This window comes from Mercenaria mercenaria, chromosome 4 (genome assembly GCF_021730395.1).
Source record: "Mercenaria mercenaria strain notata chromosome 4, MADL_Memer_1, whole genome shotgun sequence".
NCBI lineage: Eukaryota > Metazoa > Mollusca > Bivalvia > Venerida > Veneridae > Mercenaria > Mercenaria mercenaria.
Genome location: NC_069364.1, coordinates 27583409 through 27700546, shown reverse-complemented (window position 1 = coordinate 27700546; position 117138 = coordinate 27583409). Strand labels below are relative to the sequence as shown.

General features: G+C 35.2%; 4 protein-coding genes across 9 annotated transcripts; 2 read left to right on the top strand and 2 right to left on the bottom strand.

Moving 5' to 3' along the window:
* Window positions 1-17799: 17799 nt before the first annotated feature.
* Window positions 17800-50397, bottom strand: LOC123551307 (nuclear receptor ROR-beta-like). Of its 4 annotated transcripts, none has more exons than XM_045340144.2 (2): window positions 50306-50397; window positions 17800-29090 (listed from the first exon to the last, which is right to left on the bottom strand). In XM_045340144.2, exon 2 carries the CDS (start codon window positions 29054-29056, stop codon window positions 27269-27271), a length of 1788 nt encoding a protein of 595 aa, XP_045196079.2. In that variant the 5' UTR covers window positions 29057-29090; window positions 50306-50397; the 3' UTR covers window positions 17800-27268. The 4 variants fall into 4 exon arrangements, with proteins under 4 accessions (XP_045196079.2, XP_045196081.2, XP_045196080.2 ...); XM_045340146.2 differs by lacking the exon at window positions 50306-50397 and adding an exon at window positions 50173-50286; XM_045340145.2 differs by lacking the exon at window positions 50306-50397 and adding an exon at window positions 36344-36387.
* Window positions 50398-54674: 4277 nt separating this feature from the next.
* LOC123551306 (biogenesis of lysosome-related organelles complex 1 subunit 3-like) lies at window positions 54675-71721 on the bottom strand. Its single transcript, XM_045340142.2, has 6 exons — window positions 71564-71721; window positions 66813-67008; window positions 65799-65895; window positions 65275-65294; window positions 64418-64539; window positions 54675-59629 (listed from the first exon to the last, which is right to left on the bottom strand). Exons 1-6 carry the CDS (start codon window positions 71663-71665, stop codon window positions 59486-59488), a joined length of 681 nt encoding a protein of 226 aa, XP_045196077.2. The 5' UTR covers window positions 71666-71721; the 3' UTR covers window positions 54675-59485.
* A 222-nt stretch (window positions 71722-71943) lies between these two features.
* Window positions 71944-80908, top strand: LOC123551304 (smad nuclear-interacting protein 1-like). 3 transcript variants are annotated; one of them, XR_008370537.1, is made up of 4 exons: window positions 71944-72135; window positions 75022-79184; window positions 79477-80005; window positions 80380-80908. XR_008370537.1 is itself a non-coding variant. In XM_045340138.2 (2 exons), the coding sequence occupies exons 1-2, from the start codon at window positions 72034-72036 to the stop codon at window positions 75931-75933; spliced, it is 1014 nt and encodes a 337-aa protein (XP_045196073.2). In that variant the 5' UTR covers window positions 71944-72033; the 3' UTR covers window positions 75934-80908. The 3 variants fall into 3 exon arrangements, 1 of the variants encoding a protein (XP_045196073.2); XR_008370536.1 differs by having other exon boundaries at window positions 79477-80908; XM_045340138.2 differs by having other exon boundaries at window positions 75022-80908.
* Window positions 80909-86054: 5146 nt separating this feature from the next.
* Window positions 86055-111100, top strand: LOC123551303 (uncharacterized). The gene is made up of 16 exons (XM_045340137.2): window positions 86055-86202; window positions 86907-87091; window positions 88117-88278; window positions 88777-88864; window positions 91153-91270; window positions 92674-92794; window positions 93372-93515; window positions 93997-94194; window positions 95330-95464; window positions 97542-97709; window positions 100772-100933; window positions 102194-102408; window positions 103584-103704; window positions 105063-105224; window positions 105638-105820; window positions 106660-111100. The coding sequence occupies exons 2-16, from the start codon at window positions 86917-86919 to the stop codon at window positions 107022-107024; spliced, it is 2517 nt and encodes an 838-aa protein (XP_045196072.2). The 5' UTR covers window positions 86055-86202; window positions 86907-86916; the 3' UTR covers window positions 107025-111100.
* The last annotated feature ends 6038 nt before the right edge of the window (window positions 111101-117138 follow it).

Here is a 117138-nt window from a genome sequence, read left to right as displayed (position 1 = left end):
TGTCCACTGTCACGAGCTGATAAGCACTATGCAGGTCCCATAACCCTATTTTACTTTTTTTACTAAATTATGCCCCTTTTTCGACTTCCGTGTTCATTCAAGCGACAAGGCTGTTGAATAGTCGAGCGTTGCTGTCCTCCGACAGCTCTTGTTTTCAAACTATGCCCCCTTTTGGACTAATAAAAATCCTGGTTAAAATTTTACATCCAAGTACATATAGCTATTATTTACAAGCATATAGCATTGAAACTTTGTTTTCTTTTACAAGGTCAATAACCGACCTCACACGATCAAGTTCCATAACTCTGACATGTATTTTGAGCAAATTGTGCCCCCATTTGGACTTAGAAACTCCTGGTTAAAATTTTGCATGCAAGTTACTATCCATAGAACTAATGCAGATATATTGGATTAAAACTCTATAGATATTTTAACATTTGTGGTAACATTCCTGCGTCTTGCAAAACAATTCGAATAGTCGAACATTGGCTTTCTTATGGACAACACTTGTTACATAAATTGTTTATATTTTTAGCTCACCTGTCACATAGTGACAAGGTGAGCTTTTGTGATCACCTTTCGTCCGTCGTCAGTCCGTCCGTCCGTCAACAATTTCTTGTCTGCACGATAGTGGTTTCATTTATGATTTTATTTTAACCAAACTTGCACACAACTTGTATCACCATAAGATCACGGTACCTTTCTTGAACTGGCCAGATCCCATTATGGGTTCCAGAGTTATGGCCCCTGAAAGGGCCAAAATTAGCTATTTTGACCTTGTCTGCACAATAGCAGCTTTATTTATTATTTGAATTTTACCAAACTGGCACACAACTTGTATCACCATAAGATCTTGGTCCCTTTCTTGAAGTGGCCAGATTCCATAATGGGTTCCAGAGTTATGGCCCCTGAAAGGGCCAGAATTAGCTATTTTGACCTTGTCTGCACAATAGCAGCTTCATTTATGATTTGATTTTAACCAAACTTGCACACAACTTGTATCACCATAAGATCTGGGTTCCTTTCTTGAACTGGCGAGATTCCTTTATGGGTTTCAGAGTTATGGCCCCTGATAGGGCCAGAATTAGCTATTTTGACCTTGTCTGCACAATAGCAGCTTCATTTATGATTTGAATTTAATCAAACTTGCACAAAACTTGTGTCACCTTAAGATCTCGGTTCCTTTCTTGAACCGGCCAGATCCCATAATGGGTTCCAGAGTTAAGGCCCCTGAAAGGGCCAAAATTAGCTATTTTGACCTTGTCTGCACAATAGCAGCTTCATTTATGATTTGATTTTAACCAACCTTGCACACAACTTGTATCACCACAAGATCTTGCTTCCTTTCTTTAACTGGCCAGATTCCGTCTTTGGTTCCAGAACTGTGGCCCCTTAAAGGTCCAAACTTTGCTATTTTGGCTTTTGCAGCCATATAGAGACTTCGTTTATGGTTTTATTTGATACAAACTTCCAAAACATCTTCAACAACAATAAATCTTGGATTCCATGACAAATCAGATCCAATCATATGTTCCAGAGTTATTTTATATCTGATTACCTCCCCTGATTGTAATCAAAATGGATTTATATCAGTAAGTACTTACAGGACTTATTTGAAATTTCATTGTTATTAGTTGGACTGAGACAATCAGGGTAGATAACTATGGACTGATTTTATGTCAAATTACCTGCCTTTATTTCAAATGTAAATTGTTATATCTCCATAACTTATGAAGATACTGATCTGAAATTTCATTTATGTCAACAGATTTATTTGGCAGATCCTTCTTTTGTCCACTTACAATATTTATTTTTTTTAATTACATCCCTTTTACGTAACTATAAATAGCTTATTTTAGTAACTTTTTTATTATTGGCCGTAGGGAAAACACGAGACCAGTTTTCTGTGGTACAACATGGATGGTACCTCCAATTTTTAGGTGTATTTTAACATATCTATACCTTGTAAGATTTTTTTTTCGTTTTGGTTTAATTCCTTCCCTTTGTTGTTCCTGTCCTTTGGTCTTAGATATTTTTTCTGAGGACCTTCTTGTCCTCAAGTGCAATGATAACAGGTGAGCGATATAGGGCCATCATGGCCCTCTTGTTAGATCGACTAATCATTTTTGGGAAAAAATGCAGGTATTGTCGTCGGCGTTGGTTTAGAGTTTTTTTAGGTATATTTTTCTCGAAAACTGCAAGAGCTTTAAAACTGTACATAATAGGTGAGCAAGTAGACCAATATCCATACTTGAAAGTTGTCAGAATTATGCCGCTGTTTGTACTTCGAAAACTGGAATTTCTAAGTTATTTTTTATTTAGATCTACTATAGCAGCTATAGCTTTGAAACTTTATTCAAATGTTTAACATTATTCAGTCAGTACCCATATATGTGAATGGATCGAAACTTCACACTTGTCAACTGTTATAAGCTGACATGTATTGTACAGGTTCCATAACTCTGTTTTGCAGTTTTACAAAATTGTTGACCTTTTTCAACTTTTGTATTCAGTCAGTTAACTTCCTTTAGTGATAAGACTGTTGAATAGTCGGGCGTTGCTCTCCTTCGACAACTCTTGTTTATCATAATAAAATGGGAAGGTAGTTCATAAACTATGACTCTTTTCTTGAATATTGACTATTGGCAAGCATAAACAGACGAGCGTTTGCACACATAGGTGTGTGAGGGGAGGGGATCTTTTTATTCAGTGGAAAAATAATCCACCGATAATGTCAGATACAACTGTATTTGTTATTCAGATTTATATATGACCGTTTTCTTTATGCACTCTGAATGTCTTTTTTAGCTCACCTGAGCCAAAGGCTCATGGTGAGCTTTTGTGACCGGGCAATGTTAATGTCCATCGTGCGTCGTGTGTACGTCAACATTTTCTAAAAAAATCTTCTTCTTGAAAACCACTGGGCAGAATTACACCAAACTTCACAGGAATGATCCTTGGATGACCCCCTTTCATAATTATTCTAAGAATTGAATTCCATGCAGAACTCTGGTTGCCATGGCAACCGAAAGGAAAAAAATTTAAAATCTTGTCCAAAACCACAGGGCCTAGGGCTTTGCTATCTGGTGTGTAGCATCATCTAGTGGAGCCCGCCCGCTTAGCTCAGTAGGTAAGAGCGTTGGTCTACGGATCGCGGGGTCGCGAGTTCGATCCTCGGGCGGGGCGTATGTTCTCCGTGACTATTTGATAAACGACATTGTGTCTGAAATCATTAGTCCTCCACCTCTGATCATTCATGTGGGGAAGTTGGCAGTTACTTGCGGAGAACAGGTTTGTACTGGTACAGAATCCAGGAAAACTGGTTAGGTTAACTGCCCGCCGTTACATGACTGAAATACTGTTGAAAAACGGCGTTAAACCCAAAACAAACAAAAACAAATCATCTAGTGGTCCTCTACCAAGATTGTTCAAATTATCCCCCTAGGGTCAAATATGGCCCCACCCCGGGGGTCACATAGTTTATATAGACTTATATAGGGAAAACTTTAAAAATCTTCTTGTACAAAACCACACGGCCTAGGGCTTTGATATTTGATATGTAGCATCATCTAGTGGTCCTCTACCAAGATTATACAAATTATCCCCCCAAGAGTCAAATATGGCCCTGCCCCAGGGGTCCCAAGTTTTACATAGACTTATATAGGAAAAAAAGTTTAAAAATCTTCTTGTCTGAAACCACAAGACTTAGGCCTTTGATATTTTGTTTGTAGCATTGTCGTATGGTCCTCAACCAAAATTGTTCAAATTGTATCCCTGGGGTGAAAAGAGGCCCTGCCCTGGGGGGTCCCATGTTTTATATAGACTTATATAGGAAAAAACTTTAAAAATCTTCTTGTCTGAAACCACACAACCTTAAGGCTTTTGATATTTGGTATGATGCATTGCCTAGTAGTCCTCTACCAAATTGTTCAAATTATGCCCCTGGGGTTAAAAGAGGCCCCGCCCCGGGGTCACTTAATTATTATATGAGTTATATAGGAAAACATACTTAAAAAATAATCTGATCCTATTTCCAAGACTGTTTAATAATAATTACCTGATGACCCTAAGTAATATGATGTCACTTCACTGTGACATTGACCTGCTGACCTACTTTCTTGTTTTTTTAAGATACAGCCTTGAAAGTTGGATGACATGTACAGTTTTGCACACCGATCGTAAAACTGAATTTCATTGACCATGAATATGACCTACTGACTGTCTTAATATTTTAACATCAGTTTGACATTTGAAACATGTAGCTCATATTACTCAGGTGAGCGATCCAGGGTCATCATGACCCTCTTGTACATATCTTAATTCATTGTTTCCAGCATTTTAGATCAACTTTACGAAGTAAATGGAGAGCTAACCTACTCGCTCTGGCGTCAGCGTCGGCGTCCTTCCGCGTTCACAAGTTGGTTAAAGTTTTGATGCACTCTCTCATTTTTATGCCCTCGGTATCTACTGATGCGGGAGGCATATAGTGATTGTCCTGTCCGTCCGTCCGTCTGTACGAGGTTAACCAAATAGGACCGTTTCGTCTAGCATCAATACCCCTCACTAGAATGACTTGATACTAATGCAGATGTACCCTATGACCATTCCTCATCTTCAGACATTACCTGACCTCAGTTTGACCTTGACCTCACTTTGGACTTAGGTTGCTTTATGGGCCATCTCTTGGTTAACCAAATGGGATTGTTTCGTCTTGCATCAATACCGCTTACAAGAATGAATTGATACTAATACAGATGTAACCTGTGGCCATTCCTCATCTTCAAACATCACCTGACCTCACATTAACTTTATTTTAGCCTTAGAGTTACCTGAACCATAAGGTGCAAAATCTATCGACAAGGATGTCACCGGGGGCATCAAGCGTTTATTGAACGCAGCTCCTTGTTACCTCTTTAAATAATTGATGGATTTGTTTCAAACTTGAAATAATTATTCCTCATCATCACCCACATCATTGGCACAAGCGCCATGACTGTAACACCAATATTTTTGCTCGACCATACGAAGTATAAAGAGAGCTATCCTACTCGACCCGACGTCTGCGTCTTTCCGCGTCCCCACCTTGGTTAAAGCTTTTTTTTTTTATACACTTTCTCTTTTTATGCCCCCGAAGGGAGGCATATTAGTTTTCAACTGTCCATCCGTTCGTTCGTTCGTCACAACGTTAACTTTTTGCATGAAGGCACTTTACTCGCGAACCACTGCACCCAGGTCCTTCAAACTTCACATGCTGATAGTACTTATTGAGTACACGATCCCTACTGACTTTGGGGTCACCAGGTCAAAGGTCAAAGTCACAGGGGCCAACGTTAACTTTTTGCATGGAGGCACTTTACTCGCGAACCACTGCACCCAGGTCCTTCAAACTTCACGTAATGATAGTACTTATTGAGTACACGACCCCTACTGACTTTGGGGTCACCAAGTCAAAGGTCACGGTCACAGGGGCCAACGTTATCTTTTTACATGAAGGCACTTTACTCGCGAACCACTGCACCCAGGACCTTCTAACTTCGCATGCTGATAGTACTTATTGAGTACACGACCCCTACTGACTTTGGGATCACCAGGTCAAAGGTCAACGTCACAGGGATCAATGTTAACTTTTTGCATGAAGGCACTTTACTCGCGAACCACTGCACCCAGGACCTTCAAACTTCGCATGGCGATAGTACTTATTATTGAGTGCACGACCCCTACTTTGGGGTCACCAGGCCAAATGTCAAGGTCACTAGGTCAAAGGTCAAGGCGCTGCGGGGGCATTTGTCCCCATTAGCGACTGCTCTTATTTCTTCATATCTCTGTAATTACTTGATGGATTTGATTCAAACTTAAAATAGTTATTCCTCATCATCACACACGTCATCTGACACAAGGGCCATAACTCCTGCGCCAATATTTTATGATTTATCCCCCCTTTTCACTTAGATTTTCAGGTTAAAGTTTTGATGCACTTTCACTCTATCACTGTTATTACTGAATGGATTTGATTCAAACTTAAAATAATTGTTCAACATCATCACCCACATCATATGACACAAGGTGCATAACTCGAGCACAAGCTTTTCATGAATTATTCCCCCCATTTTACTTAGAACTTCAGGTTAAAGTTTTGTTGCACTTTCACTCTGTCTCTGTTATTACTGAATGAATTTCATTCAAACTTAAAATAATTGTTTGATATCATCACCCACATCATATGACACAAGGTGCATAACTCTGGCACAATTTTTTATGAATTATTCCCCCCTTTTACTTAGAATTTCAGGTTAAAGTTTTGATGCACTTTCACTGTATCTCTGTTATTGCTGAATGGATTTGATTCATACTTAGAATAATTGTTCAACATCATCAACCACATCATATGACACAAGGTGCATACCTCTGGCACAAATTCTTCATGAATTATTCCCCCTTTTTAACTCTACTTTTCGAAGAAAAGGTAGAGCAATTGCACTCGTCCCGGTGTCGGCGTCGGCGTCGCCGTTGGTTAAAGTTTTTGATAAAGTCAAATATCTCTTATTAACTATCAAAGTCTACACCAGGAGACACAATTCCCATAACAGAGTTATGTCCCTTTTTAACTGGGATTTTTTTTACTGGCAAAGCTCTAATTCAGAGTCAAGCACTGAGAAAAGTCGAGCGCGCTGTCTTACGGACAGCTCTTGTTACTTAGAATATTTATGCCCCCGGCATCTACTGATGATATCTCGGTTATTACTAAATACATCTGACACGTACTTAAGCTATTGTCCAATATCTTCATCCACATTGAAGTAATTAAACACCCCAGTAACAGCTCCAGCTTCCTCAGATGTGCCCAGTTTCACTTTACAGCATCAAAATCGTCCTCTGACAACTCTTATTGTTGTATTTTCTCGCGGACTATTTTCAATGCCTGACGTAGGGCTATTAAAACGTACGTACACAGCTATTGAAAAGTACGTGCAGGCCATTGAAACGTACGTACAGGGCTACTGAAACACACATGTAGTCCAGTTGTGGTGCTTGCTTTTTGTAAATTTATTTCTTGTTGTTAATATATGCTACCTTTTGTCAAATATTTGTATTTTAAATTTTTGTTAAAGAGTTAATATATTTTTACTTATAATTCTGAAAAAAAACAACAAAAAAAAAAACTGGAATATTTCATTTAAACATCCTGAAGTATTTCGTGTCCTAATTATTTATCACCATTTTCAGATTGATATCAAACACACACGTAAGAAATATCAGCAGAAGGAAGAACCAATTATGATGAATCCACAGCCGACCTGACACAAGCATTGTTAAACAAATTAGACGTAATCTGACATGTATATAATTATACCTCCACGTATAAAGTATATGGGGATATATTGGAGTCACGCATGTCCGCCGGTCCGTCCGTCCGTCCATCGTGTCCGCTGGGAAGACTTTTATAAAACTGGTATCAATTATTAACCTCATCAAGACGATGTGTATGTGCAAAGTCAAGGTTACTTTTGGTGGTCAAAGGTCAAATAATTTAACTACTTGTCCACTCTATATTGTCTAAACGGCTAGAATAAGGATGGTTATAGTACTTGCTCTGGCGCCGGCGTCCCTGTCACTGTTGCATTTAAGTCTTATGGCAAGCAATTCAGTGTCGCTGTCTTCTTAACTATTGTCCCTATTAATACCAAACTTAACATAAATGTTAATTGGTCTTGATAAAGGGCAGACATCTATTTGTTTAAGACCAGACATCCTAAAGGTTAAGGTCACTGTATTCAAATGTTGTAATAGTACTGGTTAAAAGTTTAAAACTTCTCAATTTCACTATATCTTCTTAAATACTTTAATCATGAAACGTCATATAAGGATTGATCTTAAAAAGCGGAAGAAATCTTTTGTTTAGGGTCAGGTAGCACAAAGGTCAAGGTCACTGGGGTCACATCCCATACATTTACGCACTACACTTCCTCACACCTACCCAAACTACATACCTTACACAAACTCATGCATTTGTATCTCATATTTTCTTCGTCTCCCATGTTCCCACCACCACTGTCTTTACCTACCTCCCACCACACACACCCGGAGATCTATTCTACAAATTCTTTACGCGTAGTTATATTACATATCTTGTATTTCATAGGTTTATATGATGTTTACGTGCCCATATTCCCTCACTTATACCCCACCCCACACACTTCCAAATTGTTTAAATATATACTGTAAACCTCACTTATAAGGAACTCGGATATAAGGAACACTCGGTTATAAGGAACAGTTTTCAATTCCCCGATCTAATTCCTTCTTTATTCAATGTAAAAATCCTCGGTTATAGGGAACTCGGTTATAAGGAACACTCGGTTATAAGGAACACTTTTTCCAGACCCAAAGTACGAAATTCAATGGAAAACCCCTCGGTTATAGCGAACAGACATAAAGAATAAAAATTATTGAAAACCGGAAATAAACATGAGAATCGCTGATGACGTCAGAGTAATGTCGGCACAAATCACGCGCTTTCATGCACATGAAAATCGCTTTCATGCACATGTATAAACACAAATTATTTCATTTCTATGATCTTTAGTTTGTTAATTCACGGATACGATAAAAAGATATATATAATATTATCAAATTACCAAATACTAGACGATAGTAGACTTATATTTACTCAAGATTATGTTCGACAGCTACATGTATTGGGTATTTCATGTTAACAATAGTGACGGTCACGGTCATACTATCCTAAGTAACTGTTCTAATTACACGTGATTAACAATGGCAAACAGTCCAGTTTACCAAATTTCCAATTGTAAAAATTATAGCAGGTGCTAAAATAGACAATAGCAAACATGTAGGTATAATTTACACTTTAATCCGTATGTATGGCGCCGTTGTCTAGTCGTAATACACTGTATGTCATAAACACCCTAAATTTTAATGGGTAGTCTAATTTAACATTTTTGTAATACAAAAAAAAACATTTGTTTTATATTAGTATTGATGTCTATTCACATAACATGCAGTCAAGCAAGGTAAAGGGAGTAATTGCAACATATCTTATAGTCATCATGTAGCACTCTCTAAAATGAAGACAGAAATAACCGACAAAAAGTAAACATAAATTACGGTCATTCTTACCGACGAACATTTTGGGTTGATTTAGGTTTAACGCCGCGTTTCAACACTATTTTAGTCATATACATGCAGGCAGTTTACCTTACCATCTCTCCAGAAAAGGAACGGTACTAGAAAAGTAACTTCCTCACATAAAGATTCAAGGTCGGCCCGGAGTGTGAACACTTAGCCCTTATCAAACGTCAGTGAAATAGTGTTCGCTATACAAATTGTGTTCGTTATACAAACCTCGGTTACAAGGAACTAGTTCGCTATACGGATATAAGGAACCTCGGTTATAAGGAACAATTTTTAGAGGTCCCAAGCTGTTCCTTATAAGCGAGGTTTACTGTATTTACATTTTTCACACTTACTTGTATCTCATGTGGGATCTTAGTATCCCTCATAACAGCTACCCCATCACACACTTTCACCAGCCACTTCCAGAAAATCTTTTTCTTACATTTATCACTGTAACTCGATCATATCTCATACTGTTTTATACATTCCCTCATTTGCCTGCTCCTACCGCCCCCTCGGGGCCTCCGTGGCCGGGTGGTTAAGGTCGCTGACTTCAAATCACTTGCCCCTCATCGATGTGGGTTCGAGCCTCACTCGGGGCGTTGAATTCTTCATGTGAGGAACCCATCCAGCTGGCTTACGGAAGGTCGGTGGTTCTACCCAGGTGCCCGCTCGTGATGAAATAATGCACGGAGGGGCACCTGGGGTCTTCCTCCACCATTAAAGCTGGAAAGTCGCCATATGACCTATCATATAACGGTCGGTGCGACGTTAAATCCAACAAAACAAAACAAACCCACCGCCCCCCGCACCCCCCCCCCCCCCCCCCCCCCCCCCCACACACACATACACAAGAAAAGAAAAGGAAGAAAAAACATCTCCTTTTCCATTTCTCACGCCTGCTTTTATTATTATTATTGGTTGCGGGTTTACCCCGCTACCAAAGTAACAAGTGTAATTCTGACAATCATATAGCATCTTTATTTTATTCCAAATCACTTCCAAAGTATGTTCATGTGCTATACAAAATAGTCCCATTCATGAACATAGCGGATGAATTGTCAATGATCAAGCCGTTCTGATTCAACCTGTATCCATTCACACTGACCATTTGGATTACATAGGATCAATCAATGATAAGGTTTTTCAGCCCATGGTTACGTCACAATGCTAGGTCAGGCAGAGTTCATCTTAAATATGAGACACATTTGTATTTGTTTCTCATTCGTTCGTGTATATTTATAGATAGGCATTTAAACAGAAAATAAATCTACCAAAACCCACAATTTAAACAGAAAATAAATCTACCAAAACCCGCAACCACCAGGTATCTCAAGGCTTTGATTATGTTAGTAAACATTTTCGAATAGTCGAGCGGGCCCAACTCAGATCACTAGGTCCAAAGTCAAGGCCAAGTCATGATGACAACATTTTACTTTCCGTTAATGCGACGTCCGTAATAGCTCTAGTTGATCATGTGTAAGCGGCCTAATTTAATTAATTGTATCAATTATTTGACAAGGTTCTGCTTAATGTTAGGATAAATATCGGAGTTAAAAATGAGGATTTTTTTTTGTTTGAAAACTGATACAGTAAGACTGATTTTAGACGCAGCTAATATTTCTAACTTTGTTTGTTATTGATGATGAAATTATTCAACTTTATTATACTATAGTTATTAAACTTAAATTTTATGAACACAAAATGCAAATTTTACTTTGATAAATAAAAAAGTCAGGGACAGCCAACATTTGTAAGAAGCCACATAGAATACTGATTTGGTTCATGATTCCAAAAACGTCTAAAACATTTAGTCCTTTATAATATTTTTAACTAAACAGGGGTAGTTTTCAAAAATAAATCTGCGTGTACAAGTTTACAAAAAGCCACTTTCACAAATATCAAATTTTGGGACAAGACATTTCAATTTGTTTGTTTCAGTGTGTGATCGACTTATCGAATCATTGTAGAACTTGTGAACTTTTTAGGATTCACGCTTGAAAAATAATTCGATTTTACATTTACATATAAATAAAAGAAGTTTTATTTTATGCTTCTAAATATTTTGTAGATATCTACTAAATTCTACACATATATCAGTATAGCGACACGCGTAATGCACAATGCTACGCTTACTCTTATGGCAATATATATGTTGGAAAAAGTTATATAGTTCCACGAGATTGATTTCTTTTACATTTTAATATAATTATTTTCTGACGTTTTTTTTTTTATTAAAAAAACTATCCGATGATATGCAATTCATATTCTTTCGCGTTAAATTGATGTTGCGTGCAAGTGAAAATTGTATTTGGATTTCTCACTTCTGAAACAGTTGGTTTATCAGGTTATAATGTAGCGTTATATTTCAGTAATACTCTGACAGCTTGACATGAGATTCTATACTCTAGTAACTACAAAACGTGTAGATAAAATCATAGCTCTTTTCTTCAAACACACATTCTGTCCTTAGTCTGGGTCGTCTAAATGCAGCTTTTCAAAGTCATTTTGGCCTCATTTCTTGTACACTGAATTTACACTGTTTGGCATAACTCATAACCGACACCTAACTTTGAGCACTAACGGTTAACTCTTGGGGCTAAAATGACTTTTAAAGCAACTGCGCTTTTTACAGGAATAATGTGTTAAACTTTAAACCAGTATATGTTTAGGATTGATGGGGAAAAAGATGCACTGATCAAAAATTTCATAGAACTGTGGACAAATTTTAAGGTTTTAAATTCAAGCTTTTGAAGGATTACTGGAAAATAACGTTAGATTATAACATGATAAACCCATTGTTTCTAACGGAGAGAAATCCAGATATGATTTTCACTTGTACGGAAGTACAAGAACGCGGAAGGATGTTAATTGTAATGACTGGAAATGTGTTTCACAAAGACAAAGATGTATAGCAATGCTGACGAAAACACTAAAATATATGCCAAACCTATACATCTCGTAGACCGTATTTAACTTTTTTCCAGCATAAGGATCGTAACGCCATGAACTATAGCGTAACGTTATGCATGGCGCATGTCTCCGTGCGGTTGAATAAATGAGATAATTTATCTGTTTTAAAGGTGGTCAATCACATTTAAACAACATTTAATGACATTTTTTTACTTTTGTATATTCTGGTAGAGAATTATTTAAGGAACAAAAAGACCGATTACATAGAGTTAGATTCCTATTTGAAATGTATATTTTATTATTTTTATAAAATTTTGTAATTACTCCCCTTTAATATGAAAGTATATAAAAAGCTGGGTATTTCTTTTTATTTCGATACAATGTCTAGTTTTACATTTGCATTTGATAGACATATCAACTATTGAACAGTCTGAACCAAAATGCAAGTTTAAAAGCTGTGTGTGGCTTCTGAATTCATTTATTTCCAATCTATCTTGGCAACCAAGATAGGCAAAGGGAGGTAATAATAATTTTTCAAACTTGCGTTTCTAATGAATTCCATCTAAATACATAATTTTTAATGCAAATATTTTACAAATATATTACAATATGTCTAATATTTATACATTTCCTTAGACAAAGTATGTTTATCAAATTTATACTTATGATAAAATAACTCTATCTTGGTTGGGCAACCAGGATAGGAAAATGAAATTTTAAAAATACCTCCAGTGAAAATCTAATTTGTATTAAGTGTTAAGTGAACATAAATGAGTGTAAATGATCAGATGCTAAAGTTTCGAACAAATCCGTTACATGGCCAAAATCTGATTATCCACCTTTAAAAACAATACAACATGAACTGTAAGAATTTTTAAAAAGAACTTATAATACTGAATTTTCTACCACTCGGAAACACCAGATTTAGGTTTACTCGGTGAGATATTTCGATCTTATACCAAAAACAAACAATGTTCCCTTCCATTTCGTAACAAGCGTCAATAGCTTAAGGAAAAACACTTAAAAACTTAAGCTGAAACACCCTGAGACAGATATTGAAACACCCCGTGACAGAAATCAGTATAACTGTTAGACATTTTTTGTTTTATAATGCCAAGAAGAGTGCCTTTTCAAATTTGAAAATATACCATTTTCAAATATCATTTTTTAGCTCATCTGATTTTTGGAAAAAAAATTGAGTTATTGTCATCACTTGATCGGAGTCGATGTCGGCGTTGCCTGGTTATTTTTTATGTTTAGGTCAGCTTTTCTCCTAAACTATCAAAGCTATTGTTTTGAAACTTGGAACACTTGTTCACCATTATAAGCTGACCCTGTACAGCAAGAACCATAACTCCATCCTGCTTTTTGCAAGATTTATGGCCCCTTTTGGACATAGAAAATATCAGATTTCTTGGTTAAGTTTTATGTTTAGGTCAACTTTTCTCCTAAGCTATCAAAGCTATTGCTTTGAAACTTGCAACACCTGTTCCTCATCATAAGCTGACCCTGTACATCAAGAACTTGGAACACTTGTTCACCATTACAAGCTGACCCTGTACAGCAAGAACCATAACTTCATCCTGCTTTTTGCAAGATTTATGGCCCCTTTTGGACATAGAAAATATCAGATTTCTTGGTTAAGTTTTATGTTTAGGTCAACTTTTCTCCTAAGCTATCAAAGCTATTGCTTTGAAACTTGCAACACCTGTTCCTCATCAGATTTCTTGGTTAAGTTTTATGTTTAGGTCAACTTTTTCTCTTAAACTATCAAAGCTATTGCTTTGAAACTTGCAACACTTGTTCACCATCATAAGCTGACCCAGTACAGCAAGAAATATACATGTAACTCCATCCTGCTTTTTGCAATAATTATTGCCCCTTTTGGACTTAGAAAATCAGTTTTCTTGGTTGAGTATTATGTTTAAGTCAGCTTTTCTCATTAACTATCAAAGCTATTGCTTTAAAACTTGCAACAGTTTTTCACCATCATAAGCGGACGCTGTACATCAAGAAACATAACTCTATCCTGCTTTTTGCAAGAATGATGGCTCTTTTTAGACTTAGAAAATCATGGGTAGGACAGTATTTCTATTTTACAAAAAAATCAGATGAGCGTCAGCACCCGCAAGGCGGTGCTCTTGTTGTATAATTGTTTCGCATAAATTAGGGTTTATAATGCTTGGAGTACAATTTCATATTTGAGAATTAAATGGTTCCCTCTCTAATCTATCAACCAATTTATTAGTTTATTTTCATCTTATCAACATACACTTACAATGACAGTATATACAATGGCATAAGAATATTTATAATGTTGCCACTCAACATGGTTATAGGAGATGGTATATATGCTCTATAATTCTGGCTAGATACAATCACACTAATACACTCTAAACTCCATAATTATAGTTTCGACAAAAATGCCAAATATCACATCTCGCCTTCAATGTCATGTTGTAAGAGACGTAAACTCCTTCATAGCCATGTTTGTCTTACAGAATACTTTTTACTTTGTATTATAGCAATGTGTACTTTTCCTGTTCGCTGGTTGTTTCTTAATAACAGTCTTTTTCAAAATATTTTACTGTTTAGGATGTGAACATAGTTCAATGCAATGATTTTTTGTACATGTATTCAATTTTTTAAAGAACTTTATCACTCCAACGGACCTCCTTTTTCCATACACAGTTACTTCTCCTACTCCCCTTGAAGCCATTTGCAAAATTAAGGGGAGGTCACTCCAACGGACCTTTTTCCATACACAGTTACTTCTCCTACTCCCCTTGACGCCATTTGCAAAATTAAGGGGAGGTCACTCCAACGGACCACCCTTTTTTCATCCACAGTTACTTCCCCTATCTCCCTTGACGCCATTTGCAAAATTAAGGGGAGGTCACTCAAACGGACCACCCTTTTTTCATCCACAGTTACTTCCCCTACCTCCCTTGACGCCATTTGCAAAATTAAGGGGAGGTCACTCCAACGGACCACCCTTTTTTCATCCACAGTTACTTCCCCTACCTCCCTTGACGCCATTTGCAAAATTAAGGAAGGTCACTCCAACGGACCACCCTTTTTTCATCCACAGTTACTTCCCCTACCTCCCTTGACGCCATTTGCAAAATTAAGGGGAGGTCACTCCAACGGACCACCCTTTTTCCATCCACAGTTACTTCCCCTACCCCACTTGACGCCATTTGCAAAATTAAGGGGAGGTCACTCCAACGGACCACCCTTTTTTCATCCACAGTTACTTCCCCTACCCCACTTGACGCCATTTGCAAAATTAAGGGGAGGTCACTCCAACGGACCACCCTTTTTCCATCCACAGTTACTTCCCCTACCTCCCTTGACGCCATTTGCAAAATTAAGGGGAGGTCACTCCAACGGACCACCCTTTTTCCATCCACAGTTACTTCCCCTACTCCACTTGACGCCATTTGCAAAATTAAGGGGAGGTCACTCCAACGGACCTTTGACCTACTGACCTCAAAGTCAATAGGGGTTATCTGCTGGTCATGATCAACCTCCCTATCAACTTTTTGTGATCCTAGGCCCAAGCGTTCTCGAGTTATCATCCGGAAACCTTCAAACTGTTTCTGATCACTGTGACCTTGACCTATGACCTATTGACCTCAAAATCAATATGGGTCATCTGCTGGTCATGACCAACCTCCCTATCAACTTTCATTATCCTAGGCCCTTAGGATTCTTGAGTTATCATCCCGAAACCCTTTTACTGTTCTGGGTCACTGTGACCATGCTGATCTCAAAATCAATAGGGCTCATCTGCTGGTCATGAACCAACCTCCCTGATCCTTGGCCCAAGTGTTTTTGAGTTATCATCCGGAACCGTTTAACTGTTCTGGGTCACAGTGACCTTGACCTTTGACATACAGATTTCCAAATCTATAGGGGTCATCTGCTGGTTATGACCAACCATCCTATCCTACATTTGAGCCGTGCCATGAGAAAACCAACATAGTGAGTTTGCGACCAGCATGGATCTAGACCAGCCTGCGCATCCGCGCAGTCTGGTCAGGATCCATGCTGTTCACTAACAGTTTCTCTAAATGCAAAAGGCTTTGAAAGGGAACAGCATGGATTCTGACCAGACTGCGCGGATGTGTAGGCTGGTTTGGATCCATGCTGGTCGCAAACCCACTATGTTGGTTTTCTCATGGCACGGCTCATTTTGACTCTCATGTGACTTCTTCAGAAATATTTTTGTCAGTTAACTGTATTTAATACTTTTATTTAATTATACAAAAGTTATTATATTGAAACTCTCAACTGTAACTAAGGGGAATAATTTATTCTGTAGAAAAGCTTTTCACATATATCGCAACGTTTTCTAAAATATTTCTTTTTTTTTTCTAAGTTCAAATAAAGGACAATAATTAACCACTAGTTACGCTATATTACACAACATGGTATCATTTGTGTGTAGTTTAGATCAATTTGGAGATAAACAGGCAGAAAATAATAGAATACCTCATTGTAAAATAACTGGTGACAGTACAAGCTTGTACGTCTTGAAACTCAGTATATAATGCATTGTAAGGTTTGGCATGACCTTGACTTATGTGCATATCAATATGGAAGACTGTTAATTAATTGTAAAGCCAATCTTCCAAATAACTCAAGTCACACAAACAAATATTTCTTTTTATGTGGGAAAAGGCCAATTTCTGTCACTGTACAACTTTAATTCAATACTTATTATACTGATTTATCAGGGAATATGAATTAATTCCTTTGATACAGCCATATTAGCAGTGCAGCTAATAGATTTGTTTTTTGTTGAGTTTTTAGTCACACAGACATATTTTTAAGCTATTATTATTGTGGCTAAATTTTAAGTGGAGAAAGATCTACATATTAATTCAGGCAGGTGCAGGCATCTGGGTATTAATTCTAACCTTCCATATACCAGCTTGATGACTTCCTCAAGGGAATCAGTGGCGCAGTGGTTAGCTGGTTGGACTACAACGCCTGCTGTCCAGGTTTGATACCTGGTCGCGGCTGATATCCAGACTAGTGTTCAGTGCAGGGTGATTTACTTAAATTGGTACAAGTATCAGCCTAGACTGGATGCCGGGGAGGTAAATATGACACCTGCCATGGGCTCGGCTGGAAATAAGTTGTTCAATCCATTCCAGGTGGGGGCTTTCGTCGACTACTCGCGTTAAACAAGAAACTTTACCTTTTACCGTCACCTAAAGAATTCTATTTCAAATCCTAATCCAGTTTCATAGGGCATAACTCTGTAAGCAATCATACAGCTGATTTCACGGTTGCTGCACTAAAGAATGAAAATATAGATGTTGTAAAAATGGCTTTTTTTCTTACTTACCTTTCATTTATCTTTCCTATACATGTGTTGTTCAATTAGATTGATAATTTTTTACATGCATACTCCAAATCAACTGCATTTCTTTTAACTTAACTTTACAGTAATCCTGCATGCTAGGATCAATTATTTTTCCATAATGCAGAAATGGATTTAACCTTTAGCCTGCTAAATTTCTAAAATGGACTGGTCCACCGTAACACTTATTATTCAAATAGGGTGTTCAGTGAAAATTTACAGACCATGATCAGCCTGCATGGATATGCAGGCTGATCTTGGTCTGCACTGGTCACAAAGGAAGAATCACTTGCCACCAGCGGCTAAAGGTTAAAAAAACACCATTTCCATCAAGCAAAGCTTGATTCTGATTGAGCTAAAAACTTCGAACATAATCATAAATGTAATTAAATTTATTAACAGAAACAACAATAGCAAAATAAATATGTTAGAAATAAACTGTTTACAATCATCTTACACATATATATTGTCAAAAAGTTAACACCAAGTCAAGAAATATTCACACATAATGGTAGGTAAAATTTCTTATAATCTATATTCAGTTTAGCTGGGAAAAAGCTTTTCCAGCAGTCACAACTCAGCCTCATATCTCACTAGTGCAAATTCATTTGATAATGAGAAATGAGCCCATTGTACTCCTTAATGATAAGCAATTATAAAATATTCTCAAAACCCAAACAGATAGACACTAATCATTCATAAGGGTTGGGCACACTGGCAGACACCATGGCAGAAACTTTGATTTGAGGTGATATTAAAGCTCAATTTGTTTTTGTTGGCTTTAATGTTGCACCGACACAGTTATAGGTAGTATGGCAACTTTCCAGCTTTTCTGGTGGAGGAAGACCCCAGGTGCCCCTCCCTGCATTATTTCATCACGAGCTGGCACCTGGGTTACAAGCTGGCACCTGGGTAAAGAACCACCAATCTTCCATAAGCCAGCTGGATGACTTCTTCACATGAAGAATTTAATGCCCCGAGTGAGGCTCGAACCCACATCAATGCGGGGCAAGTGATTTCAAGTCAGCGACCTTAACTACTCAGCCACAGAGGCCCCTGATAAAGTTCACAGCAGATTGGATATTAACACTCTGGACAAGAAGGATCCACATTCTGCTGAACCTACAGTAGACTAAGGTATTGATGTTTGTTACAAACAACCATTACATTGAATTTTTATCTTTTAATTCTAAAAACCTGTTTCTCTCTCGTACTGATGTAAAAATGACTGAATTACGTATACAGGTTTTAAACATTAAATCTACTGAGGATTGGTATGGTGCAACAAAGATCAGTCTTGTGCTGTTTATTTTTTTGTTTTGTCACCGCATGTGCTATATTATGGTACATCTAATCATGTATAGACTTGCATGCACAAGTTTTTCTGTCTATGCAGTCATTCAAAAAAGAAAAGAAAAACTGGCTGCATTCAATAACAACTATTTTAAATCTCGAAAAACATTTTTTCCCGCTTATATAAAAGTTAAAATTTTAACAAACACGAATGTTTGCACTTCGTCATTCAAATTTTAATTTTAATTACATTGTCATGGTTTCCTATCAAGGATCGAATTGCAGTCTATGACGTAATTACAATCATGTTCACACGGAACATGACTAGTATAATTATAGAAACTACTGCTTCTGTTGTTTTGTATTAATGTCTTATTTAACTATTTTGTTACAGATGTTGGCAAATGGACGGATCTTGCTGATCAAGTGTCAGACAAGTTTAAAGTTATGGCGTAGGCTAGGCTATTTTCAAATGTAGAAAATCTGCTACACAATAATATTGATATGGATGAACAAGGAAAATTAAGAATGGTTCTCATTATCAACTTAGAAAAGTTTCAGTGAATTTTATTTACAAATAGACTCCACTGTGTTCTATGCTTTTCTTCAAGTGCCTTAAAGTAGTCAATGGATCGAAGATTTAAAAAAAAAATTTCTACTAAATGTCAATATATACTGTCATGGGAAGTGTACATTGTGAAATCCTATACATTTTATGTATTTGACAAATCTTTTTTTACATGTATAGATTATCACAGCACTGCTTTTCTGTCATGTCAAAAGTAACTTGGGATGTGGCAACAATGTTAATCTAGACGGCGTCATTTTAAAATGTTCAAAGACAGCGACATAAACCACTCCGCCACAGAGGCCCCTGTGTTATTTTTATTTGTTTTATTGGGTTTAATGTCGCACCAACACAATTATAGGTCATATGGCAACTTTCCAGCTTTGATGTTGGAGGAAGACCGCAGTTGCCCCTCCGTGCACTTGAGCGGGCACCTGGGTTAAGAACCACTGGCCTTCCGTAAGCCAGCTGGATGGCTTCCTCACATGGAGAATTCAATGCCCCGAGTGAGGCTCGAACCCACATCGATGAGGGGCAAGGGATTTGAAGTCAGCAACCTTAACCACTCGGCCACAGAGGCCCCTGTTATTACTGAGCATCACAATTTCTTCCTATGTAAAAAGATGCGACCTTATTTTCCTATGTGAGCTTAACTGGCCCCTATTTGTGTTGCTTAAAACCTTGGCTAATTCAAGCATTTTGCTCATATACCAAAATCAGTACTGTAATATATTCAAAGGAAATGATTTCAAAATTAAGGCCAGCAGAAAATCTAACCAGAGGGCAAAGTTTTAAGCAACTTTGTCTACCTGGATGAGTTCATCATTATGATAATGACTTCTGGCAAGACTCAAACCTCATGGCAAAAGGAACAACCTTATCTGCCCAGCCACACAGGCTCATACTCATACCAACATCTACAATCTTTCTCACTGTTGGAAAAAAATTTTATATTCACAAAACAGGCAGTATGTTACCATAGTAACTGTACACATGAGAAATTGACTGGTTATACGATCTCTGTTACTAGCATAAAATGACTGTGTACTCAAATACAACAGCTTCCTCTCAAATCACAGATGAAAGCCTATGATGAGAAAACTTCTAGAGTTGCGGAAGGTTTTTTTCTGTATGTGTGAATATTTCTTATTTGCTGTTAAGATTTCGTGACAGGTTCCAATTATCTACAATGAAAAATCCTGAGTGTTGATACCTAATTATTACTGACAATAAAAAGACTGTCATTAATATATAAAGTCACATGTTTCTATGGGGTATCAGAGTTTTCTAACAAACCCCAAAACAAATACCCTCTCAGCGTAATAAGGACAGACAAAATCCCTCATATTTTCACTAAAAACCTAACCTATAGTGATGTACAATTTTAAATTGATTTTTTTCCGACATTAAACATGTTTACATAAAAAAGTCAAATGGAATAATTTGCCTGCCCATCTTTAAAGAAGTCTATATTAGCGAAGCTCCAAGTATGCACTGAAGGACTGGGCGTGCTACTAATTTTTTGTAATTCTAATGTATATTTTGATCAGGGAGCAAGCCCCTAAAGCCCCTTTCATGATGGGTGTGCAAACATTCTGAGTTTTAGCTGTGTCCCTGGTAAAGGAGATTTATCCTTTACTGACATCTGCTTCAAATATAAGGTACCAGATTTTCAAACATTTGTACCTTCATACCACTGCATTATTTCACACTGAAGTTATATAATTTATAATACATATTAAGAAAATTTACAAATATTGCTAATTTTGTGCACACTAACGATCGCTTTACTTTATGAAACTGTGAAATCGTTTATTTTTAAGAGCATGAAATTTTGTGTTTTTAAACAAAACATCAATTTTACTGGGGTATAAATAAACCAATTAAAGGTTTTTCAGATACTACGAATCGACCTTTTATATGTTCACTGGAACTTAATTTCATGAATCAGTACAACAATGAAATCCCCCAAGAATATTGATAGTTTTACAGTAATCATTTCAAGTGATTTTTGTTTCTTCCTCTTATATTAAAAAATTATGTAAAAGTCTTTCTAATTCATGCAAAAAGAAAAAGGAAATGAAAATGCAAGGAAAGCTCCAAATACTGTGAAATAATTATAGTTCATGATGGGGCTAATTTCAGTTGATTTCAGGATTGTTGCAATCCACTAAATTCAATCCCAAAGAATAAAAGAAGTTTCTGTTTATTTTATCTTTAAACAAGAGCTGTCACTAATGGTGACAAATGCCCCCGCAGCGCCTTGACCTTTGACCTGGTGACCCCAAAGTCAATAGGGGTCGTGTACTAGTACTATTAGCACGGGAAGTTTGAAGGTCCTGGGTGCAGTGGTTCGTGAGTAAAGTGCCTTCATGCAAAAAGTTAACGTTGTGACGAACGAACAAACTAACGGACGGACAGTTGAAAACTAATATGCCTCCCTTTGGGGGCATAAAAAATTAAATCCATAAATTTACAATCCCCATAAAGTAGCCATTTTGGTCAAAACCACAAAGTTTCATGGAAATGAAATTAAATGATTTTTAGTAATATGTTTATTTGTGTTTTTTTTTTTGCTTTTGATTGGTTTAACGTCGCACCAACACAATTATAGGTCATATGGTGACTTTCCAGCATTGATGGTGAAGGAAGACCTCAGGTGCCCCTCCGTGCATTATTTCAACACGAGCGGGTACCTGTGTAGAACTCCAACCTCCCGTAAGCCAGCTGGCTGAAGAATTCAACAGTATATGTTAAAGTATTTGACAGTTTGAGTTTAAGCAAAGAGGCACTAATATTAATCAGACCATCTAAATATTTTTGACTTCTTTAATTTCCTAAGGCCCTTACTCCCAAATCAGATTACAGTATTTAACAATAGTTAAGAAATGCACTTGACTCCACCGGGATTAGTAAACATTCTATTAAACTTAACATTGATATATATGATATGTACATGTATCAATGACATAAAAAGATATCACTGACAATTTTCTCTTGAAGAAAAAAGAAACACGACTTTTATAGTTAAGATTGTAAATCGTCTCAAAGTGGAATATTCAACATCTGTCAGACAACGTTTATATTTAGAGTTTAATGAAAAATATTAACTGGCGAAAAATGTGTGAAAATCGGACTAATAACAGATATGGCAATTTAAATGTTATCAATTTAATGAAACGACAGCGATACTGGGCACAGTGACATCATCATCCTTTCCTAATATGGCCATTACCAAATATGGTATTCATGGCAAAAAATATGTACAAGAGCTGTCACAGGAGACAGCGCGCTCGACTATTTCGATGCTGGATAGTGAAACTGGGCACATCTGAGGAAACTAGAACTGTCACTGGAGTGTTTAATGACTCCAATTGTGGATGAAGATATTGCACAATAGCCTGAGTCTATGTCAAAAATATCAACTTAAAGTAATAAGAGAGGTAAAGATAAAATGTATCAAAACACTATATAAGTATATCCTAAGCAAAAAGGGGCATAATTCATTAAATATTGGTGCCAGAGTTATGCAGCTTGTGTCACATAGTGTGGGTGATGATGTTGAACAACTATTTTAAGATTGAATCAAATCCATTCAGTAATAACAGAGACAGAGTGAAAGTGCATCAAAACTTTAACCTAAAATTCTAAGTAAAAAGGGGAATAATTGATGAAAAATTGGTGCCAGAGTTATGCACCTTGCGTCATATGGTGTGGGTGATGATGTTGAACAACTATTTTAAGTTTGAATCAAATCCATTCAGTAATAACAGAGACAGAGTAAAAGTGCATCAAAACTTTAACCTAAAATTCTAAGTAAAAAGGGGAAATAATTCATGAAAAATTGGTCCCAGAGTTATGCACCTTGTGTCATATGATAAGGGTAATGATGTTGAACAATTGTTTAAGTTTGAATCAGATCCATTCAGTAATAACAGAGATAGAGTGAAAGTGCATCAAAACTTTAACCTGAAATTCTAAGTAAAAAGGGGAATAATTCATAAAAAAAATTGTGCCAGAGTTATGCACCTTGTGTCATATGATGTGGGTGATGATGCTGTTTAGGTCAAAATTACTTCCAGACTCATCAACAACATATTGACCTCTGCATATATGTAATTATCTAAAATTGTTACCGGTATATCAAAATACCTGGAAACCTATCAATTTTAATTAATTTTGATTTAAATACAAAGTTTTCAATTAAGTCATTACCGTTTTTTGCTGGCTTGCAAAGACAGCACTCAGCCAATCAAATCATGGATATGTAATATCAACTATTTCAAGTTTGAATCAAAACCATTCAGTAATAACAGAGGTAGAGTGAAAGTGCACCAAAACTTTAACCTGAAATTCTAAGTAAAAAGGGGGAATAATTCATGAAAAAATGGTGCCAGAGTTATGCACCTTGTGTCATATGATGTGGGTGATGATGCTGAACAACTATTTTAAGTTTGAATCAAATGCATTCAGTAATAACTGAGATAGAGTGAAAGTGCATCAAAACTTTAACCTGAAAATCTAAGTGAAAAGGGGAGATAATTCATGAAATATTGGTGCCAGAGTTATGGCCCTTTTGTCAGATGATGTGGATGATGATGAGGAATAAGTATTTCAAGTTTGAATCAAATCCATCAAGTAATTACAGAGATAAGTTGAAAAAAGAGAAAGTGCACCAAAACTTTAACCAAGGTGGGGACGCGGAAAGACGCTGACGCCAACACTGGGGCGAGTAGGATAGCTCTCCTTATACTCCGTATAGTCGAGCTAAAAATGCAATTAAACATGGAAATTAAATTTAAGGTATACACTTTTACACACACACACACACACTAAAGTTCCTATTATATTATTGTCCTTAAAATATGATTCTCTTAGTTGCTATTCACAGATTTACAATATATGATAATGCCCATATAAGGAAAGAATGATGATGTCACTGTGCCCAAAATGGCTGCTGTTAACTACATATGTGGTATTCAAATGATTATAAACGTTTTGCTTGTAGTCTAATTTTGATACTTTTTTCATCACTGTTAAAGTTTCATCTAGTTCTTTCTGATAAGAAATGTTTGCAGAATGTTGCATACTCCCATTTTTAAAAGCTATTCAATTTTCAGCTTTGATTCAACAATGGCTATGAACCTCTTAAATGCTTCAAGCATTTACTATTTACCCACTACATTTTGAAATTCATCTAAACTTTTATTTCGTGACAAAATAGTATCATATAACCTTTTGTACAATGCATAATTATCGTTTTTGATTGTTTTTTAAAAAACCATAGGTAATCCAAGGATATGATGTCAGTACTTTATAAAGTTGTGTACAATATCTATGAACTGGAACTAAAAAACAAGAACTATTGGATTACAGCAATGCTTGACTATTCAAAAGTATTGTCACTAATTACCGAGATACCTGCTTTTGTACAAAATCTCAACTCCTGCCTATTCTTGGAATAGCAAAGGTAAAAAGAACATGTTAAATGTATTAATATAAATGTGAAAGATCACTGAAAAATATTAAGTCTCAATGTTAAGGCAAAACTTCTTACTTAAAAAATTGACAAATTTGAGCATATGCAATCTGCTTAGAGCAGCAAGTTGTGCACAAACTCATTTGCCAAAGTAAGATAAACAGTTCACCTCATGCATTAAACATATAAAAATGATTGTCATAATTCATAGGGCATATTTTGACTTCTCAGCTTTGACAGTGCAGAAAGACCCCCAGTGCTCCCCTGGGCTTTATTTCAGGTACAGGCAGGTACCTTGGCAGAACCAACCTCCTTCCTTAAGCCTCTTGTAGTGTTTTAAACCTGCTGCGGGGTGTGGTTTTACCTTTAGCCTGCTGTTGGCAAATGATTCTGCCTCTGCGACCAGTGCAGACTATGATCAGCCTGAACAGACATGCAGGCTGATCATAGCCTGCACTGTTTGCTATTTAATCAGTAAATTTTCAGTGAACACCCCTTCAAACAATAAATGGTATTGCCCAAACTGAATGATGGACCAGTCCATTTTAGAAATTTAGGAGGCTAAAGGTTAATGTCATCAATCTTACTACCCTGCAATGGGGCCAAACCGCATAAATTTTTTTTTTTACTATAACAAAAATATACAATATGCCAAAATTGCTGCCTGTGAAAAATTGAATAACTTGCACCTAGTATGAACAAAATAATCATGTTGATAAGGCCAATTAAAAGCTGCAGGCACTTGATTAGACCCTTCCCTCTGTCCAATACAGAGTACTAGAGTACACTATTATGACATGTGAAAATATCCATAGGGGGAATCTTAAAATTCACTTCCTATTGTCTTATCTAGAACAACATGTGATAAAAGTCTACAGAAAGTCTGCCTAGCAGTTAACTAAAACGTCCTGATGCACAAAAAATGAACCCACAGAAACTCTTTTACTCAATACTGAAGTTCAAGAACCAACAAGAGCTGTCTGATGACAGCGCGCTCGACTATTCGAAGAATTGATTGAAGAATGGGGTCAAAATATTTCCACGAATATTCAAACAAAAGAAATAAATAGATTAGACAAACAATGTTCCTGTATTACTTTGATTTCGATAAGTCTTGCACTAAATGGCAATATATGAGCCAATTTCAAAGTCCAAAAAGGGCCATAATTCAGTCAAAATAGTTATGTACTCTTGCCTACAGATGTAAATCATAATGATAAGCAAGTGTTCAAAGTTTAAAAGCCATATGTCAAATAGTTCTGACAAAACATGGACTTGTATGAAAACAGAACCAATTTCAAAGTCCAAAAAGGGCCATAATTCTGCCAAAATAGATGACAGAGTTAATATGTTCTCTTTCCTACAGATAGAGACTACCTATTATACTAAACAAGTGATAAAAGTTTCAAAGCCATATGTCAAACACTTTACAAAAAATATGAACTGGTACAAAAAACTTAACCAAGATTTCTAAGTCAAAAGGGGCCATAATTCAGCCAAAATCCTTGATGGAGTTATGTACTCTTGCCTATAACTGGACATGGTGATGGTAAACAGGTGTTGAAAGTTTCAAAGCTTTATCTCAAAAGACTTTGTCAAAATATGAACTGGTACGAAATATTAACCCAGATTTCTAAGTCAAAAAGGCCATAATTCAGCCAAAATCCTTGATGGAGTTATGTGCTCTTGCCTATAACTGGACATGGTGATGGTAAACAAGTGTTGAAAGTTTCAAAGCTTTATCTCAAAAGACTTTGTCTAAATATGAACTGGTACGAAAAACTTAACCAAGATTTCTAAGTCGAAAGGGGCCATAATTCAGCCAAAATCCCTGATGGAGTTATGTACTCTTGCCTATAACTGGCCATGGTGATGGTAAACAAGTGTTGAAAGTTTCAAAGCTTTATCTTAAAAGACTTTGTCAAAATATGAACTGGTACGAAAAACTTAACCATGATTTCTAAGTCGAAAGGGGCCATAATTCAGCCAAAATCCTTGATGGAGTTATGTGCTCTTGCCTATAACTGGCCATGATGATGGTAAACAAGTGTTGAAAGTTTCCAAGCTTTATCTCAAAAGACTTTGTCAAAATGTGGACTGGTACGAAAAACTTAACCAAGGTGTGACGCCGACGCCGTGGTGAGTAGGATAGCTCTACTTATTCTTCGAATAGTCGAGCTAAAAAGGAAAAAGACACGTCATTGCAATTTAAAAAACACTTGATTTTTGGTCCTAATCTTTTCCCCTTAAGATTTCTAACAAATTCAGTATCTCTAAACCATTTAAACAGAACTTTTTTCACAGGTGCACATTACGCATCTCTAAACCATGTAAATTTTTTTTAACTGTTGCCAATCTTCAGTTTTAAGTGGACCCATCTTCGTAGATTGTGTTTCACACAAAAATGGCTAGAAGGCAAGCACATGTAACATTCTAAAATCAATAGACAGTGCTTCGGTAAATAATGAGGTACAATACATGCATATATTCATCCAGCCTGAAAATCTCAGAATTTATCTGGGCAAAGTGCAGGGAATGCCGGAGCAACCTGCTGAATCATATCAAACTGACTCATTTCTTGGTACTCTTTGAAATAAGCATCTGCTGCTTGACGACAAAACATCAGAATGTCTATGAATTTGGCAAATCTTTTTTGCGCTTCTTTCCCGTAATTAATTCGTAACACTTTCATCAGCAGGTTTGTCAGATCTGTATGGATTTTTTCAACTTCTGTCGGGTTTTCAAGGTCTATGCGATCAGAACAAACTAATGACATTGCACAGAGAAGAGTTTTTTCTTCCTTCAAAAGGCAAGCTTTCTGCCAGCGTTGAAATATGTCGGCCTGTATTTCGATTAAATATCGTGAAAAAATCTTATCAGAGGCCTCCTCGATATGTGCCGGAACTCCATTCATTTCAAGAAAAATTTGCCGTTCATGATCATACCCATCATGCATCAGAATGACAAAAAATTCACAGTGACCTACTTTTAACAGCGATTCCTGATCTTTAATGCTTATAGTTTGAAATCCTGGAATTTTATAAGCAAATTTACAATACCTCTCCACAATATGAGCACAGTTATTCGCTTCTTGTTTAAACAAGTTCCAGCGGCCATCTAAGTCAATATTATGTAACTTTAATAGTGTGAAATACTCATCCTTCGGGATTGCCTTCAATGGACCGAACAGTTTTACTTTAGCAAGGTAGCGATCATAGTGTTCTTCAATAATTTGTTTTCTACCCTCTGCAGTCTTGCCTCTTTCACCAAAATGTTCTATCGCATCTATTGATTCAGTAAGCTCTTTCAAAAGATCCCGCTCGCCTTCCGTTAAGACCTCCCCCACATTACTTAAAGAGGAATTAGGCACTGATACACAATTGTCAGTTTCATTTACTTCCTGAGTCATATTTTCAGTCTGCGCTTTTTCTAAATCTTTCTCTAGTTTAACTGGGCTTTCATCCACATACATCTTTCCCTCAAGCTTGTTAACTTCTCTGATTGTCTCCGTCCGCTGAGAATGTGTATAACGTCCGATTTTCGATTTTTCCTTGGACATACCAATTTCTAAACATTTTTTCAGCCGGCAACCGGAACAGTTTCCCCTGCTTCTATTGCCAATTGGACAGTTGTTATTTTTCTTACAGTTAAAACCGCCACTACGTAACAGATAACGTCGAAAAAAGTTTTTACAAGCTTCGCATGTATAGCATCCATAATGGAGTCCTGATGATTTCCCTGAACAAACAGCGCATGGTGGATACTTCAAAGCATTTTGTTTCCAATCTTTGGTCACGGTACCATTATTAGGCGGCGAATCCTCACTGTAAGCAAACAAAAGGCCATCTGTAGAGGACGTAACCTCAGTCCAAAAATTAGCATTTGAATCAGAAGTAGCTGGTTCCTCCGCATCGGATAATTTCTGTGAAAGAGTGTCTGATGTATCACTACTTGGGTGAGGTCCGAGTATTGTTAATCCTTCAAAATTTGTTGACGGACTGTCTGATTGGGACTGCGGCGATGAGCTACAGCTGGATGCCAAACTTTCGTTCTGAAATTCTGGTATGGCTGTAACTCGCTTTTCACTTGCTTCAATGAAATTCATTGACTGCATGATTATTAAATCTTGTTCATATGTGTTACTTATCTCAGGGTTTGTGTTCTTATTTTTAAAGGCCAGGTTGTCTTCAAAGGCCAAGCTGCCTGTTGACCATGGACTGTTAAACTGATTTACTTCTGTTAGGCACACAGGTGATTCTGTGTCGTCCAATCTAAAACTTGCCTGTGATGACATAGTGCCGGTGTTTGGTCTACATCAACCGGAATTTCTGAAAATATATTAAACCTTTCTATAAATTTTATTTATGTATGGTTTATAATTCACTTATGAGAGCTATTTCAAAATTTAGCTTAAATTGACACATTTCAGATAAAAAATTGGTACTTCAATATATTCTTTTCATGATAATGGCCTGAAATATGTACTACTATCATTGTTGAAAGTTGAAAATGGAAAAATACCAGAAAAGTTAAAGTATTTCTTTTAACCAACCAATTGTTAATAACCTCAACTATTTTGTATTTACATATTAGTTGTCAAGAAAGAATCCATTACATATAATATTATACAAAGTCACAGACCATACTGAAGCGAAGTCACATTATATATCAACCTTTACCCTGCTAAATTTCTAAGATGGATTAATTGGTCCATCATTCAATTTGGACAGTACCAATTATTATTCAAAGGGGTGTTAACTGAAAATTTCTGACTCAATAGCTAACCGTGCAGACCAGGTTCAGCCAGCACGGACGTGCAGGCTGATCTTGGTCTACACTGGTCGCAAAGGCAGAATCACTTGCCGCCAGCAGGCTGACGGTTAATCTACTTTTGCTCTGCAAATATCGGTCAGTACAATCAATAAATTAGCTCTTGTATCCCCTACAGTCAGCTGAATGGAAAACAATTTCACAGAATCCACTGTCTTAAGGCTACTTGTACTGGTCAAAAACTGGGTTTGCAGAGTGCTAGAAGCTTGAAGACCAGGTTGGTGCTATCACTGACTTCATCAGAAACTGACATGATTACCTGCCAAAACAATCACCATTTCCACTCTTTTATTTTAAATGAAGGTGAGCAATCTATAATTCTTTCATCTCGTTCAACTTCTTATAGCCTGGGAGGTCATCTATAATTCATGATTTGTAGGTAGGAAACTTACCCAGTATCTATACAATAACCATTCCTTAAATTGTCACTACATATTTTAGTGTTTACTGACACTGCCCAAGTTTCTGATATGTCAATTTGTCAAAAGAAAAAGAAAGTTAACAAAAGGCCCGAACAGACTCAAGTCACTCATGATCATTTGACTTTGCTTCTGACCAAGTTTGATAAACATTCATTAAGCAGGTCATTAAAATTACTTGAGGCTTTTTTCTATGTTTTACTGTGACAGCCCCAAAATGTATAACCAGCCGAGCAATTTATGGGAGGTCCGACCAAGAGTGCTATAGATCAAGTTTGAGATCCATGAGGTTGTTTAAGATTTTATTTTTCTAGCTCATACAACCTGCAGTTACTTGGAAACATCTGGATAAAACTGAGAAAGACCCTCCAAGGATGATACAGACCAAGTTTAGCAAAGATTTTTAGTTTTTCATGAGAAAAAAGTTGTTTAACATTTTTTTTTCTAATTTTAGTTCTGAAGTCCCCCAAAAGGATTTAAGTCAAACCACAGAGAGGTCCATGCTCATAATCTAGAACAAATCTGATGAAGATCCATCCAAACCTTTGTGAGGTGTTCTTTGTTGTTCTACTTTTAGCTACAGTAGCCCCTAAAATTTAATGCGATTTGAAAAATCTTGAGAAAAGTCTATGTAAGGATGCTACACACCAAGTCTGGTGAAAGTCCATTGAGCAATTTAATGGGAAAAAGTTGATGAAAGCATTCTTTTCAAGTTTTAGGTGCGACTGTCCCTAAAGGTAACCAACTGAAGCTATGTAGTTCCATAAAATGTTGCAACAGACAAAGTTTGGTGATGATTTATGAAGTAGTTAACCAGAAGTTGTAGGGTTTTTATATTTCTAGGGCAACACATATAAGTGGTCAAGGTAAACCATTTGATTCACTCTAAGTGTTGCTATACACCAAGTCTGACACTTTAAAAACCAAATATCTTAAACATGATACTGTTTCTGCATAAAAGTACTTAAAGTAGTTATTACGGAATGACAAATTAAACACATTTCATCAAAACTTAAAACTTTTCAAAACTAAAACACAGAAGCAGAAGTTAACTAAAATACCTTTGGAGATAGAACTTGATACAAAAGCCTTTTTTTCCTCTAATATTCCAAATGTGAATGTGTCTTGAAATTGTGAATAGAAATATATATTTACCAAAATAAAATATTAAAATTCATCGACTACCTAGTTTCACTTGATTATCCAATTTGTCCACATTTTATCCATTTGTCCACTATTTCTACACACTATTTTTCTAAAACAACAGCAACAGTTTGCTTTTTTTTTTCATTCTATTTACTCAAACAACAGTAATGGCTTAGTTACCTTTACCAAATCAATACCAACAGAAAACATGCCCATACAAGTCCTGGTCAATAGGTCATTATTCTTTTAATCATTAGAAAATTGTAACAATACCATAGTTACTTCTATTATATTAAATCTCAGGCTTGTTTTCACCTGTCATCATATATACAGTACTTGTGAAAAATTCTTTGGAGGTAGGACAGACCTATACATTTTGTAATTTATCAATTGTTATGCATGTCTAAATTCCTAAATAAACAAAATTCTACACACTGATATTAAGATAGTTTTTGGTAAAAGTCAAAGACTGAAAAATAGAGTTATATAATTAAATTTAGTACTAGCTAAAAACCAGTACATTATTCGCAGTAGAAGTTGTACGAGGTCAAAATTACTTCCAAACTCATCAACAACATATTGACCTCTGCATAACTATCTAAAATTGTTATATTGAAATAGCTGGAAACCCATCAATTTTAATTATTTTTTGATTTAAATACAAAGTTTTCAATTAAGTCATTACCATTTTTGCAGACTTGCAAAGACAACACTCAGCCAATCAAATCATTGATATGTAAATAAATACTTCTTAATTAATAACTCAGTTTATCAACAGCTTCAAAAACTGAAGAATAGTGAAAACTCCATAATATAGTTTTATTGACAATCAAAACTATAAATTTCATAATTATAAATAATGACAAAATGAAAAAAAAGTCAAATAGGCGAAAGTGACCTAATCATAATATTTGAATATAATACTTACAAGATATGGTAATATCATAAACAAGCAAAAAATAATACTGGAATATAACTATCTGAATTAACATTAAAATTATTACATTTAAAAGTCCACAGAAGCCTGTTACAACATGTTTTAGATCCAAGACGGCTACAACAGTTTTTATTTTGTTTAAGATACCTTATCTGTAATATACTTAATGCAATATGACCTTTAATACCTAGCTAGACCTTACCTTACTGCCTTAATTTTCCAATTGTGAAAATTGGAACAATCTCGTTGATTCTACATAAGGACTTGATTTCTTCTTATAGAATAAAATTTACAATATAAATTTACAATATATTTTTGTAACAAGCCAAAACAGGAAGTAAAATTGTGTAAAATTTTAACATAGAATATAAGGCATTGAAAGATGTTCTCACAAGAAAACAAAAACAAAAGAAAATCCCTGTCTGATGATTTATCATTTTTCACAAGCTAACTTCAATGACCTCATTAAAGGTTAAATTAATGTACACTGTGAAATCATTATTGATTTAACTTTCATGGAAACCACAAAAATGAACCTCTCATGATAAATATTATAAATGATTTTGGACCATTTTGTCTTATACATTAACAAAGATATGTTACCTGACTGTGAGTTAAGATTTCCATATTCAGTTAATGGGTTACAATTTAACACTTTCATATAACAGACAGAAAAACTAAATCCTATCAAATACTGTTCTGTTATCTCAAATATTTGTCAAAGGTTTGAATGTTTAATTTAACCAGTAGAAAGTATCATTAAAGCCATTTGTTTTAATTATCTCCCTTTATGGCTCTAACATCATGTATAATGTATGCAGAAAAACTGCATTGTCCAAGAGCCAAAACTCTGTCCAAAATCGTATGTCCTAAACCATTTAGTGAAATTTAATTTGATCTCTCCAAATCAACCTGCTATAAGCATTTAAAAGCAAATCTACTTTTAATGCGGCATAAAATTGAAATACTCATGCGTAATGCACCATATTATTATAGTATTACTGATACTGCAGCATACTTGCTTTTTCTTTTATTAGATTTAGCATCACATCAACACAATTGTAGATTATATGGTAAGTTTTCCAGATTTCAAATAACATGGTTGGATTTAACGTCGCACCGACACATGATAGGTCATATGGCGACTTTCCAGCTTAAATGGTGGAGGAAGACCCCAGGTGCCCCTCCGCGCATTATTTCATCACGAGCAGGCACCTGGGTAGAACCACCAATCTTCCGTAAGCCAGCTGGATGGCTTCCTCACATGAAGAATTCAACGCCCCGACTCAGTACCAAGCCACACGATCAATTAGCTTTCAAATTATCACAAACAAATACTTGTACCCAGCTACATGTAGGCTGATTAAAGGCATAGCTAGAGTCTCTGTTTATGAGATGGGCAAAATTTTTCCCAATAATAGAATTTCTTCAAACTTTGGATACTGAAGGACAATCACCTAAGAAACAAAGGTATGCTAAAAGGTCTATCAATTACCTTAAAATATTTATTAACATTCCTTTCTTAAAGCTTGGTATACCTAAATCTGAAAGGGTAAATGGTTATAAAATTTTCTGCATGTTTCTTATGACAATAAACTGTGTACTTGATGACTGCCTATTAAAGGTGTACATTAGTTTGTATATATTTGTATATTTTCCCCCCAAAATGCCATTTTCAAGGGCAGATAGCTCTTTCAATACCGGTGACTTGATTTTTATTGCATATCTTTTTATTAGATGATTGTCCTTCATTATCCGAAGTTTGAAGAAATTGAAGAATTGGGCATAAAATGTTCAAAGCAGCTATTAATTACATTGGCATGAAGTTTTAAGGTTTTGACCCAAAGTAGCTACTTCACTGGCATGAAATTTCATGGTTTTTGACCCAAAGCTGCTACTTCAATGGCATGAAATTTCATGGTTTTTGACCCAAAGCAGCTATTTCATTGGCATGAAATTTCATGGTTTTGACCCAAAGTAGCTAATTTCATGTGCATGAAATTTCATGGTTATGAACCAAAGCAGCTATTTCATGGGAATATGAAGATAAAACTAAAATTAATGGCAATTTCATCTGGCAATTGGGATTAAATTTCATGGATTGATATTACCAAGAAATCTACAAATTTTATATTCTCCTTTTTTACATTAGGTGTCAGATTTTTAAAGTATTAATCAATGCAAACACCTGGTCCAGAAATCATTTTCACCTGAACTGACCTTATACACACCCTGGTACCGGCGCTCCCAAGTACAGGTGGCACTCACACATACAGCGCTCGATAAGCGATTTTGGAGGAGCGGTGGTGTAAGTATTTCTTATTGTATCTCCGGTAATTCAAAAAATTTTGTAAATTGAAAGATATCTGCGCCCTGGTGAATAACTGATGACTATGTTCTGTGAGTGTCACAATATTTCATCTTGAAATAAACAAACTACGGTGAGTTAAACGTGAAAGTTTGACTCAAAAATGTCAAATGTCAAAAAAAAACATGTAAAATACTCAGTAAATACACCAAATGTATTCATTTTTGATACAGTATCGTATAGTCATATCTTCCTACAATAAGCAGTTCCAATTCCAAGACTTAATTTGTTATATTTAAAGAATTACTCGTGTTCAAAGATGGTAAGGGGTTTCAAAACGGCACTCACATGGCACAGGTGTGTTTTTTTTTGACGCTCACCAAGTACAGCTAGAGAAAGGTCTTCAGAAATGTGGAGAAATCATCAGCTCTAAGGCAACTACTACGGAAAAGAGATGAATCGGACTGGTTAATTATGTGTGGTAGAGATAACACCACCAAGAACAGTCTGATGTTGGATTAAACAGTAGTTAATGGAACTAGTCATCACGTAATTATTGTCATTGTTGTTAGGAAAGGTTTGCAGCCTAAAGCATGCCTCAGTAAATACTCCAAATGTATTCATTTTTGATACAGTATCGTATAGTCATGTCTTCCTACAATAACCAGTTCAAATTTCAATTTCATATCCACCGCTCCTCCAAAATCGCTTACGAGCGCTGTATGTGTGTGTGCCACCTGTACTTGGGAGCGCCGGTACCAGGGTGTGTTATAGATTACACTTAATAGCCTGGTGATAAATACTGAAATGGGACCAGAGCAAGGTCATGACTAAAGATAAGAGGGCATCATAACATGTTTGAATGTTTTTCATAGTTAAGGTATATAAACAATGAATGTCTTATTAATCAGCCCTATCTCAAACTTTATCATTATATCATTCTACCAGACCAGAGTCCATCATTTAGTTCATTATATAGTTAACTGTTTTTTGTTTTTTTAATTCCACATGGACATGAGTTAGGTTAGACTTTTCCAGCTTTAAGATGGTGGAACACCCAAGGTGTGCCTTGGGGCATTATCCAGGACAAACTGCACAGAATTCTATACCAATATAGGTAGCATTTCACCCTAAAACTATTAACTTTCAGCAGAAAGCATGCAATTTTTGTTTGCAACAGATAAAAGGTTGAACTTGATGTTAAGTTTTCATGAAAACAAGTCCCAGTTTTGCAATATTAGCGAAACAAGTTTCATTACTGCTGTATGAAAAATATTTTCTTTATTGTGTAAACAAAGAGGATGGCAAATCGACTGAAAACACAGAAAAGATGATCGAAGATTCTCAACCTGAACAGGTTAACCTGCTATGCATACCTTTAGCCTAAGCTTCTGGCTGCAAACCTTTCCTAACAACAATGACAATAATTACTCCCAAAAAAATATCAATGGACATCTCAGAAGAAGTACTGCTGAGACAACACAAACAGAAATGCTCTTTAAGGTAGTGTTACAGTAAAAACATTTTCTGGTGCCACACCTTCCATTAATAGTATCATCTGTATCTAAAAATAACTTCAGTATTTCTCTCCATTCATAATCTATATACACACCATTCTTTATAATTTACAACATAAACATATTATCAAACTAGCGATTACCTTCATTCAATACTACCGATATTCCATATATGGAAGAAAATATGATCAATATCCGATAATTGAAATGTGTCCTTTCTTTCCAACGTATTTTTAATCCTTACGAATACACGCCAACGTGTATTATGTAATGTTTAAAAGTTAAAACCATTCATACGAAGATGTAATGAAATAGTAACCTATTTAGATTATCAACATTGCAAAATCCAGTCTACGTAAAGCATGTGACTATCGGTCGTTAAGCAATTTCAAAATCCCATGAGAAATAAATAAAGTATGCATACCCGATACTACTATAACCATTACCTTCCAGGTTGTACTTCACACACTATATTTCTGGTTCAATATCGGTTAACCATAAAATAACTAAAGCATTACAAGCATGACCAAATAGGGTAGTTTTTATCTTAACAAGATATTGAAAGAGTGGGGGAAATAGTACAACTTGCCAATAAAACAGAAGAAAAACATTTTATTTCTATTCCGATATGTGCCACTTGTCTGCACTGAAAAAATATATAAAAGACAAATTGAAATATCGCGTTTAACATAAATATGGTAACCTTGTGTTTCTGTTGGCAAGGTGACTAACAAGGTAAATCTATAACCACTTTATACACTGCCTGTATACTGGTATAAATTTGCAAGTCATTCAGATTTATTTTTAGATAGGGCAATTAGCAAATATTGACCAAGGTCTGGGTATTATTTGCTGAAAGATGTACATTTCTTTATTGCATTTCCACTGTTTTTAACTTTTACCCTGCTAAATTTCTGCAATGAACTGGCCCATCTTCCAATTTGTGCAGTACCATTTACTGTTAAAAGGGGTGCTTACCAAAAAAATACTGACTGAATGGCAAACAGTGCAGATCTTGATCAGACTGCACGGGTTTGCTGGCTGATCAAGATCTATACTGGCTGCAATGACAGAATCAATTGTGTCTAGCACTGTGAGGGTTAATATACATCCATTTCCAATGACTGTCACTTGATGAAAGTTTCCACTAATCTTAACCTAAGCCATTGCTTTAATTTTGATTCACAAATAAGGTTATACAATTTTTCATTATACTGGGAAAATGCATGGTTTTTTTGGAGTTATAACATCTGCAGAACCAACAGCAGCAGAATTCCAAAATGACTGTGCAATTACAATTACATGAAGACAACATGCATGAATGCTGTTTTAGCAAACCTACAATTTAAGAATATAAGTCCGAAAGTATTGAGTCCTGTTAAACTGGTTTTGATTGCACATTTAGGGCTACAGTATGTTTATGTCACCAAGGAGTGTGCATACATATAGAAGCATATCAAGCACCTTTACTCTCCTCTGAAAACCATAGATACTTGGGGGTCAGGACCCGCCTCTTCGCCGCCCCTGCCCACTATCTTTTAGCATTTTAAAATAAATTTAAGTGAGCATAGGTGTAAATCATAGACACTGTTTTTGTGACAATTTCAGAATGTTTAAAACTGCAGTTTTTATCATCACTTCTCTTTATATTACAAGATGGGAAACTCTGAAACTGACATATGGAGCGCCACCTTCTCACCTTACGCAAGTTGCGCTAGATACCCATACCCACTCTGTATCACACATGCCCACCGCCCGGTTACCAAAATTAATACAAAACATTTTATAGTAATAGTCCTCATGTAGTAACTATCCAGTTTAATTAAGTGAATGCGAATCAATTTTATCATGCAGCTCTGCCTGCCTATGGTACCAGGTATCCATTTGCACAAAAATGTTCCACAGAAGAAAAACTGATTTATGAAACTTATTGATTTCTCCTGGGAACTCCAATTTTAATTTTCGGGATCGATGCCACTGGACAGAATGGTTACAGACTCATTCATTAATACCAGGGACTGATAGATAGGTGTTACCTGTCATTAACAAGAGCTGTCACTATAAGTGACAAATGCTCCCCAAAGTGGACTCAAAAAAATAATCACACATCATTTTGTGACCTTAACCTTGACCTAAGAGACCTGGGTCATAAGCGTGACACATCTTCTCTATATGGTTAACATTTGTGTAAAATTATTTTCAAATTCCCCTATGAATGTTACAGCCTATACAAGAATTTACACGGACACACACACACACAAATGCATGGACAGTGTGATTTAAATATGCCCACCTTTGGGGGCATAAAAATTTGAATCAACCACTAAAGTGTACAAAATATAATAGGGTTATGATAACAGTAGCTAGATCTGGGATACTGTATTCTGTTTGAGTGGATTTTGCCAGATCGGTTCTCACAAGGCGCTGGAGAAAGTTAATTTCTTGTGTAATAGAAAATGTTGGTGTCAACTATTGTAATATTAGTGAGGGTGGATGTCACTTTTTGAAAGGAATTGATTTATCAAATTCATCATATTTCTTCAAGGTATACTGCACCCATAAAATGTATTTATATTAGAAACGGACCATCTCAGGTAAAAAATTCTTTCACTAAAAATTCATAAAATTAATCAAAAATAACTTTCTGTTTATAGAAGTATATCCTTAAAAATATCTTGGAAGTATAGTTTACACTAAAGTAACAAAATATATATAATTTTCATTTCTGACATGAAACACTTGACTACATCCCAGGAACTTGAATTTCATACTAACACAGTTAGGTGATGATTTTGCAACAATAAAATAATTATTCTGTTACATTATGTTACTCCCACATTATATTATGGGCCACATATTCTTCTGTAGAAGCAGTAATTTTGTAATTGTAAATAAATGGTGATATTATGTTATATCATACATGCATGACTTTGAGATTTTGATCTTAAGTTTTGAGTACCTGGTACTGTAAAAGCATATATTTTCGCTGGGTCAAAATTTCGCGAATTTGAAATTTGGAGTATGTTCACGAGGTTTAATATTAGCAACATTGTAAAAAATAGTATCATACTTGAATTTGAAAAATACTAATTGTGAATATTTACGTGAAGATAAATAATCGCAAGATATAAGGTCCCACGAATACAGCGAAATTAAACCCTCGCGAAAATTTCTGCTTTTACAGTAAGCAGGAAAGGTCACTGTTGTTAACACTTAAACCCCATGCATCTCAATGCTGCAGATTCAAGTCTCTTATCTAATCCAATTCTACAAGAAGCTGACTTGCAGATCGTTGGTATTACCTTGCTGCACACCCTTTGGTATTAACTGTATTACCTTGCTGCACAACCTTTGGTATTAACTGTATTACCTTGCTGCACACCCTTTGGTATTAACTGTATTACCTTGCTGCAAAATGTTTGAAACTAGTTACTCCACACATGAAATCATGCATGAGAAATTCAACAAACAAAAAATTTCCATTATGGCAAATGGAAAGTGAAAACTATGTCAAACAAAAACTATGTTATATCATGGGTTATCATCTGGAAAAGCATGGAGAGTTTGACATGTAAAATCTGAACTATATTTCTTTTAATCTGTCGCCTTTACTTATCAGCATTAGTTACCAAATTATGTTTCCCTTCATTATTTTTTGGCTGTGACATACTCAGTTATAATGTCCTGTATGTAAAAGTTGTGAAAGAGTATACATCATTTACTATCTAATTTTCGTTCAGTTTAAAATGAAACTGAAGTCATAAAGAAAACAAACAAGTAAGGGTATACAGTAAGTGGGTACTAATGAATAAAACCTGTGAAAAAATCCCTTGCAAGCAAAGTAAGCAAACAAGCAAAATATTTTGTACAACATTCATGCCCTCTAGCACTGGCTGAAGCTGAATTTTATTACAGTAACAACAAATGTCTCAATGATTCCAAAGGACCAGAAAATATGTCATTTATAAGAAAAACAAACATACAAGGATATATTGTAATAATTACCAGGGTACTAATGAAGCCATAAGGAAAACAAACATGTAATGGTATACGGTTATTGGGTACTAATGAAGTCAAGGGAAAACAAACATGATGGTATACGGTTATTGAGGTACTAATGAGGTCATGGGAAAACAAACATGTGATGGTATATGGTTATTGAGGTACTAATGAGGTCATGGGAAAACAAACATGTGATGGTATACGGTTATTGAGGTACTAATGAGGTCATGGGAAAACAAACATGTGATGGTATATGGTTACTGGGTACTAATAAAGTCAAAAGGAAAACAAACATGTGATAATAATAATAATAATTCTATAACTGGGTACAAATGAAGTTAAAAGGAAAAGAAACATGTAATAATAATATCCTGTAACTGCATACAAATGAAGTCAAGGGAAAAGAAACATGTGATAGTATATGGTTATTGGGTACTAATGAAGCCATAAGGAAAACAAACATGTGACAGTAAGGTTAGTGGGTACTAATGAAGTCAAGGGAAAACAAATATGTGATGGTATATGATTACTGGGTACTAATGAAATCATAAAAAATAAACATCCGAGTTTACCATGATACCAAGTACTAATGTAATCATAAATAAAACAAACATTATAATATAAAGCAATCTTTCAACATTTCGTCTTCTGAACGAAAGCATTTCCTCTTCTGAACGAAAGCTCAAAATAACTGTACACAGAATGTGACATCACACTTATATAAATTTACTAATAAGAAATCAACAACGTACAGATTGCGTTTTCCAAAAGGGAATTTATGGACGTATGTGACACATGATTGTAACTTTCATGACTGAACTATTAGTAATTGAGCCTGTGTGGTTATTTATACAAAAGAATTAACAAGTGGATATTGATTGTAAGCTTTGTGAGACTGAACCTTTGTGTTTAATAAACACATCAGATCATAGTTCATTGTTTTGAAAGTTTTTTTTCTAGTATTATATTCGAATCTATAATAGCAGCTTTCCGTGGCATATGGTGAAAGAGTGTTAATATACAAGTCTGCTGGTATGTTTTCACAAGAACTTGGTTTACCTGCTGATGTGAAAAATCATTAGAAACCATGTACAGTGACAGCAAGGGGGGCATCTATGGGCACACATCTAGTCTTTCAAATTGCTTCTTAATACCTTTCCAAAATTATAACTCACTTTTCTATAACAAGAGCTGTCAGTATGACTGCCAATGCTCGACTATTCGAATTATTGTCCAAGAAGCAGGAAAATATTACCCTAAATGTTAAAATATTTATAGAGTTTCAATCCAGTATCTGCATTTGTTTTGGAGATAGTAATTTGCATGCATAACTTTAACCAGATGAGAAGTTATAAGTTCAGAAGAGGACATAACTTGATCAAAATGCAAGTCAGAGTTATGGGACTTGATGCAATCAACTAGTTTTATAACCCCGATGGCACATGTGAAGTTTCAATTCAATATCTGCATTTATTTTGTTCTGCAGATAGTAACTTGCACGCAAAACTTCAACCAGAATTTTCTTAGTCCAAAAGGGGCCATAATTTGCCTAAAATACATGTCAGAGTTATGGGACTTGACCCAGTGAGGTTGGTAATTGATCAAAAAATAAGTTTCAAATCTATATGCCTTTAAGTAATAGCTGTATGTACTTGCATGCAAAACTTTAACCAGGATTTTCTAAGTCCAAAAGGGGGTATAATTTGGCCAAAATGCAGGTCAGAGTTATGGGATTTGATGCTATCAACTAGTTTTATAACCCCGAAGACACATATGAAGTTTCAATTCAATATCTGCATTAGTTCTGGAGATAATAACTTGCATGTAAAACTTTAACCAGGATTTTATAAGTCCAAAAGAGGGCATAATTTACTCAAAATACATGTCAGAGTTATGGGACTTGACCCAGTTAGATTGGAAATTGACCTAGAAAAAGAAAAAAAATATGTTTCAAAGCTATATGCCTTTAAATGATAGCCATATGAGCTTGCATGCAAAACTTTAACCAAGGTGTGACGCCAACGCTGACGCCAGGGTGAGTAGAATAGCTGGACTATTCTTCGAAAAGTCAAGCTAAAAATATTGAAAAATCCTTATTAAAACAAGCAAATTCGATGAATTGGTATCCCCCGCCGAAAGGGTTTGGGGTGAGGAATGGCAAAAAAATATATCTGGCAAAAAGTTAAGGATGTTAATAAGAAGCAAATAATTTCATTAGTCAAAATCAATTTAACAGAAAACAAATGTTTAATTAAAGAGTACATAATAAATGTATGATACTTTGATCCCGACTAAAGAATTTATTTTGAATGGGATATGCTTACTGTAATAAGCTTAGCTTTTAAAATTAAATGCAGTTAATTGAAATATGAGCTTGAAGTTTAACTGGAACGAAATATTGTCTTTAAGTGGTTTGGCACCAGGTGTTGTTGTTTAACATGTACATTTGAACTTAAAAAAACAGATGTCCTTATGAGAACACTGGTAAGATATCTTGAACATGACTGAGGGCAAGGCTTGTGCAGTCACAACTTAACATGTTGAAGGTTTGAACATTTAAAAAAAAAAAAAAAAAAAAAGGAATGGAAATATATATATGTATATATATTTATTTTTTAAGGGTGTGGGGGTGCGGGGGAACGGGAGAGGAAACAAAATTTCACATGTTGATTATAAATATTGATGGAAAATTAAAAATGAAAAACAAGAGGGTCATGATGACCCTGGATCGCTCACCAGAGTAATATGAGCTACATGTTTCTAATGTCGAACTGATGATTTTTTGGAAGATTTTCCAATGTACAATCAAGTAACCCCTGGGGCGGGGCCAGTTTTACCCCAGGGGTCATGATTTGAACAAAGTTTGTAGAAGTCTACTAGGAAATGTTACATATCAAATATCTAAGATCTAGGCCTTCTGGTTTATTTTTAGCAAATTTATGAAGATTTCCCTATGTACAATCAAGTAACCCCTGGGGCTGGGTCAATTTGACCCTGGGAGGTCAAGATTTGAACCAATTTTGTAGAGGTCCACTAGGCAATGCTATATGTCAAATATCTAAGCTCTAGGCCTTCTGGTTTATTTTTAGAAAATTTTGAAGATTTTTCTATGTACAATCAAGTAACCCCATGGGGCGAGGTCAATTTGACCCCGGGGGTCATGATTTGAACAAATTTTGTAGAAGTCTACTAGGCAATGCTACAAGTCAAATATCTAAGATCTAGGCCTTCTAGTTTATTTTTAGAAATTTTTTGAAGATTTTCCTATGTAAAATCAAGTGACCCCTGGAGCGGGGTCAATTTTGACCCAGGGGTCATGATTTGAACAAATTTTGTAGAGGTCCACTAGGCAATGCTACATATGAAATATCTAAGCTCTAGGCCTTCTGGTTTATTTTAAGAAAATTTTTAATGATTTTCCTAAGTAAAATCAAGTGACCCCTTGGGCGGGGTCAATTTTGACCCCAGGGGTCATGATTTGAACAAATTTTGTAGAGGTCCACTAGGCAATGCTACATGTGAAATATCTAAGCTCTAGGCCTTCTGGTTTATTTTTAGAAAATTTTGAAGATTTTTCTATGTACAATGAAGTAACCCCATGGGGCGGGGTCTTTTTGACCCTGTGGGTCATGATTTGAACAAATTTTGTAGAAGTCCACTAGGCAATGCTACATGTGAAATATCTAAGATCTAGGCCTTTTGGTTTATTTTTAGAATTTTTTTGAAGATTTTCCTATGTAAAATCAAGTGACCCCTGGGGCAGGGTAAATTTTGACCCTGGGGTCATGATTTGAACAAATTTTGTAGAGGTCTACTAGGCATTGCAACATGTGAAATATCTAAGCTCTAGGCCCTCTGGTTTATTTTTAGAAAATTTTTGAAGATTTTCCTATGTAAAATCAAGTGACCCATAGGCGGGGTCAATTCTGACCCTGGGGTCATGATTTGAACAACTTTAGTAGAGGTCCACTAGGCAATGCTACATGTCAAATATGTAAGCTCTAGGTCTTCTGGTTTTTGAGAAGAAGATTTTTTTAAAGATTTTCCTATGTAAAATCAAGTGACCCCTGGGGCGGGGTCAATTTTGACCCCGGGGTCACCCCGGGTGACCAAGGCAAGTGGGCACCCAGGTGTGGGTGCGCAACTTCACATGTTTATAATAAATGTTCACAGAAAAGAATGAAAGAAATTTAATGAAATTCTGCCAAATGGCAAGTTTATTATGTACAAATATGTGGATTTTTAGACAATTAAAGGGCAATAACTCTGCAGTTACAAAAGAAATCCATACGAAACTGTGTGTGCACAACCACATTATAGTGCTCTAAATTCTGTTAAAGTTTCATAGTTCAAGGTCAAATATATCAAAAGTTATGATGCAGAAATTGCCATATTTATAGTACCCTATATAGTTAACACTAGAAACTTCTAAGGGCCATAACTCTGGTGTTACTTAGGCAATCTGACTGAAACTTGAAGGGCCGCAAGAACTCATAGTGGTGAACAAGTATATGAAGTTTTAAATAAATATTCCCAACCATTTCCTAGATATGGCTCCGGACGGACGGACGGAAAGACGGACGGACGGACAACGCCAAAACTATATCCCTCCGACTTTCGTCGGGGGATAATAAACTTGGATGAATGCCACAGGTAGTCTGTGGATGGACATTTAACCACCATGTTGACTTTCATGGATATATAGTCACCAAATAAATGCTTCTTTAAAATATATTCAGAATTTGTTGATTATAATGAATAACAAGAGCACTGACGCTCCTCTGTTTTTTTTTCTCTGTATATTGTTCTACCCGTGTGTTTTATGATATTTTCTTAGTCCAAAAGGGGACATAATTCTTGCGAATAGCAGGATGGAGTTATGTTTCTTGCTGTATAGAGTCAGCTTTTGATGGTGAACAAGTGTTGCAAGTTTTAAAGCAATAGCTTTGATAGTTTAGGAGAAAAGCTGACCTAAACACAAAACTTAACCAAGAAATCTGATTTTCTAAGTCCAAAAGGGGCCATAATTCTTGCAAAAAGCAGGATGGAGTTATATTTCTTGCTGTACAGATTCAGCTTTTGATGGTGAGTGTTGCAAGTTTCAAAGCAATAGCCTACTGATAGCTTTGGAGAAAAGTTGACCTAAACATAAAACTTAACCAAGAAATCTGATATTTTCTTAGTCCAAAAAGGGCCATAGTTCTTGCAAACAGCATGATGGATTTATGTTTCTTGCTGTACAGAGTCAGCTTTTGATGTTGAACAACAGGAAATATTTTCTGCACAGGATGTGTTGCAAGTTTCAAAGCAATAGCTTTGACAGTTTTGGAGAAAAGCTGACCTAAACATAAAACTTAACCAGGCAATGCCGATCAAGTGATGCCAATAACTCATCATTTTTTCTCTCAAAAAAATCAGATGAGTTAAAAAGAGGTTTTTGGGAACCAAATTAACAGGTGTTGAAATTTGGAAAAACACACATTGCTCTTCTCCCCTTTCGCATAATATATCGTGTCCACGCTCTTAAGAATCACTGACCAGAGTTTTACACTTGGAAAAAAAAAACTGTTGGCTATACAAATAAGAATAAAAAATTATAATGGAGCTAAAAGATTAACCTTAACAAGAGGGTCAAGATGACCCTGGATCGCTCACCTGAGTAATATGAGCTACATGTTTCAAATGTCAAACTGATCATTGTTAGAAATTTTTTGGAAGATTTTCTGATGTACAATCAAGTAACCCCTGCGGGGGCAAGGGCCAATTTTACCCCGGGGGTCATGATTTGAACAAAGTTTGTAGAAGTCTACTAGGCAATGTTACATATCAAATATCTAAGATCTAGGTCTTCTGGTTTATTTTTAGCAAATTTATGAAGATTTCCCTATAGATGTACGATCAAGTAACCCCTGGGGCTGGGTCAATCTGACCATGGGGGGTCAAGATTGAACAAATTTTTTAGAGGTCCACTAGGCAATGTTACATGTCAAATATCTAAGCTCTAGGCCTTCTGGTTTATTTTTAGAAAATTTTGAAGATTTTTCTATTTACAATTGAGTAACCCCATGGGGCAGGGTCAATTTGATCCTGGGGTCATGATTTGATCAAATTTTGTAGAAGTCTACTAGGCAATGCTACATGTGAAATATCTAAGCTCTAGGCCTTCTGGTTTATTTTTAGAAAATTTTTGAAGATTTTCCTATGTAAAATCAAGTGACCCCTGGGGTGGGGTCAATTTTGACCTGGGAGTCATGATTTGACCAAATCTTGTAAAGGTCCACTAGGCAACGCTACATGTCAAATATCTAAGCTCTAGGCCTTCTTGTTTATTTTTAGAAATTTTTTGAAGATTTTCCTATGTAAAATCAAGAGACCCCTGGGGCGGGGTCAATTTTGACCCCGGGGGTCATGATTTGAACAAATCTTGTAGAGGTCCATTAGGCAATGCTAGCCTACATTTCAAATATCTAAGCTCTAGGCCTTCTGGTTTATTTTTTTTAATTTTTTGAAGATTTTCCTATGTAAAATCAAGTGACCCCTGGGGCGGGGTCAATTTTGACCCTGGGGTCATGATTTGAATAATTTTAGTAGAGGTCCACTAGACAATGCTACATGTCAAATATCTAAGCTCTAGGGCTTCTGGTTTTTGAGAAGAAGATTTTTTAAGATTTTCCCATGTAAAATCAAGTGACCCCTGGGGCGAGGTCAATTTTGACCCTGGGGTCATGATTTGAACAAATTTGGTAGAGGTCTACTTGGCAATGCTTCACACCAAATATGTAAGCTCTAGGGCATCTGTTTTTTGAGAAGAAGATTTTTAAAGTTTTTCCTTTTGGTTGCCATGGCAACCAGAGTTCTGCATGAAATTCAATTCTTTGAACAATTTTGTAAGGGGGCCACCCAAGGATCATTCCTGAGAAGTTTGGTGTAATTCTGTCCAGTGGTTTTCAAGAAGAAGATTTTTTTAGAAATTGTTGATGGACGACGCACGACTGACGACGGACATCAAGTGGTCACAATAGCTCACCTTGTCACTTTGTGACAGGTGAGCTAAAAAGCCCTAGATTTTTTGCATTTCAGTAAATTAAACAGGGGTTTTCAAAAATTTTGGCAAACAATCTTTTTGTCTGTGTGAAATTCTAATTAGTAGTTTTTAAAAATGGTTTGTCTTTTGAATTTAAAACAAACAATGTACATGTAAATGGATGTTTGTTATTCTCCCATACCAGAAGTCTACCATAGCAGAATTTTTGGCAGAAGGTACGTAAATTGACAATAATGACATTAAAAAGAATTACAATAGTCATTGTATATGATCCCAGAATTACAATTATTTGTAATAAATCCAGTAGAACATAAACTTCCTAAAATGGATCCATAATTTGAGATATTTGCAGCCATTGCAACACCACTTCTTTAATTTTTTATAGGGCACTGGTGATTTTTCAAGGGAGCTCTGCCTTTTAAGTAGCACCTACTTTCATATTATGGGAATATTTGGTATTATGTTGTTGCTCAAGGGATTGCCTGTTGGGATCTTTAGCATTTCATTTCCTATAGGAAGTGTCTAGGGGTACGGATCCGTACCTCTGGACAAGCCAGTTAGGGGTTTTCTAGGGGTACGGACCTCCTTTTTCTAGAGATTTAGGGTTATTTACATCTTAAATTTTGTTGAAAATGAAATTACAAATAAGACTTCACCAGTGTTCACTTAACTTGGATTTAAATGATTTACAGAGATACCACCCAGTAGACATTTGACGTCGGTTAGATGTCGTATAGATGTCGGACCCCGACGTTGAATTAATGTTGGATTTTGGTTGGATTTGCAAACCGTTTAGACGTCGGATCCTGATGTTGGCTAGACGTCGCAATCCGACCATTTTCCAACCAAAATCTAACCACTTTCCAACCAAAATCTGACCAAATTTTCAACAGAATTTGCAATCGAACAAGTAATCAACACATGTATTTTATCATCTTTATTTCACATGATAGCGACACAAGTCTAATATCATAAATCCAAAAAAGGTAATCCAGTAATTGAAACTTTCAAGTTTAGTCATGTCTGCATGATTCTTCAACTCCGCTAAAATTCCCATCTGAAATGTATAAAATTTGACAGTTCCATCATTTCATAAAATTTGAAAACTTAAACAAGTATGCTAGAGCAGTCTGAGCTATTACTAAAGAACATAATTACTACGTGCAAAACAAACATGTTATATTTTAAATTCTAAAAGAAATCTCTATAACCTCATAAAATGTAATGAAGTTTTATGTTAAACGCAATTGATTTTTAAAGTAATAAACATAATGCATCAATTTTTGAAAGAATACGTAACATTAAAAAGAATACTGTTAAACTAAGTACAACTTTCAAAAATCTGCTACTCACGTTGCGCACGGATCCCTTTGTGTAAAGTATTTATAAACTTGCTCTATCTTATCCCACAAATATCAAATTACCGGAAGACTTGTGTAAACCGATGCAGGTTTATCTCGCGAAGGCATGACTAATAAACAACATGTGTAGAAGATCCTTAGGTGAATTTAGAATAATTTATACATGTGTATAGAATGCAATTTTTTCCTGAACAGTTTTAAATTGGTAAAAAAGAAATCCGTTTCCGAAAATAGACAATCTCATGCGATTTTGTAACATAATTAATGATAATGTTTGATGTGCTAATGAACTATTATTTATAAGCGCATGTTCAGGCATAACTATCTTTAAACTATAATAGCAAAATTACACCAGTTAATTTCATAAATGAAAACATTTAAACAGACTTTCTATCCAACCAAATTCCAACGTCTCCTAAACGTCTATTAGACGTCGTGGTTACGACGTTGGTTAGACGATGGATTCAGATCGCCGACGTTGTGACCAAAATCCAACGTCTAACCAACGTCGGTACGACGTCAGGTGTTTACTGGGCAGCGTTCACCCCGACTGTTTACCTTCTCTTTCAAAATCTAAATAACTGAGGAACTCCAAATGAATACACTGTTCCGTGCCCATTAGTTTATTTTAAAACAAACTGTTGATAACAGATTAATGAGTGAATCTAACCGCTGAATAAATTATATTTGAAATTCAGCAGAAAAAATAGGCATAATAATATGCGCCTATTTATTTTGTTATTTAATTAGATATAATGATAATCGACACAGAACTGATTGTTTAATAATCAATTAACCAACATTAAGTAAAAGAAACTGTTTGTGAAAACGTCCATTTTTTCTCGTAACGGATACCAAATGTGTGGAAAACATAAATTTATACCCTATGGGTTAATTATCATTAAAAATCTTTTTTTTTTCACAACATATTTAACATTATTTTTTAAAATATATATATATATCTTTTTTTTCTGCCCCATCGAATCCTTGTGATTTATTTGGTGTTTCTCCGTTATTTACGTTTCGTAGGAAAATGTAACAAATCGGATGAACGTTACAAATATGAATGTTGATCTCTTCTTCCAGATTGTCAATTTTAGAGTAATAATCCATGAACACAGAAGAAAAACTAACTTTTTTACCGTATATTTCAGCAGTATCTCACTGCCTTCATCAGCGGTATGAAGGACATCTCGTCCATGTTGACAAATGATAAGATTCTAGAGGTACGGATTCGTACCCCTAGACACTTCCAAACGGATAATTCAAAAGGAAATGATGTAAACGTGAAAAAACGTAGACTTTGCCACACATATCATGGAAATTTAATGACACTAAGGGACACTTTATTAATCATTTACATGGTTTTTATTCGTTTTATGCTAGAAAAGTGTTAGCACACGTCCTTTTTGTGTTATATTTTTATAACATCTTCAGAATCACTCGGGAATTGTAACACTCACCCTAACAGGCTCGGGTACCAACTGATCCCCCGGGATTCTGCAGATGTTATAACACGAAAAGAACATGACATGCGTTCTCCCTACATAGACAAAGGGCGTGAAATCTGTATAGAATTCGCTTTAACGCACCTGTTCACCTCTAGTCCTAAATATAAGACCTGACATAACTGTTACTCATATCACTTTATAAGTTCATTTTAACTGATATTTTACATTTTTTATTTTCCATGTTATGTCGAAAAAGGCTATGATAGTAAAAATGTAGTATGTCAGAGTATTGACTGTTGAACGTCAAACGGCAACTTTTTCACGTCTAATTATTTGGACTAGTTCACATCATATAGTATACCGATAATTTCCGAAAAATATTGTCGATACGTACGAAGTTCGTGGTCAAGTTTGAAAACGTTTGACGTGTTTCCTTTTTGAAAGCGTCTCCGGATGCCGCGTCTCCCCAACCAATGGCAATTGTAATTAATTTCTATCTCTTATAACACAATGAGACATTACTTTACCTGGAACTATGTCAGTGCGTCCCAGTTTTCTTCTCTTTTTTTTCTTTGACAGTCTATCATGAAAACGAATTGTCGTGAACATTACTAAGTCTTATCATTCAGGTTAAAGTATACTAAATTTCTAACTAAAGCTGCTACGTTACAACACACTAAATAGCTGTTCTTCTTTATTCTATACTGAACAGCAAAAGAAACTATCCAGATGTATAACCGGTATATTTTGAAATAAAAAAAATATTTTTTCATATTTGAATTGTTTTCTCATACCAAAATTACATTTGAAGATCTTCACATGATAAATTTTTAAAAATCAATCTAGAAGTCAGTAGTCCCACAATAGCCGTTTGAAAGGCTATGTCTTCTGCGCATCAGTTGCATTGTAACATCCCAATTGGGTGCTCGCGCTAAATTTGATTCAGTCGTGCGGTGCAACCAACAATATTTTTTAAACTTTATGTCAATGATCAATACGAAAAATTTCCAATTACAATAAAATTTCGCAAAGTAAATTGTTTATTACAGGTGCACATGAATTTTGTGCAAAACGGTTATTGTGGGACTACTGACTTGACGATTGATTTATTTTTTAAAAATTTTACACGTGAAGTTCTTAAAGTGTAATGTGATATGAAAAACACAAGTGATTTATAAGTTAAAGTTTTTTAATAAAAAATACCCCAGTTATAAAACTGGATAGTTTCTTTTGCTGTTCAGTATATATAAAATTGACATATTTCTAATGGCTGCAGCACACATCAGGATCCATTTTGATTGTATTTTCTTGAAGAATATTGTCAGTGCTGAATAAAAATCAAACTGCAAAATCAGCTAAAAAATGAGACCCCAAATTGTAGTAGTGGTGTATGAGCTAAGTTTCCATTAAAAATTCTGTTATTTCATTATGAAATTGCTACCTACAAGTCAAGCATAGATCTGTCACGTAATTTTAGCAAAAAACATTGCAAAGAAAATAAGGAAAATAGCTCTACAGAGCAAAAAAACTGAGGAATATTTGTATCCACCATTATGCGACTACCATTTCTTTTTGCGCCATTTTCCTATTTAGTGTCTGAATGCCTGCTATATTGTATGACTCACACCCTTATACACTAATATAAATTCCACAACACGGCTTTAACTCCAGAAAAAAACAATCAGACATGAAAGCCCTGATCAAATATACTGCATTATAATGCATTTTCACTTCATGTTGATGTATACAAGTTTCAAAAAAAGGCAGTACACAATGTTCTGATGTTGCAGTCCAGAAAATTGGCCAAAATTTGAGAGAAAAAATAATCAAATATGAAAATGCAAAAAAATGTATGCACATCCACTTCATAATTATAATGTATCCCAAGTTCCATTTCAGTTTAATGGAAACTAAACAAAATGTGCTGGGTCCATCTTTTATCAAAATATACTGGGTTCATCTTTAGTCAAAATCTGTTGGATTCATCTTTTATCAAAATATACTTTTTTATCAAAATGTGCTGGGTTCATCTTTTGTCAAAATGTACTTGGTTCATCTTTCATCAAAAGGTGCTGGTTCATCTTGTATCAAAATGTGCTGGGTTCATCTGTTGTCAAAATGTGCTGGGTTCCTTTTTTATCTCATAATGTGCTGGGTTCATCTTTTATCAAAATGTGCTGGGTTTATCTTTTCTCAAAATGTGCTGGGTTCATCTGTTGTGAAAATGTGCTGGGTTCCTCTTATATCAAAATGTGCTGGGTTCATCTTTTCTCAAAATGTGCTGGGTTCATCTGTTGTCAAAATGTGCTGGGTTCCTCTTATATCAAAATGTGCTGGGTTCATGTTTTCTCAAAATGTGCTGGGTCATTCTGTTGTCAAAATGTGCTGGGTTCCTCTTATATCAAAATGTGCTGGGTTCATCTGTTGTGAAAATGTGCTGGGTTCCTCTTATATCAAAATGTGCTGGGTTCATCTTTTATTAAAATGTGCTGGGTTCATCTTTTCTCAAAATGTGCTGGGTTCATCTGTTGTCAAAATGCGCTGGGTTCCTCTTATATCAAAATGTACTGGGTTCATGTTTTCTCAAAATCTGCTGGGTCATTCTGTTGTCAAAATGTGCTGGGTTCCTCTTATATCAAAATGTGCTGGGTTCATCTGTTGTTAAAATGTGCTGGGTTCCTCTTATATCAAAATGTGCCGGGTTCATCTTTTATTAAAATGTGCTGGGTTCATCTTTTCTCAAAATGTGCTGGGTTCATCTTTTATCAAAATGTGCTGGGTTCATCTCATATCAAAATGTGCTGGTTACATCATTACAAAAAGTGCTGGGTTCATCTTTAATTAAAATGTGCTAGGTATATCCTTTATCCAAATGTTCTCGGTTTATCTTTTATCAGAATGTTCTGGATATATATATTTCATCAAAATGCCTTTTAAGAGGAAAGAGATATTATGGGACCAGACTAGGTGGCAAACTACAGTCAAACTTCGTTAACTCGAACTTGGATAATTCGTACACCACCTTTCCCTCGAACTCGTCATCCGGTCCCGGATGACAAGTTCGAGGGAAAGGTGGTGTACGAATTACATAAAAATTATGTGCTGGTACGTTTTTCATATTCTTTCAAAACCTTTTTTTGAACTAGCTGCCAGGCAATGTTCTAATGAAATGCAGGTTGGTACAAGTCTCTTTAAAGATAGAGGACTTTAATTACAAAGCAATGTCAGTTTGAAAAAAATCAAGCTACATTCTAACATGACTCGATGTATTTTCCTATTAAACACGCAACTATGTGTTTAAATATTATTCAAAAAATCTTTTTTTTTGTACGTCACCATGTCAAACGTCATAGAGGTGCGTTTGGAAAGAAAACCACTCAAAACTGGCAAATATTTGGTGGATGTCATCATGGATGTAGATAACATTCCTTGATAAAGTGTCAGTAAATATCACAAGTAGTAGAAAAATATCATGAATACCGGTAAAATCATTGTTGTTCAGATGTGTATTATCATACCACTTGAGCTGCCCCTCGTGATATATTTCCTCCACATCTGAACTCCAAACAGTGATTTCATTCAAGAACAACTCACTGTTTTTGGATATATAATTTTTTAATAAACAACCTACGAAGGTCTAAGATAAATTTTGTTACCATATGGAAATTCCCAAACAACACAACAGAGCTCTAGAATATCATAACTGATCCACCAATGATAATGAAATGTTTACACGGAAAATAAATTTAAATCATGCCTTTAAATTTGCTTGGAATTTGCAGATCCCTTCCATCAGGGTGGCCAACTCAGGTGACTTTTTGATATCACACACACTGGGCAATTTGCTCAATTCAGGTAACATTTTTGCTTATAATTTCCTTATTACTTGACAAACTTTCTTAAAATAAAAGCATCGAAGACAGGAAAATGGGTGCTTTCCTCCCCATAAAGTGTCAGCCAGATATTCTTGATACTTTTCTCAAACATTCCACTCAAATGTTTTTGACGGACCAACTGTGTACAATAGCATTTGAGCAGTGTTTGAAGACAGTATTGATAAAGTCTTTCCGCCTAGTAAAGCACTTGTTGTTCTGTATTTGACACTTTTTATTTTATCAAAATCCATCCAGAAACAAGGAAATTATACACAAAAATGTTACATAAATCAAGCAATTTTCCCTATGTGTAAGATATGGAAAAGTTACACGGGTTGGCCACCCTGTTGAATTATGGGTAAATATCTCAGAAGGAAACAAAAAGACCTACTCATGTCATTAGACCATATTATACACAATATCTTGATATACAACTGTGAAAAGTTTCATTAAAATCTGCATTGCAGAAAAAAATTCTATTATCAAAATTGTGATTTTCCAGAAGAATCCCATAATGAAAACTTGTGTGAGATCCATAAATTTGAAATCAGTCCAAAAAAAAAAAAGATCAAGCATACAAATCAAGCATATAAACCTTTCTTTTTCAGTTGGCTAATTTTCTTAGTATATCTTTTAAGTGTTTAATCAAATTCTAAAGAAAAGATATAATTAGAACATGCATTACTACCTTAAACAGTGTGTGTGTGTTCAGGTTTAGCATCTTTTTCAACAATTTTTCAGATAAACTACGTTGTCTACATGTAGACACGTGACATGATACCCCACCCAGTCACATTATACTGACACCGGGCTGACCAGTCCTAGCACTACCGTCTTAATGCTGAGCGCCAAGTGTGGAAGCTGCTAGTACCATTTTTTAAGGTCTTTGGGTATGACGCGGCCGGGGATCGAACCCATGACCTCCCGCACTCAAAGCAGACGCTCTACCACTAGGCTACCGAGGCGGTTACCTTAAATAGAGTACTCTTTAAATTGCTTAAGGGCTTAAAAAATAACAACATTTCAGCTGAAATATTTATTCAATAATTTAAATATATTGCATACAATCTGGAATAACTATGATCATGAAACAATATTTATCAGAGATAAAAGGGACATGCAATTAGATAAGCATCAAATATCTGACAGCAACATAAAGAAATTCAACAACAGCTGTCAGAGACACCAACACTTAAATACAGTATTCAAAAGCATTGCACCTATGAAAGTTAAATTAATAACTTTGCTAAAAAGCATAATAAAGTAAAAGAACCTGTAAATTGAATGTTAGATCATGACAGTAAACAAGTGTGTAAAGTTTCAATCCATTCCCACAAGCAGCTATTAAGACACCAGTTTTACAAGACTTAAAGGCTTCAGATAATCATTAGACAGGTCCTGTAATATATAACTAAACCAAACTCAATTTACTTTTAAAGTTCAATGTTTCTGTTTAATCTCAAAACATTTTATACCAATCTGGAGGTGTGCCCCGTTAAAATAGAAAAAAAAATAATTTTGGAGTTATTTCAGTCTACAGGCACATAAATTACAATAGTATGCCTCTGTTTTGTATTTATTAGTGTACTGAAGTCTCCATAAAAGTTCTGTTTGTTTTCATTTGAACATTAAAATGATGTTTTTATGACCTGAATTTCATCTGATCAGAGGATTTGATCTTTATTGATACATACCATAAATCTCAAGTTATTTTGTGACACAATAATTAATTCTCAGTATTAAGTACCTTTTCTGTTCATTTTAGAACTTTAAATCATGCATAATACCATAACAATTTTGATGTCATTTTAATGTAATAACATTTTTTAGCATTTCTGCGGTAGTTTATTCATTATTTCAGCATTATTGAAACATTGAGTATAAAATGGAAGAAAAGTTTGTGTAATTGTTCAGAACAAATATACAAATACATTTAGTATGTTGTTACTTCCACCATTAGCTCCCAGTTGTGCACATGCACGTTCAAATTTCCTTGCATACTACTTCAATAAGCATATAGGGATGGCAGTAAGAAGTAACATCAAGATCAAAGTAGTCTCCATGCTGCCATGGTAACCTCAGTTGTTTTAATTGGGTTAAACTCCATTTTTCAACAGTGTTTCAGTTATGTAATGATGGTCAGTCTAACTTACCAGCAATCCTGAATTCTGCAGAAATACAGACTTGTTCTCTACATGTAACTGACAACTTCCCCACAATAATCAGGAAAGGTAGATAAATGACAATAGACACACATGTCATTGTCAAATCAATACCAAGGAAAGAAACCTTGCCCTGTGAGCAAACTCGCAACCCATTGACTAAAGTCCTTTGCTCCACAGACTTATCAAAAATGCTTAGTCTAGAATTATTGCACATAAAAATAACATAAATAAAATATTAATATAACTCTAACTAGTAAATTCAAAACTATTATTCAAGGTTGATTAGATTTCTAAATAAAATAAAATTTAAAGACAAGAAAGGGGAGGTAACACAAATTCAAAGAGAACCTGATCTTCAATTGTGAGATCATAAAAGTCCAAAGAAGTCTTTTGCCACACTGCTATTATCCTTATCATTTCTCAATCAAGAAAATGTGTTTTTATTTTCTCTGATTCACTCTCCTTGATTGTATGAATACCTGTCAAGGTACCAGTAGTGATAAATTGAAAATATTGATTTCTACATGGAAACTATTAATCCACAGTGAAAACAGCTTTGCGAAGATTCACATAAATCATACAGGCATAGAAAACACATTATAATAGCCTGTCAACCACCACACTGCTGCCGGATGTATATTCACTGTTGAAAACCACCCTGTGAGGCAACAAAACACTACTGAACATTTCAATTTTTGAATGGATAACAGTTACTGTTGTTATGATTATTCCTCACAATGTGGAATAAATTATTCACAGATATAAGAAATTTATTTCACAAGATTACTGTAAAATCATTAATTTTCCTGGTGAGTCAATCCATGAAATTTAATCCCAACAAACAAATAATTATATTCCTATTCCCAATCATTTTATGTACCAAAGCTGAAATCCACAAATTCATATCCAAACTGAATTGCTGTTTTGACCAAAACTACAGAATTTCGTGCTCATGAAATCAATTGAGTTTACAGTACGTTTCAAAGTGATTGTATTCTCTATGAACAGAAGTTCTTCTCTAATGCAAAAATTAATAATTTATATATACGTAAATTTCATCATTTTTTTAGCTCACCTAAAGGTGAGCTTTTGTGACCGCTTGATGTCTGTCATTCGTCCATCAACATTTTCTAAAAAATTTCTTCTTCAAAATTACTGGGCAGACAAAACTTCACAGAAATGAGCCTTGGGTGGCCCCTTTTCAAAATCAGGGTTGCCAGCACTCTGGGTGAACAAAATTCCCTGACTTTTCCCTGACCAATTCATGTTTTTCACTGACCAAAACCGCCAAACATTTAAACGGCCTCCTGACCTCCCCTATAGATGTCCAATCCTCCCATTATTTTTTTTCCAAATGTTTTGTTGTTTGTTTTGGGTTTAACGCCGTTTTTCAACAGTATTTCAGTCATGTAACGGCGGGCAGTTAACCTAACCAGTGTTCCTGGATTCTGTACCAGTACAAACCTGTTCTCCGCAAGTAACTGCCAACTTCCCCACATGAATTATCAGAGGTGGAGGACTAATGATTTCAGACACAATGTCGTTTATCAAATAGTCACGGAGAACATACGCCCCGCCCGAGGATCAAACTCGCGACCCAGCGGTCCGTAGACCAACGCTCTTACCTACTGAGCTAAGCGGGCGGGCTAAATGTTTTGTATTTATTTCCCAATATATTAAACATAAACATCAAACACAATGATAATAAACATGGTTTTCTTTCTTGTATGACTGTTTGGTGGTCAAGTCAATGAAACATAATTGTGACTATTGGTCAGTGAAACCTAATTATTAAGAGATACATATCAAAAGCATCTTTGCAAGACATGTAACTATCAGAAATCTAACATCTTTTAAGGTACACTTTCCTCATGGTAAAAACAATAAAGTATGGTTAATAACAAGACCATTGGAACCCTGCTAGTATTAGCAAAATATCTTTCTCAAAAATCCAAGATCTGTTATTATACAGTTTCCTAGAGGCAAAAACAATAAAACACCATGACTAATAGCAAGACCATTGGAATCATATTGACAAAGCATCACTCTCAAAATCCAAGATCTCTTAATATACAGTGTCCAGAAAACACCTGGAGTACCTACAACAAAAAAAGTGTATTAGAATAATGTTAGTTGTAGGCTCTCTTCGTGTGTCACTTTCCTACAAAATAACAAAAAAATGTTAGTTAGCTCTGGAGGCAAGGGTTGCAAAGCCTTTCAGTCTTCAAGCAAAATCAGTGTTTAAAGAAAAATGAGGGATTTAAACAAATTAAATGCATGTTACAGTATTACATCATTAAACTTTGTTTTTAATTACTTAAATTTAATGCTTGAAGACTGCCATAGCCACAAAAGTTTAAAATGATTAACTTCTTCGAGTTTTGAAATCATTTTTCCCTGACTTTTCCCTGACATTCCAGGATTTTCATTTTTCACTGACCAAATTTTAAAATTCCCTGACAATTCCCTGACCTCGAAAAAGAATCCAATTTCCCTGACTTTTCAAGACTGCTGGCAACCCTGAAAATTGTCCAAAGAATAAAAATCCATTTAGAACTGTTGTTGCCATGGCAACCAAAAGGAAAATCTTTAAAAATCTTCAGAAGATAGATTTCAAAAATATTTTGTAGAAAAGATCTCTAGTAACCCTCTACCAAAATTGCTTAAGCCATTTTTTTTCGGTAAAAAACATGACCGCCAGGGGGTGGGGCTTTATTTACGTATATGACTATATTGTAAATTTCCGGGGTCACTTAGTTTTTATTTATTTATATAGGAAAAAATACTTCAAAAATTATCTGATCATATTTTATAGACTGCTTACTTATAATTACTTGATGAACCTAAGTAAGTCCCTTGACTGTGACCTTGACCTACTTTCTTAATTTTTAAGATATAGCCTTGAAATTTGGATGACATAATATACTGTTTTGCACACTGATCTTAAAACTGACTTTCAGGGACCATAGCCTTTTTGTACGAAATCACAAAATTTTAAGCCCACAAAATGAATTGAAGAAGATTTCAAAATACTGTAGAATGTATAATTTGGTGTAGGCTTTATCAGGGCAATTTCATGGTAAGCAACTTTGTTTTTGGTGATTAAAGAATTCCTGAAACATGAGAGTTTGTATTTTATAACATGATGCATATTAGTGCTCATGAATATTTGGAAATCACAAGTGGCATTGTTCATGAACATTAGTAAAAAATAAAACCATAATGAACTTTACCAAAATGTCACCTTAATTCCAGAATGACGTGTTCATTTTTGACAAAACTGAGATTTTAGTGTCATCAGGTATGCCTCTATGACCTCTGTATGATGGTGAATATCTGTCCTTGTAGAACTAACATAAACAGGCTAAATTTTGGTTCAACAAGGTTGTAAGTAGTGTAACGTCATTTACACTCAAATCTTTGAACGTCGTTACCCAAACACTACCAAAAAGCTATTTATGGCGTTGTGGAAATAAGGCAACGAAATAATATTTTATAGAATTTGTAAACAGAAGCTTAACATAGTTCCAAAATATAAAGAAATCAATTGGACCTTCATGGTCTTTCTGTTTTTGTGTCAAAACAAATTGACCTTTTGTCCCGATGGTCCTTTTTTACATGACGAAGCACAAATGTTTATCACAGTATTGCACCAACGTTCTTTTCTCTAAGTCTGTACATCAGTTTGAGAATAATCAGGTCTTGCAGGCAATGTTATGTCGGGTAAAATATTGCAACTGCGAACAATGTCCACCTTGTCCTCTAAATTAAACAAGTCATTTGTTGTGTTCCGCATATGGTGTGACACATCCTGTACAATAAAAAATAACAAATTTTCAGTGTACGGAAATCAACAAAGTGATAAGACTGGATAATACTCTCAGAGAAGTTACCTTTGCTAACACATTTTTTTTATATATATAAATCTATGGGTGTTTAACTGTAAAAGTTTATTTAAGGAAAAAAAAACAAACTAGAAAAGCTGACATTGCTTTCTAATTAAACAATAACTTTTTTTTTCAAATCAGAGTTGTAGCACACAAATTATGGCCAGTCAAATAGTCATTTCTTAATACACATCTACACATAATGGATGAAACAGCCTATATTATGTAAAACTGGAGCTGTCTTCTATGCTTTATTAACAGCTTGCATGATTTTAAAGAAGGGGCCATAGTGGCCATAGCCGCTCACCTGAACTGGCCATTTGACCTTTAAATATGTATGACACACTTAAGTATAAAAAAACATAAAACAGGTCAAGAACCCCTGTTTGAACAAATTTGAGAGAGGACCTTACAAGGATGTTATCCACTTCATAAGGTGAGACGTGCCATGAGAAAACCAACATTGTGGCTTTGCAACCAGCATGGATCCAGACCAGACTGTGCGGATGTCTGGTCAGGATCCATACTGTTTGCTAACAGTTTCTTTAATTGCAATAGGCTTTGAAAGCGAACAGCATGGATCCTGACCAGACTGCACGGATGCGCAAGCTGGTCTGGATCCATTCTGGTCGCAAAGCCACTATGTTGGTTTTCTCATGGCACGGCTCAGGTGAGTAACTAGGTCAATAACCATAACTAATATCACATATATTTTGTCAAAATACAGCCCTTTTTCAGCAAGTTCCGAATTTATTGGTAATTTTTTTTTGTTTAGGTCCTCTTTTCTAGAATGTTGTAAGAGCAATACTTTTCAAACGTTGCAATCTTTTTTAATCATCACTGAATCAAAATGAGTATGTTAGCCAAGAACCATACCTTTTGTATGCATTTTGTCAGGATTATGACCCTTTCTGTACACAGAAAATTGGAATTTCTTAGTAAATTTTTTTCATTAGGTCCACTTTTCTTGAATACTGTAAGAGCTATTGCTTTGGAACTTTTTACACATGTTTGTTAGCATTAGATTAATAAGTAGGTCAAGAACCATAACTCTGTCTTACATTTTTTTTCAGAATTATTGCTTTTTTAACTTAGAAAATTGATATTTCTTGGGTCTTTTTTATTAGGTCAACTTTTCTTGAATAATATCACTTTTTAAAACTTAATATATTTTTTCATAATCTATAGGTGAGGAACAGGGCAAGAACTATAACTTTTTTTATCCATGTGGCCTTAAAAGGGCATGAGTAGTGCAGTAATTAGTAGACTTGACTACAATGCTAGTGATCCAGGTTCCATTCCCAGTTATGACTGATATCCTGACTAGTATTCAGTGCCAGGAGGTTTACTTAAATTAGTAATGTGCCCAGCTGTATCAGCCTAGACTGAATGCTTTGGAAATAAATATGACACCTACCATTGACTCTACTGAACAAGAGGACCATGATGGTCCTGAATCGCTCACCTCTTCCCACATGACTCAGTTTTGAGTATGATGTCGTTTTTTCTATTATTTGACATAGTGACCTAGTTTTTGAGCTCATGTGACCCAGTTTTGAACTTGACCTAGATATTATCAAGATAAAAATACTGACCAATTTTCATGAAGATCCATTGAAAAATATGGTCTCTAGAGAGGTCACAAGGTTTTTCTATTACTTGACCTATTGACCTAGTTTTCGAAGGTACATGACCCTGTTTTGAACTTTATCTAGATATCATCAAGATGAACATTCTCACTAATTTCCATGAAGATCTCATGAAAAATATGGCCTCTAGAGAGGTCACAATGTTTTTCTATTTTTATACCTACTGGCCTAGTTTTTGACCGCACGTGACCCAGTTTCAAAACTGACCTAGAAATCATCAAGGTGAACATTCAGATCAATTTTCATGAAGATCCATTGAAAAATATGGCCTCTAGAGAGGTCAAAAGATTTTAATAATTTTAGACCTACTCACCTAGTTTTTGACCACAGTTGACCCAGTTTCAAACTTGACCAAGATATCATCAAGATGAACATTCAGACCAACTTTCATACAGATCCCATGAACAGCCTCTAGAGAGGTTACAAGGTTTTTTTTATTATTTGACCTACTGACCTAGTTATTTGACCTACTGACCTAGTTTTTTACGGCACGTGACCCAGTTTCAAACTTGACCTAGATATCATCAAGGTGAACATTCTGACCAATTTCTATGGAGATCCATTCACAAGTATGGCCTCTAGAGAGGTCACAAGGTTTTTCTATTTTTAGACCTACTGACCTAGTTTTTGACCGCACATGACCCTATTTCGAACCTGACCTAGATATCATCAAGATGAACATTCAGACCAACTTTCATACAGATCCCATGAAAAATATGGCCTCTAGAGAGGTCACAAGGTTTTTCTATTATTTGACCTACTGACCTAGTTTTTGATGGCACGTGACCCAGTTTCGAACTTGACCTAGATACCATCAAGATGAACATTCAGACCAATTTTCATACAGATCCCATGAAAAATATCGCCTTTAGAGAGGTCACAAGGTTTTTCTATAATTTAACCTACTGACCTAGTTTTTGAAGGCACATGACCCAGTTTCGAACTTGACCTAGAAATCATCAAGGTGAATGTTCTGACCAATTTTCATGAAGATCTTTGAAATATATGGCCTCTAGAGAGGTCACAAGGTTTTTCTATTTTTAGACCTACTGACCTAGTTTTTGACCCCACGTGACCCAGTTTCGAACTTGACCTAGATATCATCAAGGTAAACATTCTGACCAATTTTCATGAAGATCTTGTGAAATATATGGCCTCTAGAGAGGTCACAAGGTTTTTCTATTTTTAGACCTACTGACCTAGTTTTTGATGGCACGTGACCCAGTTTCGAACCTGACCTAGATATCATCAAGATGAACATTCTGACCAACTTTCATAAAGATCCCATGAAAAATGTGACCTCTAGAGTGGTCACAAGCAAAAGTTTACGGACGCACACATGGACGGACGACGGACACGGCGCGATCACAAAAGCTCACCTTGTCACTTTGTGAGCTAAAAACAAGAGCTCATAGAACACAAAATGCACCCCCCCACCCTCCCTTTGATGCATTCAGTAATTGCACAAGGAACAGAAATCATTTGGTCAGTGTACATAAAAGTTCTACTGTTCTGGGTCAATGTGACCTTGACCTTTGATCTATTGACCTAAAAATCAATATGGGTCATTTGCTGGTCATGATTAACCTCCCAATCAACTTTCACGATCCTAGGCCAAGCATTCTCAAGTTAACACCAGAAACGGTTTAAATGTTCTGGGTCACTGTGACCTTGACCTCTGGTCTCAAAATCTATAGGGATCATCTGCTGGTCATGACCAACCTCCCTATCAATTTTCCTGATTCTAGGCCAAAGCATTCTTGAGTATTGTCTGGAAACCATTTAACTGTTTCGGGTCACTGTGACCTTGACCTTTGACCTACTGACCTCAAAATCAAAAGGTCATCTGCTGATCATGATCAACTTCCCTATCAAGCTTTGTGATCCTAGGCCCAGGCATTCTCAAGTTATCATCAAGAAAAGGTTTAACTGTTCCAGGTCATTGTGACCTTGACCTTTGACCTACTGACCTCAAAATCAATAGGGATCATCTGCTGGTCATGACTAACTTCCCTATCAACTTTCGTAATCCTAGGCCCAAGCGTTCTTGAGTTATCATCCGGAAATCATTTAATTGTTCCGGGTCACTGTGACCTTGACCTTTGACCTACTGACCTCAAAATCAATAGGGGTCATCTGCTCCCTATCAATTTTCATGATCCTAGGACCAAGCGTTCTCGAGTTATCACCCGGAAACGGATTGGTCTACTTACCGACAGACCAACATCTGCAAAAGGATTTACCCATCCTTCTTTGAAGGGGGGCATAATAAGATGTTCTATCCATTCTTGGTGTGCAATAACCATGACTAACAACTCTAAACAAGAAACCTTTAAGTCAAGCACTTAAAGACAAGCACTGACACCCAAAGGTGGAATGTATTTATTACAAATATTTCTTTATATCATCTTGCAGACTTATTTTTGTATGTTGTGCATAATTCTGCCAATCTACAAAATGTAAGCCTTCATAAAATAATTAAGAAAGCACAACATGATAAGCTTTTTTGACCGTTGACCTACAAATGCCCTTGACCTTGGACGTAGTGACCTGGGTCATGTGTTCTGCATGTCATCTTGACCAGATTAATAAAGGATGTTAGTTTAATGAAAATCTTCCCAGCTGTTTAGACCATACTGATAGGATAAGCATTTAAGCTATTTGACCTTCACCTTGGACCTATTGACCTTGGTTTTTGTACATACCATCTAAATGAGGTCAATAACTGGTGATAGTTCTATGAAAATCTTTCCAAGTGTGACACTGACTTTGGACCTAGTGACCTGGGTTGTACACACTGCATGTTGTCTTTGATGAGGTAAATAACTAAGGCCAGTTTTATGAAAATCTTCTCTGCAGTTAAGATATGAAGGAGACATAAAATACAGATAGACCGACTGACAGACATGCTCCCATATACGTTGTATCTGGTGGTTTAATAAAGAGGTATTTTATTTACCTACTCATAGGGGTTAAATTTCGTGGACTGATGCAACAATAAAATCCACAAATATTCACCCCTACAGATAACATTCTGACAGTACTAAGAAGAGACAAGCTTACTTGTATAGCTATATGTGACCTCTGAAGTTGCACTGTCAGGTTGTGTAGATCTTTTGCAGCCTGTGTGTAACTTTGATGTATTGTGTCTACAATATGTCTTCTCAGAGCAATGTTTCTCTCTCCTGTAAACACATGTACTGTGTACTTCTACACCAAAACAGCATACATTATCATTTAAAGGGCAAACACAAATATATATTTGTTTATATACAATGTACTTAATAAAAAATGCATGCAATGAAATGCCAATTATATTTGCTTTAGTTTTCTTAATCAAACTCATACTAGTGACCATCCAATAAGCAGTCATAAGACTAGTCCAACACTATGCATAATAATTTTCATTTCAAATTGACTTTACTGAACATTAGGGGAGGTAACTCAAGTTGGTTAAATCAGCTGTCCAAAACTTAATCCAGAACATGGCATAGTTATCACTTTCGTTTCAAACTGACATAATAGAGCATCAGGGGAGGTAACTACAGTCACTGATTTAGACTATCCAAAGCTCTGCAATGCTTACTTGAATGGTCTTTTATTATACAATTTTATAACGTAATTGTCTAATTGACCATTACCCTTCTAAATTTCTAAAATGGAATGGTCCATCGTTCAATTTGGGCAGTACCATTTATTATTCGAAAGGGTGTTCAATGAAAATTTACTGACTAAATATTGAACAGTGCAGACCATGATCAGCCTGCACATCCGTGCCTGATCTTGGTCTGCACTGATCACAAAGGCAGAATCACTTGCCGCCAGCAGGCTAAAGGTTAAACAGTAACCCTTCAGAAATACTGTTTTCATCACAGGATATTAAACATGTTGAAAACAGCAGAGAAACAATGCATACTTACTTAATTTTCTATTCAGAAGTCTGAAATACATAGAAAAAGATTGTATATTTATGAATTTTCTAGACACTGATTTCACAAAATAAAGCTAGAAATGATTTAAACATTAAAGATCCAAATTCAAAATATTTAACTCCTTCTCTGCAATTACTGCCAAAATTTCTGCCCAGAATTATGACATCCTTGACAGATGCAGATCTAAATGCTACCATTGTTGTGATGGGTCTTTTCAGCAATTTTCTACTTAAGTGTATGCAACAAATTTATTAAGGTAGTGCTTTATAGTTATAATACAATATAATTAGGTTTATTCTAAATTGTACAAGTAAAAAGCATGCTTAATAATACCCGAACATGCTTATTTTAATATTATATTTCAATCTGCAACCTGGTACTTAATGGTACTGTTGCGTTAATCAACCAAACTCTTCTTATACAATAACATTAAACACACAGTTAACACTTCTTGTTTCTTGATGTGATCCAATGATATTTTTTTGGGACATTTGTTAAAGAAATTTACTTACGTATTATATTTTGGCTTTGTTTCTTTCTGTTGTATGGGAAATGGTGGAGACTGTGGAGATGATATATCACTCGTGTCTCCCTTCTCCGATATGTTCACTGCCAATATACAATACCAAAGACATAAAGTGTTAGCTTAACCTTTACTCTGCTGAACTCCTATAATGAACCTGTCCATCTTTCTATTTGGACAGTACCATTAACTGTTTAAAGGGGAGCTTACCAAAAGATACTGACTGAATGGCCAACAGTGCAGATCACTTGTTGCACTGAAGGCAGAATCAATTGTGTCCAGCATGATATTTGGTTAAAATCTAATACTGTAACAGTAAAATAATTTTGTTAGCAAAAAATCTTTGTGTGTGACACAACAGAAGTTTTCATTATTCAGAAATGAAATGCAAAATTTTATTTTTCAATTCCGTTTCATTTTATGGACGGCATTACCATGAAATCCTTGAATATAAGTCTTCACAAATAATAATCATTTGAACAGAACACAAAGTAAAAGAAAATACATTTTTTCCAATAAATACCTGTATTTTTATAACCAAAATGGAAAATGACAGTGAAAAATCTGCAGTTTAAAACTCTATATATAAATATCACTTTCATTTCAAACTGACATTACGGAACATCAAGGGAGGTAATTAGAGTTGGACACATCAGCAGTCAAAAGCTTATTCCAACTTGTGGCATAATTTTCACTTGAATGATTACTCAAGGTAAGAAACTCAAGTACAAGATAGTTTCTTACCTTGAGGAGTCATTTGGATTTTAAGTACAACTTAGTTTCTCACCTTGAGGAGTCATCTGAATTTTAAGTACAACTTAGTTTCTCACCTTGAGAAGTCATCTGAATTTTAAGTACAAGATAGTTTCTCATCTTGAGGAGTCATCTGAACTTTAAGTACAAGATAATTTCTTACCTTGAGGAGTCATCTGAATTTTAAGAACAAGTTAATTTCCTACCTTGAATAGTTATTTGAATTTTTTACAGCTGTAATGACACTTACCATTCAAAGGTAAGACTTGACCTTCACTTGTTACAATTTCAAATTCCTCGTCACTTTCTGATGCTTCACCTGACACTATGACACCAATCTTTGCCGACTTATCACCATCTACCACTCCACTCTTGGTGGACTGTTCATCTTTTAGAGTGCTCTCACTTCCTGGTTCACTTGCACCAGCAATGTCTGCTGGCTGTGTCTGTAAAATAGTCAGTTTAGAAAAATTTATTTAGAAGGTGTTTTCACTTCAAAAACTTAAAATATCCCATCTAAATTATTTAAGTATTCATATGAGCATGGCCCATAATACAGTACGTCCAAAATGAAAAGTTCCAATGGACACCCATCACCGTGACACCAGACTAGCGTGTTCAAAGAAATTTGACCACCCAGCTGGGTGATTTCACCGCAAATCGCGGTGAACAGCGTGTCCGGACACGGTGCTCGCCGAACATGCTGTTTCGCGGTGAAATCGCGGCGGATTGCGGTGTTCATGATATTGTTTTAAAATATGCTATTTTTCATTTTTTTTAACCAAAAATTAAAAGATATATTTATGTGTATGTTAACACAAAAAAACATCGTAATTTTTCAGTTTCAATGTTCGTCTGCAAGGTAATTTTGGAAACTTTTCGTATTTTGCAGGTACAGCACTTGACACGAAGCGTATACGACGAGACAGTGCTTAATAAACAATAAAACTTGTAAATTCAGTTGTTTTATTTAGAGTTCACTTTTGCAGTTTTGTATGTTTGTTGCAAACTTCTGTTGTTATACTAACAATTACTTTAATACGATTACGTTATTTAAAACCCTAACGATTAATCTTCGTTCACAGTTTGGCATGGAGTTAGATAATTATTTAAGAGGTAAGTTACCAGTTAAAATTAATAGTTTTTGAATAACTTGTTAATTTGTAACGAATTTATTTGCTTTTGTAAATATCAAAAAAGAATTTGAAATTTAATTTTAATGCAATATAGAATATCGGCATTAAAGTTTTCGCTCGGGAAACAGTGCTATTCACTTAAACTAAACAAAGTAATTATCCATTTAAACATTTAGATGCTTGTCTACATGTCTGAAACAACAAATTAATCGAATTATATCACGTGACATTTCAAATTTTAGGAAACTATTAATGTGTAACATACAGCTGTTAAAAATTATGTTTTATCTGCTTTTTTTCAGGGCAAGATTACGAAAAATAGTGCTGAGTAAGAGCCTTTGAAGCAACAACTTACAATTTAATATATATATATATATATATATATATATATATATATATATATATATATATTTTTTTTTTCTTTTTTTTTTTTTTTTTGTAAACATAATTTTATTAGCATTAAATGTCATATATGTTTATAGCCTCATATAAAACAAAAACCTGTGTATCGGTAATGCTTACAGAAATTATTTTGTGTTTATTATATAATTCATATTATGTATTCACTACTGACAAAAATTGTTTATTCTCCATTCTGTATTATTTTCGGCAAGATTAAGATACTTTCATATTCGTAATATTTGCATATTCGTAATAACGTATATGATCTTTTTCATAAAATTTTGTCTGTGTAATAGACTAAAGGGAACAGAAACAACATATGAAATAGAATTATACTGTTTAGTTTTAACAACTGCACGTGTATTTGTCACGTTATGTGTGTGATTATTACATGATGATTTATAGAATATGTCTGTCTGTATGTATTTTGTGTAAATAATCTTCGATTGTTGGTATCGTTTGTATCTATGTACATGTTATGAATAAGAAATAAAATCAAATGGAAGCATTATATGAGAACGCAACTTAGCAAAATATTTTTTTCTTTCTAGTGTAAATCATTCTTGGCTTTATTTGTTTGAATTGTTTGTGCTTCCTAATAAATATTATATTCTGTTAAATTTCGTATAGAAAAAAAGAGAATTAATAAAAGATATAGAAGCCCGATTTTCGTTTTCTGCTTCTTCCCTCCTCTGGTGTTGTGCTGTAATTTTCACTCTTGTTGAAAGTTTCTACCAGTACCCATAAGTAACTACTTTACGTTTTCATTATTTATTATAAACCATATGGAAATGATACATATTTTTTAGTGGCTTTAAAACATGCTGTAGTGAACAGTCCCGCACGACGGCCAAAAATCTAGTCGTATGTGATTATCACTACTGTCGTAGTCCAAGCAAGACTGTCTAGCTGAACGTGCCTCACGTATGACTAGCTTTAGGACCGTGCGGGACCGTATTACTAGCCACAAGCGCGTCTTGCTCCGAAACTTCTTCTGTTTTTTTTTTTCTCTTCTATTTTTGATATACTAGTAGTTGGTGTGTACCTGAAATATAAAACAATTGCTTCATAACTTTTGATTTATCCCTTGTTTCATTGTAAATTTTACGATAATACATCATTGCAAATTGAAAATAAACAAGACTTCATGTACAAGTGAAAATGATATTGATTTAAACATGATCATCGGTCAATTTTCATGACTTGAAGTTAAAATTAACTGTTTGAAACTGCATTTTATAGAAAGAAGTTTTACTTGAAAACTATAAAATTTAAATACTCTTTATTGATGTCGACAATTACCTAATTAGCACTTGTTATACCAACATGAACTTATTAATCATAAGTAACTTACCAAATAATTTCGCAACATGTGAAAATTGGCAAACATGCTAAACGAAAGAAAGACTTAGGCAGTTTAATTGCAACAGAGGTGAGTAAAACATTTATTCCAACATGTAATGTTAGTAGTAATTGTTAGTGGACGTTTTAACATTTTTTACATACAACTATGAACATAAACAAAGGAAACAAAACAGTTTATAATTACACATCTTACAAGCTTAGTGTTCACCTGAAAACAGAAAACAATATTGTTAAAACAAAATATAGGAGCAAAAATTATCTTTCTACAATCAAAAACGAGATTAACTGAGACGATCTGAACACGGAGAATCACCGCAATTGTACACCGTGACGCACCGTGTCCGCTGATCGCTAGGCAGCCGATAACGGACTCGGTGTCCGTTTCGATGTGCTAGCGTGTTCGGGACACCGCAAAAGGACACAGTCAATCGTTTTTTGTCACCGAGGTCGCGCGAAAAATTGACTTTTCATCTTGGACGTACTGTAGGTCTAAATCCGAAATAAAAATTTCCCTCCCCCCTCTTCCCCTATTATCTGTAAAACTTTCCCCTGGGGGCAACTTTTTTCTTATCTTATTTTAATATAATATATAATAAAAAAAAGATCACTACGAACGATTCCATGGATATGAAAAAAAGATGAAAATACAAAATAACACTCAAGATCACTTGACCACTTGAACTAGTCTAAATAAAGAGACCTTAGGTAGACCTATTTTACATTCTGATATTTCACGTTGTCTTCCTAGGATATCGACCAGTCCAAAAAATGATACTTAACTCTTCAGTACAATTATTTGGACAACCACTTGAACTAGACTGATGGTAAGAGAAAATCATTCTGTTAGAGCCACAGACAATACCTTGTATCCTGGCTCTGTTGCTAAACTTGACTGTGAAACACAGCTCAATGGTAGAGGCTAGGGGTTCGATTACCAGTCACGTTATGTAAAAGCTTTATAAATAGTACTGGTAACTCCCTTAGGAGGTAAATAAGCCTCAAGGTAAGTATCTTGTTACAAGTTGTCTTTTAATTATATATGCGACATTAAATAAAGCTTACTTTAACATCTGAATTCTTATATTCCTCAGATCAGAAAACTTTGAAGCAAGTTATCTAAATATTTACATGTAGATAGTAGATCTAATTTCTAAGTAGGAATTTTTTAAAGATGCTAACTGCAAGAAATTGTAAGTTAACAAAACAGTTGTTTTATGATCAATACCTGTTCTCAGTTCATTTTAAAAGGCTAAAAGACAATAGGTTGACATGATATAGGAGAGATCGTGTTTGTATACAAATCCGGTGTATTTTCTATTTTTAGAACTGATAAGACAGTGATCGGGTGGGCAGAAGCCGATCGTCCATGTTTTTTGTAAACAGTGATGCTTTTCTAACGGTCTAAACTTTCTTAAAACACAAATTACATAAATAATTTTTTGATCAATGGAAAGGTTATAAAACAAGCAATTTATTGATTACTTTTAATTGTTATTTCGAAATAAAATGGATTAGTTATGAACGCTTAACTTACACTGTTTTACTAAAGGTTGTGAAAATCACTACGCCGCTTTTAAAATTATATGTCATTTAAAACGGTTATTCATTGAAAAAAGATATTTGGATACAAAAATATGAAGATTGTTAGTATTTCAAATCTTTTTGAATTTTTAAAATCCATAAATGAGCAAAAAAGTTATTAAAAATTAAAAATTCTGATTCAATACGCAAATGGTGTTAAAAACACTTGTTTTGCCAACCACCAGATAAACAGGTGTTAACGCGTGACGTCACGGCGATCTCTCCTATTGTATTGCTCTGACCACGCCGGGCTGTCCAGACCTGGGCTTGTGATTAGCGCTTCAAAATGCAATATAATGCTGTTTTGATCAAGATATTCGGGATGTCCTGATGGTAATCAGAGTGATGCACATGCAACTTACCTGAATGAAACAGGTGAAAATCGGTGTACCATGTTAAACTGGCATATACAATCCAGCCAACCTATTGGCTGACAGTTATGGTGGGAGGGAGGCTGGCACAAGTCACTGTGATCGTTTCAAATTATCTCTAAGTTGTCATTGAAATCGTTCCTTACCTCAGAAAAGTTTGATTTATCTGGTACAGTAATATCATCTTCATCTGATTCAGATGCCTCGCCTTCTACAATTATTTTGGAATTTTCACTCTTTTCATCCATTTTATACTCGTCAGGTGCTTGAAATCCACTATGAAGCGTTTAGCTGATTATACACTTGATTCATGAACCTTGTAAAAATGAACCTAGATTGTAATCAAAATCAAAATATATTCTAATCCATCAGGAGGCAAAACATCAGTTTTTAAACAACATAAACTTAATTTCAGAATACAGATGACTTTTTCATACAGACACTGTTAGTACCTTACAGAAAAATGCAAAATGTTTGATCAAAAATTACTGTAGCAGAATATGTTCATTTCGCATTTAAATTTATAATCAATCAAACCTAGAAGCGATTTCCGGTAAAATAGGGAGAACGTATTTTGTGTATTTTGACGTTTTTTGACTGAAATTAACAGATAACCATGGTTAAGGAACGTTATCGAAAATCTTCTTCAAGTGATGATGACAGTGATGATCACAAGAGAAGGAAGCACCATAGAAAACATCGTTCAGGAAGCCCTGAGGTTTGTTCATTATAATTTTCATGAATTTCCATAATTTTCATTTGTAAATGGTTTTTATCCGAAATAGTGAAAAGCATATTGTTAAAATTTATGTTTGGATCCTGAATTTCCTACCAGTTTTGGATAGTCAAAATAATATGATGGTCAGATTGTTTCATATTTGTGACAAGCAATCTAACAAAACTTCGAAGGACCAAAAAAATAAGAGGATAAATCACAGTACACAGTAGTCAAAATAATTCGATGTTAAGATTGTTTTATATTTGGGACAGGGCAATCTAACGTCAAAACTTCAAAGGACCAAAATAATGGAGGATAAATCACAGTACACAGTCATGTAAAGTATAAAATTTCTTAGGGTCACATCAAATTTGTTGGAGAACTTGGACTAAGTATACAGTCATGTAAAGTTATTGGTTTTATTGCTTGCGCTTATTGCCGTGTAGACACGGTAAATGTTAATCGTGTACAGTACATACATAGTTTTAAATCACCAGAAAAATAATAATTTTTACATAGGCAGTGGCTCCGGTAACCAGACCTCTAGACAACCCCTACAGGGCTGGCAAGAGGTCTGGTAAGTTACTAGCGGTAATCAATACAATATGAATACTGAGAGAGGAGACTGTATGTTGTCTTTAAAATCGGGAAATGTTTTCAAATGTTTGCTCTCGTATTTTTCTCATTGTTTTAAATACATTGTAACTAAGTGATAGGAAACAAGTAGAATCTATACAATCACAAATTAGATAAATAATAAATAGCAGTTTGTACGCCAACCCTGTAATCAGAAGCTTTTAATATAAATAATAAAGTTTTATCAAAGTTTTTCTTGGGACTGGGAATTTGAATAATAAACTTATTGTTTTCTTTAGTATTTAAGACATGAATTGTGCCCCTGAATTGTTGAATTCATTTTACTGCTTGAGTAAATAAATAGATCTAACGGTGAATACCGGAAATCGCTTTTAAAAATTCATATTCAGTAGATTTGCCTCGATCCCAAGTGAGCTTAATTTAAAAAAAAAATATCTACAAAAAATGTAATAACAGCAACTTTATGACAACTTTTTATAACTTTTACCAGCAGTTACCTTATACACTAGGAATTCAGTACTTAGCAGTACATGTATATTGATTACCGGACCCCTGGTCATTTCCTTTTACATAAATCAATGAGGAATTTAATCCCCTTTTGACACATGTACCTTTTAGTTGAATTCCTCTCATATTTGCAACAAAATCAGCATTTAAACCCAAATCGGCAGCGATGACAATTTCGTCAGAAATTTCCTCCACTATTTGGTCTTTCGAGTGTTAGACGTGAGTGGAGATATTGCCCATATGAAAAAAAATATTTAAATATTTCCTAGGATCGCATCAGGTGAGTTTGACTTCAGTTTTGGTCTGACTGATATTATGTTCTAAGGTTTTCATTTGACATTATGCAGGATGATCAAGTCCCAGATAAGTCACAAATTAAGTATATCCCGGCACAACCAGTTTTCAACCGTTTAATAAGTTTTCTGTCCAGTTTTGTTCACATGCAAATCCAACTTTTTGGTTAACCAGTTTGTTGCCTCACACTTTCTATCAGCATAAATGCTGTAAAAGCATACCATTTAAAACTTTTGAGTTTCAAGTTCCTTTCTGAATCCCTGGTCATGCTGGAAATTTACAACCTAAATCCAACTATGTGTGGTAATTTCACTCTTACAAAAAGAAACAACACTAAACTTTTACTTTAGTTTCCTTTCACATTTGGCAAACATAGGACACCCACAACAAAAATCAAAACCAACATGGCAGATCAATATACTGTAGTGAATTAATTTGAACTCATGAAAAAACTATCATTTATGTATCATTTCCTAAATTAACCTTTAGCCTGCTAAATTTTTAATATGAACTGATCCATCATTCAATTTGGGCAATACCATTTATTGTTTGAAGGGGTGTTCACTGAAAATTTACTGTCAGACTGAATGGTGAACAGTGCAGACCATGATCAGACTGCACAGATGTGCAGGTTGATCTTTGTCTGCACTGGTCGTAGAGGCAGAATTACTTGCCGTCAGCAGGTTAAAGGTTAATTTGCTCGGTTTGTTAATATTTAATGTAAAAATAGAAGGTAAAATCACTGGAGTCTGAAAGTCTGTCTATTAGACTCTAATATTAATCTTTTTAAAAAATATCCCCATATAATTATATAGAATAGTCTTAACTTGATATACAGGAGTGTAATATTTATAATGCGACTTCTGGAATTTCCGACTCCTGTGATAAATTAAATGATAAAAAAACGTTTTTTTCCTTATTTCATTTTGTTTTAATGCATTTGGCAGCTCTTTAGTATATTATTCATGTTTGATAATTTTTTAATCAGGGTGATGTTGCCCTTGAGTTATGGCCCCTGATTTAGCTGAAATTGAAAAAAAATGTGATAACTAGTCTGCTCAGTAAGTAGAGTATTTTAAAAGTCTAAGTAATTTACTGTGGATGGGCATGTACTGTTACAGTTTAGTTCTGTTTTATATTTAACCAACCCCAAGTCATCAAACATTCAACATGAAAAAATTACACCCCCCCCCCCCCCAACGTTCAGAATGTGCTCTTGTTAAACTTATCAACTTTTGCAGGGATCTCCTCTGCTGGCAATTTTTGTTATCAAAATACCCCTTTATTTTGATGTGAATTTTCCTCTTGTCTAATTATCACATGGGGATTTTCCTACTCCTATGGGCACCGACTTCTACACTGAAGGTGAAATAAAGCACTGAAATGTCACCTTAAATAATTTTTCATTCACTTTCAAGGATTGTTCAAACAGTCAAATGTCAGAAACTGTTGTTGCCAAATCAGTCAGTATGAAATTATATTTTTCAGGCCTCCCACAAAAGGCACAAAAAACATCACCGGCACAGAAGTAGATCAGAAAGTTCTGAAGAACTTGAAGATAGACACAGAATAAAACAGGAACCGGTCACTTCAGAGTCTGATGCTGAAACACACAGAAGACACAAGAAACATATCAAGAGAGAAAGAAATGACCAAGCTGATATGAAACATGGCAGACACCATTATGGTCATGGTCACAGACACAAAAGAGAGCACATGGTTCGAATGAAGCAGGAACCGGACAGCGAGGAGGAGATGAGACAACAAAGGGCCGAAAGGCGACATAACGATCAGCGAAGACGTGATAATCGTCAAAAACGAGAACATTTGTCGGAACATCAGCGCTATGGTCGCAGGGATGATCAGGAAAATAGTGCAGCCAACAGTGAAGCTGCTGCGCCAAAAGACAAACCAGATTTTGAATTATCTGGAAAACTTACAGAAGATACTAACACATATAAAGGGGTAGTGATCAAATATAATGAACCTCCGGAGGCAAGGAAGCCAAAGAAGAGATGGAGATTGTACCCTTTTAAGAATGATGAAGCCTTGAAACCATTTCACATGCATCGTCAGAGTGCATACTTGTTTGGTAGAGACAGAATCGTAGCTGATATACCTGTGGATCACCCATCATGCTCCAAACAGCATGCTGTCTATCAGTATAGAATGGTTCCTTATGAGAAAGAGGATGGAAGAAGAGCGCATAAAATTGCTCCTTACATTATAGACCTCGAATCAGCAAATGGTACTTTTGTAAATAATAAAAAAATTGAACCTCGGAGATATGTTGAATTGATTGAAAAAGATGTGATAAAGTTTGGTTTTAGTTCAAGGGAATATGTTCTCTTACATGATAAATCAAGCACAGCTGAAGTGGAGTCAGATGGATCATCATGAACGTGTATACAAAAATGGCTATTGAGTCTTCACGGGTTATTCCACATTCTGTATATGTTTCAGTGGTCATAATCCACAGCTAAAAGAAAGTGCATTTCATGCACTTAAAGTGCTCAAACTACTATTATTATGAATGTTACATAATTACCAGGGAAACATGGCATTAAAAAAAGTTTGATAAAAATATATGCTGATGATATATATTTACATTTTTAGCTTGACTATTTGAAGAAAAAGGAGAGCTATCACACTCACCCCTGCATTGGCGTCCACCTTGTGTTTTTTTAGGAAGTCCGATGTTTTCTTCATTAAGATATTCAGTTGTTACTTGCTGTACTTGCTCATAGCGACAGTGTACAGTAGAGTGACAAGATGTTTACCCCTACTGGCAATATTTCCAGGATTATGCCCCTTATTAACCTGTAAAGTTAGGTTACAGGTTTTCAAAAGTATAACACCAAGTTTATAACCATTCGAGGATACTATAATACTCATCTTGCAGGTAATAACAAGGTTACCCAATAAAGTCCTCCTTCCAGGACTTAGAAGTTTTGCATATAAATTGCAAAGTCAGTGCAGATACAGATAAGAAACTTCACTGGTATTGAGGTGTATAAAACAAGGTGATAGGTGCATGTTCCATTATTCTGAATTGTATTTTGGCAAAGTTATGCATAATTTTGACAGGAATTAGGACAATATACCTATTCTTAGATAGAAAATTGATTTTTACTGACAAGCCTTCGAATAGTCGAGGATGCTGTCATGAGATCATTAGAATTTTAAATGTTTCTTCAGAATAGAAATATTAAGACATACACACTTAAACAGATGGCATACAACTTGTACAACAAGTTAATTATCTTCATTTGAAAGCTTCTGCTGCTTAACACTTTTACAGTCAAAAATTCAAGTAACCTCTTTGAAATGAACTTAACCTTTAGCCTGCTGGCAGCAAGTGATTTTGCCATTGCGACCAGTGCAGGCCAAAGTTTGCCTGCACATCCATGCAGGCTGATAATGGTCTGCACTGTTTGCTATTCAGTCATTAAATTTTCAGTGAACATCACTTTTGAGTGCAGGGCCTCCTCTGCCATTCGCCAATATAGCCGAATGCTACAAATTCAAAGAAGTGGCTACACATTTTTGAAGGTGGTGACAAGAATTTTATTAAAATGTGGCCAAACAGCAATTCAGCTTCATTTTGGCAATTTCCCTCAAAAAGTGGCTACAACTTTCTGAGGCCCAGGGGAGGCCCTGAAGTGGTACTGTCCAAATTGAATGATAGACCAGTCAATTTTTAGAAATTAGCAGGGTAAAGGTAAAAATTGAATGACAAAAATTTCAGTCAAGATGAGTTAGGGTATACTCTTTGTTGTTTGTGTATATGTATATACTTGTTAATGTACAAAATCAGTTCTGCATGATAAAGTCAATATTTACCACCATTCTTTATTTGATTTATGAACAAGGTAAGATTTACCCATCTTCAAAAGCACTAAGTTGTTTTTCTTAGTTTAGCTTCAGAAATTCTGATTTCAGGGTGGAATTTTCTTAAAGTGCAAAATATTTCTTATCCTTGAGTTATTGCCTTGATACATGTATATTGGTTTTCTCCCATTTGTGCCACCATAATATCTGAGTACAAATAATTTTATTGTTACTGCCATGAAAATATAGATTATCAAAGTGAAAATTTCTGGCATATCTTTTTTAACAAGATTATTAGAGAAATGCTGTATTTTATTTGCTCACCTGAGCACAGAGTGCTCAAGTTGAGCTATTGTGACCAGTCATAATCCAGCAGCCATCAACACTTGCCTTGTGAAAACTCTAGAGGCCACAGTTGTGACCCAATCTTTATGAAACTTGGTCAGAATGTTTGTCTTGAATATCTCGAGGTCAGGTGGGTCATGTTGGGTCAAAAACTAGGTCAGTAGGCCAGATCAACTCTGGTGAGCGATATAGGGCCATCATGGCACACTTTTTTTTCATGAAATCTTTGATGAGTTCTTATCTGGGTCATGTGGGTTCAAAAACTTGGTCAGATCAAAGAAAATAATTGTTTACACATTTTTGGTCCAATCTTAGTGAAAATTGGTCAGAATATTTTTCTCCATAAAATCATTAGGTCAAACATGTTTACACTGTTATTTTTCTACCCTGTCTTCATGACGCTTGTTACGAAAATATTATTTCTAGTAAACATTTTCAAGATAAATAGCTAATACACTTTACAGTTAACATGCCAGCATACCAAATTGCAGTCAAATTTATGAAGTAAGTCTTTATATAATTATGTCTCCCACCACACAGTGGTGTGGGAGACATATTGATTTACTCCAGTCTGTGTGTGTGTGTGTGTGTGTGTCTGTCACAAAGCTTGTCCGCACTCTAAGTCAAACATTTTTCATCCGATCTTCACCAAACTTGAACAAAATGTGTTTGACCATAAGATCCCGGCCAAGTTCGATAACTAGCCAAATCCGCCCAGGCACTTTTGAATTATGGCCCTTGAATTACTGATTGGGTCCATTCATCAAAGCCAACGAGAGAAACTAGACATTTTTCAATGGGGTCCACTCATCAAAGCCATCGAGAGAAACTAGACATTTTTCAATGGGGTCCATTCATCAAAGCCAACGAGAGAAACTAGACATTTTTCAATGGGGTCCACTCATCACAGCCATCGAGAGAAACTAGACATTTTTCAATGGGGTCCACTCATCAAAGCCATCGAGAAAAACTAGACATTTTTCAATGGGGCAGTTGTGGGAGACATGCGCTTTTCTCAAAAGCATCTCTAGTTTATCTTGATGTGCCTCGAGTTTGTTTCTACAAAGGATGGCCACCTTGTGCTGGGCTTATTAGTATTTAGAGGACACTTAGAAAATTATCGCTCAATTTCAGAATAATTTCACGGAGTTGTTCCTTTTGTGACATTCTACCAAAATAGTTAAATCATAACCATAGCTCAAAAGAATGTTTTGAGCCCAGCTGCTGTGTAACTCAGGTGAGCAATCTAGAGCCATCATGGACCTCTTGTGAAATAAACATTTGTATGTCACATTAAGAAATTGTAAAAAATGGCTGAAGAATGTAATATATGTTTGTTGTCTTCGTGGATTTCTTACTTTTACCACTGGGTAAATGAGACTTTAACCTTTAGCCTGTTGCTGGCAAGTGATTCTCACACAGCCTTTGCGACCAGGGCAGACCAAGATCAGCCTGCACATCCTTCACTGCTGTGGGTTCGAAATCTCACTTATTTTTTTTTTTTTTTTTTGGTTGGATTTAACGTCGCACCGACACATGATAGGTCATATGGCGACTTTCCAGCTTTAATGGTGGAGGAAGACCCCAGGTGCCCCTCCATGCATTTTTTCATCACGAGCGGGTACCTGGGTAGAACAACCGACCTTCCGTAAGCCAGCTGGATGGCTTCCTCACATGAAGAATTCAACGCCCCGAGTGAGGCTCGAACCCACATCGATGAGGGGCAAGTGATTTGAAGTCAGCGACCTTAACCACTCGGCCACGGAGGCCCCAAATCTCACTTAGGATGTCTAGTTCTTTCATTTGAGGAAGCCATCCAGCTGGCTTATGGAAGGTCATTGGTTCTACCCAGATGCCTGTCTGTGATGAAATCACCTAAGGTCTTTCTCCACCATGAAAAGCTGGAAAGTAGCCATAGGACCTATAATCATGCCCTTGTGATGTTGAACCAAGCAAAACAAATAGGAACTTTTTAACCTTTAGCCTGCTGGCAGCAAGTGATTATGCCCATGCGACCAGTGCAGACCAAGATCTGCAGGCTGATCATTGTCTGCACTGTTCGCTATTCAGCAAGTAAATTTCCCGCGAACACCCCTTCCTAATGATAAATGGTACTGCCCAAATAATATGATGGACCAGTCTATTTTAGAAATTTAGCAGTGTAAAGGTTAAAGTCCATGATATCTTGATTAGTTCTGAATTTATCATAAAAAATAATGTATTTTTCATTGTAAATTTTAGCCACTTTGATATCAAAAATTTAAAAGAAAGAATTTGACTATTTGTGAATGGATAGGTATAAACTTTAAGTATTTCCTAGTTAGCATGAAAGTAACATTTCCATGAAAACATTTTATACAATTTCTAAAAAATAAATATTTTTCAAAATTATGATTTTTCCTGCTTTTTACAATTGGAAACGATATTTTTCTTGCTTAAAAAAGATTCTTTTACCACCCTTTGGAGACCTTTTAAAATGGTGTATGGTTCACATGTAGATCTTGCAAAATGAAGCTACCATTCACGATAAACCATGTGACAGATCAAAAGTAATTTTCTTGCATAGTTATAAAATAAAAAAAGAAAAGAGAAATGAGCCGCACCATGAGAAAACCAAGATAGTGTATTTGTGACCAGTATGGATCCAGACTAGCCTGCGCATCCCCGCAGTCTGGTCAGGATCCGTGCTGTACGCTAACAGTTTCTCTAATTGCAATAGGTTTTGAAAGCTAACAGCATGGGTCCTGACCGGACTGTGTGGACTATGTTAGTTTTCTCATAGCTTGTCTCAAATATCACATTCTAAAGCAGTTTTCAGGTGATTCTTTAACCAGACAAACAAAAGAAGGTTTAGTAGAATGATGCAAATTGTGAAATAGTCATAGTAAGAAATAATGTCTGTTTTAATTATGCATGTGAGTGAAATATAAAAAACATATTTTTATCATCGTTAGAATCTTTGTCTCCTCCAGCTACTGCCAGCCATTTCTTGTAAACTTCTATTGTATGTATGTCATTAAGTTTTGTAAATATGATTTATACTATGAAATTGGAAAGATGGGACTTCTATGTAAGTTCTTTGTATATTTACTTCTTCAGTACATTTCATTTGTCTGCAGAGTTTTTTGAATATTTTATTGTATGTTTTATTATTGTATTGATATTTTTGATGAAAATAAAATGATCTCTATAGTCTTGATTGGCTAGTACTATTGTCCACATAGTATTATGTCATGTTGTAATATGAAAAACATGCATTTTCATTAACCTTTAGCCTCATGTTGGCTAGTGATTCTGCCTTTGCGACTGCACTATTCACTGTTCACTGTTCAGTAAGTAAATTTTCAGGAAATGCCCCTTCAAATAATAAATGGTACTGCCCAAATTGGATGATAGACCAGTCCATTTTAAAAATTTAGCAGGGTAAAGGTTACTATGCCAGTGGAAAGCATGTGCTGAGATGCAACCTTAAAATGATTGTGATTCCTACAGCAGCCTTTGTCATTTCAGAAATCTGTTACATTAATAGCATGCAAAATCAGATCAAATAAATATAGAACTTAAAGTATAGCAATATGTGACAGTTGCATATCATGGTCTCAAAACTGTATGAACTGTAAGGAATCTTGTTAATTTGTGATTACTAAAACTTCTTAAATTTTTATCATTACCTGACTTATGTCAGAGTCCTTCAAGAAAATGAATTGATCAACTTGGACAGCTTCATGAGCAAAAATAAGTTTGGTCATCTGCTGGCAAAAAAAAACATTTTCAGTCTCCTTACCATTTTAGCCCTACTGTAATTTTTGGCCCCATTGCCATTTTAAAGCGGACACAGTGGTCCAGTGCTAACACTACCTGACTATAAAACCAGGGGTCACGAGTTTGAATCTCAGTTCCTCCAACATAAAATTACTAACATTGGGATAAGAGGTCTGTGTATGGGTGTTTTACAGCCAGCACACTAAAGAACCAGGGAAGCTTCTGGAATTGGAGGATGTTGCACTATCCTCCCACTAACAGTCTTCTGGAGGAGTGGCCCATATAGGTTACTGATGGTGACTCTTAGATAGGTCTACATTTTAACAAACTGCCATTATGACCTTTAGCTTACTGATACTTGTGTGGTAGTGAACCAGTAATGATAATTGGAAATATCTGTTTAAGTATTCTTTGTATGAAATTTTAGCTTTCTCAGGTATGAGTGGAAAGTCAGGTGCTGGTATGAGATATATTATTGGCTGGGGAATGACAAAACACCAAACAAAAATATGTGATGGCACAGAAATTACCAATTGCCATTACTGATTCATTACTTGAAACTCTGGAAGTTGACTTCTGTGACATGTGCCAGTGCAAATGTCTGAAAACTTGATTTCAAGCTGAGCAACTGTGTTAACTTGACTGTTTGAATCTTTATGAAATATCAGTCATATTTTGATCTGTCATGTTTGCATCTATCTCAGTTTTATATATTATAATGAGGCAGTTCTACAAGTTCGTGATTCCCTTAGTCATGGCATAACATTTATATTCGATAACACACAGTAAGTATGCCCACAAATAAATAGAAATCTGTGATTTCATTGATAAAACCTGCAACATACTATCTTTCAAAAGATTAAATATCTTAATAAAAAAATTTGATATCTTGATAAACTAATTGACACATAAAATAATTCCTTAATGTGAGGAGTTGTAATATTCAAGGGTACCGGTTGCTGATATTAAAGAAGGTTATGTGTAACCTTGACAATGTCACAAAATCAGATCATGCCCACCTAATTATGTAAAAAAGTGTAGAAAGTTTTCTATGTGCAAAAATGTAATAAACTTTGACTCCCTTTCTTTATAAGAAATATTATTCTTAGGGACGAAATTCTTCAAATCTGTCCAAGAAAAGAATTTAGAATTGACTCTATCTTTAATCAGTCAAATTTTCTTGCTATCAGTTTTGAAAAATCAAGGCTTATTTCAATATCTCTCCTGAATAGACTCGAATCAAACCAAGCATGCTGCTACATCTCTTTGTTGCATATTGTAATTCCAAAGGACCTTCTTATAGGTTTAGTACTTATCACAACAGCATGCCATGTTGTTGGGGCCATAATAAAGTCCTCAGGTACTTGGTCTCAAGTCGTGTTTATATTTTGTTATGTTGGTTAATCAGGCTGGTAACATTGCCCGATCGGGCTTACAACATAAAAACTAATATTTCTCGGAAAATAATGAAGATATTTCTTTCAAACTTGGTCCATTTATTAAGCATAACATATGATGCATATTAAGATAGAAATAACTTTGTTGCCTTCAGTTTTGTTAGAATTACTTCCCTTTTTCAGATTTTTATGATGTATAATTTTTGAAGTCCAAAAAATTATGTTTTAATGCAATGTTTAAAACAGAAAAGGGTTCAATGGCTTTCTATTGCTCCAAACTTGTGCGCAAGTACCTTTATTCTATATATTTAGGGTTAATACTTTGTTTATAGTGCAGATGTATGAACAATTTTTTTACAACTAACATTTTTCTGTAATGTTGTAAGTGAAAGCACAGTAAAATGTACACATTTGTGTACTAGCACAATAATTTAGAGCATAAGAAAGCCATTGAACCTTTTTATGCCCCCCCCCTTCGAAGAAGGAGGGGTATATTGTTTTGCAGATGTCGCGTCGGTAGGTCTGTCGGTCGGGTCGTTGTCGGTGGAAATGTAGAACCAATCCATTTTTTCGATGATAAATCAAGAACGCTGGCCCTAGAATCAATGACAAGTTGATAGGGAGTGTCTTCACCAGATATGAACCTATTGATTTTTGAGGTCTGTAAAATGCAAAGGCAAGGTTCACAGTGACCTGTAATAGTAAAACGGTTTTCGGATGATATAAACTCAAAAACTTGGACTTAGGATCATGAAAGTTATAGGGAGGTGTAATGACAGCAAATACCCCTATGAATTGAGGTCAGTTTGTTATGGTCAAGGTCACAGTGATCCTGACATTTTAAAACGTTTCGGATGATAACTAAGAACAATTAGGCCTAGGTACGAAAAGTTGATAGGGAGGTGTCATACCAAATGACCCTCATTGATTTTGAGGTCAGTATACAATGTCAAGGTACAGTACCGGAACATAAAATGAAATTTTCCAGGCAATTAATTCATAGAACGTTAAGCCAAGTTCAGACAAATTGATAGTATGGTTGGCATAGACGAGCAGAATACCCCAATTAGATCTGAGTATTAGTCAAAGTCAAGGCATATTGGCAAGGAACACAGTTTATATCGGTTTCTGATCTTCTTGTCCAAAAAACCAAAGGGCAGGGCTATTGATATTTGGGATGAACAAAATGGTGGTCTCTACAGATTGTTCAGTATATTTCCTGGGGTCAAAATGGCCCACACGGGGTATCACAATGTTTTATATGACTTATAAGAAAAAACTTTGAAAAACCTCTTTCCAAAACAGGCCTAGCTTTGATATTTTGTATATGACATCATCTATGTCCTTACTAAGATTGTTCAAATATTCCTAGGTCATAATTTGGCTCCCCTGGGGTCAATGGTGTACATAGACTCATAGGGAAAAAACTTTAAAAATCTCTTGTCCAAACCACAATACTATGACTTTGATTTAGTTATTAATGTAGAATCATTTGTGGTTTCTCTACAGGTTTGTTCAAATACCCGTTCTGGGTCAAAATTTGGCCCCGCCCCAGGGTCAACTTTTCTATAAGACTTAATAGGGAAAAATAGAATCTTCATGTCCATACATTACATCATTCAAATTTGGAACAAGCTATAGTTTGAGTGGCAGATGAACTTGACATAGTTGACCTTGATCTTGACTAGTACTACTTTCAATTCTGTTAAACTAAGCCTTCAAAATTTGGACCACGCATAGGAGTGTAAGAAAAAAGACTTTGACCTTGTTATGACCCAGTGAACTACTTTCACTTTTTGAAGGTACAGGTTTCAAATTTGGACACTATGCATAGTTTTTTTGTTCCAAAATAAAATTTGACTGATTTGACCTAGTGACCTACTTCCACAATTCTGAGCTACAGCCTTCAAATTTGTACCACAAGCATATTTTTGTACTAAAATGAACTTTGACTGAAGATTGACCTAATGAACCTCTTTCACATTTCCCGATAAGGTACAGGCTTCAAGTTTGGAGCACTTGCATATTTTGTGTCCGAACAAATTTTTGACTTGATTTTGAACTAGGACCTACTTTCACATTTCAAGCTACAGCTTCATATTTGAACACATCTAGTTTTGTCGTCACAAAATGAACTTTGATCTTGAGATTGACCTGTGACCTACTTTCACATTCTCAATTACAGGCTTCAATTGGCCACATGAATATTTTTTGTGTTCTGAATTGAAATTTGACATGATTTTTACCTAATACCTGCTTTCAACAGTTTCAAGATACAGCTAAATTTGAGCTACATGCAAAGTTATGGTCTACGAAATGACTTTTGGACCTGAATTGATCCTAGTGACCTGTTTCGTTTTCACAACACAGCTTCAATTTGGACCCTGACATCATATGTTTTGGTTCTGAAATGAACATTGACTTTTTGACCTTGAGCAAGTCTTGAAATTTAGACCTTCAAAATGGCTCAGTGGATGGCGCTAGATCACTCTGTAAATCTCTTGTTAGGTTATAGGTTAAAGGTCAAGTCAGATTAAACCAGAAGGGTAGAACTTTTGATTACAGTGAGCATATAATTTCTGTTCCTTGTGCAATTACTGAATGCATCAAGGGGGGCATTTCGTGTTCGACGAGCTCTTGTTTTGTTTTAAATTTAACATTAGAACATATTTTTTTTTGGACTTTAAAAATTATGCATCATAAAAATCTGAAAAGGGGAAATAATTCTAACAAAACTGAAGGCAACCAAGTTATCTTAAATTTATTTTAATTTGTATCATATGTATGTAATAAATGGACCAAGTTTGAAAGAAATATCTTCATTATTTTTTAAGAAATATTAGTTTTTATGTCGAAAGCCCGATTGGGCAATGTTACCAGCCTGTTAATAGCTACATATAGCTAATATTGTCTATATATGTAACACCCACTTTAAATAAAACTTGTATCTTCTAGTCATCTTATAAAATTCATACCGGTAATGAAAAGTCTAATTGACAGAGGTTAACACTCCTACAATTAAAATGAGTCTGCTATTAGTTTGCTTTGTTGCATTCTGTGTTTCCTAAGGATACCGTATGTCAATGTTTATTCCTTGAATTTTTGATATGTTTGCTGTTATAAGCTAAAAGTGCTACCAAAATTAGGCTAATGAAGTTATCTAAAATTTAACATTCAAAAGAAGCGTTCCGAATGACTCACTTCCGTTTATTTTGGTTACAGGGTGTCAACAATGCATATGAAGAAGATTAAATCGGAGAATATTATTACAGTGACCAATTTAATCACTTGAACACATCCTAAATGAGGATCTGAATAGTAAACGTGTGAGTAGGTACGTAGCAAAACAAGTTATTTAGTTGTCATGATTGTGGGAGAGACGTTCATGTTTCAAAATGAAACTAAAACACTGCCAGAAATTGGCAGAATCCACAATCGACAGTATCTTAGTCAGTACAACCAAATCTCCTGTAGCAAATCTACCTACCCAGCTTCTTCCCTCCGGCTGTTGTCCTTTCAAACTGCCTGTCTCTAATAGTTAAAATAATTCGAGGTTCAGATTGTTTTATATTTGTGACAGGGCAATCTGAATGTCAGAACTTTGTAGGACCAAAATAATGGAGGATAATTCACAGTATACAGTCATGTAAAGTTATTGGTTTTGTTGCTTGGCGTGTAGACACGGTAAACAGTACATACATAGGTTTAAATCACCAGAAAATAAGTAACTTTGGATATTATTTGATAAGTTTAACATAAATCAATGAGGAATTGAATCCCCTTTCGATATATTTAAGTTTTATTTGAATGTATGACCAATTCGTGACATAATCAGCATTTAAACCAGTAGCATGTAAAACATTGGCTACGATGAAAATTGCATCGGAAAGTGCTTCCACTATTTTGGTCTTTCGAGTGTTTGACGCAAGTGGGAATATTGCCCATATGAAAAAATTATCTCAATATTTCCTAGGATCGCGTCTTGTTCTTTCATCAAATACATTGATTTTATCCTTTTAGTATATTTCTCAATTGTAGAATCTGAAAAATGTCTGGCCTCTTCCGATGTGCTGGTGACATTTTGTTTGATGATCACCAACCACTACCTGGACAGATAAGCAATGTTCAGCTGAAGAAGTTTTCAGAAACCAGCAACTTCTTGCAGCTGAAACAGCCACTAACTCCAGAGCATCCATACTTCTTTGCTCAAATAAGATCATTAGGTAAGTCCAATTTGAAATAATAAAAAAAAAACAACAGAAGTTTTCAGCTAGCATTGAGCGATCTTTCAAGATTTGTTAAATAAGCTTATAAAAGTTCCCAGGTATTTAGGTGAGTGATGTAGGACCTCTTGTTTAGTGTATATTCTAAGGTGTAGACTTCTGTGTTTAAATATGTTCTAGAGAATATTGTCTCACTGTAAGAAGCCTTTATATGAAAAGAGTGATTTACTTCTTATTATACTCTCAAGTTGAAATATTTTTCAATGTTCCTGATGCTGTTTTTATGAGGAAAGTCGTTTTCACAAAACAGTGTTAACCTTTTGCAATAAGTCTTAATGATTTACTGTGAAATTATTAAAATACGTAGTGAAAAAAAATTGTGGATTTCATAGAACTTTGTGTATATCCATGATATTAAATCCCAGTGAATTATCATACATTCCATTTTATTGTCGTGCTTGCTTGCACCATAACTTTGACATGCATGGACCAATCTTGTTTATATTTGGCATAAATATTTACCTCAATGAGAAGGCCTGTCATGCATAAACCCCATATTCCTATCTCAAAGGTCAAGGTCACAGTTGGAGGTCAATTGTCAAATTGAAGTTTGTCCGGAGCATTTCTTCTTCATGCATGGTGGGATTTTGATGTAACTTGGCATGAATGTTCACCATTATGAGAGAGAGAGTGTCATGTATAAGAACCAGGTCCCTAGGTTTAAGATCAAGGTCACACATGACACTGGCGGGCTTGACATTCTGCCTGTGGGCATACTTGTTTAGTCATTCAAATTCATTGTTCATGTCCCAATGAAATAGTTTTTTTTCTGAAACCATGCAGTTTTATGCCTACAAAATTAAATGACTCCACATTTAATTAATCTAAAGTGCAGTTTCAAAAGGTTAAGTAAAATCACAGCTTGAGAAATTGTGAGCTTTGATGGAAATTAGGTGGTGTCCTACAAATTTTTTTGGTAACATTTTCACGTAACACTTACCTTTATGCAATGTTTTCTTTCTTAGCACAACAGAGTCGTATTACACTGGGTATAGCTGGTCCTGATATTGATAATGATGCTCATCCTGGCCATTGGAATAACACAGTTGGTTTCCATAGCGACACTGGCAAATGTTTCTCTTCACATAATAGTTCGGCTAACACTAAAGGAGAAAAGTTTTCTATTGGTAAGTTTTTGCTTAAAGAGAGTTAAATGCTCTGCTTTACTAAATGACAGATTTATATATGTTCGTTCAATGACTTTATATTCTGACTCACCAGAAGTCCAACAGAACAGCTCTAGAAATTCTGCTTAGTACACTTGTAGTAGACATCTTGCAATAAATTTTTATCATTTTATGTCACGTTTTGTTTGCCACTTTGTTTTGAAACAGATGAATGTTTTAATTAGAAAATAAGTTGTTTTAAAAACTGGTCAGTGTGTTTGGTGAAATGTTTATGATATAATTTATGCATAGAAACTTGTTTTCTATAACAAGGAATTATAGATTACAGCTATACAGCGGACATTATAACATTATGAGGTAACAGTCCTAGTTTGCAATGGTGCAAATGAAGTAAAAAAATTCTAAGATAGACTAGACTTATAAAGTACCTCAAACTAGGAAAATAATACTGATCTGTTACCTTATTTTATCTATTGTTCTTTTTTATGTGATTGATAGGTGACATGTTTGGTGTGATGGTGACATATTTTGGAGAGGGCATGTCTACTGTACTATTTATTAAGAATGGTGTTCCTGTTGCAACAAGGTAAGAGCAAAATGTTTGAGACAGTTCAGCCAGTCATCATCGAAGACATATTTCCTGCCTGTGAATCAAACCAACAGTTGATTGGAAGATTTAGGGCAATATTATAATGTTATTTATCAGGTGATTTCATATTGGCTTTGTTATTTGTCCAAGGGGTGTCGTATTGACCCATTTTGCCAGTTTGCCATTTTTTGTTAAAATCTTCATTTTGCAGTCAAATAAATTGAAATTTTAATCAGCTTACACCACTATTATCATAATTTTATTCAACTCAGAATATTTACCCTAAACCTGAGCAGTGATTTTAATCAGGAGAAGTCTTGTTACATTAATTTGTTATTAGTCCCCTACTGGTTGAAAACCAGTTTCGGGGACTATAGGAATGCACTTTTCCGTCATTCCGTCCATCTGTCCGTCCGTCTGTCCGTTTGTCCGCAATTTCGTGTCCGGTCCATAACTCTGTCATCCATGAAGGGATTTTAATATTACTTGGCACAAATGTTCCCCATGATGAGACGACGTGGACCCCTAGCTCAAAGGTCAAGGTCACAATTGGAGGTCAAAGGTCAACAGGGCTTTTTCCTGTCCGGTCCACAACTCTCCCATCCATGAAGGGATTTTAGTATTAATTGGCACAAATGTTCCCCATGATGAGATGATGTATCATGCGCAAATCCCGGACCCCTAGCTCAAAGGTCAAGGTCACAATTGGAGGTCAAAGGTCAACAGGGCTTTTTTCCTGTCCGGTCCATAACTCTCCCATTCATGAAGAGATTTTAATATTACTTGGCACAAATGTTCCCCATGAGGAGACGACATGTCATGCGCAAAACCTGGACCCCTAACTTAAAGGTCAAGGTCACAATTGGAGGTCAAAGGTCAACAAGGCTTTTTTCCTGTCCGGTCCATAACTTTCCCATCCATGAAGGGATTTTAATATTACTTGGCACAAATGTACCTCATAATAAGACGATGTGTCATGCACAACTTTCAGACCCCTAGCTCAAAGGTCAAGGTCACACTTAGCAGTCAAATGTTAACATAACATGAACAGGGTCTGTTTCGTGTCCGGTCCATAACTCTGACATTCATTAAGGGATTCTAATATCACTTAGCACAAGTGTTCCCTATGATGAGATGACGTGTCGTGCGCAAATCCCGGACCCCTAGCTCAAAGATCAAGGTCACAATTGGGGGGTCAAAGGTCAACAGAGTTTTTTTCCTGTCCCGTCCATAACTCTGCCATCCATGAAGGGATTTTAATATTACTTGGCACAAATGTTCCCCATGTTGAGACAACATGTCATGCGCAAAGCCCAGACCCTTAGCTCAAAGGTCAAGGTCACAATTGGAGGACAAAGGTCAATAAGGTTTTTTCCCTGTCCGATCCAGAACTCTGTCATCCATCAAGAGATTACAATATTACTTGGCATAAATGTTCCCCATGATGAGACGACGTGTCATGCCCAACACCCAGATCCCTAGCTTAAAGGTCAAGGTCACACTTTGAGATCAAAGGTCAAGAGGATTTTTTTCCTGTCAGGTCTATAACTTTGTCATGCGAAGCAGGATTTAGGTATCAGTTGGCACAAATATACCCCTGGATTAGACAACATGTCATGCGCAAGAACCAGGTCCCTAGGTCTAAGGTCAAGGTCATATTTAGAGGTCAAAGGTCAAATTCAAGAATGACTTTGTACGGAACATTTCTTCTTCATGCATGGAGGGATTTTGATGTAACTTGGACGAAATGTTCACCACCATGAGGCACTCTTGTTTTTAGAATTACGTCCCTTTGTTATTACTATAAATAGATTTTATTGTAACTTTTTTATTACTGGCGGTAGAGAAAAATCGAGACCACTTTTCTCTGGTACAGCATGCATGTTACATCCAATTTTTAGGTGTATTTTGACCTATCTCTACCTGGTAAAGAGTTTCTTGTGGACTTATATTATATAGATTTTTTTTTTTTTTTTAAGATTAATTTCCCTTTGTTGTTACTATAAATAACTTACATGATAACATTTTTATAATCAGCCAAAAAAATTCAATATGAAAACAACTGTGGGTTTTTATATATGCACATTTTAATCCAAGTGTGTTGTTATAACATATTGTATATGTAGTACAATATTGTTTATACATCATTGACAGATATCAGTTCATTATGTTATACTGCAGTAGAGAAAATTAGGTGCCTTCCAGTAGGGGACTTTGTATTGCATGGCAATACTTCATTCACTTGTTTTTCACTGTTAACTACTGTTTCTATTCTTGATTTTCAGGTATTTATTTGAGCCAGACAACAGAAAGTTCTTGCCAACACTTTGCTTAGAGAATGGACCGATAGATTTAGGTATTATGTGGCCACAAGCAGCAATCGGAATACCTAAATTTGATGAGGTAGAATCACTTGTTACTCATTTAAGTGGAGTTATACTACCTAAGTTATTATGTAAGATCTTCCTTCACCATTAAAAATGGAAAGTCATCATATAATATTAAAGGTGTTTGGTATTACTCCCAGGCATAAACACACTAAAAAGCTGGTCTTCTTTATTATATATGAATTTGCAAACTTTCAGTGGCTGCAGCAGACACCAGGATCCTATTTAAATGTCTATATTTTACATTTTCTTCAAGATTGTAACAACTAAGATCTACTTGAATCTGCCGTTATGGGATTACCACCTTTTTTTAGCTCGACTATTCGGAGAATAGGGGAGCTATCCTACACGCCCCGGCGTTAGTGTTAGCGTGAGCGTCACACAAATGTTAAAGTTTGCGTACCACCCCAAATATTTTCAAAGTCCATTGATATATTGCTTTCATATTTTGCATAATTGTTTACCATCATGACCCCAGTCTGTAAGAAGTAGGAGGCAACTCTATCAAGCATTTTGACTGAATTATGGCCCCTTTTCGACTTAGAATAAATGTTAAAGTTTGCATACCACCCCAAACATTTTCAAAGTCCATTTAGATATTGCTTTCATATTTTGCATACTTGTTTACCATCATGACCCCAGTCTGTAAAAAGGAGGAGGCAACTCTATCAAGCATTTTGACTGAATTATGGCCCCTTTTCGACTTAGAATATGCTTATTGTAATGTTAAAGTTTTACTCATTGCTTATATTATACTATCAAGCACTGAGAATAGTCGAGCGCACTGTCCACTGACAGCTCTTGTTTCCTTTTCCGTGGTTAGTGATGATAAACCAGTAAGTACAACAAAATCAAAAAGAAATAAACATAAAGGTTTAAGCAAATAAATGATGCAACCAGATTATTCTGTACTTTCAGTATACAGCAACAACTCAAAGATTTCTCTGTTATTTGGGTAATTATTTTGGTTGGTAATAGGTCACACAAAGACTGTCCTGTTATATGGTGACTGGCCAGTTTTTCATTGTGGTGGATGACCCTGAGACACCTGGGTGCAACACCTGAATATTTTCCTACATGTTTTGTTGGCAGCTGTTAACGCTCATCGGGAATTTTTCAATAAAAACCTTTAAAAAATTGTCCTTAAGATTTTTTTAATCAAAATATTTGAAATAGAAGCAGATATTATGCAGAGATTAAATCATTTTTTGCACAAAGAATGGTGATATTACCAAGTTTATTTGGGAAATTCAAAGGGTCCATGTTCTCTTACAAAAATTTGACCATTGTCTCCAAATTTCTTCACCTTGTTTGGCTGACGAGTCGTCATCAATTGCTGAGAGAGTTGCTATGTTCAAGGTTAAATAAACAGATTTAAAACAAAGAGACAATTGTAATAGCATTGTTTTTTTCTGTCAGAGAAATATGCTCAATTGGATCAAGGATGATGGAATGCAGTATGATTCTGGCAAGAACTTGTTTACGTACGACCAAAAAAATCCAGAAGTCACATTACAAAGTCCAGTTCCTCTCACGAAAGGTTTGTGCATTTTATATAGGATTTCAGCTGGTCATTTTTCAAGGTACTTTAGTTTTATAACAGTGATCTGTTAATCTGGCCAGTGTTCTGGATTCTGTTCAGGTAATAACCTGTTATCAGCAAATATTTGACAACTTCTTCACATGAAACAAACAGAAGGACAAATTATTTCGGACATATTGTCTTCTGTCAGTTTTGTGCAAAAAATGTACCGCTCCTGACTCGCAGCCTTTACCCTACTATTAAGCATCTGGGTAGGTTAGTTAGTTATGATAGCGAAACAGTCTCCCCAATATAAAATCTGCATGATTGTTGTACATTTGCCAACAAATAACACATGTACATTTTTGTTTGAAGTGCTTTTTTGAAAGCTTTTTAGTTACATATTTATTCTACCTTGTCTCTTTACTGCACTGAATGTACTTTTGAGTCTACTTTTAGAGACAAAAACAACATTCCTCCTGTCTCATGAGATTGTGACCACATCATGATTGAAACATGCAATATGAAGTGGAAAACACCTTACATTTATTTTCATTGACCTTAAAAATGAATTCTAACAGACAAAAATTTTCAGATTTAGTTCACTATGAGATGATAGTCATGGAGACGTTAGATGGTGAGAGCCCAGCAGTGGGTTTAGCAACTTGCAGTCCCCTAATGCCAACACCTACATGTGTGCTACTCAGAGATTTTTTCAGGTGGAAAGCAGAAGGCAAAGGTAGGAAAATGGGTTTATTTTAAATAATAGAATTAGATTTTTAAAATTAGAATTTGTAACTTCTTGATTCGAACCCAACAGTATGAATAAACACCTTTGGGTGGTTGCATTTTCCAAAGAGTTTTATTTAGGGGCTCAATTTAATTCACTAATGAGAGCAGAAAAGAAAAAGGTTCGAAAAAAATTGGGCATGGGGTGTTATATGCGGGAATACTGTATGCGCAAAGTTGTATGTTTTCTATTTAAAATTTCTCTGTTGTGCTTACAAAAAAAAAAGAGTTTGTCACTTGACAGTGTCAATCAACTCAAAAAGTTGTAAATATGAATTTGGAGTCTAGTCATGTAATTCTTGATAGGCCAGTTTCAAAGTCATGCTTGGAAACAACCAGTCAAATTCTTGGGTTTTGTGACTGGTCTTTCAACTCAGTTTTGTAATCAGTCAGTGTCATAACCTACATTCTTTCCTATAAATATATTTCAGATTTACAAGTCCACGTTGGTCAGCGTATTGGGTTTGGAATTCATTATAGCCCGGAGGAAGTGTCAAAGCCGGACTTTGACGATAAAAAGCAGCAATTAGTTTTGTGTTTTGTTACCATGGATATGCAAATTGTGTTCTTCCGAATGATGATGCAACCTCCGGGTGGTTTCTATCCTTTAATTGTGATGACAAGGGCAGGTAACTTTGTGCATGACATTTCTGTGAAATCATTTGATTTTGTTGGTATGCAAGTTTCCTTTGACAGCCTAGTGGTTGAGCATATGCTTCAAATGCATCGTTGGTTCTGTCACCAGTCACATCATATCAAAAACGTGAAAAATGATACCAGTAGCTCTCTTGCTTGACGCTCAGCATTAAAAGAGGGAACTGGCTTCTCTTCTCTTGTACCATCATGGTGATGGATTCCATCAGGAGTGAGGCTGTCAAGAGTGATTAATATAACTTGCTTCTCAATCGACCTAAAATTAATTGAGCCGCACCATGAGGAAACCAACATAGTCGCTTTGCGCCCAGCATGGATCCAGACCAGCCTGCGCATCCGTGCAGTCTGGTCAGGATCCATGCTGTTTGCTTTCAAAGCCTATTGAAATTAGAGAAAATGTTAGCGAACAGCATGGATCCGGATGTGCAGGCTGGTCTGGATCTATGCTGGTCACAAAGCCACTATGTTGGTTTTCTCATGACGCGGCTCAATTCGTATTTAAACAAAAAATGTTTCCAGGTTTTGGTGGGGATAAAATACAGAATTTGAAAATAACATAATGAGGCATTTTATCTGTTTGTTGAGACTAATTTCCATGGATATATGCTTTCATTAAATCAATAAAACTTCATCTTTCCATGAAAACTAAGGAATGCACAGCCTTTTATTACCACTATTAACCTTGCAGTAAAAATATTGTACTGAACAAGTAATTTATAAAAAGGTGTTACATATATGATAAAGGTACATTCCATATAAAATATGCTGTGTGATAGATAATTTCGTATCACCGTATGTTTACATATTGTTTTGTTATTCTTATTCTTATATGTTTATGTCTGTTTTGTTAAAACTGATACTTCAACTTCATCATAAAAGTGTATTTCATAACAAGCTCTGATACACAAACCAGTATGGGTAGCTAAATTATAAATATTTTTAGTTTGTCTGAACTAATATTTCAGTCATAAAGGTTATACTAAATTTATAAATGAGCCTCACCATGAGAAAACCAATGCACTATGTCGGTTTTCTCTTGGTGCAGCTCAAATTATGACTGAGAAACCATATGAACAGCATGTAAGTCTTACTTGCAAACCTGTATTTCAGCTTCAAAAGTGTCTCTAGATTTAGAGACTAATCGAGACTTGGGACAGGAGAGTACACGTGCCTTACTAGATGATCTTTATCAGAAGAAATTACCCGAGGCTTTAGAGGTTGTTCAGAAAGATAACGAGTATAGAGGTGATTGTTTACATGACACTCTTGATGAACCTATCTTTTCTTCTTTTTTTTTTTTTTTAAAGAAACCTAAGTAGCCTAGTGATAGAGCCCTGATTTTGAGTGCAGGAGGTCATGGGTTCGCTCCCCAGCAGGGTCATACCAAACACATGAAAAAATGTTACAAGTAGCTTCCTCGCTTGGCACTCAGCATTATAAGGATAACGCTGGGACTGGTAAGCCTGGTGTCAGTATAGTATGACTGGATGGGGTATCGTGTCATGTGCCTACAGTACTTGGCACCACTATGAAGTAAGGTATTTTACTTACTGTTACAAGTAGACACTGTCGTTTATTTGATTGAAAAATTGTTAGAAAAGATGCTTAATCTGAAAACACACTTTTTATGCCCCCAACATCTGCTGTCCGTCCGTTCGTTCATCCGAGGTGGGACCATTTCGTCTAGCATCAATACCCCTTACTAGAATGACTTGATAGTAATGCAGATGTAACCTGTGACCATTCCTCATCTTCAGACATCACCTGACCTTATTTAGACCTTATTTCAAGCTTCTTGTTAGCTCACCTGAGCAATGCTCAGGTGAGTTTTTCTGATCACTCGATGTCCGGCGTCTGTCTGTCTGTCTGTCTGTCGTCTGTCTGTCTGTCAACATTTAGCTTGTGTATGTGATAGAGGCTGTATTTTTCATCTGACCTTCATGAAATTTTGTCAGAATGATAGCCTTGATAAAGTCTAGATCAAGTTCGAATATGGGTCATCTAGGGTCGAAAACTAGGTCACTAGGTCAAATCAAAGAAAATACTTGTTTTTGCTCCAATTTTAATGATAATTGGTCAGAATATTTTTTTTCTATGAAATCACTAGGTCAAACATGTTTACACTGTTATGGTGTATTATGGTGTGTTTCTCAGGTGAGCGACCTAGGGCCATCTTGGCCCTCTTGTTTTTGAAGTTTTTGAATACTGGTTTCTGACTTAGGATCACTTACACTTTTCCGCAATAGGCTCAAAATCCCTTTTTAGGATGAAGAATATAAGGATTTTCTATGACTGCCTCCGTAAAACATGGTTTTCTGAAACCTGAGTGACAGTGGGGGATGAAACCCCGCTGTACCAAGGGTTGGCAAAAAAACATGCCTCACTCAGGCAGACATGCTAGATCATTTTCCTTGCCTACAATTAATATCATTGCAACATTTTCAGAGATATTGTTACTGGTAATTAAAGATGGCTCATACACTACAATGTCATAATATGATGTCAAATTATGATGTCAGTTTGTGACTATGTAGCTAACCTTTTCCCTATGAGAGCTATCCAGCAGGCTTTCTGAAGGTTGATGGTTCTACATAGGTATTTGTTTTCCCTCCAACAACTGTATAGCATCAGATTCTGTAGATTTTCATGTTGGGTTAGGCCAAAAATTAGTGGTCTGTAAAACAAACTGTTCGCTATTCAGTCAGTATCTTTTTGGTAAGCACCCCTTTTAACAGCTAATGATATTGTCCAAACTGAAAGATGAAAAATTTAGCAGGGTAAGGGTTAAGTAATCCTTCATTGAAATATTAGGAGTCTGTAGGATATACTGGTATATGGTGACTCAGCTAATGCCTTGCAAGCTTCCCTGGACCCAAATTAAAGTGGTGTTATTCTACCTTTAAAGCTGGAAAGTTGCCATATGATCTAAATTGTCTTAGAGTAATTTTTAAAATGAATGAAAATAAATAATTTTCTGGTATGTTGTTAAGGGAGCATTTATTTAAAAAAAAAAATGTTTAGTATGTTGATATGCAAGATTGCCATATTAAACTAGAATGATTAGTGACTCAATGTCATTTTTTCTCCTAGAAATGGAATTTACATTTATAGTATACAGAAACTGGGAATGTTAACTTTAGCATATAGCCAGTTTTCATAAGGAATTTTGTAAGAGTGTATATTGTAAGAATGTATATACTTGGTATCACTTTCCTCAAATTTGTTATACATATTTCTTGATTTTAAGTAAAATATTTATTATCAGTAAAGATTACTTTATAAGTAATTATTGTAAAACTCATAGTATCCATTTTTATTACAGAATTGAGTAAAGATATGTTCAGAAAGTCGGATGATATATCAATAGAGGTGGAAGAGCAAGAATGTGTAGTCAGTCTTCCAAAGGACAAGAGGCGAATACATGCAATACAGTTTAATTGTTGTCTTAATCCCCAGCATTCATACTTCTGTGCTCAAATTGTTAAACTAAGTAAGAATTTACAACTATTTTTGCTCATTTGTTTAACTAGTTAAAACAGACTGCTTTAAAGCTCAGAATTTCAAATCTCTTTGGAAGTAAGCTACTTTTATGTATGATAGAGAGAACTTGGTAAAGAATATGCTACATTTTTGTTCATTTTTTTTTTTTTAACTCAGAAAGCACTTGCCACTGTTTTGTGTCCAACAGGGCTTCCATTAAGCGGCGTCCCGGCGTAAAATACACCAAAAATCATAATCCGTACGCCAATACACAAAGTCAGAGGCGTACCAAGGACTTCCGATATTTTCAAAGGCCGACAAAATCAATACACCGTGACGTAACTTCACTTGAATGACGTGATTAGCTCCACCCCGAAACTAATCAAAGCGGTTTAAATAACTCTTGATTGACAGCCTCGTATAAACTGCCGGCAGTGTTTGAAGTGTGAGACTAGTGTGAAAGCATCGTGTTTGATAGACTGTCTGTAAATGTAAACCGTTATCCAGATCAGTTGACATGTTTAGAAGGCGCTAATTGCCGACAATAAAACATTACATGCATTTGGCTCGGATTAAGTTGGTGAAACAAGCTCCAAAGTCGGAAGACAAAGTAACTAATTGTGGAAAATATATCGATAATTTCAGCACAAAACACCTCAGCAAGTAACTATTTTCTTCTAGCAAATGACATTTCACATCCAGTTAAAATTAAAACATTTTTTCGATCGGTAATAAATTTGCTACTTACTTTGGATTTTCGTGAATGATAAATCCTATTTTTTTACAGTATTTTTTAGAGAAAAAACAAAACAAAACAAAACATTCAATTTTTTTCTGTTAAGAACTGAAATCTTTGACACATTTTGATGACACCAGCACGTGGCTTCAAAGGGAGGTGTCGGCGAAATTTTACTTTTTTGACTTTCTTTGATGTGGGATGAAAGTTAACTGGTTGAGTATTGCCAGGTGAATGACGTAATTTGCATATTCTACTCCAAGTAAAATGTACTTTAGATTTTTTAAAGTGGATTTTCGTTATGTAGCTGAACAACAGTAAGTCTGTTTATTTTAATAAAATGCTGACTGTTGCTATAGGACAATAATAAATAATAAAACAATAAAATATTTTTTGTTAAATAAAATGTTTTCTAATCATTCTAGTGGTCCTTTTATTCTGTTACTTTACACATTGTTTTGAACCAGTTAGATATGATGATGATAGTAATGATGATGATGATGATGATATTGAAAGTCATTGTACAAAGTGATACTACGTAGGACTCAAAGAAAATATAAGAGGGACTCCAAAATCTGAATGTTAGGCAGTCCTGACTCCATGAAATTGAATCCTAATGGAAGCCCTGGTCCAACATTTTAAACTTATTATGTATACATGATTTTGTATACAAATATGTAAAACTGGGTTAGAAATTTATGAACAGATTGTTAAAACATTGTTTTTAAGCTAACCAAGGCACAATGTGCTACTGTGATCACTCAATGTCTGTGCATTTTTCATCATTTTCTTCCAACAACATTTCCACCGTCAGTGTGTTCTGCATGAGTTTTCCTCTGAAACTATTAGTCAGAAATTGATGGAACTTAGCCGGGATATTCTTAGATTAGTGCTCTTCTAGAGTTGTTTAATAATATATGGTTCCGCTTGATCACATATATCAAACGACATTTCCTCATGCTGATAATCACAGTTGAAACTTGATATCTTAAACTCCCTTGTCTCAAAATTCTGGCTATCTCAAAGACATTTTTAAATCCAGTTCAAAAACATGTACACAAAATATCTTGAAGTAAAATATGCAATCACTTTGAATTCAAGATACGGAGTTTCCAACTGTAAATCATAGAAATAGATCAGAAAGCAACTAGTTATTTTACCACTAAAGAGATTTAGTGGATTATTATTATAGTGCACTTTTCTGATACTTATATTGGTCGCTGACCACTTTAGACATTGTTCCACTGTATAAAAGGTCATTATAAAAGGAATTCCAATGGTTGGACCAAAAGGAGACCATTCTAAGCAAGGTCACATTGAAATAATAAGTTCCCAAACGTGGTTTATCGTAGAATAACCCGAGTTTTGAGTTCTTATGCGTAAGAATATATCACGAAGGCGTCGCATAAGAACAAAAAACTCGGGTAATTCTACAATAAATCACACTTGGGAACTTGTTATTTCGATTCTAACATGACATACTAGTACAACAGTGTTAGAAAAAAATGGTAACTACTTTTTACGACCATGCTATGCACTGGATCGGATGATGTCATGCACGCGAGTGGTTTATTGCAGAATAACCAGAGATAGATTTTGCTCTACATGTATGTAGGTTATTTGCTGGTCATGTTAGAATGCAGGTTAGACTGTATATACATGGAAGGCATTAAAGATGATATGTACCTTATTTCATGTTGTTCATTTGGCAGTCAATTTATCTGTCTGTCTGCCCATCCTCCAATCTTAAAAGGCCTATCCTGCTATGACTTTAAAAGTACTAGAGTTTTATTCATGAAACCTGGTTTATAGATGGTGTACAATATGGCAAATAGGCAGGTTGTCTTACATTTTTTAATACAGCTGAAATGTTGAAACAAAAACTTACCCAGTAGAGGGCTTTGATTGCTCACAAAAGGTTTTGTTTCTTCCTGCCATAACTTCTGCATAAAAGACTTATCAATGAATTGATGCAATTTGCTTATTATGGGGCCTCTGTGGTTAAGCAGTTGGGGCCGGTGACATCAAATCAGTTGTCCCTCGCTAATGTGGGTTAGAGCCTCACTTGGGGTGTAGAATTCTTCATGTGAGAAAGCCATCAAGCTCAGGCAGCTGGCTTGCGGAAGGTTGGTGGTTCTATGCAGGTGCCCATCCGTGATGAAATACTGCCTGAGGGACACCTGCGGTCTTCTGCCACCATCAAGAACTGGAAAGCTGCCATATGACCAATAATTGTGTTGGTGTGATGTTAAACCCAACAGAAACAAAATTGTTCATTATTGAAAGTAATGATACATCATTTGATACAAATTTTCAATAGTGTTTTTGTTTTACAGATGAAGATTCTGTGGTCAGTATTGGTGTAGGTGATTCAAATTTCCCCCTCACCAAGCATCCTGGTAAATGTGCCCAGTCAACGGGTTATGTGTCAAGAGAGGGTAAAATGTACTGTAACGAAAAGTCTGGTGGTAATATAGAGGGAGAAAGATTTAATGAAGGTACAGGATTTTATCATTCTATTTTTAGCTCGACTTTTCGAAGAAAAAGTAGAGCTATTGCACTCGCCCCGGCGTTGGCATCAGCGTCGGCGTCCCCGTTGGTTAAAGTTTTTGATAAAGTCAAATATCTCTGTTACTATCAAAGCTGTTGACTTGAAACTTAAAATAGTTATTTACTATCAAAGTCTACACCAGGAGAAACAATCCCCATAACTCTGATTTGAATTTTGACAGAATTATGCCCCTTTTTAACTTAGAATTTTTGGTTAAAGTTTTTGATAGATAAAGTCAAATATCTCTGTTACTATCAAAGCTATTGACTTGAAACTTAAAATACTCATTTACCATCAAAGTCTGCACCAGAAGAAACAATCCCCATAACTCTGATTGAATTTTGACAGAATTTTGCCCCTTTTTAACTTAGAATTTTTTGTTAAAAGTCAAAGATCTCTGTTAAAAGTCAAATATCTCTGTTACTGTTAAAGCTTTTGACTTGAAACTCAAAATAGTTATATACAATCAAAGTCTGCACCAAGGGACACAATTCCCATAACTCTGATTTGAATTTTGACAGAGTTATGTCCCTTTTTAACTTAGATTTTTTTTTACTGGCAAAGCTCTAATTCAGAGTCAAGCACTGAGAAAAGTCGAGCGCGCTGTCTTATGGACAGCTCTTGTTAGAATATCAATTTTGTTTAATGCAGAGTAAGTGTATAGTTAACAAGAATAGTGAAGTAAGTATAATTTTTGTCTGGATCTTTGACTTTAACTACCTCCTGTGATGTTTTGAGTACAGTAAATGATTAACACAAATGTTTATACACACACAATTTACAGAATAAAGAATTTCTTGGTTTTTAAAATCTGTGTCAATCGGCGATTTTATCATGGTCCTGGAATTTGAATAGTCCTCTGATACATGTATGCAAATTTTGTACACCTTGACAAGCTCCTACACAGAAGTGGCTTATCAACAAAACGGGAAATGCAAAGAATAAAGAACAAAGTGAATGTTGTTGTATTTAGTCAAACAAGTCATATGGCATTTATCAAGGTTTAGTGGTGTGGGAGGACCCCAGGTGCCAGAGGCTGATGACTGCGTTAGAAGATTAAACACTTAAAGCAAATCACTGGATAGTTTCATAATGTTGTCTTAAAATGGAATAAACAATTAACTTCATGTAGATAGTGTATTTGAGATGCGTCTTTTACTTTTGAGTAAATATGGTAACAAAATGTAGATATTCTGTATTTTTACAGGTGATATTGTTGGTCTGGATGTAACCACTTTCAATGAAAATGGCTCCTCAATTGTGTTATTTATCAAGAATGATCGTCCAGTTGGAATGCGTTATGTTACGATTAATTGTGATGACTTAATGCCAACTATATCTATGTGTGGGAATGGCTATGATGTCTGTCTGCATGTATTCTGGCAAAACAGGCTCTCTGATGGACCAAACACAAAATTTTTTGTATGTGAAGGTTTTACTAAATTTTGGTTTTTATAAATCTTAGATTGTCACAAAGACAGAAAATTTTATGAAGTACAGTGTACTGTAAGTTGTTGGTAATTTTTAGCATTACATTTATGTTGAGAGATGATGGGCAACACTGTTAAAGTTTCATACAGCTTTTTATTTTTTGTTTAAACATATATAGCAGCTGCTCAAACAGATGTAATAAATAATAACATGGTTAAAAAATCACTGCTTTCAATATTACACATGAATTTATATAGTTAGGGTCATAATCATAAACAATGAAATCAATGAATTCAGTGATATGTGTATTTTCTACAATGTTAATTAGTTTAAACATATTTTATTTCAGTAATACATGAAAACATTTACAAAAAATGAATTAATAGGTTGGTCATAAAAGCAATAATCAGATTCGGTGTACTGTCTCTTCTACAATGTTTAATTTATATTCAGATCTTCAGCAAATATAATTATGAGAAAACAGATACTAAAAATAGGATTTAACACAATAGAGACATATTTTATGTTCATAAAAAATGGGCAGCCACCTTGTGAACAATGTTTTTTTTCCAAAACGTCTATTTTAGGCGAATTTGAATTTGTGGTTTTCAACAGTGAAATAAATAGAAATTCAGCTTGTACGTTAGGATTTCCTTTCATGGATTGACACAACCAGGAAATCTATGAAAATTTGGTCCTCATGAAAATTAATGACTTTACAATAATTGACCTTTAGCCTGCTGGCGGCAAGTCATTTTGCCTTTGCGACCAGTGCAGACCAAGATCAGCCTGCACATCCGTGCAGACTGATCATGGTCTGCACTGTTTGCTATTCAGTCAGTGAATTTTCAGCCAACACACCTTTGAATAATAAGTGGTACTGCCCAAATTGAATGTTAGACCAGTCCATTTTAGAAATTTATCAGGGTAAAGGTTAATACTGATTCAGAACTCAGAAACACTAGCTAGGTTAGCTGACTGCATTTACATAACTGACATTTTGTTGATGTATTGTGTTAATGCCATATCAGCAATATCAAGCACTTGTAATTACTTTAGTTTAAATATGTCATGAAAACAAAGCTGTATGGAAAAAAATGTGAAGAATTTCATTGGTGATTTACATTACATGTATAAAATTTGTTGAATGAAAGTTATGTTTCCAGTGTAACCTGAAGAACTGGTGTTTACCATCGGACAGTGAAGTGGACGAGGACTCAAATACTGTGATAGTAAAGGACCATCTCAAACCTATCTCTATACAATGTCCCGAACATTTAAATGAATGTAAGTTAATTCTTGCATCAATCTTTTTAGCTCACCTGAGCTTCGTTCAGGGTGAGCTATTAGTATAGGTGGATGGACTGGCGTCCATCGTGCTGCGTCCTGCCTCAACATTTTTATTTCAACATCTTCTCCTCTGAAACTACTGGTCAGTCGCATCCTGGCATGGACCTCTATCAAGTTTGTTCAAATGGTTCACCTTGGTCCCTTTAATGGGCTGCTTTAGCTTAAAATAGAAGAAAAAGAAACTGAAAAGAAGCTCTTCTCATGAACCGCTTGATGGATCTTCATCACACTTGGTCGTAGCATCATTATAAGGTCCTCTTTCAATTTTGTTCAACTGGGGGCACTTAGCCCCTTTTTGGGGCCACTAGACCTAAAAATAGAAATACCTTTAAAATATTTCTTCTCATGGACTGCTCGGTGGATCTTCATCAGACTTGTTCTGTAGCATCATTATAAGGTCTTCTCTCAATTTTATACAAATTGGGGCACTTAAGCCCTTGTAGGGGTCATTTGAGCTAAAATTAGAAATACCTACCTTTAAACAACTTCTTCTCATGAACTGCTTGATGGATCTTCATCAAACATGGTTTGTAGCATCATTATAATGTCCTCTCCCAAATTTGTTAAAATGGGGGCAGTCGGCTTCTTGTAGGTGCTGCTAGGTGTAAAAATAAAAATAGCTTTTAAAGATTTCTTCTTATGAACTGCTTGATGTATGATCTCCATCATATTTGGTCTGAAGCATTATTTTAAGGTCCTCACCCAGTTTTGTTCAAATGGGGATGATTGGCACCTTTTAGGGTCTACCAGAGCTAAAATTAGAAATGCTTTTAAATGACTCCTTCTCATGAACCACTTAGCAGATCTTCATCAAACTTGATTTATAGCATCATCATAAGGTTCTTCATCAACTTTATTCAGTTATAGGCACCTGGCTTCTTTTAGGGACTGCTAGAGTTAAAAATAGAAATACTTTTAAATAACATCTTTTCATGAATTGCATGATGGACCTTCATTAAACCTGGTATTATTATTATATTTATTATAAGGTCCTTTTTCAAATTTGTTGAATTTAGGGCACTTGGTCACTAGAGCTTAAAATAAAGTACTTCTTCTATTGAACTTCTTGATGCATCTTCATTAAACTTTGTGTGTAACATCATTTTAAGGTCTTATGCCAAACTTGTTCAAATGGGGGCCATTGGGCTCTTTTATTGATTTTGGTCAACACTGTTTGCTATTCAGTCAGTAAATTTTCAGTGAACACCCCTTCGAGTAATAAATGGTACTGCCCAGATTGAATGATGGACCAGTCCATTTTAGAAATTTAGCAGGCTTAACATTATGTTTTACAGTTTTCAATCATTTTGAGATGGAGATACTGGATGAGTTTGGTGGCAGTCATCCTCCTCCACCAGTGATAGCACTCTCATCAGCAGCAACAAAAGATAATTCACACCTAGAAGAAATGTCCAACTTCAGAATAGACTATCTTAGGTTCTGGGCTGTTGGAGAAGGTAAAAGAAATACTATGAATTCATTGAATTTTGTGGGTACGAAATGTTGTGGTTTTGGTCAAAATGCCTATTTTGTGAGGATATGAGTTTATGGATTTTAGATTTGAAACAAAAATGAATTTGAATTTTACTTGTTCCTTGGTATTATAATTGGTGGATCGACTAAACCACAAAATCAATGAAAATTAATCTCCCAATAATATAAACGATTTGACAGTAATTGGATATAATTTTTTTTTTTAAGCCATTTTACAATCTGTATGATTTAGATATATCGTTGCTTTCATGAAAATGATTTGAATTTATATGTTCGTAAAGATGAAACAAATTTTTGATATTTCTGGCATTCCCTTTTTGCCGGTGATAAAGTGAAAGTAAGACCAGTGAAACAACTGTAACTGCATGTTTTTCAGCTGAACAATCAGTAAAGGTTGGAGATTTAGTCGGGTGGGGAATGTTAATACCGAAGTCACAGATGAATAAAGAAGATCGAATGGTGATTTGTTATCTCACTATTAATCGTAACATCGCACTTACAAGAGTCATGTTTGAACCTCCAGGTGGCCTCTATCCCATAGTTATACTTCCTAATGATGGTAAGTTGAATTAGTGAAAACTTTCTTTTTGTTTTGTTGGCGTATTCTTGGGTTACATTTATTTTGATTTTATAATCAGTGTTAGCGCAGATAAGAAAATAGTACTGAACTTTAAAGGGATATGCTCTATGTATGAATATTCAGTGTAATAAAAACACTGTTTCAACTTTGATTACAGAATATTGATAGAAATTATAATTGTTTTAAAAAAGGCCCTCACTGTATATTCTGTCTCTGGTTTACTTACTGTAAACGCAGAAATTTTCACAAGGGTTAATTTTCGCTATATTTGCGAGGCCCTACATCTCAGGAAAATTAATCCTCCATTAATATTTACCATTTGTATAATTTAGATTATAGTAGGATACCATTTCAATAATTTCACGAATGTTAAACCTCACGAACATACTCAAAATTTCAAATTCACAAAATTTTGACCCAGTGAAAATATATGCTTTTACAGTATATTGCTTATTACAAAACGGAAATGAATGGAACACTAAAAATAAAGGAACAGAAATGTAAAAATATGGGACAAATTAAATGGGACAAATTATTTTAGAACATTGAAAAATGTGGATCAAGGTTATATAATGATATTAAGACTTTGTAGAAGAAGTTTTGAAAAGCTTATATAAAAACATTGTTCTGTACCATTCCATGTTTTAGTAATGATTCTCTTAATTATGGTAAGTTCAGATATTCGTTCAAAGAAAATTATTTTCAAGGAGATGACATTTCTAAAATTGCTATCTAAAGATAGAAAATATCTGTAGAAAATTATAATTTGAAACTTTGATATTCTTGGTGCTTGAATTTGATTTTTGATATATTTACAGTTAATAGGGTGAAACTGGAATTTTCTGCTGTTCACATTACTAAACATCCAATATCTGATGAACTTGTTGACAAGCTTCTGTCAGAGGCAGAGGAAATTTATGAACGGGAACAAGAATTCTTGCAGGCAAACAAAAACAAAGACATAGATGACTTTGAGCTTGATAGGTCTGCTTTATTGAAACCACTTCCGCAGCAGACGGACAAAAATTCTGGAGAATCAGATAAACATGTTGATAAAAGTGAACCAAAATTAAGGAATGTAGTTATGAAAGCAAAGGGGATTGACAGTGTTCAAAAAGCAGTGAAAAATTACAGGGATAACCAGCAGATGGGTCACCATTCCAAAGCATGTGTGATATTATGATTTAGGCTTTGTGTAGGAATTTTTTTTTCAGTTGAAATCAAAACAGTGATTACATGAATTGTTCATTTCTGGTTGGACAGCAAGACATAAGCTTCACAAAACTGATTGTATGGGAAATAAATGAAGGTTTTCAGCACACTGGGTATGGTATATTCATAATAAACCATTTGAATAATCTCCTTATAACAAGATTAAAAGCATTTTTTTGGGCACTGTGATGTTATTGTTTGGTATGTCTATAGTCATTTTCAAACATAGCATTTAGGATGAAAGTCAAAAAATAAATAAATGTCTAGTTTTAAATCAAGATACATGTATATGTATTGTTCTTAAAGATGATACCATTTCTTTCCAAACGGCTGTTTTAAGGTAGTGGACCTGTAATAACAATAAAAAGATTCTCTTTGATTACATAGTCTCAGTAAGGGATTTTGTCATTCTTTAGCTAACATAGTTCTCAAGGTGTTTGTATGAGATAGCTATGTTAACTTGCAAACAATTCTAAAAATGGAAATAGATTATCTTAAAGATATTTCTGATTTTTATTATGGGTCTGCTACTTTAATTGTGGTGCATTTCTCTTTACTTGTAACAAAGGTCTATGGACTACTTTGGTAATTTTAATTTTCTGGTATGATTGGTATTTCAACATATAACATATATAAATTTTGTCGTTAGAATTTTATCACATCAGAATGCTTTGGTTAATGCTTTCACCAAGTCATTTTTAGCTGGACTATTCGAAGAATAGAATAGCTATTGGACTCACCCGTCGTCTGCGTAAACGTTCTGATTTGGTTAAGTTTTTGTATGTAAGCTGGTATCTCAGTAACCACTTGTGGGAATGCATTGAAACTTCACATGCTTGTTCACTGTGATAAACTGACTTAGATTGCACAGGTTTGATAACTCTGTTTTGCTTTTTACAAAATAAAGTCTTTTTTTTTTTCAATTTTGCATTTTTTGGTTAAGTTTTTTTATGTAAGCTGGTATCTCAGTACCTACTAATGGGAATGGATTGAAATTTCACACATTTGTTCACTGTGATGAACTGACATGTATTTTTACAAAATTGTCTCCCTTTGACAACTTCTTTATTCATTCAATTGGCAAGACTGTTGAATAGTCAGGTGTTGCTGTCCTGTGACGGCTCTTTTTTCAGTTATTCTAACAAATACCAAAAATTGCAGTAAACTGCAGGAATTCCATGCAGTTTTTAGAGGTTGTGTTCATATTCTCATTTGTATATCTTAATTTGTGTAGCACATTTTAGGTAAAGACAATGTGGGCCTGTAATGGACAGTTATATTATATACTTGCAAGATGCTCAATATACACTTTACATTATAAAATATAAAATATTTGCCAAATAGAGCAATGCTTTGTACAGTTTATAAAGATGTAGTTTTAAGTGAGCATGTCATTTATTTAAACATGGTACTGTGTAATATGAAACCATTTTTCTTTGTCATGCTTTTTTAAATCCAGACAGTTTCAATCTTTGAAATTTGAATTTGAAATTTAAAATTAAGTAATTCATGTTCCCATAAAATTGCCATTTTTTTTGCTGAACGCTAAAACCTTTATGCCAAAACTTAATGCACGCAAAGTTAAATGATTTCACATTATTTTCCCATATTACATTTCATTATTTTTAACACAAAGGTTAAAAGTATAAGACAAACTTAATTTTCTGTCGTTAAGGCGTTTTTATTGTAGAACATAATATCTTTGAGACAGGTTGTCTGTAGCATCCTTCCAGCATGTTGTATTTATGTCACACACATTTTCACCTATTTGCTCACAAACATAAGTTGCGATATAATTTTTCTAGCATTATTTTTCTACAGCATTATTTAACTTTCAACAGGGACTTTTCCCCCCTTTTTGTACATGGACTTTTCCCCCATTTTTCTACATGGACATTTCCCCCTTTTTTTATGAGTATTTATCTGTTGTCTGTGATATGTTAATTGTTATTTCTTAATACTCATATGTAGCTTAAACTTGATCATTTGTACAGTAAACCTCGCTTATAAGGAACAGCCTGGGACCTATAAAAATTGTTCCTTATAACCGAGGTTCCTTATATCCGTATAGCGGACTAATTCCTTGTAACCGAGGTTTGTATAACGAACACAATTTGTATAGCAAACACTATTTGACTGACATTTGAAAAGGGCCCCGGGTCAACCATGAATCTTTATGTGAGAAAGTTGTGAGTCCAGTATCGGTCCTTTCCTAGAGAGATGGTAAGAAACTGACTGCGTGTGTATGACTGCAATAGCGCTGAAACACGGCGTTTAAACCTAAACTAAGCCAAAATGTACGTCGGTAAGAACGACGTGATTTGTGTTTATTGTTGTCGGCTATTTCTATCTTCTTTTTAGGAGAGCACTACATTATGATTATAAAATATGTTTGAGCCCTTACCTTGCTCGACAGCATATTATGTGAATAGGCATCAATACTAATATAAAATAAATGCTCAAATAATTAATACAAAAATGTTCAATTAGACTACCAATTAAAATTTAAAAGTAGGGTGTTTATGACATACAGTGCATTACGACTAGACAACGGCGCCATACATATGGACTAAAGTGTAAATTATACCTATAGTTTTGCTATTGTCCATTTAGCACCTGATAAAATGTTTACAAATCCGGACTGTTTGCCATTGTTAATTACGCGTATTGTCCAATTTATCTGACCTGTCAAATAATGGACCCGGCTTTTATTATATTCTGTTCGAGCCTATATCAGATTAACATGAAAGCCGGGAACATGTTTTGACAGGTCAATTAAATAGCACAATAATTAAGACATTTATTTAGGATAGTATGGCATGACCCTGTCCACGACTTATTTTCGTTCAGTATTGTTATCATGAAATACCTGATACATGTATCTCTCAAACATAATCTCGAGTAAATATCAATTAATGATGATATTATTTATTTTCTTTTTATCATAACCGTGAAATAAAACAAACTAAAGACCATAGAAATGAAATAATATGTGTTTATTCATGTGCATTAAAGCGCGTAAAAGTGCCGACATTACTCTGACGTCATCAGCATTTCCCCTGTTTATTTCCAGTTTTCAATAATTTTTATTCTTTATGTCTGTTCGCTATAACCGAGGGGTTTTCCATTGAATTTCGTACTTTGGGACTAGAAAAAGTGTTCCTTATAACCGAGTGTTCCTTATAACCGAGTTCCCTATAACCGAGGATTTTTACATTGAATAAAGAAGGAATTCAATCGGGGAATTGAAAACTGTTCCTTATAACCGGGTGTTCCTTATATCCGTGTTCCTTATAAGTGAGGTTTACTGTATTCATTTAGTTTAACATTTAATATATTTCACTTTTAAGGGGGGCTTTTTTTATCCAATTTTAAAGTTATTTCCCTTTAGTTCTATATTATTTTAATGAGAGTGTGTTAAAGGGACATGCCTCCGGATCAACATCAGAATTTCTAAAGTTTGAAAACAGATAGCTATTGATACTAGATGTAGAAAAACGAGAATTTCTTCTACTTTTAGGAGAGTTTCCTACATACCATTTGACAAGAAGAGTTTTATTGAAGTTAAAAAGCTCCTAAAACACACAGATTCACACAGAATCACTGAAAAATTATTGCAAATCCCAGCTTAAAAAAATAGACATGAATCTGGAGGCATGCAACTTTAAAATGGTCCCATAGTAAGATGTGTCTTGCACAACAATAAGACCCCCTAGCTCAAAGGTCTCAAGGTTACTGTTGGAGGTCAAAATTTAGTAGTTTTTTTCCTGTCTGGTCCATAACTCTTTTCATTGTTTAAGGGATTTCAATATTACCTGGCACAAATATATCCCATAATGAGACAACATGTCTTCATAACACCCAGAGCCCCAGCTCAGAGGTCAAGGTCACACTTGGCAGTCAAACAGAAGTAGTGTTTTTTCTTGTACAGTCCATAACTCTTTCATCCATGAAGGGATTCTAATATTACATAGCACAAATGAGTCATGCCATGGGAAAACCAACATAGTGGGTATGCGACCAGCATGGATCCAGACCAGCCTGCGCATCCACGCAGTCTGGTCAGGATCCATGCTGTTCACTAATAGTTTCTCCAATTCCAGTAGGCTTTAAAAGTGAACAGCATGGAGCCTGACCAGACTGCGCGGATGCACAGGCTGGTCTGGATCCATGCTGGTCGCATACCCACTATGTTGGTTTTCTCATGGCGTGGCACAAATGTATCCCATAATGAGATGTCCTGTCATTGAAAATACCTAGACCCCTAGCCCAAAGATCAAGATCTTACTTAGAGGTCAATAGGTTTCCTGTCCGGCTCATAACTCTGTCATCCATCAAAGGATTTTAATATTACTTGGCACAGATATTCCCCATAATGAGACAATGTATCATTGCAGAACCCGATTATCTCAAGGTCAGGTCACACTTAGAGTCAGAGTCAGTAGTTTTTTTTCATGTGTTGTTATAACTAAAATATTTCAATGAGACAACTCATCATGCTAATCGATCAGTCCAGTCGATCATAGTTTTTTCTGTCTGTCCTATCATATGGTATTTTCACCAACACCTAATTAACATATAGTTCATCCATCAAATAAACGAATTGTGTTTGGTGTGGTGGTGTGTGTGTGGGGGTGAAGGTGGCATCACTTATCAAAAGTTTTTAGTTTTGTAATCTTCCACATTTATTCGCTTGGTTTAACTTATTGTAAGAATTTTATGAAGTATCCTTCAAAGGTAATCAGTTACTAAATGATTAAAATCTGACATTGTCAGAAAGATAAAGAAAATGTGAGAATTTTTTTATCGAAATAGTTTTCAAAGATTCATACTCGTATATTGGTAAGTTTATACCACAAACCACTGTTAAAGGTACAACTTTTAACAAATTTTGATATTGCTTATTTTCACCAGAAAAAGTGTAAATGATGTGTTGTTGTATATATATTGATATGAGTATATTATTTTATTGAAATGTGCTGCTGGCAGTGCAGATTTTACATATTTTCGCAATATGATTTTGTAATTTGCAATACACATGAATTGTTAAGTTGTTCAAGAATTCAACATACAAACATATTTGAAAGATGCATAATAACATAAAAATTTTTTTAAGAAATAATATATCCGAAACAGTACATTGTGATTATTTTTGTTGTTGAATAAAGTTATTGTTTAGTGTTTAGATGCTAATGAATTACATGTACCTCTCGAGGGAGCAGACCAGTAATATAGTACTCACATCTGAATGATAAACAATATCTAGAAATATACTTGACCAAGAGTCATAAAACATTAGAGTATTGTTTTATAGCATTTGAAGTTAGGCACATGATTTCTCTTTGGGATTTCACTTGGCTACTACTGACCATAGTTATGATCCTTGACTTATTGATAGATACACATGAAGTACATGTGAGCCGTGCCATGAGAAAACCAACATAGTGGGTTTGCGACCAGCATGGATCCAGACCAGCCTGCGCATCCACGCAGTCTGGTCAGGATCCATGCTGTTCGCTAACAGTTTCTCCAATTCCAGTAGGCTTTAAAAGCGAACAGCATGGATCCTGACCAGACTGCACGGATGCGCAGGCTGGTCTGGATCCATGCTGGTCGCAAAGCCACTATGTTGGTTTTCCCATGGCACGGCTCATATAACTGTGTTTAGCGTATATCTTCAAACGTATTTCACCTAGAGTCATGAAAGCATGCACAGTGACAAGAAGTGGGGTGGGTGGCACCTATGTCCTATGGACACACATCTAGTTGATTTTATTTTTATGGTATATGGTGGCAAACGGATATTTTAAATTTTATGGACAGATTTCTGCACAATTTATTTTGCTAGTGATATTTCCTTGTTTTATACTGTCACCACAACAGTCTTCCTTCTAGATGTGACAAACACAGAAATGTGTAGATATATGGTGAGTTCAGAGTATCCCACAGACTTTGAGAAATTGATATGAACCAAATTGATGATATTGAGAGTGAAAATTCACCAAAAATATTTATTTATTGAAAATTATTACATAGTTTACAACATTGCATACAGAAAATTGCAACAGAAAATGCAAAACATAGTCAAATTTAGTTGAATACTCTTCCTGTTTTACATTTAGAGGGCATACCTCCAGATTTATGTTAATTTTATTCTTTGTTTCTTTTGTTAGGAATTATAAATAAAAAAGTAATGAAAAAGTAATCATAATGTTATTTGGTTAATTCATAGTAGTCTGTAAAGTATGTAAAAAAGTAATTTCAATAGAAATGTGATATAATATGAAAGGATCAAAGGCTCTTGAATTATCCATTTGATATATGATTTTTTTTTGGTACTTACTATTCTTTGCTTTTTGTTTGCCCACTTAATAAATTTTGATGTTCAGTTTTCATATTTGAGAATTTTATGTTACTTTTTTTCAAATTTTGATATTCAGTTTTCAAATTTTGATATGCAGTTTTCATGTTTGATGATATTTTTTTTTCAAATTCTGATGTTGAAAATATTGATGTTCAGTTTTTACATTTTGGTATGCAGTTTTCATTCTTGAAAGTTTTGATGTTATTTTTTCTTCTTCAAATTTTGATGTTGATCTGGAGGCATGCCCCCTAATTATCCACTGAATCAGAAGATATATAATTGGGTAGTTGTACTGTTGAATTTGACACTTTAATAGTATAAACATCTTTTCCCTGGTATAGTTGCAGACATATTCACCTGAAACTGATTGTGTTTAATCTGTATTTCATGTTTTAATGTAAATTAGGTCTAATACATAGAATGAGATAAAATTAAACCTAATAATGTCTTTCCATATAAATTGCCAGTTTAATAAAATGTAAAAGCCAAAAGAAATGTTCATTTATTATTTTGCCATGTAGCTTTTTTGTTCTAAATGAGTGACAAAACTTATCTAGAAAGATGCTTTTACATAAAACAAGAGGGCCATGAAGGCCCTGTATCGCTCACCTGACCTATTGACCTAAAGATCATCAAGATTAACATTCTGACCAAGTTTCATTACGATATGGACATAAATGACCTCTGAAGTATTAACTAGCTTTTCCTTTGATTTGACCCGGTGACCTAGTTTTTGACCCCACATGACCCAGATTCGAACATGACCTAAAGATCAACAAGATTAACATTCTGACTAAGTTTCATGAAGATACAGTCGTAAATGTGGCCTCTAGAATGTGAACACGCTTTTCCTTTGATTTGACCTAGTGACCTAGTTTTTTACTCCACCTGACCCAGATTTGATTGTGACATATAGATCATCAAGATTAACATTCTGACCAAGTTTCATTAAGATATGGTCATAAATGTGGCCTCTACAGTGTTAACTAGCTTTTCCTTTGATTTGACCTGGTGACCTAGTTTTTGATCCTGCATAATCCAGATTCAAACTGGACCTTGAGATCATCAAGATTAACATTCTGACCAAGTTTCATGAAGATACAATCATAAATGTGGTCTCTACAGTGTTAAGAAGCTTTTCCCTTTATTTGACCTGGTGACCAAGTTTTTGACCCAAGATAACCCAATATTGAACTCGTCCAAGATTTTATTGAGGATAACATTCTGACCAAGTTTCATTAAGATTAGGCCAAAATTGTGACCTCTAGGGTGTTAACAAGCTTTTCCTTTGATTTGACGTGGTGACCTAGTTTTTGACCCAGATGACCCAATATCAACTCGTCCAAGATTTTATTAAGGTACATCTGACCAAGTTATTAGATTGGCCAAAATTGACCTCAGAGTGTTAACAAGCTTTTCCTTGATTTGACCTGGTGACCTAGTTTTTGACCCCAGATGACCCAATATCAAACTCGTCCAAGATTTTATTAAGGGTAACATTCTGACCAAGTTTCATTAAGATTGGGCCAAAATTGTGACCTCCAGAGTGTTAACAAGCTTTTCCTTTGATTTGACCTGGTGACCTAGTTTTTGATCCCGGATGACCCAATATCGAACTCGTCCAAGATTTTATTGAGAGTAACATTCTGAACATGTTTCATTAAGATTGGGCCAAAATTGTGACCTCTAGAGTGTTAACAGTCAAATTGTTGACGACGGACGGACGGACGACAGGACGATCACAAAAGCTCACCTTTTGAGCACTTCGTGCTCAGGTGAGCTAAAAAGGTATCTAGGAGACTTCCCAAGGATTTTGTAGAAGTTGCAATGCTAGTACATAAAACAAACAAACTGCATGCCCCTGTTGATCTGTGACTGTGGCCATGACATTGAGTCGGCGTGGCTGAAAGTTGCACCCTGTTCATAGCCTCTTTGTTTTCATGTAAAAAATAACCTGTTAACATAGGCACCAACAAAGTCCTTCCCATAATTTCAAGTAGTCCAATCTGTACCAGTACACCTAAATGCTCTCAGCTTGGCCCTTTCACCTTTATTTTATATTTATTTCCGTAACAAAACCTCTCTTTTTGTGAAAACTTGGGGGCCAAAGCATATGCTACCCCCATCACACTCACATTCATTATTTGTGGGGCCTGCTCCTACGCCTATGTCGCCTATGATAAAGGGATTAAACAGATGTTGAGAAGACATGAAGTTCTACCTACACGACATTGAACCCCCTTTACGACCGCATGGCGAACATTTTTGATATGCACATTGTGTGTGGTGAACGGAAAACATTGAGGAATTAAACACAATTTAATGTTCAATGGGTAAAAATGATAAAGAGCAAACACAAAAATCACCTGTTTGAACATTGATCTTAATGAACAACATACATGGCTGCCAAAAGTGGACAACAGAGCTGAAATATAAAGATGACACCAGTCATTATATAATTGCTTTTTGACCTTGATCTGACATGAATTTTACATTGATCTGACATGACGTTAATGTGGTGTTTTGCATTTCGTGTTGAATATTGGTGCAATAATGTTCAAAAATCTGAAGCGAACATGGAAAACTGTTTTTCATTAATATGATACTTGATTTGAATGCATGACATTGACCTTTAAGCTTCTAGATGACAAAATACCTAGAACACATTGTTTTATTGTGGGTAGAATTAAGGTACATGTATTATAGTTGTTCAAACATGTGGTCATGTTTTAGTCACGCGATTTGAAAACCACAGTCAACAGTACCATAACTATAGAGATACCATTTATCTAGATTTAAGTGTCCATCCGCCCTTTCAGGAACCGTATAGCATTTTCAGCTATGTAGAGTATAGACCCCCGGCATGTCACCAGGCATGCCGTTAATGATAATTTTTTGAAGCAAAAGTGGTGAAAATTTACCTCTGCGCAATTTCCGTAGAGTATATGCCAAAGATAAGTAATTTTGATTTGATATTCCAAGGAAAGAAGACATTATATACATGTACTGTATGGTTGTGATGTATGCACGCATTATCTACGTTACACTAATCCGTAATTCCACAATAACGTGATAGCATCGAATCTGCTTTTATTGGTATGCAATAATTTTGCTGGGAAGAACAAATGTAGTTTCCAAATATGTTGTTCTTTGCGCCTGATGCATGTACAATTTCAGTGAAGAACTAGCTTGGCGTTCAAATTTCGACAGTTTAGGAGATAATTAAGTGTTCAGTTTTTAGTTCCGTATGCGCAGTAAGCGTTGTTGATGGCGGACAAGCTTGCTCTTATAATTTGAAGAATTTCCCCAAAGGTTGCATTTTGACGGCACTAAATTTGGTTAAGGTAGTATCAGTTCTTTTTTCTCCTGCTTTCCGTGGACTCTTGTGCAGGCAAACGAATGACACTGCAAGTAGCTAGTACTTGAAATTATTTCTTTCTTTTTTCTGGAACAACTGATACGTATTAGACCTTCCTGTTTTTTTTTTAAGTCGGAATGTATTTTATTGACGTCGGGGCAGAACACATTTACCGCGGGTTGCAGTACCGATGACTAAAACAACGGTTTGTTAAATACAATTTATCGGCTGATTGATAAATTTGGAAGACTATATAAACAGTTGAGTGAAAACCTAGTTTATATATTTAAATATATATAGTTGAATATCGTTACCTCGATATCGGTTAGCTCGATACTCCGTTTAGCACGATGTGTTTGAGTC

Excerpts from the sequence above, each read along its gene's own strand:
- LOC123551307 (XM_045340144.2), bottom strand. The coding sequence starts at position 29,056 with ATGTCATCACAGGCAAGTTTTAGATTGGACGACACAGAATCACCTGTG.
- LOC123551306 (XM_045340142.2), bottom strand. The coding sequence starts at position 71,665 with ATGGATGAAAAGAGTGAAAATTCCAAAATAATTGTAGAAGGCGAGGCA. Across the intron at positions 65,896-66,812 it reads TCAAGTCTTACCTTTGAATG|TGAACATATCGGAGAAGGGA; the intron begins GTAAGTGTCATT and ends GTATATTGGCAG. Across the intron at positions 65,295-65,798 it reads ACAAAGCCAAAATATAATAC|ACTTCTGAATAGAAAATTAA; the intron begins GTAAGTAAATTT and ends TATGTATTTCAG.
- LOC123551304 (XM_045340138.2), top strand. The coding sequence starts at position 72,034 with ATGGTTAAGGAACGTTATCGAAAATCTTCTTCAAGTGATGATGACAGT. Across the intron at positions 72,136-75,021 it reads ATCGTTCAGGAAGCCCTGAG|GCCTCCCACAAAAGGCACAA; the intron begins GTTTGTTCATTA and ends TATATTTTTCAG.
- LOC123551303 (XM_045340137.2), top strand. The coding sequence starts at position 86,917 with ATGTCTGGCCTCTTCCGATGTGCTGGTGACATTTTGTTTGATGATCAC. Across the intron at positions 94,195-95,329 it reads AATTGTGATGACAAGGGCAG|CTTCAAAAGTGTCTCTAGAT; the intron begins GTAACTTTGTGC and ends CCTGTATTTCAG. Across the intron at positions 100,934-102,193 it reads GGGAGAAAGATTTAATGAAG|GTGATATTGTTGGTCTGGAT; the intron begins GTACAGGATTTT and ends GTATTTTTACAG.